General features: G+C 38.5%; 5 protein-coding genes and 1 long non-coding RNA gene across 9 annotated transcripts; 1 reads left to right on the forward strand and 5 right to left on the reverse strand.

Annotated features, from left to right (window-relative positions):
• Positions 1-12,346: 12,346 nt before the first annotated feature.
• Positions 12,347-20,661, reverse strand: smpdl3a (sphingomyelin phosphodiesterase acid like 3A). Its single transcript, XM_066707513.1, has 8 exons — positions 20,449-20,661; positions 19,296-19,509; positions 18,159-18,303; positions 17,188-17,284; positions 16,269-16,432; positions 15,228-15,408; positions 14,730-14,854; positions 12,347-13,021 (listed from the first exon to the last, which is right to left on the reverse strand). The coding sequence occupies exons 1-8, from the start codon at positions 20,552-20,554 to the stop codon at positions 12,692-12,694; spliced, it is 1,362 nt and encodes a 453-aa protein (XP_066563610.1). The 5' UTR covers positions 20,555-20,661; the 3' UTR covers positions 12,347-12,691.
• A 1,174-nt stretch (positions 20,662-21,835) lies between these two features.
• On the reverse strand, positions 21,836-24,132 carry fabp7b (fatty acid binding protein 7, brain, b). The gene is made up of 4 exons (XM_066707524.1): positions 23,954-24,132; positions 23,535-23,707; positions 22,546-22,647; positions 21,836-22,151 (listed from the first exon to the last, which is right to left on the reverse strand). The coding sequence occupies exons 1-4, from the start codon at positions 24,024-24,026 to the stop codon at positions 22,101-22,103; spliced, it is 399 nt and encodes a 132-aa protein (XP_066563621.1). The 5' UTR covers positions 24,027-24,132; the 3' UTR covers positions 21,836-22,100.
• A 2,231-nt stretch (positions 24,133-26,363) lies between these two features.
• pkib (protein kinase (cAMP-dependent, catalytic) inhibitor beta) lies at positions 26,364-53,542 on the reverse strand. Of its 2 annotated transcripts, none has more exons than XM_066707544.1 (3): positions 53,386-53,542; positions 27,879-28,050; positions 26,364-27,068 (listed from the first exon to the last, which is right to left on the reverse strand). In XM_066707544.1, the coding sequence occupies exons 2-3, from the start codon at positions 28,021-28,023 to the stop codon at positions 26,983-26,985; spliced, it is 231 nt and encodes a 76-aa protein (XP_066563641.1). In that variant the 5' UTR covers positions 28,024-28,050; positions 53,386-53,542; the 3' UTR covers positions 26,364-26,982. The 2 variants fall into 2 exon arrangements, with proteins under 2 accessions (XP_066563641.1, XP_066563633.1); XM_066707536.1 differs by having other exon boundaries at positions 53,382-53,542.
• Positions 53,543-63,674: 10,132 nt separating this feature from the next.
• Positions 63,675-71,577, forward strand: serinc1 (serine incorporator 1). Its single transcript, XM_066707550.1, has 10 exons — positions 63,675-63,817; positions 66,570-66,731; positions 66,955-67,148; positions 67,528-67,607; positions 68,006-68,143; positions 68,425-68,594; positions 68,731-68,821; positions 69,264-69,405; positions 69,611-69,838; positions 70,158-71,577. Exons 1-10 carry the CDS (start codon positions 63,779-63,781, stop codon positions 70,294-70,296), a joined length of 1,383 nt encoding a protein of 460 aa, XP_066563647.1. The 5' UTR covers positions 63,675-63,778; the 3' UTR covers positions 70,297-71,577.
• Positions 71,578-72,199: 622 nt separating this feature from the next.
• Positions 72,200-86,848, reverse strand: hsf2 (heat shock transcription factor 2). 3 transcript variants are annotated; one of them, XM_066707556.1, is made up of 14 exons: positions 86,664-86,848; positions 85,265-85,373; positions 84,785-84,912; positions 84,111-84,235; positions 83,537-83,612; positions 82,889-82,950; positions 82,471-82,549; positions 82,085-82,209; positions 81,483-81,740; positions 78,529-78,786; positions 78,045-78,150; positions 76,572-76,628; positions 73,138-73,198; positions 72,200-72,979 (listed from the first exon to the last, which is right to left on the reverse strand). In XM_066707556.1, exons 1-14 carry the CDS (start codon positions 86,754-86,756, stop codon positions 72,696-72,698), a joined length of 1,821 nt encoding a protein of 606 aa, XP_066563653.1. In that variant the 5' UTR covers positions 86,757-86,848; the 3' UTR covers positions 72,200-72,695. The 3 variants fall into 3 exon arrangements, with proteins under 3 accessions (XP_066563653.1, XP_066563659.1, XP_066563665.1); XM_066707562.1 differs by lacking the exon at positions 76,572-76,628 and having other exon boundaries at positions 86,664-86,847; XM_066707568.1 differs by lacking the exons at positions 84,785-84,912; positions 85,265-85,373; positions 86,664-86,848 and adding an exon at positions 84,326-84,419.
• A 34,937-nt stretch (positions 86,849-121,785) lies between these two features.
• On the reverse strand, positions 121,786-123,779 carry LOC136719768 (uncharacterized). Its single transcript, XR_010807518.1, has 3 exons — positions 123,272-123,779; positions 122,856-123,123; positions 121,786-122,726 (listed from the first exon to the last, which is right to left on the reverse strand). It is a non-coding gene; the product is annotated as an uncharacterized LOC136719768 (long non-coding RNA).
• Positions 123,780-144,179: the final 20,400 nt, after the last annotated feature.

Genomic DNA, 144,179 nt, shown 5'->3' on the forward strand with positions numbered 1-144,179 from the left:
GCAAGCCAAGAGGCTTCCACCCCTGGTATTAAGAGGCAAGAGGTTTATGTTGTTGGACTGGCACAGAGTTCAGCAGGAGGGGATAGTATGTTGGGATAGTGTGTTATGGCCCCATTGAAATGGAGGCTCCAGCCCACTACCTGAAGACAAGCCCACGGACCTACAAGACTCTGGATCTCAGCAGCCAGAACTGTCACAGCCTTTCTGCTCGAGGACCGCTGATGGGGGTAATGTCCCTGTGGGTCTGGCCTCAGCTCTTGAGAGGAATTATTTGGGGTGCACCCGAGGTAGGGACCTCATTCAGATGGGGAGTGAGCGACCACATTGGCGGGGCCGCTGCCTGCAGCCCCGCGAGGAAGACAACAGAAGGCAGGGCACCGTGAATGAGAAGCTGCAACTGGGGGAAAGTGAGAGGGATGGGAGAGAGTAGCTGAGGTCAGCGACCCGGGCAGCGGAGGAGGAGCTTCTGATCCACTGGGTGTTGTGTTGGTGTTGTCAGTGGGGAGCCCCTGCAGGAGGGCCAGGAGACCCCCCACTCTGAGAGCTCAGCTTTTCTTTTTTGTGTGTTTGTGTGTTTTTAGGGGAGGGAATAACAGTAAGTGATATTGATATGTTTGTTTTGTTTTCCAGGAGCGAATGTCTGGGCACTGTGTAGGATATAGCGGGGCACCGTTCACCAGTGGGAGAGAGGAGGATATCACTAGTGATAAGTGCTGTGTTATAGGGTAAGCTGTACGTGATTAGTCTTGTTGCACATAGGGGTAGGAATATGCCACATGTAACAGGAGTGCTATTGCACATAGCCTTGTGATTGTAGGAGGGTACCTGCAACATTAAGTCCCCATCATTGTGTTTATGTATTTATATTTATATTATTGGTATTCTGTCACATAAGGTGAACGTGTAGGGCTAGGTGACTAACGACACGGGGGTTGGACCTGTACAGCCATCATGCATGGCATGAGGTTTATAGAGAGCAGCACAGGGCGCCCTCTGTAGGAGAGATGCTCCATGTGGTGTGTATCACTCATAATAAATCATCTTCAGCTGTAAATAAGTGTGTGGGATTGTATACAGCATATTTGTGTATATGTAATGCTATCCCTCTGTGTGTGTGTGTGTGTGTGTGTGTGTGTGTGTGTGTGTGTGTGTGTGTGTGTGTGTGCGTGTGCACTGTAGGTCTCTAGGATCTGTTCTGCAGACCCCTACTGTATTGAGGTTATAGTTGTGATTTTTTATTAAATAATTGTTAAATATATACTATAAATATGTATTTTTTTCACCAGCATGTTCATTTGAATTATTTTAATTTTAGTTTAGTGAGCCTATCAGTGGTTGAAGGTGGGATTTGTAACCCAGACCTCATGATTAAGAGTCTGCCTGCAGAGCTAAATAAGCTATTGGAACTCAGATTTAATGTGGCCCTAGCAGTGCTCTGTGTACTGTACTGTACATCTCCAGGGCCAGGGCAGGAGACCCTGCTGAATGAAGACAAATTATGTGAGATATTTAAAATACTGTAAAATGTAAAAACAAATCTTTACCATTTTGGATGTATGTTTCATTATTTATTTTTGTTGCCCTGGGATCCTTGTGTTGGAAAATCAAACTACATTGAACTAACCCTAAACCTACCTATAAACCTAACCCTAAAACTGTGGCTTTATGAACTGGACACATTTACTCAAAAGTAACAGGCAGTAACAGTAATATATTATTTATTTTTGGTCAACTGGCCAACTGACTAACCTGAACAATTACATCATTAAGCATGAAATACCTCTGATCAGCTGCAGAGTGCTGTAATTTCTAACACAAAATTACAAGAATTCATACAAGAACTGTAATATTCTTACTGTACTATAATTGATTTTTTGATTATTAACAGTATTATCCTATTCATTCTCAAGCTATAAGTGCTAAACAGTGTAATACACAACATCAACAGATGATGGCGCTGATGTATTGCACACATTCTTACTCTAGTGGTAGATAACTAAATCTAATACCAAAACCTAAAAGAAAAATAAACTGAGTTTTGATTGGTTGATTTTTAACAAATATAAGATGAAATTATTCTTGCCAAACCTTAAAATGCCCAAGACAAAATTAGTTTTAGAGATGTAACAAGAGATAATTCATACTTTTTCATTCATTCGTTTCCCTGAAAAATCATCCTGCAGGGTTGAAAGAAGAAGTAGTGTTGTTCTCTACCATGGAATTTAGATGTTATTTAGACTCAAACCTGAAAAAACACTGTGCTACAATGTTATCAAGTGATAGTATTTCCCAGCAGCACCGTGTTATAAGTGCTATGGCCCAACACCCAACCAACATTATGACAGAGTGAAATCACTTACCTCAGCTGTATTTGAACTATGTACAAATCATATTCATATCCTAAATGGAGTGCAGACATCAAATAAATAAGTGTTATCAAATGGGTGGGGTCAGTGCTGTAAATGTTCCCCCTGAGCTTCACGTGTTGTCAGTTGGGTCCTTATTGTCCACCAAAAGCACAGATGGACAGGGTGCAGTGTTTGCATCATGCTATCCTGTCCACTAAGGGGTGAAAACATGTTTGTCCTAACAATTAACAGAATCAAGAGTGAGACCACACTGTCATTATCTCAATTCCTGCATGGGACAGGTAAGGAGATTTGGTGGCCTGTGCAAAAACACAGTGCAGAATAGTAGATGTTAATCAACTGTTTTGTGTAATGGAAGGGACTGTGTGACAATGTGAGACTTTCAGAAGGGGGTTCTAAATTATAATTATGTTTTAATATGCTTATAGTGTACTTACAGTATACATAAATATACTGAAAGCATGCATAACTGTATATTTCATTTTTTTTATGTGAGAAAATCTATAAAATAAAATGTCTTCCCAAAATCTGTTCTTGCCTAACTGTACATGAACATTAACAACTCACAAAGGCTTGGTGGGGGGCCTTCATGAACCTGATTTAATCACAGCCAAAGAGAGAGTTTTAGCCCCAGATTGCTGTTTAATTAATTCGGTTATAAATACATAATCAAAATAATAATAATAAGAAGAATAAGAAGAAGAAGAAGAAGAAGAAGAATAATATAATACTTTTAATATTAAAAATTAACTAGAGGAAAGTCATTCTAAACCTCCTTCTGCCCATAGTCACCAAAGAAATGAGATCTTAAAACAAACAGAAAATTGCAAATTTTGCAGAAAAAGCTTCAAATTCAAGTTTCACGATAGCATAGGTGTTTGAATATTGTAAATAGCCTAAATGCCTTTAAAGTAAAACCATATTTAATTTTCTTGTCTCTGCCGGGATAATCAAATTAATTCCCTTTATATTAGCTCATGCCGGTACAAGTATCTATACATGCCTTATTTAAACTATAGAAGAAGCAAATAATATATATAAATAATATAAAGGGCATGAAATTAGTTTTCATTTCAAGATTTTTATTTTCCGTGTTGTTTGTGAAAGTAACATACTGTATGTGACATTTGTGATTCTAAAAGTCTCACAGAAATATGAAATTCTGAACACACTCCTCTAAAGATATGATGTAGGACCCTAAACGCTATCAATAAATTAATAATAAATGACAATGTAACCTGGAAAACCTCTCCAATGACATTGCAAGTGAAATCAAATGCCCAGTTAGCAGTGCCTCTACCTTTTCTGGTTGGTGTTGGAAGGGATTGTTAAATTGATTTGATTTCTTAAAATAAATGCATAAATGAAGAACACATTTTGAACTATAAATGTGCTGTATGTTTTTCTTCGCTCACAGCTTGTTCAGACCGGCTCCTCTCTCACAGGAATGCCTTTGTGTTCGATCAGCTCTTTGTATCAGCAAACAATGGAGCAACACCAAACCAACATGGGAATCCCTATTGCTGTGGGTTAACCTAACTCAGTGGGCAAACTTTTAATTGGCAAAGCTCAACACTATAGTAATCTGCCGTGCTTATCTGTCTTTCTGTTAATGGACGTTGGCCCCTCCCATTCACAATCCATATACGCTACTTTTTGAAACATTTTGCTATTCCTATCTGCCTTGTGTTCATTAAAATGCAGTTTTTTTTGTCAGCAGTTCTCAGGGAAGCTCTTTGGAGCCCCACTCGTTCCCATACCCCAAATACTGTTTCCTTTCAAAGGGAACAACAAGGAGCCTCTTTCTGGACGTCTGGCAAAGACATCGTCTGACAGTGATGTAATAGGCAAACCTTGAAGGGGATTGGATGCAATGGAACTGGTTATGCTCAGTCCACAAAGGAGAGGGGCACAATCGGCTTAGAGCTAAATAAGATCTGAACCCAAGCCTTCCTCACAAAGGTTGATAAAGGCAAGCATTCATACTGGCTGACGAATTGCCACTGAAGCATGAGAGCAGAGGAAAACTCTCTTTCCTCACTTTTCACACACAAACCCATGTCATATGGGAAACAAACTGGAGCAAACTGCACAAACATGTTTGCAATGAAGTGGCCTTTTCAGAGAGAGGCCTTTGCAGGCCTTTCTGTGAAGAACTTCACTGTGAAGTTTGCTTTTTGTGGTGTGTGGGCTGGCACAGTACAATGGGCTGTAGCCAACAGTGTGTATTGTATGTTTTTCAAGTGTAATTCTGACTGTGTACATGTAGATACATGAGTAAGAAATATCTTAAGGGTACTGTACAAAATATTATACAAATTAAATTATTATTCTCTATTTTCCTTATTCTTAAATACGTTATTATCCACTAAGTATAAGAGGTCAATGAAAACTATGTAATTTGTATTATTATTATTTGTTTGCCGAATTGCATTTTTAAACTAACAGTAAACAGTTCAATGTTATACTGCTTAACTTTGAACATGGCATTCCTGATACCGCAGTTACAAAAAAGTGCCTTGAATGAGTCTCTAAGAAAACCTTCAAAAGCTGTCTCTTCAGCAGAAGAATAAGCAACGTTCACAGCTGACCAAATCTTTAGAACCACTTCCTTAATGAGGATTACTATGCAGGCCCAGAGAGGTTACTCCAGGTCATTGACAGAAACCTGCTTTAACTGTGACACAGTTTTTCTGAGGCAGACAAAGCCAGACTACACACAGAAACGGGTTGAGAAAGCAAATGTGGCAGTATTGGTATGTTTGAGACCAACAGAAAAATATTAAATACATTTATCATTAACACTTCAAAGCAGTTTTTTATGTTTTATTCTGTTCATAGAAAAAAGATTAATCACACGCACATCTAAATATCTTAGAAGGTGCTGGGTATCGAAAAAGATTATATAGAATAAAAAGATTTATTTTTTTATTTTTATTCTGTTTATAAAAATAGACTTTGAACACAGTGTTGTTGAGTACATTTCCTTCTAGTACAATATGTATCCATGGATTTCTTTGTTGGTTTACTTGTTATTTTGGAAATCTAATTTTAACATATAGTTGCCCCCAGTTACTGCATTCGCAATTGAATGTAAAGTGAATGTAAATAAGGTGTGTTTTGCCTAAAAGCCCAAGTAAGGCACTGAAATCCATCAAACTACCTTCTTGAAATAAGAGATCCTGCATGGAAGTTTCAGATTGGAGGGTGAGTGTGTCTCTGCATGGGGGAGGGGGTATTTTTAAAACAGAAATGGTAGCTGACAAACATGGAAAGTGTTATATTACCTCTAGTATAAAGTGAAAACGTGCTTTTCAATGCGCTTGGTCACTATAAATCTTTTCCCATTATGTTTTTGTAGCAGCTTGTTCTGTAAACTGATACTTGCAGATAATGTATATAATGGGGTATCTTGTTTCTTTGAAGGAATATCAATTATTTCATTACAAGGGGTCATTGGTCAACACATCTGCTGTCTTGTTGAGGCGTCTGTGTACGAGGAGTGATTAATTAAAACCTTAGTGGACCTTTGTCTTATTCCAGTGAACTGCCTCCTGCCATATCAATATATTGATTCTCTAAGTTTGTTTTTACTACTTTATTACATGTCTGTGTGTATTATTTTTCATTTGATTTATTTCCAATAGAAAGCAAGAACCTGCTCATTTCTATAGTGGGTATTTGTGTTTCTGGTTTCTTCTCAGGTAATCGTCTTTATAATTCTGAAATTATATTTTCATAGTGATTTATATATCAGACTGAACTGAAAATGTAGCATCTTAGGTTCATACTTGCAACAACCTATTTAGTATGACATCTGGACATCCATTGATCAACAGATGTTGCAGTGAATCAGAGACAATACAGTGCCACACATCACTGCACTGGGGCTCAATAAATGTGCTGCGTTTCCACATACAGGAGGAATATTTTGAAGAAACTGAACAACTGTGGCATGAAATCACATCGCAGAGTCATAAGAAGATCTAAGATTCCTAGGCTGTGTTCCAGGAGAGGTTCTTACAGAAAGTTAACGGCATGCATCAATGAACTGAGCACCACTTTCGATTGAATTTACTCTCTGATGTGAAATTCAAACCTGAAGCAAGAAACTGATTCACATATAGTCTCCACAGTAAAAGCAGCATGTGACATAAGCTAATAATCAAGCAGAGTATTTCATGATTTACAATGAAACGCAATAGGAATTTCCATCAACATATTATATTTCTTAATTTTATTGCAATATCCAGTTGAAGGTCTTTCTAGATTTAGTGTGCATATAAATACATACAGACACACACACAGACACACATATATATAAATAGATAAATATATATTTATAATGTTAAAATGACAATGGGCTGGACACATTGCATGCAGAACAGATCAAGTGTGGACAAAGGAAGCTATTGAATGGACACCAAGAGATGAAAAAAGACCTAGAAGACGACCACATAAAAGATGGAAAGAATCTTTGCAGGCGTAAGATGGGATAGAGAAGCTGTAGGTCGAAGCAAGAAGAAACAGATAGATAGATAGATAGATAGATAGATAGATAGATAGATAGATAGATAGATAGATAGATACGTAGATAGATACTGTACCTGGATTTCTGTATTTAATAGAAAAGGTTTTATGCCACCCCAGAGTAGTGACGTAGGAAACATGTTACCTTGTTAACTGATTAAGCACATAATTGGGACAATTAATTCATTTAGATCCATTCTGAATATATGCCAAAGACACTGAGCTCTGCAGGCCCAGGGATGCAGATCACTGTGGAGAACGATCTGTGACAGGTACCTGTGACATAGTTTTGCATGTGACCTAGTTCTCATAAAGTCCTTATAGGAAATACTTCAGTGGCGACTGCTGAGGCTATACGAGGAGCCTGCTCAGAGAGCTCTCTGTTCACTTGCAAAGTTGAAAAAGTTATTTGCTGGTTCATTTGAAATCATCTCACTTATTTCCCCCAAACCCAAACAGCATCTTACATCAACCTAATTGGTGTATTTCATTGCAGTGAAAACTCAGAGTCTCTGTCAGCCTGTTTCACTGCCTTGAATGGACAACTGCTAATACAGCCAACCCTAGAATTTTCACAGTTTAGTCTATCAAACCAATTAGCATTGGGTTAAATTCTCTACAATATGTATCTATAGGAGTAGAAAGTTTCAGAAAGAGATTGCAAACAACATATTGCCCATACGCAATCAGACCAGAAATAAAATCAGATTAACTTCAAGCCTCATAAACACGCCTGCTTACTGTGAGTGCCTATTAAACAGTGACCAGAGGTTACTGCAGTTCAATGCATGAGGGGTATCTCAAAGACAGAGGGGAGATTAATGGTACAAGTCCACAAAGTACTGCTCTTTTTCATAATCCAGGAGTCAATCTGGCTAGAAAAGAAAATACCGTCCCTGGAAATAATATAACAGAACAATTTACATTGCAATTTTTTAAGGTAAGTAAAATATCAAGAGCAGATTAACATTAGAAGGACAATCTGGTAGATGCTGTACTGGGTAAATCAAAACTGAATGTAGTGTTTTTTTTCTTTCCTTTATTTCCCCATCTGCATTGTGGCACTACAATGACTTTCATTGGCCTACTTTGCCTTTAAATCTTGACATGTCTTCAGCTCCCATTTCATCCTGCATGTTAACATACAGCTCTGGAAAAAAATTAAGAAACCACTCCAAGTTCAGAAATCAATGTTAAGTGGTCTCTTAATTTTTTCCAGAGCTGTAATTGCCCGCCCTGAAAATAAGATACAATCTAATACAGGGGTTCTTAACCAGGGAGAAATGGGTCCAGTTCGGCAGCAGCACCCCTCTGGTCGATGGGGGATGCAGGATTACCATGGATAGCTGCAGGAGGTGCCAGATGGCAAAAAGGTTAAGAACCACTGCTCTAATAAGACCTGAAATGACAGTAACTCTATAAAGCTCTATTGACAATGTTTATCCGGGTTTTTAGAAAAAATATTGTACATTAAATACAAATCAATACATTATAACTATTATATATATATATATATATATATATATATATATATATATATATATAAACACACACATATATACATATTGTACATTCATAAATTAGCCAATGTTACGGTCATGAAATAAAACACTATTCTGCAAACAAAATATAATGTAGACTCACAAAGTACTAACAATGCCTTCCCATCTGTGATCTTCACACGCTGCTCACAGTATTCACTGACCAGTTTTATTGCCCATTGGTTTGACGTAAGTCGTGATGTCAAGGTAAGGTCGAGGTGTTGCAACTGTATTTCACACTGCTTTGACCTTTCTAATACACATCTGGATTTTAACTGTATTGAAATTGATTTGATGCCCATCATTGATTGTGATGCTGCCCTTCTCATCTGTAATGGGACGTGTCATCTAACGGAGTCTGTGCTGAAACACTACATCAGATTGAACTCTTCTGTTCTTTCTTCTCTTTAAATTGGTGGGGGCTTTTCTCCTTTCCTCCAAATTAAGGAATTATTCATTCCAAATCTTCCGGGTCCCAAAACCCAGCAGAGCTGCACGATCTTGACAGTAATCCATGGATTAATTTTTGTGGGATAAATGCAGCTGTCAGAAATAAATACCGTCTGCTGACTGGTAACGACGATGAAGAGAAGTCTGGCTATAATGAGCTCCAATAATTACCACAGAACTGACCTTCTAGAGTCGTTGGATTTAACCTGCCACTCCTGACATGTTGTGACCAATGCCATACCACACTACCATTAAATGAACGTATACAAACGCACATATTCCTTTGCACATATTACTTTAAGTCATTGTATCTGGTTTCAGACTACTTTTGCTAAGGACATGTCATATAAAACTTTTTAGTATAATGCACAAGAAGCATTTATAAATATTACAGAGATTAAAATCACTCGTGAAGAGTTCATTATCAATGGTTAGTGAGCACAATTACTCACTTCTTAAGATGTGCTCTAATGAAACAAACCTTTCAATTATTTCTAACTCAGCTTTATAATATGCAACACCACTACATTAAAAGCAAATTCAGAAATTACCAAAATGTATGTTGGATCAGATGATAGATATCTATACACAAATTACTTATGAATACAACTATGCAATTCACAATAAAGCAATTAAAATAATATCAGAAGACACAGACAACACCCACAACTAATGTCTTTGAGCAGTGTATTGATGGACTTGGGCTTTATGCTGTGGCCATGGGGAAGATGCCTTGATCATGAGTGTGAGTAGTCAGATGAGGAGCGAGACACAGTGCAGGTGCAAGACTGGTGCGGGGCAGACAGATTGGTGCAGGGCACCCAGCACGGGGGTGGAAGGGCTAATGACTCATATTAATGCCCTAACGGAAGTAGGTCAGTGGCTTAGGTCAGGGACTTCTTTTCCGCTAACCTTTTGTGTTTAAACTGCTTTAATTTAGCCACTGCCAAAAACATAACAGCAGTTTTAGCCGACAAGATGTCATCTGACAATTTACATGAACAAATAGGTTGTTATTGTTGCTGCTTGTTTGTTTGTTTGTTTTACACAACTTCCCGTTTCACATCATAATTGCCACTTTCAGCATTTCTTCTTATAAATATACAAACAGGGCTAATGAAGCCAGAGAAGTCTCGGGCAACTTATGTCTCGATTAATTTAAATGGTATGAAATATTTTGACAGGCCACACCAAATTATTAGTTTACATTAGCCATTTTAGTGCCCTATAGATATGGGTATGGATTACATATTATACTCAGCTGCAACTGTGTAGTGAAAGAATTCATATTCCTGGTACCTCTCCAGTCTGTAGATGTATTAATATGATATGCTGAAATAGAGGATGCTACAGTTCATTGTATTATCTGTTAAGTTAATTACACTTCTGTCACAGGCAGCTACATCAAGGCATAATCAAAATTTGAGCTTATAAGATCAGTCTGTGATAATAAGATCAGTACAACCACAAAGTATCACACTCCTCTGATTCCCTTCTTGTCTCAGCAACAGTTCTCTTCTCAGTGAATCCACTTCTTTTCTTTCTCCCCTTAACAAACCCAAACAATGACCACTACATTTAGCCCACAGTCATTTCACACCCATTTCAAATGCCTGAAAAGCATGAAGTGAAATGCCGCAAATAATTCACAAAATCTAAACGAAAATATATAAAAAATGAAGCTTGTTTTTTGTTCCACAGAATGAAAACAGGACAAATATTTAGATGTTATTCATGTGTGTGGAGTGCGGTGTCCAAGCGCTGTTAAAAGTTAAATTGCCCCACATTATTATAGTCCTGGCTTAATGAAGACTTGGTTGTTTCTGGACCTAGCTGTGATTTATGTGGATTTTATTGTCTTTCTTCTCTCGTAGAAGTTATTAGATCTGAGTGTCACACCAGTTGCCTGGGCGTTCTACATCTCTTCATCAAACATTTACTCAGCTCACAGAATCCCTCCAACCGCAGCCATTGTGCCCGAGTTGTGCCTGCACAACCCTGAATGCTAATGACATGTCGGATTGTGACTTGAAAGATTTCCCCAGAAAATTTAAGGAAGCAGTCGGTGTGCCTGCAGACAGGCGCTGTAGGGCACACTGCTCCACTAATGACAGGGGCTTTGGCTCCGTCTGACTCGGCCGGGCGATCCCCGCAGTGAGGAGATTTGGTCCGCGGCAGAATTTCTGTGACTTTCTTTTGACACAAAGGTCATGAGCTAACCTCTCCCACAGCTCAACTGCCGAATGATGTAGGTGAAAAAAAGTGAAGAATCACTGCTGGGAATATAAATAACAAGTGAGGCCACTTGGCTGAAAAACATGACTTCATGAATCTAAAGTCACGGCCCTGTTAGGCCGTTCTTACATCGTATCCTGGCCTAGCTGTGGACGGTGCAGGATAAAAACCCATTTGAAAAAAATGCAAGATCACCTCAAGTCCTTAGTGGTTTGGGCCAGCTTCCTATTTTCTTTATTTAAGGTTTTACTCAAACTATAAAGCAACTCAGAGTATATAGGGGCAGCCTCAAAGCATTACATTACAAAACTGCTACTTACCATATAAATTAGAAATGCGCCACACAAAGGTTTCCAGAAGCATGAGAAATAAGTCTGCAGCTTTGGAGTTTGAACACCCCTTGGTTGATACAAGAGTTGTACAGCAGTGGGGGGGATTTACTTTAAAATATTTTGTAATTTTAAAGTTAACTATGAAATGTATATTATGAAAAAATGAAAGACAAGAAAAAACACCTCTCCTCTAGAAAAGAAAGCAGTAGTTCACAGTTTTACTGCATTGTTGCATCAGCTTCAGGTCCAATGGTTATTTCATTTATCATGTAGACACTCTTCAGATGACAACCTCACACTTCCACCTAAATTATTACAATCCAGCATTTCTCACATGTTTGAGCCTCAGTTGACACTTTCCACTGAATGTGACATTGTTTAAAAGCCCAGAACAGAGATAGGAATTTCACATTTAACACAAAGTGAAGCCCAAGTATATGTCAATTTTGTTTACCATATATCAATAAACACTTTACAAATTAGCACATTAAAACAACTAAATGTATAGCGTAGTACTTCTCTTACAGTACAAAAACCCTTCAGACTATAAAGCCCCCCATGCTCTCTGTGAAACACACTGCCAATGTTAAAATGTGCCTTTTATTCCACTCTGTTTTTCAGGCTTCATTATGAATCTAGTATTTTGTTCAGCAAACAACAGGAGCATAACCTCCTATTTAACTGGCCAGCGGAGAGCTCACTGCTGACTACAGCTAACTGGCACTTCAGCAACAGTGCCTTCATTAACGCACCTCAGAACTGCAGACACTTGAGTTTAATTTTGTACTCTGACAATCATAGTGGCAATCAAGTCTTCTCATAGCATCGACCCCAGCCAGTGTTGTAAGCATAACATGATCTATCTTGTGGAAAATATTCAAGGAGTCTCTTTTAGTAACACAGTTGTTTTATTTTTTTCATTTTTGAAAATATGACAAGGTTATCAATTATGTTTTGTATGCAAAATTGCAACAATACACTTGCATAGAATCACATACATATAATTGTGCAATATATCAATGTATATATATAGTTTTTGGTTTATTTGTTTTATGTTTTTTTGGAAGCTAAGCTAGGCCTGACATTTGTCTGTTACACATATTTTATTTTGGACCCACAATCATGGCAAACTGTAAAAACTGCTTTAAAATACAGACTGAATGAAGCTCTCTCATACATGTCATCTTGTATTGAACTGCTTTTAAAAAATACATTGCATAAAAAAAAATGTAAATCAAGTATGAAAACTGTTGTGTACTTCTTGAGATTTCTTCTTGGTACACATGGAGTAACTATCATGGTCTAAGAACTGTATGGCACAAACCTGACTCACTTTACACATTCCTTCACACACAAGTGTGTTATCATAACTCACCAAAAAATTATTATAATACTTCTGAAAGGCCTTACTCTGTGGCTTTTCAAACCGCAGAGCAAGTTCGTGCAAGCTTTTTGGCTGAATATCTGGTATGTTAAAAGCCTCAGTCATTTTGTATTCAAGTTTCCAATCAGATTTTTTTCCCTCATTGGCTTCTGTAAGATTCAAGTAGTACTGCCAAATGTCCTTGAAAAGTAAAAAACAAAAGTAAGAATTAAATAAAAGGGAATTAAATACAATGGTACCTATAAAATATCAGAAACAATTAAGACAGTTGAAAAGCACAATATAGCTAATGTACATGTACATAAAATGATTCCTGTGTGAGAACAGGTTTATTCAATTAAAACTATTAACTGTTATATGAAGCTAAAATACATATATCTGCAAATCATAATTCATAAAACATCATAATTAAGGCCTTTATTCAAATGTAGAAACAGATAGTTATCGTGTCATCATTGTCCCTAATGGAGAAAACACAATTGTTGATTAAATGTGGTATCGGGCAAACAGGAGAATCTGGCACCCACCCTTGCAACTACAAGTATATATAAAAAAAATCAACAAAAAAGTCACCAAAGCCCTGTTTTCGCTCACTCCACAAAATGCTGTCAAGTACAGTCCAGAGATTCTCCTCCAGAGGTACTAACTGGACTGGAAGGAAATTTCCAAAAGAATCTGGCTGACACCCAGCTCCCGTCAGATGTCATACTTTTCAGCTGGAGGCGCGCTGAAGCTTTTCGAAGCTGGTGTCTGCTAGTCTTATATATCGATCTTATTAATCTAGCTGACGGCAAAATATCACATGTAGCTGGTATCTCTGTTTCAAGTCAAAGTAAAACAAAAAAACTCTTGTTGCAAAGAAGAAGAAAAGATGTACAGCTTGTAAAGAACAAACACACAAATGACAAAAAGAGCATCAGTCAACCCTAGTATTAAATATCACATTCTGCTGCTATGCATGTTTTATTCTAGAGTCTTGCTGGCTTTAAACTGAGACTGACAACAATGGGCCAAACTGATGAATGTACCACCATGATAAGTTAAAACCTACTTTACCTATGTCTAAACAAACAACAAAATGTGGTTGTAAAGAGTCACATAAATCTGTCGGGATGCTCATTTTGGAGACCCATGTAGTTGCACGAAAGTGACTAAGCTGTGAAGGCGGTTATTAACTGGATGCCTTCTCAAAGATTAGCAGATGTGTCAGCCTGCGTAGGACCTCCATTTCATTGTGCTGCGGCCGTCTTTCAGCTAGTGTCTATATCACGTAACCCGTCCTGCTGAAGATCAATGATAAATAATTAACAGCCTGGCTGCAGTGGAATGACTTGGACGAATTTAGATGGCTTACACGTGGATGGTTGCCACACTCATTAATACACGGTTTGGGGATTTGTTTTGCTGGCAAAGGCTAATGCTGCATTTCTACACAAACTCACAAATGTACTTCTGTGTTTCTTTCAACGGTCGGAGGGGGCTGCGCTTGATTAATGTCCTGTTCCTTCACAGCTTGCTGACGGTTTCCATTGTCTACAGGCTGCATTTGAAACCAGTGCGCCTGTCTCACTCCAGGCCCCTATTGAGAATGCTCACTTCTGAAAAGCACTATAGAGTTTAGCTCATTGTAGCACTCTTGGAGAACACCCAGGAGTCAACAGCAAGTTTATTTCGAATCAGGACGGAGCCGAGAGGAAATTTCCACAGGTGCTCTACGTTTACTCCAGTTCTATACACTGAAATCACATATTAAAATTACTTGCATGACGTCAATTAAAGATAAACAATAACCAGCATTTTCTTTTAATAAGTTACAATCCCACAAAGTTCCTGAACTTTGTAGTCAGACAGGTGCAGAACTAATGATACAAAATGATTCAGCACTCACCAGCAATCTGAAATCCTGGGAACTGTACTGGTAGAAACGAAAGCCCGGGTTGTTGGAGTCGCTCTCGGAGCTTCCTTTGATTGGGGTCACAGCTGGTGTCACAAACAGTGAACTAACAGCCTGGCCTTCAGAGTAAAACACAAACAAACAGACAGTAATTACAGTAATTACCCAAATTAACAGGAAAACAACACAAGATGGTTAATAAAAGTGTGCTTTATTCTCTTTATTCTTTTTCAATTCCCTGCAAACTGAAGCTTCTTTTGCAGAAGAAATTAAGATACTTGCCACTTTATTCAAGAAACAGACTACAGATCACAATTTCCATTACAGTAATTAAAGGAGGTTATCTAAAAATAAATACACTCAAATATATAAGATTAACTCAGAGGTACAGTAGAACACAACCGATGCTTGTTCACACACTCAAGCCAAAAGGGTCTATAGGCAACCACTACGCCACCCTAGTGCCAGTATCAATATGAGGACATGCTTTACCTTGCTGATCCAGGAGCACCATGATGCTGTCTCTGTGTGTGTGACCGTAGAACTGGCCAGCAATAACGTCGCTGAACTCGCGGAAAATTCCCACGAGCCTTTCATTGAAGTGCTCTCTGACCGCTGTGATACCCCTGGCAAAGGGCAGGTAACCCACTGGGACGTGTGCAATGACATAAACCTTGCAAAGACAGATAGCATGAGACAGCATGTTACAACTGGTGATGCAATGAGTGTTTGGATTGGTTTGATTACATTTATCTTACCTTTCCCACAATGTTTTCACTAGCGAAGTGTGGGGTTTCTGCTTATATTCAAACTACACTGTGGGTTTGATCTGGACATCGTCTTCATTTATATTTCCCATTCAATGTAAATTTTGACTAGAGCTAGGAAAAATCTGATCAGGCTTTTTTCATACAGTTTTTGCTCTGACGTAGCCCTGACCATTGATGTGCACAATTATTTTATATTTCAAATAACACTTAATGAGATACCAAAAATCGAATAACAGAATGCCAGCTGTCATGGTGATTGTTAATTTAACCTTTACTAGTGTTATGAAAGGGTCTATCATGATTTGAAGTCTAAGACAAAAAATAAAATAACAACATGAATATAACTGAATTGTCATGGTATCTTGTGATGCTTTTGTTGATTTTCACACAGAGGCACCCCCAACAGAAAGCCACACTGTGGTTGTGTTTCCACATGAGCTGAATTTCCACTAATTTATTTTACACAAGCAGTCAAGCAGTCTGACGTCAAGGAAATGACAGGGAGAGTCAGAGACTGGTAAGAGTTATTATTTTGCTTTTGCAGAAAAACAAAAGCAAATGTGCTTTTCAAGTGCATAGAACAGGTATATGACAAAATACTGCCAGGAACTTCATAGTGGTCATGTGACAGCTTTTCATTTCAGTGGAAATGAGATTAAAGCACGGTGCACCACACTTCGTGCAGATTTTTTTTTCAAGATATCAAGGAAGTTTAACTTCTTCTTCCACACCCAGCAGCTTCACAGCCAGCACATTTCATTACCTTTTCATTACTTTGCCGAGATGTTACTAAAGTTTCCTCCAGCCACTCAAACTGTCCAGCTGGGTCAGTCATGTTGAGCGTCTCATTATTGGGGCTGTAGTACAGAATAGTGTTGAGGCTAATCAACCTCAAATTCGGCTCAACTATCTGTGAATAGAAACCACCTGAAAATAAGACGCAGAATAAACAAATAATTAAGAATCGTATGGACAAAATTCTAAAACACAAATCTTCCCCTACCCTGATTACTACTTTTCTGTATGAATAGAGTCATAGAGTGATCTAATCTTTGTTTTAATTAAAACACTATTTCCTTTCGATTCAGTCATGTGAAATGAATCTGCTTAAGATCACAATATTTATTGGCATAACTGCAAACTGAGCATTAGAGAGCAAGTCACAGGATTCTGTAGAAAGAAAAAAGGGAAGAGATCCTATTGTGAGATATTGCAAAAGCTCCATCTACTAGACGTCCTAAAAATGAATGTGTCATAAGCTTATAACTGATTTGCAAACAATGTGAATTCCACTTGAAGTGACCAATGACTGGAATTCCACTGTATATGAAGCATAAAATAAATACTAATCAGCACATAAAAAAATAGACACACAGTGGCAATTCAGGTCAGATGCTTAGAAAGAAAAAAAAAATGTACATGCTGATTGGAGGGCCATGCAGAACAGCTTTCTCCTATTGTCCCTCATCCAGAAAAGCTGATATATATTTATGTCCAAATACCTAATTATCTTGTCAAATGTCTGATAAAGGAATGACATCAGAAAATAAACACAGGCAGTGTAATGTACAATTGATAATAAGCATCAAAACAACCTACAATAATTCTACTACTTAACTGTTGAAAAGTATATATAAATCAAAAATCAAGATATACACAATTAAATCTTTTTCAAATTTTACCTGTTCTTAGAGTTTTAAGGGCTTCTGGTTTCAGCCAAGGCTTCCACAGTTCAGAAACAGCTTCATAAATTTTATTAGTCGATACTGGCAGTTGATCCTGAAAAGGCAGGGAAAACACCGCAATAAAGAAGTATCCAAAATGAAAGCATTTTTTAAACCATGTCCATCGGAAAGGACAAAGCAAGTGAATTCCTAAAAATGTCTCTCAAACCTTCCAACGCTAGAGCTATCTCACTGCTGTGTTGCACACAATACCTCGAGATGACAATCAACACAAATTAAACTGATCTGAAGAACAACTGGGTAATGAACACTGCTGGCTCATTCTAATATATTGACAATTAATTACATTGTACAACTCATCCACATCAAATAAAACCCTATCTACAGTAGGCCAATATTAAACACCAAAGAAACACACACACAAAGAAAGCTGTGCAAGATCATCTGTTTCTTCACACAGAGAGTCGTCACAATCTGGAACAAACTCCCCAGCAATGTGGGTGAAGCTGAAAGTTTGGGAACATTTAAAAATAGACTGGATAGGATCCTTGGATCACTTAGTTATTAATGGACACAAAATGAGCACGATGGGCCAATGGCCTCCTCTCATTTGGAAACTTTCTTATGTTCCTTTATGTTAATAAATACAGTAGATAACACATACAGTAAATGGGAAATACAGTTAGGGGAACAGAAGCCTGGAATACAGTATGTTTTGATGTCTATGTTAATATTTCCATAAAATGAAAAAAGAGATAGCTACATAAATTCAGCTAAACCTTTTTTAATATGAAATAACTTCACACCAGTTCCTTCAGGGGATCAGATTGAGTTTTCTGATTGACAGCTCAATGTTCCAGACTCAAAACAACATCAGTCAGTCATCTGGATTTGCCATAATGGACCATTTCCGGGCACAGCACCTTCAGAACAGCCTTGAGAAAATGTGGGCCTGCCATGTGTCATACCTGTGGCCAATAGTCATGGTTCCCAAGGGCAGGATAGACTGGGAGATGGGGGAAGTGCCCCTGGATGGTGTGGGTCATGTTGCTGATGATGTTTATCACGGTCTCAGTGGAGAGCTCCTTGGCTGGGACATGTGGGGGACTGTCCCTAGGATTGAAGGCAGAGATTTGCAAGACATTAAACCGCTTGTTGAAATAAAAATAAAAAATGTTCTGTTCAGATGCCTCAGAATCCACTAATCTGGCTTTTACCAGTGTTAACCTAAATGCAACAGAAAAGGCCTTTACATTGTTCAATTGTGTCTAATACGCAGAACCCATGCCAGTGTATCTGCAGCTTAACAATCATTAAAGAAGGGCACCACAGTAGTTCAACACACACATCGTTAAGCTACACACACTTGCATATTGAACTGAATTAGTTTCTGCAACAGGATCTTATTCATACAAAGCTTGCTTCGCTAATCTGTTACTTTTTACTTTTCCACAGTGGTTCAGACACAATCTACATTTTCTGCAGGTGTGTACTCTGGTCGGCTGACAGGAGCAGCTTGTCTCGAATTCACTCCCTCTGAGTACATTGAACAGGCAAGATCACTCGGAAACTCTCAGACGTCACTGCTGCCTCACGTTTGATGCTTTCTTTCAGGAAACACTGACAAAAAAACACACTTCTGTCTGAACGCTTTCCTCTGTGAATATGTCTGATTCCCACATGCTTCACAAAAGTCAATAATCAGGGGATACCATCTAGGGTGACTGATGTGCATATGGGAGCAAATGTTTTCATAGCTTACACTTCCATAACCAAAGCTTTGCGATTGTAAGGTAATAGCCTCACTTTGCGACGTTTAATGTTGATCCTTTGTTTATCACTTATATGTATCATGCAATCTGTGAGGCACTGGTCTTTTACAGTGGGAGTCATGTTTTTTCCTGCTTTATAAACAATGCATTCAAATTCACCAACATGTCCTGCAAGTTCTCAAGATTTCATTTGTTTTGTTTTCAAGTTTTGGTTAAATTAACTGTTGTTAATCACATTGCATGTGTGCACTTTTTGTACCTGCTTTCTTATTGTTCACAACTCAGTTGAAAAACATTTCCATTTTGTGCGGCACAGTATAGTACAATACATACCCAGTCCAAATCATAAAGTCTGGCTGCTGCTCCACTTGTTGCATGTACTGAAAGGCTGACTGAATGAGCTGATAAGGGGAATCACACATGTAGTCCCCAAATATGCCGGGGTTCTGGGCCGGGAAACCCTTAGATGAGAAACAAACCTTGGTGTGGTCATCGGTTATGTGGTAAGTCGGATCCAAATGCAAATCTGACACATGCCAAAATCGACCTATTGAAACGAAGTGATAATGCATGTATCAACATCACATATTTCCTTTAAGTGTAGTTAGCTTTACATCTGAAAGCAGTGAAACTGGGACAGACAGGCTGTGCTTCCTAACAATCTGAAAGATTAAACTAGACAGTAAAGCCCAGATGTGTAAAAGATAGTGACCATATTATTGAGAAGGACTTAAAGGCTTTGAATTAGAAAGCGACATGTAAAGATATAAAAGGGAAACTCAAGTATAGTAAACCAGTAGCGGCAGCTACCCAAGGCCACCCCAGATCATATCATCACTGTGCAAACTAAAAGTGTTGTCTGACACACTGATAACTGCTGAAAATCTGCGTCTGCGACTCATGGGATTGTTTAACTGTCTGAAGGATTGTAGTTGTTCACTTCAGGTGCAGGCTACAGCTGTTCATTCTGAGGGGCATTCACACCCTAAATGACTGTGGCAAGTGTCTATACGCCAGGGAAAAGATACACAGTCCTCTCAACACAATCTAATGTATTTCCAGCTCAAGACAATTCTCCAATTTGTCATCAGTTACTTCTGTGAAACACCCTGAACGGGGGCAGTTGTGATAATGTCAATAATAATAATAATAATAATATAATCTAAATTAACGTTTGTCCATGAATAGTTTTGACTGGGAGTGTGTGTGTATTATTAATATATTGTATATACATATTTCATGCTAAAGATTAGAAAAAGGAAGCTGAATCATGTTCTTTACACCAGATACGTCTCTGCCGAGTCGTGTACTTTCGCAATTACAGTGTCCTTTCAGTAACTTTTCATGTCGGAAATCAAAACGTGTGTGTGAATGTATGTATGTGTTAGTTGTGTACTGATGCTTGATGAAGGCTTGAGAGAGATCACTGGAGACCAGCCCCATCCGCGCACTTACTGCTCCACAGCGCCCGCCTGTCCCGACTCACCTGGGGCCCCGGCGGCCTGGCGGCCGTCCAGCGGCGCTGCTGAGACCCGCCCGCCGGCACACAGCTGCAGCAACCACAGGCACAGCGGCAGCCCGCGTCCCGCCATGGCTCAGGCAGCTCCTGGGCTTGTGTTGATTTAAAATGCTCAGCTGTCAATATCCCCTGTGCGGGAAAGAACCAGGAAGTCGCACCGGTCATGTGACAGGGCTGTGGAAAGTACAGTTCTGGACACACGGATGAACGTTGGTAAGGTGGAGCTGAATGACGTCATTAAGGACAGCGCTTCATTGTCTTACTATTTGTATGTAATGAACGCAGAAATGAAAGGCATGCTCTGTGAATCCCATGTTTAATCTCCAAGTAGACCATCTCTGGCATTTCACACGCCCTTTAGTTTACATAATGAAATGTTAAAATCTAGCACTATAAGGCGTAAAGAACCAGACATCTCATCCTCTAAACTGCACGAGTTAATGAGAATAATTCAATGAATTTCCAATCACACCCACAAAGTAATGATGATACATGTGTGTGTTGTAAAAGCAAATAACTGTTTTTTTTTTCTTTTAAGACCAGCCAACCATATGTCTTTAAAGGGCCTGTCCTAGCTAGTGCCACTGCACTCTCAGTGACCTTCAGTCCAGATCCTGTTTGGATCAGTCTGTCTCTGTCTCTTCGTTCGGTTGTATCTAAGTGGTCACGTTTAAAACTGGACTGTTTTCATTCAACAAACAAAAAAGCATTTATTAACTAGATCTTCAAATACTTGAAAACCTGATATCTGTTTGCCAATTGTGAGCTGAGCAAAGATTACTTCTGTTGCATATCGCAACAAGAGGGTAACAATCCTTTTTTTTTCTGCATAATACATATAAAAAGGCTTAAATTCTGCAGTTGCAGACCGTTACTCAAAGGGTACCATCTAAATAAACCAATGGCAGGCTGCCGTTAGGTCATGGGCCTTTTTTGTGGTGTAGGCCAAGTGAGTAGGGGGTCATGGAAGCCCGAGGCACAATATCTCAGTGAGGGTTGTATTATTGGCTTTCATGTGTAGTAACTTAGGTTCAAAAGTGTTAAGAGTGGTAATTAAGACAATTTTGCAAAAGTAAAACTAATGAGAAAATGTGTAAATTGATGTATTATAAATTGCACAATGTTACTTCCAAGACATAACTAAAACTGAGTTCCCAATATATATGTGAAAAAATATTTGTAAACTCTTGCAATTTAGATCTGTTAAGATTCACAAAATCTAAGAAAACATTGTTTCTGCCGTGTTTTTGTAATGTGTGCAATAGAGGGTTTGTTGCTCTACTTCTCCTAGTCGTAACGGTTAGATGATTGAACAGAACCCAGGGCAGTGTGAAAAACAAAGACACAAAATATAGCAGGTTCAGGTAGTTTATTCAGTCTGTTGTGCACAGGTTCACAAATGAGAATTTAAGTACAAAACCAAATAGAAGTGCGTAACAGATTTTGATATAAAAGTTGCTTATAAAAACATTTTTTTCCAACTCATGTTATAAAACATTTGGGCAGATGAAGTGCAAATCTATGCAAACAGTAAACGACAACATCAAATACGATTGCTGTCTGCAGTCCAGCGGGCAGGACTGAAATGGTCCCATGAGACAGAGAGCTTTGAGCAGACCTTATGCCTTCTCATAAGTACGCACTGCCTGGACATCACCGAAAGACAGATTCTGTGAACAAGAAAAAATAACACAAGATTAATAGATTCATTCCATTAAGACTCTTTACAAAATAACTGCACATGTTTTTTTTTAAAGTAATTAATTAATTAATATTTTGTTTTTGCCCCAGGTTGCATTTGGAATAGGAGTTATCTACAGGCTGCTCAACTTTGCAGCATCAACCCCCATGAGCTTACAGCAGTGGAGACAAAACATGGCCCTGTGGTCCAGCATACAGAATGACCCCAGTATGGCTCATTACCAGGGCAATATCAAAAAAGCTAATGCAGAGTCCGGCTGAAAGAACAGAAAAAACACACAGACACTCACACAGAAAATTAAGTATTAGAGGCATAAGGTCTGCTATTGTGAATTTTATAAGATTCATCTTGCCCAAGCTTACCATGATCAATTTGCCGTCCTTGATCTCTCTGACAAACTTGGTCTCCTTGCCGTCCCACTTCTGCACATGCACCAGCTTGTCTCCGTCCATGGATACAGTGGACTGTCAATCAAAGCAAAAGCAGTTTAGTTAATTACAGCTGCAATGCAATACCCAAGAACTTCGACAAAACAAAACAAAAATATTACAAATAGCACAGAGCAGCACAATCTACTACTAGTAAATATGTAACTTCATGGTACAGCACTTTAAGTAGCCTATTATGTAGGAACAATAATTATATCTAATGACAATTATCATGTTGAATCATACATAGTATATTTTCAAAGGAAGAACTGTCCTATGAAGAATTTTACAAAGCTCCTGTCCAGTACTAAAGCTACTCAAGTGTCACTTCTAATTGTCAGAAATCCTGTGACACCCAGATTTATCTCCCTGGATTGCTTAAACACACGAAAGTCACTGGAGAGTTAGAGCTGCATCTGGAAAGCAGTGAAATACTGGTCTCCCTTAGATTGAATGGATTTGTTTTGGCAGTTAACTGTCCTACACTAAGTGATTAAGTGCCTCCAATTACCATCCTGAAATGTTAACAAAATTCAATTTTACAGTGTTGGGATTGTGAACACTGAATACCTTGTTTCAGCATTACATTTTCTGGAGTGCGTCCAGATTGTGGAGCCTTGACCACAACTGGAACAGCCTAATATATATTTTGTAACTTTTATAGCACAAACCTATTTGTTTTTTCAGAGTGGGGATTAATCTCTAGGATGAGTTCATAACTGTCCAATTAGTGGCAGACAGAAGGAGAAACAATCCCACACACAGATTGACACAGAGCACTTGCTCATTGAGCCCTGCATTATTTGGATTTCGAGTGGATGCAACATGCAACTTACAATACAAGTCTTGTAGCCTGGGAATGAAGGAAATGAAAATGAAGAAATGCCTTACAACATAACCACAGGGCAACACGACACACTTACTTTGCAGTTCCTGTCGTCTGCAGTAGATTCATCGAACTCCTCTCCAAGTTTGAAGGAAATTTCTGTATTTTTGAAAGTACTCTGCGTTTTTACAACAACCTTGTCTCCATCCTGGCTGATGATGATAGTGGGTTTAGTGACGTTGCCGACTTGTCTTGTTGCAAAACCAACCCCTGGCAAGAGAAATGTGTAAGTTAGTAAAATGTGTATGGATAGATATTGATCGACTGTATGCACACATTTGTTTTCAATGCATGACCCCAAAGCAGTGAGATATTATCCGAGCAGCTGCTGCAGTCCTCACAAGGCGATGCCCGCCGTATTGTGGCACATGCACATGGAGCAGGACACTTACACCTATACTAGGTCGTTCCTTTGCATCCTAGCAGGTCATAAACCATCACATTACTGTAACTCACCCAGCGCTTTCATGTACTCGTCAAAGTTCTGACTGTCGACCAGTTTCCAGGTGGCACAGAAGGCGTCGACCATGGTTGCAGATGTAAGGAAATGCTGGGAGCAGAAGTGCTGAGGTAAAGGTTGATATGAAGTTGCTCAGAGGTACAGTATCTGTATGCAGCGTCCCTGGGCAATATCGCGCTGTCTATCATTAATACCCGGGGAGGGGGGCGGGGCTACGGGCAAAACCTAGCGTGCGCGCCCTCATTGGCTGGCTGAACACTCTCTGGAATCTGATTGGTCCAGAGAGATGGCGAGAACAGGGCTTTGTTCATTAAAAAAGTCGGGGTTTATAGTAAGAGGCAAATCCATTTAAACCCTGAAACGTTTATACATAAATGCATTTTCAGTTCACGGTAACTTTCAAAATGCCTTTTACGAAATTCATCACGCCTTATGTAGCAATCAATCTGCCCTTTTATATGTAATTGATATAAATCCGCTGAGGAGCAGAACATTAATCTGATAAGCAGGTGATTTATAATGATAATGAGAGTGTATTACACGTTTTGCACAAACTCTAACGCACACGCTCTCCTGAAAGTGATGAAATGATGTGAAATAATTCATAAGAAGTGGAATTGAAGATCACGTTATGATGCACAATTTTGAACAATGCAGGTACGGTACAGAAGATGAGCCAATGCAGTGCCATGCGTGCATTAGCATCCAATACAGCCTTCCTTTTGGTTTCATTAGTGTGCTCTAGCCTGCATTTTTTAGTTTTTGCTTTGCATGTGCTGTTGGAGATGCCCAAGACATGCAAACTCATTCTCCCTAGAGATACTAATACATTGGAGCTGCTCTTCATTCTCATCCACCCAAAATGTTGTACAATAGCAGTCGTATCAATAAAGTCACACCATCATCCATCCAATACATGCTTTTGTTTGGACATTGGGTTTCTTGGACAGTGTGCTTCACAAATGTGCCATGCATAAAAACAAATTCAAAATCATTCTGAATGACATTATGAACTACTGGATGCTAGGCTATGGTTTTGCAGGAATGCCAATGAACTCTCCACCCACTCTTGAAGCAAAGCAACCCAATAGTATGACAGCGGTGTAGTGCATATATGATAAATAGGAACATAACATTGTTTTAAAATGATCAAAGCCTGTGTACAGTAAAGATGAAAAATGGCAATATATGACATGTAATTATTGCCTTTTATGTATTGCAAAACTGCTATTGTCTCATGGGCACTGTCTGGAATCACCATAGCTTGTAATTATAATTAAAATAAATAGATAAGTAAACAAAATAATGAAATTACTGGTTAAAAACTGTCATTAAAAAGATTGCGGAATATTTTAAAAATAAATAAGGAACAGCTTGCTAACAGCTTAACTAATGCTTGGATAAACTGAATGAGAACATTATAATTATGATGAAATGAAATTCAACACGTTCCTCGCTTCTGGTGCTCTGGTATAAACCGTGTCTTTCAGAGCCAGGCATGTTGTGATTTTAAGATATAATCAACACGGAACCATGGCAGGGGAGGTTGAAAATGTTATAGACTTTCAAGTATTTTTTTTTTATTAGCTGGTGAAACTAAATGATGTATGACTCACTGTGTTTGATATGCCTGTGAACATTTGTCACGTTTCAAAAATTAAGCTCATTACTACACTTTAAAACGAGGAAATGCTGCCCCCTGGTGTTCAAACTGTTATTTTAATGATACACATTCATATCGCGGGGACTTGGGCCATAACCTCCATATATGAATGGTAAAATTATAATAATAAATGAAGAAACCCTTTGTTCTGCTGACATAGAATTATTTGAACAGTCAACAATTATTTGTAGTGTTGCCCTACAATATTAACACAACACATGGCAGCTTTATTTTTTAGAATCAGTACAATGATATTTTGATATCTGCGCATACCTTTCCGCTGTTATGCTGTGGATATTGATCTTTCAGATTTATATCATATTATATAAATCAATACAAAAATAATAGACTGCCCTGACTACAATGTGTTTTTAATCATAGTCACACAGGGTAAACCAGTATAACTCAGTCCAATACAGAGACATCCACATGCAGAGACACTGCAGTGAACCACATACTTGTATTGATCAAGGGTTCATGATAATCATAATTAAGAGAATCAAATCAGTGCATGCCCTTGATTTTACTCAAGTGAGTCAGATGAGGGCTGACGCACTGTAACGATCTGATAACTGAAACCGAACATTAGCAGGACAACTGCGAAAATATTGCCGGAGTGTCAGGTTACAGTCTGTGTGGGATGTAGACAGAATGCAAAATACTGTACACAGAGACTGGAAAACTATCACGTTATGTCCATCTTCTTCAGATAAATCTATATTAACAACACATTTATTTAACAGTATAAAACACACAAGGTAGAGGTTTTATTGGAGCACACTAATAAATCACAAGGTATAAGATTAGGAAACGTTATACAAATTGTACTGTTTTATACAGACTTACATCACCAAATGGAATGTTTATGTCCTTGTGCAAAAATAGACATTCCTGCAGCTACACGTTGACATTCTGTAAAAATGTTGTATTTGCGATATCTGAAAACAACAAGAAGTCCTCTTCATAAAAATAAAATAAATACTATTTTGAGCCTGTAAGTACTGGCATTGCAGTTCTGACCAGCCTATGTGTTATTGTAAGGAACAGTGTGGGCCTAGTGATGATCCATAAGGAGGTCTCAGTTAAGTGTTTGAATAAATAAAAAGTACAAACAAACAAACAAACAAATAAATAAATAAATAAATACATAAATAAATAAACAAACAAACAAACACAAAAAAATCATTTCCCAGGACTAAGCCTTCAACTACCTAAAGCTGCATTTGCAGTATTCATGTCCTGATGTTGCATAGCACTGTACATTACAATTACAGTTGTCTGGTCACATGATCGGAGAATGAGCAGCTCGAGACAGTCAGTCCGTCCGTCCATTATACCAGCTCAGTGGACCACAGTGCGCCTTTAAGTCCCGTCACTCTTCTCTTGGCTTTCCGCAGGATTCTTTGCAGTTTCTGAAGACGATGCTTCTCCAGCTTGATCGCCATCGTCTGTTGAAAACAAACATGAGAACAACAACAACAAAAAGATTTTACAATATATCTGTGTTTGTCCCTGTATGATGTGCATCACTATAGAGCAGTGGTATTCAAACTTTGTTACATGAGTCCCCCATTTAAATTTTCATAGCTTTGTTCTTGTAATTTGCATAAAAACAAATCTCTGTTTTTGCCTACAAGACTGGCATGTTTATTTTCTAAATGGTGTTTTAATTTTGTTGGCATCAAACTGTCATTGAGCTGCTGCACCAAAACACAGTGAGGCCTTAATCCTCCTCTTAGTGTAATGGAAGTAAATCCAAACTCCAAGTATGCTTAGTCATACTTTCTGTTTTTTGTTGACCTCTTACTGAATCATGTGCAGCGGATTCAGGCTTTAGCTAGAGTGCCTTTCAAGATCAATTATCGATCCATTTTTGCAGCTGCTAACATTAGCTTTCTCTGGTTAACAGACTCCTGGTCTCCAGTCAGAAAATGGGTTTAGATTCCGGAAAGCAGAACAAATAAATTATTAAAATTTGAAAGAGTGTTATATTACAGATTTAATTTATTTTTAGGTGCTTAAGTGTTTTTAATGGGTTAAATATTGTACAATTAGGCAAATGTAGACAGAAATGATTCCTTACATTATGCACCCTCTGCAATTCCTCCACGACCCCCCAGAGTGGCGCACCCCAAGTTCGGCGACCACTGCTGAAGAGTGTGCCTGTATGCAGGACTCATGTATCAATAATAGATGTTTATATTTACATTGCATTCTAAACATCAGACAAATATATGGAAAAACACAGGTGTATTTACCCGACACAGAGAGCTCGGACAGTTTATCAGGAAGGTCCGAGGTTCCTGCTCCGGCAGGGGATCCCAGGATGTCTGGCAGAGCATTCCTGCGTCCTGTTCTTCCAGTTGCAGCGAAATCTGTAACAACGGGCTCCACATCAGTCATCGCGGGGTCCTGTCCTCATAGTACCACCTGAAATAAAGCGTTGCCAACATTAGCCTCACTGTGGAAGGATCCCATGACATTGTGAAGTGGCTCCCGAAGGACTGCGTGTCACGGCCTCGTATTTGGCCCATGGTCCCACCTGACATTTCTGCTCCACATTGACACTTTTTTCTATATCATGTAAATAGTACTGTCACATACAGACAGAGTATCGTTAGATACTTTAAATTCTAGTTATTATTATTTATTTATTTTATTATTTCTCAGCATATGCCCTTACACAGGGCACCATACAGTTGTCACAAGAAATATTTTCCAAAACATTACAATATCCTGCAAATACCAAGAGTGCAGAAACATGAAGAGAAGTGTGGATCCCTAGTGTGTGCTGGAGAAAAAAAACATTTATGTAACTTAGATGATTTCTACTAAATATGCCGCTGTGTCTTGAAATAGAGTGTCCTGAAAGGCAACCAGCTGATGCCATTTTGTGACCTGCTAAAAGAGCTGAGAAACTGTCCCACTTAGGTCAGCATCCTTCCTGCTGCAGTTAATACGAGTGGAATTTATAGTCTGTGCAGTTTCGCCTGTCCATTGAAAGGCTGAATCTGCGACCAGACCATGAAACTGGCTCATTAACTGACAAATATACCAGGCCCAATGCAAACAAGAATAAAAGAACTGAGCTTTAATCACTTAACCAGCAGAGGGCTCTGCTCACATTGTCCAAACAGGGAAACCCCTCAGCAAAATATCAGATTTTGTAAAAGGTGGGTGATGGCAGCACATGGACAATCTTGCCAGAATTAAACCACAGGAAGCATTAGGATACATTATTACCTTATTCTGTAAACCTTAAAAGAAAATGCTAATTCATAATCTTACAGCTTTTCTGCTCAGAATATCTCTGCTTGTTAAGTATCACATTGGTATGTCTGTGTTGTGATCTGGATGCTTCAGGATGCCTAGCTCAGTTGATATCAGTAGCCTATTATCTGACATTTTATTGGGATGTGTGGAGCTGCCAAAGACAGCTAGGTTATTGTACTTCAAACTTATTTTTTCCTTTCTACACAACTCTTCTTGGATTGTAGCCTTAGCTCATGGATACCCATAGCCATTTTGAGACGGCAAGCTTTGTTGATTTTGACATTTTTCATTTTGCAGTGTAAACTCCCACATCAGTTTTGAACCAGTTTTGAATCAATGATTAGCTATTCATGAGGTTTACTTCGTGTCTTGTACACACTGTAACTATAGAGTTTCTGCTGCAAAGTTAGCACACTCACTTCAACTTCATGTGAGAGCTACTCCATTCCCAACCTTAATTAAAAAGCAGTGCAGTAGAGATAAAGGCACATTCAGATGTCTCTCAGTACTGGGCTTTGATCTGTAAAGCCCTTGCAGATGGATGGCTAAAGCAGCTCATGCTCTTATCAGCATGAATAGAAACTGCATATGTAATTCCTCACTGCAGGTCTTACTGTGCTGTGAAATCAGTAGTATCAGAAGATTTCACAGGATTATGCACTACAAGGACCATCCAGTTATTTTCAAAAACAATTTAGCCATTGGCTGAACTTGCACCAGGCCTAGTGGCACATTTTATCCCATAACCACCATTTTGATAAAATTGCTGTGCATAGCAGCTCAGGCCCACTACCATACTTAGTTTATGACCTCGTATTGTATCTTTTCTAGACACCAACTAATAACTAATATAGCCCAAAACTTATCCACTTCTGTTCAGATACAAGAATGATGACACATCCACATAATTAAATGACCCTCTTTATCAGTAATAATCACCTTCAAAGTGGATTATTTTATTGAAGTTGCAATCAACAGCAAATTTCTCAAAGCTCTCCATATTCAATGTATGAATATTGTTTCATGCTATCATAACAATCATAAAAAAACTATTACCAAAAAAAAAAAAAAAAACACATCTGGAGGAAAATGTACAGAAATCCCCATTGTGCTTCTTGTGTAGATTAATATCATGTAAACTGTGGACAGTTAGAAAGACCACTGCTTTTATAAATCCTTTATTAATGATGTTAGCAAGTGGGAAACAAAGATTTGTATTCACTATCAAAACCAGGCTGTGCACAGTGTGGGATGCCATACCTGCAGTGTTCAGATGTTGGAAATAACTGATCTTATTGAACACAAAGATTTGCCCTTGACATTCCTCCTGTTTATTACAATGTAAAACAGTTACTTAAAACAGCTGCTGAAACTCCTCTCCTGGTGAGATGACACCTGTCAGGTATGGGTGAGTTGCCTGTCGAGAGCCCAGCCCGGCCACACTCACACACTGGTGAAGTTCAGCCCAGTTTGATTCTGCTGCCTTCAAAGGATCAAAATGGCACTGCATGTTTCACCTAACACATCATTGCAGTGAAGCCACACTTCCTGTCTGCCCTGGGCTCTGTGACCCTGGCCTGAATGTACACTCACTGTGTTGGACACCACTTGGCTCGGTTGGGTGGGCTGGCTGACTTTGCAATGACCATAGGCTAATGGACCATTAGAGTCGCTTTGTGCGGACCTGCGATTTTGCTGCTGAGCTGAATCTGATGTCAATTTGTGTTTCTCTTGAGGATTAACATCTTTGTTTGCATCAATGTAATACACCTGATGTGTTTATTTTGCTGCCACTCTGACAGCAAGACCTCTATAGCATTTATACAGGCTACTGCAATATTAGATTTTATGGACACAATTTTAGTACTGAATGAGTAAAACCTTTAACCAGTGTTGCTGTTTAGCTAGACATTCTGTATGGATGCATGTATCGTACAGTGCCCAGCCCTGGAGCAAGTCCAAGGAGCACAGAGCAGCCAATTACTGTTAAGGCCTGATCAATAAGTCGATAATTTTCTATTTAGTATAGCGCCTTTCATAGAGTAGCAACAGAGTGCTTTATAGATTGAAAATGAACAGACAAACAAATTAAACAAGTAAACCATTGATAGTGACATTTGGTACTGAAAGAAACTGGTGAATAACTGGACAGCATTGGAAAATACACTCACCTAAAGAATTATTAGGAACACCTGTTCAATTTCTCATTAATGCAATTATCTAACCAACCAATCACATGGCAGTTGCTTCAATGCATTTAGGGGTGTGGTCCTGGTCAAGACAATCTCCTGAACTCCAAACTGAATGTCTGAATGGGAAAGAAAGGTGATTTTAGCAATTTTGAGCGTGGCATGGTTGTTGGTGCCAGACGGGCCGCTCTGAGTATTTCACAATCTGCTCAGTTACTGGGATTTTCACGCACAACCATTTCTAGGGTTTACAAAGAATGGTGTGAAAAGGGAAAAACATCCAGTATGCGGCAGTCCTGTGGGCGAAAATGCCTTGTTGATGCTAGAGGTCAGAGGAGAATGGGCCGACTGATTCAAGCTGATAGAAGAGCAACTTTGACTGAAATAACCACTCGTTACAACCGAGGTATGCAGCAAAGCATTTGTGAAGCCACAACACGTACAACCTTGAGGCGGATGGGCTACAACAGCAGAAGACCCCACCGAGTACCACTCATCTCCACTACAAATAGGAAAAAGAGGCTACAATTTGCACAAGCTCACCAAAATTGGACAGTTGAAGACTGGAAAAATGTTGCCTGGTCTGATGAGTCTCGATTTCTGTTGAGACATTCAGATGGTAGAGTCAGAATTTGGCGTAAACAGAATGAGAACATGGATCTCTCATGCCTTGTTACCACTGTGCAGGCTGGTGGTGGTGGTGTAATGGTGTGGGGGATGTTTTCTTGGCACACTTTAGGCCCCTTAGTGCCAATTGGGCATTGTTTAAATGCCACGGCCTACCTGAGCATTGTTTCTGACCATGTCCATCCCTTTATGACCACCATGTACCCATCCTCTGATGGTTACTTCCAGCAGGATAATGCACCATGTCACAAAGGTCGAATCATTTCAAATTGGTTTCTTGAACATGACAATGAGTTCACTGTACTAAACTGGCCCCCACAGTCACCAGATCTCAACCCTATAGAGCATCTTTGGGATGTGGTGGAACGGGAGCTTCGTGCCCTGGATGTGCATCCCACAAATCTCCATCAACTGCAAGATGCTATCCTATCAATATGGGCCAACATTTCTAAAGAATGCTTTCAGCACCTTGTTGAATCAATGCCACGTAGAATTAAGGCAGTTCTGAAGGCGAAAGGGGGTCAAACACAGTATTAGTATGGTGTTCCTAATAATCCTTTAGGTGAGTGTACATGTCATACATATACCGTATGTTTCCTATAGGACTAGTTAAAACACAAGAAACACTGCGATTCCAGAGAATGTGAGCTTCCTTCCAGAGTCTTGCAGCCAAGCAGCCTGCACTTCCTAAAAGCAGCCTTTTAAAGTATGCTGTTCAAATGTAGACTTCTATATGCAGAAGAGCTAATTATGCACAGCACACAAAACTGTGAAGTATTCAACAGATGGTGGATGCACACATTTCTGCACATCTGGGGAATAAGAAATAATCCTCTCACAGATGTCAAAAGATTTAGAATTTAATCAAACCCTGATTTTCTTTCCAGTGTGCAGCCTATTTAAAGACTTCATTGGTAATGTGCACAGGAAGTACCATATCAGTACACTTGTCAAGTGTTTCAGAAGACAGATGAGCATTTTAATGCGTATGCTTTAAGGGTAAACCCAACTATAGGAGAACATTTTCTTATTTTCCAGGTATTTTTTTCCATAACATTTCATGATATCATGAACCTTTGTTCTTTATCATAGACATGAGCATTCACTTGGAGAACCAAGGTCTGTAATTATTTATCCCTATTAAACTCTGCCTGTTGAAGTTACCTTCATTAAAGAGGACAAGCTAGGTCAACATGTATAGAGGTTTAGAAAAACTACTAAATGCTGTCAGATCACAAAATGACTAATTACACTGAATGTTTTCCAAGACGGGAAAGGCTAAGCCATCAATCTTCAGCCCCACAACTTACCTCCACAGTGCATTTTTAACAAGATGCTAAGCTTTAATTTCCACTGTCTGCCTGAAACCTGGAATATTTAATTCTGTCTTGCATGGTATAACAAATATTCACGTTCAAAATATAATAATGGAAGTGACAGCATTTTCCTTGCATGGTGGCTAAACGCCTAGCACAGTGGCCTTCTATGCCCAAGACATTTTAGGGGGAAATAACTTTCACATTTATCATTAAAGATGGTAAGATTGGAAATGTTTTTAAAAGCATCTATTTGGACATTTTCAAAATGTTCAAACGCATGTAGCAATCTGGCAACAACAGGTACCACTATGTCAACTATTCTACTGCTGCTACTACAAATAATAATAATAATAATAATAATAATAATAATAATAATAATAATAATAATAATAATAATATTATTATTATTAACAACAACAAATAGTTTATTAGCATTTAGTTTGCATACATAAGAACAGACTTTAGCAACATCTTAAACCGACTAATGAATTAATGAATACAAATAACACAGACCCAACTGTCCTATCATCTACATGTTGAAACCTCAGTTCTGTTGCTTTCTCTTACATAAAGACCTTTCCCTGAAACTCACAGATCTGCTGCCAAAAGGAAATCTTCCGCCGTAAGGCACACCACATGCCAACGCCTCCAGCCAGAGAGATGTAGGTCCTGTTTAATATGAAGTTCACTTAGTCAGCACGATTAGCAGATGCCTGCTGGCTCCTATAACGTCACCCGTCTCAACTCTCTCTACTCATGAAAGAGATTCACACCTGCAAAAGAAATCTACTCACAGCTCTCTGCCTTTCCTTCATCTCTGTCAGACTGAACCACTGCGTATCTCATCTTCAGACCTCCATATAAAAGGTTATTTTCTCGCTTTTCAATTGCACTTGATAAAAACATGCTTCCTTCACAGTTCTCTAGTTTGCTACAGCTTTGGAGCGTGCAAACAGCATAGATGTTGGGTGCCGATAATATCTGGGGTTAAAAACAGAAAGCAAAACCAAAGATGAAAGCCGTGTATTTACTTTTAAGTTTCAATACCTTGAGCATGGAACTAGAAGAGGTTTTCATAGAAATCCATTCTGCAGTAAAACTAAAAAGATAGAGAGATAGATATAGATAGAATGCTTTTTCCATCTCAGAAATGTAGTCCAAGTTAATGTGAAATGCTCAGACCCTTCCGTGATGGCATTAGGGTTATTATGCTGACACAATCAGACTCACACACATACATTAAAGTAATGGTGTTGCTCACACTGCGGATGATGCCAGAATTAGTGCCAGCAGACAGCAGCTTGTTGGTAACTGTTTCACATAAATAGTGTATCTCGCTGTTCCCCAAAAAGACATGTCCTCACAGATCTGTGAAGCCACTGAAATTGGCCTTAATTATCAGGTATTGTACATTCCAGTCTTTCATGAATCTGTATATAAAGGCTTGAGAAGAACAGGAAACGGATGCCAGAAATCCAGAGATTGTATTTCTAAAGAACAATCACAGTCATAGATTCACCCTGTACATTTATATGACCATATACTGACATCTAAGTAGGGCCCCATGCTTTGTGTGACTGGCCATAGTAATGATATGGACAAGATCACGCAAAACACAGGGCCCTACATATAAGCATTAGACTTTACTCTGCTCTGTATTCTCTCGTGCCACATTAGTTGCTTCTTGTTGCTTAGTGACCCTGTTACCTCATTTAGTCATGTTCACCTGTCCCCAGCCTACAAAGAATAGCTAACTGCGTAGGTTTAATTCATGAATATGGATGACACTTCTGTCTAAGAAGAACTTACGCCAAAAAAAGTTGAAAATTGATTACATTATAATACTAAAAGTCTGGATATTTCAAAGAGGCTCAAAATAACCTCTGAGCTACTGAAGCATTAGACGGGAGACTAAAGTGGCTGCAGGAAAGGCTGTGGTGCTCTTCACTGCAATAATAATGGTAAATATACTTTTAGTCCCACTAAAAGATTCAATTCATTATTCTGTTCAGTTCCATTCAGTCAATACCTCTCCCACCCATTAGTTTGTGTAGATGATAACACAAACAACACACAACAGATCTTCAAATACTACAATTTTTATATGAATTATACAGAATGGCTAATTTCTATAGGAAATTAGCTCAAAGCTCCACTTTAATTACTTTTTAAAAGGCTTCAACTGGACTGAGAAGTTTCCCTCAGCAGACTCCTTACACAGCCGCAGAAACAGCTGCAGGCCTTCTGTGGGAACTGGGTCAAACGGACTGCTGAATGCCTCATAAGACTTAATACTAATACCAAACAAAGGTGGTTGCATAAGAGTTCTGACTAAATGAGGAAATGTATAGGAGGCTATCACATGAGGTTCTATAATATATATATATATATATATATATATATATATATATATATATATATTGGACAGTGCAATAAATTCAACTGACATTATTATTTGTATCTATTTCTTGGCAGACGCCCATATCTAGATGCCCTTACATAATACACTAGAGTACAGCCAGCCTTTATTACATGACAGAAAATAAATACATCTACAACCGTTTGTTAACCATCACAATGACAAGAAAGGATGTGTAATGGTCTGTGATGGCTTGCAGCCAGTTGTTTTGCGTTAATGTATGTAACTCATGAGCCATGACCCTTTACATAATGACAGTGCAAGTTTCTTTCCCTGTACGTGACTATTGCCAGTGCATTTAGGCTTCTAGCAGCAGCCTGTTTGTGTTCCTCAGTATGAAATCAATGGCCTCCCCATGGCCACATGCTTAATAGAGCACCATGTTAATGCAAACTGATTCAGGCTTTCTACTCCAGCAGTCTTAACCAGGCCATACAGGCACAGCAACTAGGGCATTTCAGAGAGTAATGGGCAATGCACATGATCTTCATTTTCGTTCTCCGAGAAATGTACACCGTTTAAAGCTCAATAGGTGCAACAGAAATGTCACTACAGAACAGAAGCTCTTCAATTAAGAGAAGGAATTCAAACCACAACCGATACTAGTCAAGGTTCTGGTATTATAATATATTTTTTCCTACAAATGTATGATCTAAGGGGAAACAACTATCATGGTGGCGAGTGTCATCTTTGCAAGCCACAAACCAACAAAAACCATTAGATTAATTACGGTTATCAGCCACATTAGTCATAGCTGAAGAAAACCTGTAATCTGCAGTGTTTTACTGGCTTTAGTAAAAGTCTGACAGCCTATATACTCTTATGCTTTATTATTCAGTGCACATTTTGCTTTTAATAATCTTACCCTTAAGGGGAAGCAAATAAATGCAAATTTTGTTCAAGGTCCATGGCTGATCTTATTAACTATTCTATGAATATGCTTGAGAGCAGTCAAGTTCTTTACAAATACACGTATTCCAATACAGAGACATTTGTATTATTGATTTAAATGAAAAACTCTCATGATTTTCAGTCTTTATATTTCAGCACTGCTTGTAAGTCATTGTTAGTGCAGAGCGAAAATGATAATTGGCTTCCAAGACATTCACAGGAATTCACTGTACCTGTCAGTCATGTGTCAAGAAACAAAACACCACTAAAACCCCCGAAGGAGTTTCAGATCTTCTTCATATAATTCTGTCATTAATTTGAAAAAGAAAATGCTCTGAGTGATGCTTACCTTAAACAACAGCAATGTATTCATTATGGGTTTTTTTGTAATTATGTATCATATATATTAATTGGAATTTTGTTTTCTGTCACATCAGATCCCAACAGAAGCAGTCACTGTTGTTATTATCAATTTAGGTTAAACTAAAGGGCATTTCTAGCTTGTCACTGCTAATTATGAGAAAGGAACAAAATATTATGGGATGTCTTCTGCCAAGAAAATATAATTACTTAATCTTTTTAGAGGGATGCTCTGACCTATGTAATATAGAATTATTATTAATTCCTACAGAAAATATTTTGAATTGCAGAACATCTATAGGGATTTTGCATGGATTACAATTGTAACCAATACCTTATGGTTATTTCAATATATTAAAAGTCTATGCCTATGCTCTTAAAAACTATAAAATAGAACTAAAATATACTAGACACTATTTTTGTATTTTATGTATTTATATTTACTGAAGCAGAACTGTGATCATGACACTAATCAGACACCTCCTTATAAAACACAGCGCCAATGGATATTTAATTTCAGGCAGGGGGGAGGGAAACACACTTAACCAACTACTTGATGGAGAAGTGCAGGTTAGTCGTATGAAAGAGTTTAATCCTGTGCTATATTTAGTAAAGCGGTCGGTCTGCAGTGGCAGATGATTGTGATGAAATTAAAACCAACAGAAAGAAGCCAGTGTGTGGCAACAGCTTGGAATAAAAACAGCACAATTTCAGTGAAACATTTTCCAACTCTGCCTTCACAGACAGCAGGAATGTCAGTAGTATTTTGACACATACCTCTTTTCTGTCACTTTTATGCTTCTCCAAACAAGAGGTGACATACTGCACAGCATGTCACTCCTTTGCATCATGATATTTGTTAGTATGAGAACAACACACTGTAGGTTTTAGACACCATTTCAGCATAAAAGGCACCAACTCCCCAGTCCCCAGTGTCATGGTCTGAGCACCGGACAAGAATGGTTTTCAAAATATCCAGTGGGACTCCATCGGAAGGATCTCTAAATACAGCTGAAGGTGTCGGAATATGAAATTAACAAGTTAAACCTTTTTAATGGTATTATGTTTGAACTCCTCTTGCACAACTCCCTCTCCCCACTATGTCCAAATGTAACACCGTAGACACTACTCCACAGTAGTAGCACAGACACCCATTTTTATTTTTAAAGTTCGTCATGCAATAATTACTCTGCTCATTTATGCAACATTTGCAATATATTACAAGCCAAACTTAATTTGATATTCAGGCGTGTCCTTATTTGGCCAGTATTAACATGTTAAAGGCATTAGGGATTAAAAACTGCTAAATGTGTCTCAGGGACTAATTCCACTGTGTGATTGTGTTCTTCTGTTTGATGAAAAAACACCATCTCAATTTTCTTCATTTTAATTACCAAACAATCAGTTCCTATGTACTCCAACTGAAGGCCTGAGCTCGGAGCCTGTCCAGGCCTGTGGGAGAATCCTGCTAGAGGCTGCTAGAGGCTGTGAGATGGTCTTATTTCTGTAATTCCAGTCAACTCAAATGGCACTTTTTTATCATCATCAAAAAAGTGGGTACATTTACAGGAATATGTTCAAGGTATTTTGCTGACTGGGACACTTGGGCATCTATTTACACACAGCATGATTCATTATGTATAATATATTTGATAGGGAGACCCAGTCAAAATGTATGTAGTGTATAAGAATGGCATGACGTCAGCCTATCCAAAAGATTCAATTTATTGGAGTATTACTCACTGACAGAACACATTTGCAGGCAGGACAGAAAGGAAATTACTTAAAGACCAGCACACTGAACCAGAAGTCTTCAGACAGAACTTTTTTGAAATATTTGCAGCTGAATGGCAAATATAAGCTTTAAAGCAACCATTTTAATCATTTCTAAATCCATGTGATATCCTGAACCAAGGTATCTGCAGTTGAAATAAATCACAGTGCCCAATACTAGGTTAACCAGGCGGAGAGTTATATTAAAAATGCTTGTTGCTTTCTGGAGAGCAAGCTGGGAATCCATCTGCAGCAGCAGTGTTTATGGTAACAATGTAAGAAGATGTACATTTATAAACAATAATCTGCTAGTCTCTCTGGCATCTTTAAAGGAACAACACCCCATTTCTCAATTTTCTCTGAATGCGAGCAGCTCTGCAGGGAAACCATCGCTGACTGTCTGGAGGTGAGAAAGGTGGTGCAGAGTCATTGGGCCATGCTGATTCATATTGAAAATGAGCTCCGAGGGCCCCAAGTGGTGAAAAACATCAACCTTGTGAACCGTGCTAAGCCCACTAAGAGCGTGAGCCCTTTTCCAAAGCCAACCGGATCTGATCGTTTTTAACAGCTTCACAGAAAACGTATTTGAAACCTGAAGAACAGGCAGAGGCGTTGTATTCAATAGTCTTCCTTAAATAGAGCCGCAGCTCCAATTCTGCTGCTTTGTGACTTTGAAAATGTCACACTGATATTCAATTGGTAAGGATCTGTTCATCGTACTGATTGGTTCATTTACCCTGTCCATCAAGGTATGATTAAAAGGTATGATTTTTGACATATTTCGTTTTCATCGGTAGTTCATTTTCTACTGCAGCCCGCCGATCCCATGCAACCTCCGGAAATTGGCCCTTCATCACCAGACATTGGGAACCCCTACTTTAGACTATATCAATATAAAAACAATATACTTTTTATGATTAATCGGACCTCTGTTAGCAGGATGTTAATAGTTAATAGTACAGTACAAGGGTTTGTAAATTATTTTAATGCTATTCATCACATCACAGGACAGCACTGTGGAAGGCGATGCCACTCAATCCTTCTGTGCCTTACTTCAGTCAGGACAACTCATGCGATAATTTTACTTTTATTGGCTACTGTTTCTCTTATTTTACATTACATTTGGCTTTGGCCTCACCATTCAAGTGGCCCCTGTCCACCGGTCATTTGGTAACATTTGCATACCTGACTGCATCAAGTCACAGGCAGGGGGCAGTGCTGCTGCCATTCCCCCCTGGACAGGAGAGCCAGGACGCAGGTGAAGGCTGGGGTGGGGGAGCTGAATTCAAACTTAGGTCAAGGGATGCTGTTTTGGGCGAGTTTAAAAAGCTAGCCTTGCCATACATTGAGTGTTCCTCTGAGTTTCCTGTCTGAACCATCGCTTTGCTCAGCGTGATTTGCATAGCTTTCATGTGGACAAGAACACATTTCCTTATGCTGCTCTACTTATTAGACATGACGAATAAGGTGGCTGTATAGTCATACTTATCATGAAGACAAGGAGTTTCCCTTAGTCAGTGGTGCCTTGCACCACTTCCATCTCTTAACCTCTTATCTGTGAAGCTACTAACAAGGCTGCGATTCAGGCCAGGATTCAAAAATAGAGACCTAAATTAGGAATGTATATAGCGATGTATAGCATGTGTGGTCAGTCTCAGTCAGCTCTCATTCGAACCCCTGTGTCACACACACACACCCCACAGCGCCCGTCTGACCCACATGGCTCCACCAGCAGAGTCGCAAACCCGCAGCTCCAACAGGATGGTGCCCTGACCCCAGAGGGGGGACTGAGTGCTGCACCAAGCTCAGAGAGGGAAGATGTCATCCCCCATCAACCCTGATACATGTACACAGGCCCGAGGACTATTTCATTTTATCAAGGTAATTACCTTTATTACGTCATACACCTGAAGTACTTTTAACTTGCCCTCTCCGATGAATCTGAGTTCCTATCATCTGTGTCACACTGCAGTTAGGACATGTGACCTTGGGCAGTATGCAAATCAGATAAATGAGTAGGAAAACAAACCGAAGACAAATATTTAATGAAATCAATAAGTGTATTCTTTAATTGCACTACCCTAATATCAGCCACCATATTGACGTATTTGCAATTATACAGCTCTACTAGAGCTCTCTGCACCATCGATCCCAATGGTTTTGTTTTATTTATGTGTTTATTTTGGTTGCTTAAAAAGAAAATGTAAATAGATAAATGTAAATAATTGCACCATTGCACGCAGATGCAGGTGTTATGTAGAATGAAAAACAAATCAAACAAAAACATGAAACGCTCAGGTTACTAAGATTAATTGATTCATAAATCCACTCACTTGGTCCATAACTCTAAAGTATTGATTTAACAAAGCCAGATGATAAAGCGTTACCAATACCAATCTGAAGCGCTTGCATTACTCTTGTTTTGATGTTTTCCTAAAGCTTGCTCTCTAATGATTCTGCAGCTGTGAACACACCATATGACTTACGAATACCATTGCCAGACTGCAGGTGCATGAACACCTTGGATGTCCATTGGCCATACATATAGAAGCCACATTTTTTTTTTGTATTTAACGCATTGCAAGTCCAATTCTGTTCAATGCTGTTACTCTACATTTTTATATAATTAAACAAGATATATCACAGTGTTCATGGAGTAATCTTGGCACAGTGCAGCACATAAGAATTTGGCTGAAATTACCACATTTGCCTGTAGTCCAGTTTCACAGTGGTGGCTATTATGTCATGTGAAAAAGAGTGCTGTGAGACTTCAAAAGAGTGTAACTGAAGCAGACAGGCCTCTCAGTGCCCACAGCTACTAAATGACAAAACAACTATATTTTCCTGTTTTTTTTTTAATATTTTTTTATTATTATATAAATACTCTGGACACAGAACAGCACTACAAAGTCTGCCAGACAGAATACAGACAGTACATGGTAACGAAAATGTCCATAACAATGTATTTACTTATTTATTCAAGGAAAAATTTGAAACATACTAGTTGTGAAATGCAGCTCCGTAATTGTAAATGTTGTTTTTGACTAATTGAATGTTGTTTTTATACAGTCAACACATGTTTCTGTATAATTAATTTACTGGTCACACCATTGGATAATACCAAAAGCATACACATGATGTACACAGTTGCCCTTGACATTGTTAATATAACATTTGTGCTAATGTCCTAAGATAGGTACTTATCCCAGGATGTTTAGACATTATTATATTGTTTTAATTAAACATCCCATGACAGTCTGTGTCATTGCTCGTCAAAACAGAAACAATAAAAGCAATGAAGTAAAATTCTCTTAAACCATGAAAATTGTGGAAATCCGTGAAATCCTTTTGGGGACAGAGGGAAACTGGATTAATTCAGCCATGCTTTCGTAGAAGTGCTTCATGCCTAATTGGTGACAGCTGATAGGAATGTAAATGATTTATGGACCAGCTTGTGAATTTTATGGAACAGCGGCCCTGTTTTTCCCATCAATCAATCAATTACACTCCCATTGCACAGACACTAATTAAACCTCAGAGTTTTCCATGACCACACAGGCCGCCTGACAGAAACACAGTTTTAATCCTGTGACTTGATTTAAACAATATCTCTAATAAAACAAAAGGCATGTTAATAATACATATAACAAATGTATGCCAAATGGTGAAGCTTTCTTAGATGCCACTGATACAAAGGACCTGATTGTGGATACAACAGAACAGATACAGACGGGTGACAAATTAAAGGAAAATCCTGAATACATGAGTGGAGGAAGATAACAAATGCAGATGCCTCCAATCAGGTGTACTGAATGATACAATTAAGCAATTAACATCCTATCATGCTCTGTGGCATGTATAAAAATGCTGAGCAGTCCCAGTTGACCTCAATTTTGGATCAAGATGGCAAGAGGAAAGGATCTAAGTGACTTTGAAAGAGGGGTCATTATTGAGGCATGCATGGCAGGAGCTTCAGTCATAAAGACTTCTCAACTGGCTAGTGTTCTTGACAAGCTGGCAAGTGCATGTGTGGCGACACCAAGAGAACGGTACAGGGCAGGCTCTGTTTTGCTGTGGGGGGCATCCTGGAATGGTTTTGGTCCACTTGTCCCCTTAGAGGGAAGGGTCACTGCAATCCATTACAATGCTATTCTGAGTGATCACCTTTATCCTATGGTAAAACATTTCTATCCTGATGGGAGGGGTCTCTTCCAGGATGATAATGCCCCCATCCACAGGGCATGAAGGGTCACTGAATGGTTTGATGAGTATGAAAGTGATGTGAATCATATGCTATGGCCTTCACAGTCACCAGATCTCAACCCAATTGAACACCTGTGGGAGATTTTGAACCAATGTGTTAGACAGTGCTCTCCACCACCATCATCAAAACACCAGATGAGGGAATATCTTTTGGAAGAATGGTGTTCATCCCTCCAGTAGAGTGCAGAGACTCATAGAATCTGTGCCAAGCGCATTGAAGCTGTTCTGGTGGCTCATGGTGGCCCAACAACTTACTGAGAAACTTCATGTTGGTTTTTCACCCGTCACCCGTCTGTACATGTAGGCTGGACACATGTTTTATCAAATTATCAAAGGAATCAAATTGATCCAGTTGAATCCCAGTAAAAGCATGGATCTAGATTATAACCATCAGCCTAAGTTGTTAAACGAATCAGTAATAAAATATATAAACGGAAAAAAGCCCTCTATGGGGGATTCTCAAGGTAGAACTGCCAAGGGAAACAGGAAGGGGGCAGTAAGTTGAAATAGAAAGTTAAAAGAAAAAAAACAGGGTGTAGTGGGAAAATTTACTTATTTCCTTTATATTCTGTATATATTATTAATTGTTTCATGTTGTTATATTATACATTGTTTCAGTTTATCTATGAAGCAATCACTAGTTTGTATTTATTCTGTCCGAGAGGTTACTTCAATAAAGCATTGTCTTTTCATGAATTCATTCAACCACTGTCTTCTGGATATTCAATCAGCTGAAACAGTCAAACAGTATAGAGATTGTGTGTTTCAGGCCACAGGTATTTGGTTAAGGACTCGCAACAATGTCTTTGATAAACATCTGTTGCCTACAAATGCTGACCATCACCAATCAACTCATCAAACACTTCAACAACAGTAACAAACTTAGGTCTGTGTTAATTATTATGTATGTGGTAAACATAATGAGATGTAATCACTTCTGACAGAGAAGACTAACCCATTGTCTCTGAAGATACAAAAAGGCTTCTCCAACTCACATCCTTAGTTCTTTTCTTCACTTCATGTGAGAGGAGAGCTCCAGGTTCACCTGTATTTATGTTTTCTGTAATACACCGATGAAGAAGCAACAAGTTTATCCTGGGACTTACTAAAACCACTACAAGGGCAAAGAGAGAAGCGAATATTGCATTGTTTTATCAATAACGACACAGCAAAACTGGAGCCAAGGAATACGTGTTCTACATTGGAGCTGATCTCAGAGGACAAGAGTTTAAATTCGGTCAACTTTCATTCTAAACCATAAAGCTGTTGAAGTGCAAGAAAACTGGATGTAATAACCTACTGACAATGATTACTTTAATGTGCACACAGATTACATCTGGATATTAAAAGGTAACAAAACAATTTTTCATGCCATCATAGACCTCTAATTATGCCTGGATTTCAAAGTATGCTCCCTTGAGAGATGTGCAGAAAGCATATCAAATACTTGGCAAAACTGGATCTTCAGAGCAAAGCATGATGTTTTACATCAGCAAGATTCTCAAGGTTCCTCTGAAGCAGACAACTAAGACAAAATACTGTGGCACGGCTAATTAACTGTCTCAGGCTCACCCGTTTTTAACAATCTGTGACAGCTTCACCTATTTTTAGTTTGCATTGAGTGTTCAGTTATAATGTACCGATACCATTCTTGTTTTTAAAATACTGTGCCAGTTCAAAAACAAACAAGCTACTGTTTGCTTGTGATTGCTATGTACTGATAACAATTATATACATACAAAACTCAATTCAGTTTCATTCAAGAACAACCACAGTCATTATTCACAAACTTGAAAATACTAGTGAGTCAAAATAGTTATTAATTATTATCATATGCAATCTACATTACCTAAAGGATATAATGATCATATTTTACTTCAAAACAAAGAGAGGAGATTTGTAAATAAACTGTATGGAAAGAATTAAAGCACAGGAGTAATGTTTAGTGCAAGTTGGGCTTCGATATCTTAGGTGAGCTGACTTTTAAAGACCTGTGTGGAATGTGGCCCATGACAGGGAATCATCCAAAGCACAAAATCCCCATAGCCTGTCAGTAGTTTTAATTTCCTTATAAATAATACAATACAAAACAACAAATATTAAGGTATATTATGAACTGCAGTGAACCCATGGAGGAATACAAATGGCTGTGGTCCTAGTTATTAGATTTTGCCAATGTTCAAATATGGCAACAAAATCAATAGTAAACAAGAATTGTATAGAATTGTGCTGCAAAATGATCTGCCAGCTTGTCATGTTTTTAGTTACAGGTTTGAATTTAATTAAAATATGAAGCAGCATCATTTCATGCCACAATACCATCTGTTTGACAATCTGCATACTAATTAAATTAAGTCAAGTGAAATAAATCTTGATAGACAGAAACAGATCTAAATGTATGCCTCTCCTTGGGGGTGCAAATTAAATAATCAACAGGAAAAAAAAAAAAAAAGTCACACGCACAAAATCTATCACTCCTACAGTGAGGGAAAAAAGTATTTGATCCCCTGCTGATTTTGTACATTTGCCCACTGACAAAGAAATGATCAGTCTATAATTTATATAATAATATATAAGAGACAGAATAACAACAAAAAAATCCAGGAAAATGCATTTCAAAAAAGTTATACATTGATTTGCATGTTAATGAGGGAAATAAGTATTTGACCCCTTCGACTTAGTACTTGGTGGCAAAACCCTTGTTGGCAATCACAGAGGTCAGACGTTTCTTGTAGTTGGCCACCAGGTTTGCACACATCTCAGGAGGGATTTTGTCCCACTCCTCTTTGCAGATCCTCTCCAAGTCATTAAGGTTTCGAGGCTGACGTTTGGCAACTCGAACCTTCAGCTCCCTCCACAGATTTCCTATGGGATTAAGGTCTGGAGACTGGCTAGGCCACTCCAGGACCTTAATGTGCTTCTTCTTGAGCCACTCCTTTGTTGCCTTGGCTGTGTGTTTTGGGTCATTGTCATGCTGGAATACCCATCCACGACCCATTTTCAATGTCCTGGCTGAGGGAAGGAGGTTCTCACCCAAGATTTGACGGTACTTGGCACCGTCCATCGTCCCTTTGATGCGGTGCAGTTGTCCTGTCCCCTTAGCAGAAAAACACCCCCAAAGCATAATGTTTCCACCTCCATGTTTGACGGTGGGGATGGTGTTCTTGGGGTCATTCCTCCTCCTCCAAACACGGCGAGTTGAGTTGATGCCAAAGAGCTCGATTTTGGTCTCATCTGACCACACTTTCACCCAGTTCTCCTCTGAATCATTCAGATGTTCATTGGCAAACTTCAGACGGGCCTGTACATGTGCTTTCTTGAGCAGGGGGACCTTGCGGGCGCTGCAGGATTTCAGTCCTTCAGGGTGTAGTGTGTTACCAATTGTTTTCTTGGTGACTGTGGTCCCAGCTGCCTTGAGATCATTAACAAGATCCTCCCGTGTAGTTCTGGGCTGATTCCTCACCGTTCTCATGATCATTGAAACTCCACGAGGTGAGATCTTGCATGGAGCCCCAGACCGAGGGAGACTGACAGTTATTTTGTGTTTCTTCCATTTGCGAATAATCGCACCAGCTGTTGTCACCTTCTCACCAAGCTGCTTGGTGATGTTCTTGTAGCCCATTCCAGCCTTGTGTAGGTCTACAATCTTGTCCCTGACATCCTTGGACAGCTCTTTGGTCTTGGCCATGGTGGAGAGTTTGGAATCTGATTGATTGCTTCTGTGGACAGGTGTCTTTTATACAGGTAACGAGCTGAGATTAGGAGCACTCCCTTTAAGAGAGGGCTCCTAATCTCAGCTCGTTACCTGTATAAAAGACACCTGGGAGCCAGAAATCTTGCTGATTGATAGGGGATCAAATACTTATTTCACTCATTAACATGCAAATCAATTTATAACTTTTTTGAAATGCGTTTTTCAGGATTTTTATGTTGTTATTCTGTCTCTCACTGTTAAAATACACCTACCATTAACATTATAGACTGATCATTTTTTGTCAGTGGGCAAACGTACAAAATCAGCAGGGGATCAAATACTTTTTTCCCCTCACTGTATAAGAGCACTGTCAGAAAGAAAATCAGTCTTCATTGTGCACCATGTAAGATACAAAACAGGTGCAAAAATGAACTAGTAAAATACAGTTTTTAATCACTTTGTTTACAGTGTATTGCCACCTCTGCTAAACTATTACTTTTACTAGCACTGTTTCATTCTGTGGTGTAACTGTTGGCTTTATAAAAAGTCTGTACTCATATCACCATTCAAAAGCTGACAAAGTGTGCATTGACAAGGTGTGCATTTGTCTCTGTGAGAAAAGGAAAATATTAAATATTCTAATTCCATAAACTATCCATTTCAAATATTCTTGGGATACACTGGAAAAAAAATCCAGAGTAACAAAACAAAAAAAAAAAAAAAATACAGACTGAGCTCCTGCCAACCTATTCTTCTTGACCTATTTTTGAACAAATTTTCAGTTCAGTCTGCCCAGGCAAACATTTTTTTCTTGTCTTATTCAGCTTTCACAATTCACAATATAAATATATTTTCAAACCAGCCATGCCTCTGCTTTTTCAATTCGAGTTGCTGCAGTAAAACACATATGCTAGAGAAATAAACAAATAAACAATCTGAATCCAGAGAGGTGTCAAAATCTTCTGATGAACAGAGAACAAAGTGCATGAAAAAGGAGATGACTTAGCAGCACCTAGTTACCATGTGTCAGCTGACTTTAGGGCTGTGCAGAATTGAGCATTGAAACAAGGCAAACAGACATGGCAAGTCCAAAGACATTTCAATACTGAGTCACTTGCTGTACATGTTCATTTTCCAGAAGAATACAATATTTTAGCCAAAGATTAGAAACAATCTCCTAGTAGTCATGGCTAAAACATTTCAAACAGAATGACAGGTGAAAATCGCGGCTGCAATGGCACAGACTCCCTGCGACTGAGTATAATGTACGTAATGTATAATATGGTATAATGGAAGAGGATGTGCACAGTGATGTAGGCTATTTGTATTGGCTCTACTTTAACCCTCTGAGGTCCCCCGTCCCCCGTCCCCCATTTTCACCTGATTAAACTGCAACTGATTCAGAGGTTTCTGTGACTCAAAGGTGCCTCTAATTACAAAGTGGTATATATAGCCCAGAGCAGTGCATTACGCAGGCTGCCTGTGCCCTGAACAGATCCACTCCACTGTGGAAGCTATTTGCAGAACTGGGCAGCGTGTTATTATTAAACTTCTGGTCTCATTAAGGGGAACTGAATTAACATGGCTTTAGAAGCACCAGAAAGGGAACACGCTACAGCCACAGTGCAAGTTCTCTTCCTCGGCTGAGAACGAAGGCAAGGTTAAAACATTTTTTTTATTGATCTGCTGAGCTCCTTGTTGTTATGTCAGCAGAAAAATGGAGCAGCATCGCATCTGACTTTTATCTCTCATTGGCTTCCTCTTCTGAAGCATTTTGAGCTGTCTTTGATGTACACTACATCACTCTCAGTTCATGTAACAACAATATTCTAAGACCAAAAGAAACATTATATATATATATATATATATATATATACACACACACATACACAAACTTCTGTTCTTCCCTACCCTTCTCTAATTTTAAATGTCAAACAATAAATATCCTAGACATACATTTTCTAATTTGCAGAAACACTGTAAAACAAGGAAAAAAATGTAATGTGTTTTTGGGGATTCAAAGAATTGTCTGCATAGTATATTAAAACAAAAGATCCCTACAGAAGGTATAGCTAATTAATGTAATTAAAAACTGTCCCATTAAATATGATTAGCCAACCTGGGATTATGCCGTTTAAAAATAGCACATCTACCATGACACAGAATCCACAGAGATTACCTGAGTGCAGCTATGGTCAAACAAGTCATTAATACTTGTCTACACTAGGCTTCTGCACATGTTACATGTCACTGGTATAATCCATTGGAAAGTAAGATCTTCATTTTAACGTAATTAGTTTATATTCCAATGAACCGCATTACGTACTGTGGACTTTCAGTTTTCATGTATGAGGTAAACAATTAGGAAACTATTGTGCAATCTGTCCTTAAATTAGTGTTTGCAAGTATTATTATTCAATAATAATTGTGAACTTTAAGAGCTATCAGAAGCTACAAGATAATGCATTGTAAAATAATAAAATCATTTCTTGTCACATTTGTAGGTGCAACTGTCACTCAAGTTCAAGCACATGCTAAATTGTATTGTGATTGTAATGGGATACACTTTACCAGATCAAACTATCACAATTGCATTTCTTTACAGCCTGTGCTCAGCTGGTGCTGTTGTAGGGTTTCGGGCTTTCTCGTTTCTCTTGTCAGCATATGCACCTGATTAGAGTGTGAGTTCATTCAGCCCTATGTAAAACTCCCTGCCAGGCCCTTGCTCAAATGTGACTGAGAGCCTGCCGGTGGTGTGATGTCATAAGACATTAACCCAGGCAGGAACACTGCATCGGGAGGGAAAAAGATGTCTGCAATGTTTAAGAGAAGCAGTTAACATTAAATTCAAATAAATAAATAGATGTTGTCATGTACCAAGGTTTGTGTTATCCTTGTGTTGTCATGGGCATACGACTATGGCACAGTAAAGACTCGTCCTGATGGTGAGTAAGTTTGCCATGTGCAGGGCCTGCTTTGTGTAGAAAAACCGCAGACAATGTGCTTTCCCCACACACAACAATCTGTGGTTGTCAGGCCCATTTCTGTGGATTTCTATTCTGTAAGGTGTTAACCATATTCATAGCATTTTTTAACTCCTTTTGTTTCTGCTTGTTTTGTTTTTGTATTTCAGAGGCTGTTATCCATTAGAGACAAGAGACTTTTGGACAGGCAGGTGATAGAAGCAGTGCATACATGCTCCCGGGACTTCCTGAATTGTGAACAGTGGACGTTATACCTTTGATTTTGGTGGCTGAATATCTATACACCCCATTTCAACATACTTGGCATCCTATGACAATGTAGTTTAGGCACATTGTGTTACCTTAACTGACCTATTCCTTTGTGACTTCTAATTACACTGGAAAGAACACTAGATAAATAACATTTTACAAGAAATCATTGTCTCCATGTGAAAGTCGATATATGGATTTCACACTTGTGTCTTTCCAACTCGTGTGTGACAGAGGATGACCCTCAACTCATCAGCAGGGCCGTGTCCAAGTTATTATTCTCTTCAGATGCATGATCTAGCTGTAGCCTCTCTTTGGAAAATACTTGAAGCTTCAGTGATTTTTCAAGGAAGTAAAGCTGGTAATTCATCATCAGAAGACATTACCAGCTAGAATAGGATGTGCCAATCAAGCAGACAAATACCAAAAATCAACAGTAAAGAGGCTATTTTTAGCACTGAAGACACATCAGTGATAGAACTCAATGAGTAACAATCAGAGGTATACACACAACCTGTCTTAACTTGGTTGAATCAACTATAGGTTGAATCAGTGTTAAATAAGATCTGAAAACATTTAGCACTGTCAAATATGTTTTCTTAAATTAACAAGATGTATTAGGCTAAGCGGATCATTGGATAGTGGTGTCAATTTTGGAGAGGGAAGACTCCTCTCTCCTGGGTGCATGTTATGACATCACTGAGAACTATTCCAATTAGAGGGTGAGAACCTGCAGGATGGATCTGAGCCGGTACAGGGCTGCCCTAGTGTAAACCCAACATGAGATTCGCTTTAAATATTGTGCCCCTCACACCTGTGAATGGAGGCAATGCAAACTGAATGTTTTCCTTCAAGGAAACCTACCTGGAAGTACAGTATAGCATGAGGAGGAAAAACCCAGATCCATCTCTCCTCTTTGGTTTGCTGCAGAAGGTAAGACACCGCTGGCCTGTGAGTTTGATTTTTCTAATTTCTATTGGGCCAGCGAAGAGGCTCTTGAGGACAAGGCCAAGATACAAAGAACACTGACACTGCTCATCCCTAACAGTCTCTATACCAGTCTCTAAATCACTGCAAGCTAATTGCAGATGTCCCCTATCTGAATTATATACATTTTTATCTTTCCCAGGATGAAACAAAAAGAAAAGCACATTCTTGTGGCTGAGTCATGCATAAGAAAGGCATTGTACCACCGCCTCCTACAGAAGAGAGTATAGATTCCTTCAATACTTCTCCTCTTTGGTTTGGTGCTGAGATTAGGTCTTACAGTAAGACTGACAAAATGCCATTATGTTCCTGGACAATTTTACATTGTGTAACACATTTGGATGTCACTAGAGATCCTTCAATGGAAACTGTCATCGAGGATGAGAGATTAAACACCATATGTGCTGCAGCCTCACATTTTCAGCATTAGCTTGAGCTCCATGCACTTCTGTTACTTTACTGATGTAAAAACTTCACACATTTTCTCCTCAACCCAGATACGTTTCTTCCATTACAGATCTCCTACTTTAATTATGTTCCAAATTGTAATGTGAGACCATACCATAATGTACTTATAATTATAGATTAAATCGGGAAAATCCACAAATAATGTCACTGCCTGAGTAAATTTGCCTTTGCTCCTTTTCCTTTGTTTTATTTTATTTTCCAGCAGAATGAATAGCAATTTCAACAATTCATATCTCCAACTCATAAGATGTATATAAGTTTTTTTTTATACCAGGCTGTGTTGCTTTTGTAATTACAAAACTGGAAGCAAGTTCTAAATATATGGGATAAACATGCCCCTGCAGCTGAAAATCTATTTTGGAAATGCTAGTTTGACAGAAAAGGCCAATATGAGTATGTTGCAACTACATGTAAACTCCAGATCACGGGATGCAATGTTTATGTGCTTTCTAAACAAAACCAACATTTGCATTAATTTCCAAGCCAAACTCTTTGACCAATTATGTGACCAGACTGAAACTGCTACTGTAGTTTCTACACAAAGACACATCCTGCATCCTGCTGTCTATTTTTCATTCATGGCACTGAATCATTTTAATTTAGTAACAAGTAAAAAGTTATGACCATGAACTGCTGTAGTCAGCAGTATAATATAGTGGATTTGTTAGCTTTCATTTCCTTCTCCCAATGGTCTTGTTGTATTTTGGGACTTACTGACGGCAGAGGGTTTCTTGCCAGACCCTATTTTAAAGTTTACCACACATATGACTTCCACCATTCAGGCCCGAGTGAGTGTGAAGATTACAGGATGAACAGCAGGAAGCAAAGCATAATAGAATTAAAATAGAACATGCACCTAAAGATAAAGTGTCACGTGAACACAGAGTAACTCCTTTTTCTGTTGCCACACTCACTGGCCAGATGTTTGTCCACAATAGGCTGCATCACTATACTAATATGTATAAAATCAGAACATTTTGTATCACCTTTAGTACCAATAGGTTTGTTGGGAAACCATTTTGCACAATGATGGCTGCGTAATTAATTTCTTAGGGATAACTGATTTGTTTATTGATTCAGCTCAGTGTGTGCCAAACAAACTGAAACAAAACTGAAATAATTTGCTGCAGTCCAGTATGACTAAAGAATACAACATTCATATTCAGATTCAGACATAACAGTCTATTCCCACAAATGCAGGCTTTGTCTATGCATTTGCTCAACACTCTTGCCACTAAGGTTAATAATAAATCGTTTCCATGCAGCTGAGCATTTCTTTCCCTGAATGTTGTTCTTTATGCATAGAAACCCCCACATTGCTACGACAAAATTATTTTTTTCCCTTGAGAACTTGAAGATCTTTTTTGACAGTAGGCTAAAATTTGACAAAGTGATGTACTGTACTACTCTGAGAGGAATTCCATCATATGCACTTAAAAGCAGTTTAGTTTTAGAAAATGAGGTCACACTTTAAAATAACGGGCACCAATTCTGAATCGAGCTCCCACAGGAATATCATATGGATCCTCCTGCACTTCACTGAGTTCTGCTGCTGATCACAGGTGTAAACTAACCCCCTGACCTAGTCTGTAACCCCATCACTAACCCCGATCACAGGTGTAACACAAGCCCAACTCCCCTGAGCTGGTCTGTCACCCTTTCATTAAGCCTGGCCCCCACCTTGTGATGAACATCAGCACTCAGATGAAGTGCAGGAGGTATCCGGGTGTTATTCATACAGCAGACGGTTTAGGATTGCTGCCCATTATTGTACAGTGACGGAAAATAAAAAAACTATAACAAATCGTGATGCTGTAAACCTTGAGATGATATTAGGAGACGCTATGTTCAAAGTGACTGTAAATAACCCATCGACTGACTGCTACACCAGCGCTTATCGGCTGTGCTTTGGCGTGTGTCAGTGACACTGAATTCCCAGTCCGGATCTCCTGGAGATGAGGAGCTGGTTATCTTGCTGTGTTCAATCAGATCATGTGAATGCATCTCCAAATACAAACACAACAATGCAACACACACACCAAAAACACATCCTGCGGGATAATATGATCAAGAAGCGTCCATGCAGGCTGCTGTGTGCTTCCCAGCGCATGATGCAAGGTGCCACTTGTTCCCGCAAAGATGTAATCCGACTGTTAAAATGTAACTCAGCACAAAGCATGTGCCAGTTCGGGGACCCACGGAAGAACACACCGCCCACGGGTGTCAACACAGCAGCACGGCGCTCTATTTCTCACAGACACTTACCCACCCGTTAAGCAGAACAGGGAGAAGCGGCGATTTCCCACTTAAAACGCGGAGGCGCCTCGGCGGTCCATGGGGAGAGCAGGGCTTGCACACGGGCTGCTCGGCGCGCCGCTCCAGCGAGGCATTCCTGCGCGGCTGCGTGACGTCATGCGGGCAGGTCCGCGGCGGGGCGGGCGCTGGCGGCGGAGAGTGGCGTGGACGCCGCGGTGCAGAGCGGTATACACCCGGCACAGGGATGCCCAAATGGGCCTCTGTAATAACAAAATGGAAACGAGTACCAGTTAGCCCCCACACCTCGGCGTATATGTATATCAGTGGTTTTAGTGTCGGGGGTGGGGGGAGCATCATTTGCCGCACAGACACAGATAAATAAAGATACCGCGCACGCATTCCCCGAGAAATGATGTTTCGTGTTTCGTGTTTAGTAATACGGTCGGAGTTATAGTGTAGCACAGCACATAACAATACAATACATTGATAATACAGTATTGCTCTACACTACAGTGTATTAAAGTACAGTGTATCACGGTGCATTATAGGACAATCCAGTAATAGTACAGTATGTTACTATTTTTGAGAAATATGAAAAGGTTGCAAGGGAGATGTGCTGTTATTCAATAGTACAGTAGTTCCCTATTATTTTGAACAAGGTGACTGGGTTGTATAGTAAAATATACTCAACTTAACTGTTGCTTAAATGGACCACACCACATGACACAGGTACAATGTGATGATATGCTATATGTGTATGTATAGTTGAAAATAAGGGACTGTGGAATTGTAAGTAACTGCTTTGGTTATAAACCATTGTTTTATGTTTCAGTGCTCTGCACTCAGTACTTGTTTATTTTGCAAAATTAGTAGAGAGTATCACACAAATCTGGAAATACTGCCATCTAAAATCCTACAGCCGGGGAGGCACGCAGAGCCTATAGCTTGGCACGCCAGGTGAGCGACCAGCGATATCTGCTGTATCAAATGGAGAAATGGCCACAAGCATTCATATTTAACACTGCGACAATTAAAAAACTTAAGAAAGTTGGCAAAAGAAAGCTGTAAATTCTCAAAAATAATTAAATTATGTTTTTGATTTGTAGAGTACATTTGTACACACTCATACTCACAGTAATGTATATTAATCTACCCGTTTTAGTCATTTTATAAAATGTAAAAGCATTAGATATTAAGTAAATATACATTGGTGCATTGACTGAGTGCAAGTGCAAACAAAACACAATGATATGGAAGTGTTACTAATGCAGCCTGTATGTGTGTAAGTGTGTTTGCATTTAGATAGGGTACATGAGAACCTCATTTATTGCCACATTGGTATTTATCTATTTTATGTACTAGCTTAAGATAACCTGCTCAATTTACTGCATAAACTCAGTTTCCTGTATTTACATGAACATGTAAATGTCACATTACTGGGCTTGAAGCTTTGCAGATAATGCATGTTGATATGAATGGACATCTGCTGAGAAATATTAATCTAAAAAGTTAAAGTATCAGTGTCACACAGAGCTGAGATATTTCCAAACTGGAGGATTAATTTAAATCTGTCTTTTACACCCAATGACAGCTCCAGTCTGATCAGATCTATACAGGAGATTCCTCTCCTTGGTGTTGCTGACCTTCCTCTTGAAGCGTTGGTGCCATTTGCCAGTCACCATGGTCAAAAAGCTTCTTTACAGTTTGTTACCACCACTGTGCCAAGAGATTCTCAGAAAGTACAAAGACCCTCACTTTGATTCTTGTGATGGAAACCTAACAGGGCCATTAGGTTAGGTTAAATGACATGGCTTTACATTCATAATAGACTCAAGGCACACATAACTCTTAAGAATTACATTTTGTAGCATCTTAGAGCAAGACATTTAATGAAATGCAGAATGTGCATGTCTGTTTGCTTGGAAAAACTCTCAAATAATAATTATAGTTCTACTATAATGGGTCTGTTTTGCTATGGCATGCCACTAAAGAGATCTATGAGCACACTATTGTAGTTAGCATTAGCAATGTATTACTTTTGGATTGAATAGTGAACATTTCACCTGATGATCTTTTGCACAGTGGAGTGCTTTACTGTGTCTTACAATTCCTATGTGTTTTATAAATATTTCCATTAATTGCAAGGGCCTCATATAAATGCAGTGTTGAAAAAGTATTTTAAAAATATATATTTCAGCTTTATACCTGCATATAGTAGAGTTTGTCAGCATAGTTAACATACAGTACAGTATAATTACTTTATAGAGACTAATTGAGATTTTACAAAATTAGTAAAATATCACATATAAATGATATAGAACTTTCTGTTTTGGTACGAAAACAGTAGTAGCTAGCACAAATGTTGAAAAATAGTTTCCCTTTGTCTCCAATTGAGGAAAAAAACACTACAAGAAGGAGGACTTTTGAAAAGAAAGGACGATCACTATTTATGCCATAATTATTAATTCAAGTGTTCATTAGCATCTTCCAAATCAACACAGTACTTATGCTGCATACATTTACTAAACAGTAAAGCCCATTAGCAACTAAGGGATCCAGTTATTTATATACTTTTAAAGGGGATTATCAAGTGAAACATTTGCAAATACATACAAAATTAGTATGGCATGTATTCTGTAAGAAGTGCACATCTTCATTGATTAAAATAACACAAAAGTGTTGTTTGAGCACGGTTACATTAAATAATATAATAAAAGCCTGTTTATGTGTGCGTTTTGTTTTTTCAATCACTTAAAAATATATATAGTTTTATTTTGTTGCACTGTGGTGATTGTATTTCTGACATATAAAAATGCATGTTGGAATGCCTATAAGATTGCCTGCAAATTGTCAAATATACAATTAAATGTAAAGCTTCTTGGAGGAATTAGGCTAGGATGTTCCTAATCTTCTTTGAATCTCATTAAAACAATTAGTTTCATAGCTGCCCTTGTTCCAGCATTGTATTCACAGTTATTTCAATGTCACAGGAACTTTACATGATATTGGTGCTCTTAGGTTCTTAGCCTCTTTGTTTATATAGGATTAAGATAAGCAATTGTATCGAGGCATGGACTCCACTAGACCTCTGAAGGTGTGCTGTGGTATCTGGCACCAAGACGTTAGCAGCACATCCTTTAAGTCCTGTAAGTTGCGAGGTGGGGCCTCCGTGGATCGGAGTTGTTTGTCCAGCACATCCCACAGATGCTCGATTGGATTGAGATCTGGGGAATTTGGAGGCCAAGTCAACACCTTGAACTCGTGATTCATCAGACCAGGCCACCTTCTTCCATTGCTCCGTGCTCCAGTTCTGATGCTTACGTGCCCATTGTAGGCGCTTTCGGCAGTGGACAGGGGTCAGCATGGGCACCCTGACTGGTCTGCAGCTACGCAACCCCATACGCAACAAACTGCGATGCACTGTGTGTTCTGACACCTTTCTATCAGAACCAGCATTAACTTTTTCAGCAATTTGAGCTACAGTAGCTCGTCTGTTGAATCGGACCACACAGGCCAGCCTTCGCCCCCCACGTGCATCAATGAGCCTTGGCCGCCCATGACCCTGCCACCGGTTCACCGCTTTTCCTTCCTTGGACCACTTTTGATAGGTACTGACCACTGCAGACCGGGAACACCCCACAAGAGCTGCAGTTTTGGAGATGCTCTGACCCAGTCGTCTAGCCATCACAATTTGGCCCTTGTCAAAGTTGCTCAGATCCTTACGCTTGCCCATTTTTCCTGCTTCTAAAACATCAACTTTGAGGACAAAATGCTCACTTGCTGCCTAATATATCCCACCCACTGACAGGTGCCATGATAACGAGATTATCAGTGTTGTTCACTTCACCTGTCAGTGGTCATAATGTTATGGCTGATCGGTGTATAACCCCAAAGGAACACCAGTCTTTGCCAGGGATAAATATCTGTACTGAAAACATTAAAGGGTTATGTCCACATTCAATCATGCAGCTATTGAGAAGCTGAGGGATGAGGGTTTACACTGAATGCAGATTTACATAAGTACCCTGAATTGTTCATCTCATAGACCTGATTTAGTAGAGATTTACAGAGTGGATTACCAGAAGAGGGTGCTACAACACGCTACTACAACATGCTTGATAATAGATGATAGATTTGTATCAGATATCTGTGGGAGTTCCTGTGTTTTTGAATAAGATCAGGAAGAGGTGCAGCAGACATTATAGTTGTTAGGGCTGGAAAAAAATTGATGCTAACAATAAATGTAATATATATATATATATATGTAAATATATATATATATATATATATATATATATATATATGTAAATATATATATATATATATATATAGTTGAAAATAAAATATTCTATTCTGCACAAACATAGTATTGTTAGTGGACACTTTAATGGGGTGCTTGGAATGACTGACAGTTCCTCCAGTTTTAAGTATAATCCAGGTAACATCCAAAATAAAATAGGACATTTAAGCCTGCATAAAAGCCCTACTAAGAAGGAGATGTTTTCTCATGGAACATGTTGCATATCTATAAGATTATGTGTACAGCTGAGAGCACCCACATGTAGCTGTGATATTGTCAGGTTTCCAGCAGCCTGTGATGTGAAAAGTGGTTCCTGGAAAACGCTTAGGGTTAGTGGTTCATGGGATGTTTATTGCAGTCTGCTGAGGCAATAAGCAATGGTAATAGTTATCTAAATATAAAGATATGGACAGCACTGCTATCCCAGGAATTAAAGAGAATCAGGCTTAACTATTATTATTATTTTTTTTTTTTGTAAATCCCAAAAGTAAATCAGGCTCAGTGATGACTTTGTATGAATATTATTAGGAACTTTTGATTTTAAGCAGAAAAAGACTAAGGTATGTGCCTTGCAACATACATTAAAGGCAGTTAGAAATGGTAAGAAACTATAATTTATATTTATATCAAATGCAGCTGTCACAGACTAGGGGGTGAATTTTGGTTGAACATTTAAGTCACTTATTTTAAGTAAATTAAAGTAGAACCCTTTTACATGCTTAAAGTAACACACACTGAGTAAGTGGTAAAGCTTTTTTTTTTTTTACTAACAAAAGCTGTCAGATGGGTAGAGCTGAACAAGATGGGCCAAGGACCTTCATGGAATCTTGGATTTCATTTTAGTAATGTGTATTGTTCATTGCAAACCTGTCCACTGTATCTTTTTTTAATGAGGCAGCAGTTTGAGCTGTGTCTGAACAGCCTACAAAGCTTCACATTTGATTTTGCATTAAAACAGAGTCAATATGATGGAATTATTAAGCAGACTGAGTTAGAAAATGGAAGGATGTTTTATCCGAACCAACAGTTTGTCAATTAAGTGCACAAAGAGGCATATTTTCCAGGTCCAACATTTCACTTCATACTCCAAACATGGACATGTGTGCTAATAAACATGAACAAATACAAAGCATGGAAGGGATGGCTGGAAGAACTTGTTTACCATTCCTTTGCCAGTGCAGTTTCATGTATGCAGATGCCCTTCAAATACAATACCACGCATTACCAGCAAATAGGGCTCTGTGCCATAATCTGGTACACCTGTCTTTTGAAACAATGTTTTTCCAGGATTCATTTATTTTGCTAAATATTGCTAAATATTATACTACACTCATTTACCAGTTATATGTCTCCAGGGTGTGTTGAACACTGATTCAGACCAGAGAAAAATGAATAGATCCATAAATAAATAACAACAAGAAGCTAAACAGCAGCACAGTCAGACACTTTCTCAAATACCAATGTGATTTTGTGTCATTGGATACAAGCATGAAAAAGATGCTATAATAAAAAAGAGAAAGAAAAGAAGATGTTTTTGTCTTTTTTGATACAGGAGGCATCAGAGTCATCTTTGGGATATAATGGCTTCCTTTGTCATTCTGAGAGCAAATTATAGGATTTTCTATTACAGGAGAAATGAGATTATAGAATGCACCTGCTCCTCCCCCTGACAACAGTTCTGCTCTAAAAATAGCCTCTTTCCAGACGTGACCTTGCTGTGACTGAGGTATTTGAGCCCTTATCATTCCCATACAGAACAGTCTGGCTTCACAGATTTTGGAAAAAAAAAAAAAAAAAAAAAGTAGAGACAAATATAGCTTTTTTCACTAAATTTTTATAGGGATAACAGTAGACACCATTTCCCCAAGGTTTTTGTCATAAAATAAGTCAGGCAAGATGATCGAGTTAAAAAATATGGAACATGAAAATGTATTTAAGACTCACTCCTTTTTCTTTTTCTTCTTTTTTTTTTTTTTTTAACTGGTTTTGACCCTGAGTTTGAAGACACTAGAAAGCCTCCACTTAAGCTATTTGGGAAATCTGATAACTTCAACATCATAACTACAATCAGGGTTTCAATAGTAAAAGGTTGAAATGTACAGGTGAATTTTTAAAATATTAAAATTAGTCCAATATTAAAATTAAAACACATCCAACCCCTTTAAAAATAAAAAATAAAAATCAGAGATGTAAACATCTATCTAACCATTAGCCTTTTAAAATGCCATGTTAAATCTGGATTGCACTGGAATATTGTACTTTAAACATGGCGTATAGGAAAGGACACGAGATAAAGAAACATCCATACATAAGGTTGTGAGTTATCTATTTCCCTGCTACGACTTCATACAGAGAATCAAAAAATAATTTTCTTCAGAAGTGTACTTGGGGTTTTCAGGAAATTACATCTCTATACTGACTTCTGATGGCAAATTCAAGAACTATATGATGGAGAAAAAAAATGATGGCAGCACAGCTGTGAACTCTGATAATAGGGTAATTCCCAATTGTTCAAGGCTTGGTCTCCAAATACCTTTTTTGCTTGGCAGTCTGAGATTTTAATGTTTATATGTCTAATTCTGTAAGTCTGTGCTGCACGGGTGTTTTCCTGGGTTCATTCTCATTAGGCCCTTGTCAATTTGTCTATAAAATAAAAGGTAAAAATTAAGAAATAGTCTCTGAAGCAAAAATCTACCGTGACTTAAAAGGATGGCTCCCCCTGGAAGCAAAATAGTATGATCCCATCATTTTTCAAGGTCATTTTTGTTACAGGAATACACTCTGACGGTACTGTGTCTGCAATATGACAGCCATTAGGCTTTCACATTCACATCCACCGCTCCTCCAAAGACAAGGGACTGATACAGTATGGGAGAGGGTGTCCTGCTCTGAGAAAACAAATTGAAGAGCAAATTAAATGAACCCCCCCCTTGCAATAGCAAAGGTATTGAAAATAATTGAGTTGTTTGCAAATAAACTAAAACCCTTTTAAGGAAAGGTCAAAGGAGCTGGTTAGAGGTGCCAAATCTGAGGATTGTGAACACTGTAGAAGATGGGACCTTTCACTTTCCAACACTGAAAAGTAGAGGGGTAAAAAAGCTGTACATATAGGAATAAAATCAAAGAATAGACCTGCTATAACACTGGACCTCTTCAAGAGAAAAAAATCATATTTTATTTTTTAGAAAGCTTTTCTGTTACTTAAGTGCATTAAAAACCTAAAACTCATTAAAATGCAACATGTTTTAATCCATTACAGAGGAGAGTCAAAGCACAGCACACCTACACAATGAAAAGTAAATCCCAGTAAATGTGACAGCCCTATAATAGAATTAAATTTCAGGACCTAGTTTGGCCTCATCCTTAAAGTTACTAATTGGGCAGAGACAGCAAACTAATTGGTTTAATCCAAAGAAATAAAGATATTGAACAAAATCTCAGTCCTTAAATCAGAACCCCGCAGACTTATCTGTCATAATATAAAACCAATCCGAAAATATTCTTAGTGTAAAAAGGCAGTATAAATTAGATAAAGTATTTGAATCAGAAACCTGCTCCCTACAAAGATATTTTTACAAATATGTATAAAATGTGGGTGACCTTAGTTAGCTTTTCTTTAACAGCAGATTCAGCTTTCTTTCATTTCACATTTTTGAACATTAGTTATTTTAGCCCTAGAGGCAAATATCTACTTACAGATGCAGAATTCAACTCTAGAGGGACTATGGCAAGCAGTGAGAACTATTCAACATCCCACTGCCCATTAATAGGTGGCCTAAAGGTTTAACTAATGCACAGCAGTAGATTTATTTCATAATTTGTAACTTAGAGTTGTTTAAACACCTGCTTACAACAGTTGTACTGCAACAAGGTGATAATATATGGGAAGCTCCATTTATAACCCCCAGCTTCTCCATAACAAACACATCTATACATCCACAATCCTGTCATCACCTACATACTACTAGTAAAGGTTAGTGATAGATTTTCCCAAGAGAAGGTTTTTAATATTGCTATTTTGTTTATAAATAGTGGGTCGCATTAATATACAATTTAACTAGGGAGTATTTATTTGAAACAAAGGTGTCTATGAAGCCATGAACTGAACAACAGTTCTAACAGAAAGGCAACCCCATATATATTGTGAGAATTGTCTTTCATCATTTAAAAAGAAACATGGTCATTAGTATACCATCATTAATAAACAGCCTGGAATCATCTCTGCAAAAGTTTTTCTAAATGTTCTCCTAGGTCTTTCCCACCCAGGTTACTATCACTTAGGTAATGTACAAAACAAAATTGGATTTTTAGACTGGATTTATTTTTTCTTTGCTGTGTTATCAAAGGAATACGAGGAAAACATATTAAAAACACTACATAGCCACTTCAGGTAGAAATAGATTAAACTGCCCCTGGTAGAAAGTGGCACAGCAGCTTCACCACTCTCACATCCATGCCATTTTATATAAGAATAGACAAACCTGATGAGCACATGTTGTTTCAGTTTTTATGGGCTAATAGTAAATCTTCCTCTAATGCCTAATGGGCTGTTTAAAGTAGGTCGTATTTAATGGTCTCTAATTTTGTATGTCTGTGTTCAGCCTGAGTTTCTGGTCCAAGATTATTTTAATTTCAAAATTAAATATTTTGTCCATATTGCCTAGCAACTTTGCTAGTAGAAAATTAATACTAAAAAAGCATTGGATTAGCATTCACATCAATGGCATCTTACATTTTCTGTCAAATATCAAAAGAGGCTCTTCAGTCTCTGTGGAGTTTCTCTTGGTTGAAAACAAAGAAACAAACTCATCTCTTATCTTCCTTCAAGTGTCAAATCTGATTTTTAAAGGCGACAAACATTGCAGCAGAAGTTAAGTTTGAGCTTCAGAGGATTAGATTTGAACAAAAGATAAATCAATAGGATTTACATAACTAAGCTGCACTTGAGTTTGAATCAACATATTCCTTTTTCTTCATAACCTTGTTTTTTAGCATGTTAAAAGCGGTTCTGTAGATTTCTGTGATGGAGCGCATAATTGCAGATTTCTAAACTGGAGCCAGGACAGGTACACCCTGCAGTAGGGAGGAAGGGAACACTGTGAGCTGCCTCTCTATGCCAAGCGATGCAAACTGCAAAGCCAGGCACCAGATGATTACTGGCATGGTTCCCTCTGCCCACACTGCAGAGCCACGGGCCCCAGTGGAAGCTTCAGGAAGCGTGGATGATGTCAAGTCCACCCAACTGTGCAACACCCCAGTTGATTAAGGACAGAGCTGCAATATGAACCAATATTCAGTGGACTATAATGCCAAATGTATACTATTCGTTAGGCAGAGTTTATTAGTGTGTTTTATCTATCTATGAATCATCAGTGCCATAAAACCTTGACATGCGCTGTCCGTGCTAATACAATGCGAGACACACATTACATGATTTTTCATAAAGCCAAATCTTGCGTTCCTGGTTATTATTATTATTAGTATTATTATTTTACTTTATTAGGATTAATACTATCCACTTTCAAATATCATGGAGATAAAACGTTTCAATGGAAACAGTTGGCGTACAGACATCCGAGTCTAACCAGCTCTATACATAAGTATAATATCAATTAGATAGTCTAATTAGATGAGCAATTAAAAACAGCGTTGTTTCAGAATACATTTAACCTTAAAAAAATGTCTAACAAATTATTCAATCATAATAATAATAAATAGTGTGTGCGCTAATAAAGTGGACACTGAAACAAACAACAAAAAACAAGCCTGGCTACTACTTACATACTGACGCTTGAAAAGCACAAAACATCGCTATTTAAAAATAACACACAGACGGTGCAAATATGATACCCTCTGCCAAGCTTACCCCCAGGTATAAAATTAGTACATTGACATTCCGTCATAAGAAAATAGATTCATATTTCGCAACTCAACTTCAAACACATTAAAAATTACAGACCCTAGCAGAGAGCGGAACTGCGTCACGGAAGGCGTGGCTTCAGTCCCATCATGGGGGTCTGAAGCGGAAGTGGCTTTGGGACTGTAAACAATAAGCAGACGAGCGTCCATCTTTATACACAGGGAGACTTCAAACTAAAATATCGAGATGGGGGGTGTTCTGGGACTATGCTCCATGGCAAGCTGGGTAAGATTCTGGTTTTGTACAATTTGTTATACAATTAAAATAGATTTAATTTGAAGTCTTGGAACGATCTAGTATATCCGTCTGAAATACAGCAGCAATTCTAGCATGAGATGACAAAGACGGGGAAAAATGGTGCCTGATGCTGTCTTGAGTGCTGCTCACATAAACCAGTGATGACTCCTGCACAAATAACGGAAATGTCTGCCTTGTACAGTGTTGTTCAGCTTTTAAGTACGCAAATTATAATTATATTCGTTACAATTGCCAACACGATTAGGTTATTTCCACAGAAGTCTAATTAATTTGATATGAAAGCTATGTGTTTTTTTGTTTTGTTTTGTTTAGTTTCAAGTCACATGTGCTGGTAATATCAATTACAGAGGCCAAAATAAAATCTATCTCGCGTCCATCACCTCCACACCCAATTAAACATTTGCACAACCTTAATGGATATCGATGGCATTGGGTGTGATGGAATAACCCAGTTCACGTCCTGCATCACCAACGGAATAAATAGGCCACACAAGCACCGTGCAGGAATACAGTGAGATATGAAAATATTACAGCCTACAGCACGTAAGAGGTACCCGCATTCAAATAAAGATAAATACGATTACAGATATTTCTCCTTCGAAATGATGCTGACCTAAATAACTGCGACAGAATATGATAATCGTGCTGCTGTCAGATGTCCCGAAACGTAAGACGCATACCATGGACTAGACACGATCAGGTGTGGATGCTGATCAAGGGCAGACATTACATGTGTGTGGACTGGAGCATCTTCCTGTCATAATCGGGATTGTGGTCTTTGTATTGATGCGGTTTCCTGTGATGATATTGCCCAGGGGAAGACGGGCTACTCCCCACCTTGTGATTCTATAGAAATTATGACGTATACTTTTGTTGGAATATCTCCTTCCAAATGTATTACAGAATTCCCCAAATTAGGGAATGATGATGCAGTTTGATTTATAACGAAAGCCGACAGGAGTTGTGTTTGTAGATGGGAAGGTCCAAGACAATTTTCAAATTCAAGTACATTTTATGGGAATCATTAAAGCATATTTACTGTATCACCATGGCCATTATGAAGCCAATCTCAAACCCTAGTATAATTCCTCAAGGAGTTTTGAGCCTTAAAACAAACAAGAAAAGGAAGATAGTGTGTTTTTCATCTGATGTGTGAAGGCCAGGACTTGTATTTATTGGTTTATTCTGCTGTTCCTGAATAAAATTCAATATGTTGTTGAAATAGTTTTCACACTCTCTACCATTGATTGCATTGGTTGATCTTAGAATCAATTTGTTAGAAGGAAAGTTTATAGGATATATAAATCGTACTTGGGATGTGGTTAATGATTTAATCAGAGAGATGCATATTCACTGTTAAGACTTCAGTATTGGACTGAAAACATTCTCACAGAAGACCAACTAGGCCTAACAGTTTCCTCATTACCAAAAATCTATGTAGGCTATTTGGCCAATTATGTCATTTCATATGTGCTTTGAGGGTTGCTGTTTATCTGTTAAAGAGGCTGCAGTTACAGGAAGGGGAAGGATTTCGGTACAGTGATTGACAGCTGTAATTCTGATTGGTTGGAATGAATAATACTGGCTGAAAACAGGCAACGGGATCCCACAGTGGAAACAAGATGGGGTTATTACACTTCTGTCGCTCACGGTAACCAGGCTCTTGGCAAGGGGTCAGCACATTTTCTGGCTTCGCTTGTTGTCCTGCTGCACTGGAGAGCTCAGGCAGCATCCTTGTCGACTCACAAATAGATGAACGTGGCAGTAAATTCGGCCAAAGCTGTTTGTGAAGATTGGGTCCATTATAGCTGAGGAGACGGAACTGTCTGAGAAAGTGGCTGGTTTTAATTAAATATTAAATGTAATATAGTTAATTCTGTAGACAAGAAGTCAGAGAGGATCATTAACACTCTGTTTCAGAAGAGTCAATCTGATCTTGTGGCATACTTAAGTGGAATTTGTTTACATCAAACAAGAAAGTCTATAGAAAATGTGAGTTATCATGTTTCCAGCTGTATAAAAGACCAGATTTGAGAGTTAAGTGATCATACAGTTTTAAAACAGCATTTTTTCTGTGTAGATTACATATTATGTATTAAATTTGAATTATAAGAAAAAGTACCAAATGTAGATTTTGGTGAGTGGAAGCTTTTATTAATTTATTTGGTATGCATATGGCATGGGGGTGAGCTATATTTTATAAAGGTCCAAATACTCTGACAGGTTTAGGATTTAGAGTAGAGTAGACCATATGATTTAATAGTCTTTAGCAAATCTCACGAGATACTTATAAAAAGTGAATGCAGGTGCAGGGTAATTGGATTTGAGATCACTTGATCCATGGCCATTACTGGAAATAAAATAACAATTTGACAGCAAGAAGCAGAGAAATTGGTGGCAGAAGAGGTTAATATCTGTCAAAACTCAGAGATTACATATTCTCGTTCCCCACAAAAAATAAATAGAGCCTCAGTTCCCTAATTTCTTTTTACATCCCGTTTTGCTTGGGTGTTTTTTCACATTGATGTGGCCTAATGCATACTTAGAAGTGGCTTAATACACATGAAGATAATTACTCGCATGCTTGCAGTGGAAAACACATCTCTCTACTAGAGATACAAACAAAAATATCATAGGGTCATCTATATAGTATTGGATTTGAGAAACCAGAAATTATTTTTAGAGAATGCAGCTAATTTGTTGCTTTGTTTTTTCTCAGATTCCTTGTCTGTGTGGCAGTGCACCCTGCCTGTTGTGCAGCTGCTGTCCAAGTGGAAACAACTCCACTGTCACTCGCCTCATCTATGCCTTCTTCCTCCTGCTGGGCGTAGGGGTGGCTTGTATAATGCTGATGCCAGGGATGGAGGAACAACTAAAGAAGGTAATAATAATAAAAAAAACAAAATAGCCAAACGTCTATTAAATTAACTTTGTCCTTCCAAGAAACAACGAATGTGTGCATTGCTGTCTGCAGAAGATTATATCAAAGGAAATCAAAGTGTTTTTAATTTGTGAAAGTGTGTTTTATTTCCATCTTAAATGAAATATAAAGACCTTGTCCCATTGGTATTGACAGAGTCCGTTCTTCTTCTGTCTCTGTTTAGATTCCTGGCTTCTGTGAAGGGGGAATGGGAACTTCTCTCCCAGGCATCCATGGCCACGTCAATTGCGATGTTCTCGTGGGCTACAAGGCCGTCTACCGTGTGTGCTTTGGCATGGCCATGTTCTTCCTGCTCTTTTCGCTGGTGATGATCAAAGTGAAGAGCAGTCAGGATCCAAGAGCCGCAGTCCATAATGGGTAAGGAGGGGAGCCAGCTGGTGTGTGTGTGGGTGTGTGTGTCTCCGCAGCATTTGTGGAGACAGCTCTGAGGGTTTGTGGTGACAGCCCTTGGCAATCCTGCTAGAAATGCAGAGCAGGTCGAGAGGACAATCCTTATAATTCCTATTGTTTTTTAGTTATGAACACATTCTGTGAAATTGTCTCCTTATACCATCTTTATTCTTCGATGAGAGGAAAAAATAAATAAATAGTGCTTTAGTGCTTTTCTTTCTTGTGTTGGAGTAGGAAACAAACCAATTTATCTAGGAAAATTATTGTTTTGATCCCTTTGGAAACCGCTTTGTAATTTCTATTTATTTATTTTTAATTGCTAATGAAATTAAAACATCTTTTATAGGTTTTGGTTCTTCAAGTTCGCAGCAGCCACAGCCATCTCGGTTGGAGCATTCTTCATTCCCGAGGGCCCTTTTACCACAGGTAACATTGTTTGCTCATATTGCTACCCCCCGAATTAAAATATTTTTAGTTTATTTATGTATGACTATTTTGTAAAACAGTGTAGTAATTGAGGGGGATATCTCTTCTGATTTTGATTGACAACAACAAACAATTTCTGTAGCTATTTGTACTTGTATACTGTAGTACAGGAATATACGACCAAGCAGAATGTCCCAATACTAATGATTAGAGGGTAATATCAGAAACGCAGGAATGTCTGGAGATCGTCGGCTAGATATCCCAACCAAAGAAGATTTATAGAATGTTAAAATGGAGAGTATATATACATTTATACCTGCTTCTTCCTGTGACTGCCCTCTAACTTCGGCTTGCTGAGTATTCTGGATCATGGCCGCCCTGCTCTTCTCTCCCCTTAGTGTGGTTCTATGTTGGCATGGGTGGCGCTTTCTGCTTCATCCTGATCCAGCTGGTGCTGCTGATTGACTTTGCCCACTCCTGGAACGAGTCCTGGGTGGAGAGGATGGAGGAAGGCAACTCCAGGTGCTGGTATGCAGGTAAAGACGGAAGAAAGTGAGAGGAAACTTCTCGCCCAGCAGTACTCTCATTCATGTTCACAATATGGGGTTCAATAGGATAGATTAATCAAGAAAACCTATCACTGGATTGAGGGCATCATGCTGTAGTTCCTGCAAAACATCACTGGAACATCACAGGAATCACTGACATTATTTGCAGTGGAGGACATATATTATTATTGATTAGACCTAATTGCCTTCTTGGCATTGCTATATTGATACTCATATTTTCTTTCTTTCTTTCTTTCTTTCTATAAAAGCTCTTCTCTCGGCCACAACTCTGAACTACATCCTTTCCATGGTTTCCCTGGTCCTGTTCTACGTGTACTACACCCACTCTGATGGCTGCACTGAAAATAAAGCTTTCATCAGTGTCAACATGCTGCTGTGCGTTGGAGCTTCTGTGATGTCTATCTTGCCTAAAATCCAGGTATTAGACTGGACGATTTGTATTTCAGTTGATCCTTTTTTATTTTTTAAATTTCTACCTTCAGTATGCAGCATACAGTAATGATATATATGTATGTATGTATTTATTTATTGATGAATGCATTTATTTTACACAGGAGTCTCAGCCACGGTCTGGGTTGCTGCAGTCCTCCATTGTTACCCTTTACACCATGTATTTGACCTGGTCTGCCATGACTAATGAACCAGGTGAGCTGGCTTTGGGACCCTCTTCATGCTGGGTAAAACAGACAGACATTTCCTGACAATTCTGCACTTGTTGAGTAAATCCACCTAGATTTTATTTTTTAACTGTTAACACATTCTGTATAGATCATCAGTTTTGATGAGGGGGACTTCTTACTTGAAGTGTTGGTACTGCTGGCTAAGGACTCAGTGCTGAATCTTAAAATTACATGTTTGTGTGTATATGTAACAAAGTGTGGGCCCAGTTCGTGGTCTGAACCAGTGTACAACCAAGTTCAGTGGCTTGTCTTTTCATGATGGGCACCAATTTAGAATGCAAACTTATTTTAGCTCTAGTGTTATCTTTATTGTACATCGAAGCTCTTACTTAGTGTTTTAGCTCTTTGCAATCAGTGTGGATTGCATATACAGGTTTTTGTAACATGAGGGATTTTTTTTCTTCCAGACCGAAAGTGCAATCCGAGTTTGCTGCGCATTATTGGGTACAACAACACTGGAACACCAAGCCAAGATAAGGTTGTTCAGTGGTGGGATGCTCAGGGAATTGTGGGACTGGTCCTGTTCTTGCTTTGTGTGCTTTATTCGAGGTAAGTACAGGACATGACACACAGTCGTACAGAAAAGATTTACATTTCCTTCACAGAACACTAGGATACATTTCAATAATGACACTTTTACTGTAATATGCCTTGAGTTATTTTCTTATTTATGTATCATTAGCCTGATCAGTAGCACAAAAGATAAGGAATGGTAAGCGAGTCCTGCTGAATAATCCGCTTTTTGCCTTTTCAGCATTCGCAATTCTTCAAACAGCCAAGTCAACAAACTGACCCTGACCAGTGACGAGTCTGCTCTGATCGAAGATGGCAGCAGCCGCTCGGAAAACTTTGAGGAAGGCGATGGTGTGAACCGTGCAGTCGACAACGAGAAGGACGGGGTTACATACAGCTACTCCTTCTTCCACTTCATGCTCTTCTTGGCTTCACTGTACATCATGATGACTCTTACCAACTGGTACAGGTGAGTGGCCTTATGGACTGTATTGACACAGCTGCATCTGAAGGTGTTGTAGTGAACATCACTGAGGACCGCAGCTCAACGAGCATGTCATGGCACGGCAGACAATGTTGCGGGTCCTGTAACGACCCAACAAAATTAAATGTCTGATCATGGCAGTTAACACCATTGTGCCTCTTTTTGTAAGTGGAGATTTCTGTTGGGTTTCTAGCTTTAGTGTTGGTATCATTGGTACCCAACTGCACTTTAGCCTTCCTGCAGCTTCTGTCACCAGGTGTTCTCTGTAATGAACTCTCATGTGAATTCCCATTTCCCCTCACAGTCCTGATTCTACTTATGAGACGATGACCAGCAAGTGGCCGTCGGTGTGGGTGAAGATCTCCTCCAGCTGGATCTGCATCGCACTGTATGTCTGGACTCTGGTCGCTCCACTGGTTCTCACAAACCGCGATTTCGACTGAGCAGGGAGGCCGAGAGGCGAAGCACTCTGGATGTATTCCGCATTGTGACTAAAAGGAGGAGGTTACTGTGTTTCAGGCTTCAGTGTAATTGTAAATACGTGTATGTCTTTGTGGCTGACCCTACATGTTTGTTTTGCTGCATGTCAGAACACTTTAGGTGTGTCAGGTCATTGTGTTCAAAGAGAAGTTTTTGCAAACCATTTGCCACGTCATCTAGTCGTTCATGGATGCACAGGGAGTTTCATGAGGAAGGAGCATGGCTTGCACAGAGTACAGAGCAGTGAGTGGCCTCTGATGAGGCACCAAATGAAATGTGTTGGCGATTCTGTCAGAGGATGAGCAGAGCTTATGGATTAAAATTATTCTCCCCCCCTGCTTCCCTCCCGCTCCCCTCCAATATTTATGGATTGCTGCTGAAACCAGGAAGAGATTATCCCAACCAGGTCTGAAAAGGGAATTATATTTCTATTTACATCATCACTAAATTAGTTTGACTTGCTACTAAGAACTTGCTTATGGTACTTAGTCATTTTAAATATTTTTCCTTGATGTTGAAGTAGCTGTCCTAGTGTTTGTTCCCAGTGCAGCACTGTTGAAGAGAAGTTTTTAATGATAGGAATAGGCAAGGTGTTTGAACTCCATGTGGTCTTTTCACTTCCTCCTTTCTTTCAGTGTAAGGCTATATGCTTTGTTTTTCCTTATAAATAAAAGCATGCAGTTGTAACAATTGTATGATATCTTTTATAACTATTTGGGAGTGTTTAATTTGCTGTGATTTATTTTTTCCATAAGTTAGATTAGTATGTTTTTATTTTGGTTTGTAGTTTTTTTTTGCTTCACCATTCTAGTTGGGATAGGTAAAGCTCTATACAAGTGGCAGTATTGCATTAAAGCCAGTATCTGAATACTAATCTTTTGCAGCCTTTACAGCAAGTTTTAAAGCAGTATTGAAGATTGTGTTCTAGAAAAAGTTTTGTTTCTTTCATATAATGCTGTTCTAGACTTTGAAGAAATTGCACTGGATGTTTTAAATTAGTTGTACTTTCCTAAAGAAATTTGCTTTGTATGTGCACAAAAATAGACTTGTCTTTTTCAGAAGTGGTCAACATTTTACAGACACCTAAAAAGCTGTACCTTGGGTGTGTTTGTGGGAGGGGAGATTAAAAATCATGTAGCTGCACTTTATGAGCTAACTTTGCTTCTTCTGCTTGATTTTCCTTGCCTTTGACCTGTAAATGTATTGTAACATTTTGTCATTAAATTTGTTTTAAGGCAAACATCTTTCTCTTGTTCTGAGTGTTTGCTTCTTGTATCCTCTGCTGGGGTATAATGAGTGCAACAATATTGATGTTGGCAGAAAGACCTCCACAGGCATGCAGTGCTGCAGAAGTGCATTACTAATTTATGAACATCCCAGAGGTTTATTTAAATGAGTGCATTGAAATGTAATCGAAGATCTCTGAACTCCTACCACTGTTCCAGAATGTGCACAAACGAAAGAGGCAAAGGCATGGAACAGGAACTGTGTTTTAGTTTCTTTATACCCTTTGGTCACGAGTGATCGAATTAGTGGGGCAGTCTGAAACACGCTACTTCTGTCTCTGGTGACAAAACACCTTTTAAAAGACAATATAAAAACGTGTTATGCTGCATTAGTTATTGAAGCTATATTAATTAGTTGATAATTTGACCTAAATAGCCTTTGCAAATTGTGTATGTATGTATGTGTATAAAATTACATTATTGAAATGTAAATATTTAAAATTAAATATTGAAATGTATAAAACAAGATTGATTAATTTAAAGGGTAGAAAACTAAGTACTAAAGTAAAGCAAGAACAAAAAATTAAACAAGTCCTTCGAGTTAATGTAAATTAAAAATACATCCATGAATGAAACGGTCTTAATGCTCTGCAATTTATTGTTACTGCCAAGCTTGATATAATCGGTGACAAACATAGCATAGGCAAAACCACATACAGAGAGCCCAGCATAGTTCAAAATAAGTGACAAAAGCCAGTCAGAAATGAACTAAATACAGGCACTTACATTGCTTTTTACATCCAGACTAGTACCGTACTCTGAGAACTTCAAGGTTTTTCAGTAGGAACTATGAAACTTAATCCTTACATTAACAACTTGGAACAATTTAACAGTTCGTACAAAAGTGAGGAAAATGTCAACCAGCAACCACTTTATGGTCACATCCCTTCTGATGCACTGGAGTTTTGGTCAATCCCTGCTACACTTAAATGGACATACAGTATTTGCTCAACGAGAAGAGTAATGTCTTAAGTTTCCTTTGTGATTCAGGACAGAACTGTACCAAAAGATACTGGAAAATAAATAGTTCATCATTTTGATGAATATATACAAAGGTCCATCTTTCTTGTTTCCCTTTAAACATCCAGCCCGGGCGCCTCGGGATTCAGTTCACAGAAATAAAACAGCGTGGCTTCATTGGCCTCCGCTTCGGTCAGAGGCTCCAGGCGAATCAGCTTGCTGCGCGGAGGCTCCTCCAGCTCCAGGGCCGAGTCCAGCAGGTTGTGGGGCTCATCGCTGTGCTGCAGCAGTGAGTCACTCAGGTCAGGAACGGGAGCATCCGGCTCGGGGGCAAGTGTGGAGGAGCACCCGTCCAGGAAGGCCATGAGGGGGCAGGTGGTGTACTGGATCAGCTGCTTATCTGCAACAAGCAGGACACCGATCGTCACACTGCAGTACTGCAGGACACTTGTCAGTTTTCCTTCAGAATAACAGGTTATACATGAGACTCCAAGTATTCGTTTAATACTTTCGACCTGGTGATGTGAGTCACAAGCTTAATACGTGAATAGACCTTACCAGTATCGGTCTTGTTTTCTTTGGACGATAACTCAACATTTCCCTTTAGATGCTCAGTCCCCTAGGGTTTGTGGAGTAAATAAACAACAGTAAGTTAAATTCTTCAAGTGGTGTTTTTAGTATCAAAAAGGTTTAAAAAAAAAAACAAAGTATGTTATTTTATGAAGAAAACAACTTGCTACATTCTCAGCTGGTTTCAAAGACCTTGAATAGCACTAGGCTTGGCTGACTCTACCTAAAATAACAATGGGAGGGTGATTCTCATGAAATTCTCATTTCAGAGTGATGAAATCTCTATGAGTTTTTAAAAAATGATATTAACCAACATTTTATTTGGAGTATGCTTAGTAGGGTCTAAAGTCACTATAAATGTTGATTTCAAAGAGACTATTTACTTATTTTTGTATGTTTTAGTGCTTTTGTTGTGCCAAGTGAATGAAATTTCTCATTACCGCAATAACATGTCACAAGCACAATTGTCAATGCACTTTTTTTCCACTTTTTTTAAATTGCTATGATAAAAAGTAGACCTAAGCTAGCTATAGTAAAGGACAAAATAGAATTATGTACTTTATTAATATATTTTCAAGATTTTCTCATTACCGAAATATATCTCAAGAATGTGATCGTAACATTTGGAATAATTCATGTTTAATTACTTACCTTAGCACATTTTGTTGAGTACCTACAACATCTTAACTCACAGTGTTGGTCTATATTATGGAAAGCTTAATTGAAGGTGCAAGTCAGGTAGTAAAAATTAAATTACTTCATATTTTGGTAATGATAAATAAGCAGGTTGCGAACAACTGAGTAGCCTACGTACAGTAAAGATCAACAGTATTTGATTTCATGTTTCATGTTAATCAAATAGCAGTGTAAAATGTATAGATATGGTGCAGCATCAATATCAAAGCATAAAGCACTAGAAATGTTTCTTGAATTTAAATTAACCAGGGCTGGCTCCAGGCATAGGCTATACAGGCGGTCACCTAAGCAGACATCCATCCAGAGGGTCGAGAATAAACAATATTACTTGATTTTCTGCCTAATATTACGGAAGCATATTGCTGCCACACGAAAAAAAAAAAAAATTTATAACTTGCGTTTTTCTGGATTTTGTTGTTGTTATTCTGTCTCTCAATGTTAAAATACACCTACCATTAAAATTATAGACTGATCATTTCTTTGTCAGTGGGCAAACGTACAAAATCAGCAGGGGATCAAATACTTTTTTCCCCCCTCACTGTAAGTATCAAGTATTGGGGGTGGATAGAGGATTTTCATTTAGGGGGTTCATGAGCAGAACATTTTCGATTGAGTGCCCCTAGTATGCAAATTAGAGTAGGCTATTTCTTAGACAATCAAACTACACATTTTCTTAATGGATTTTTGACCTCAACTCTTCTATTAGGTGGGTCAAAATCAGACATCTACAGTTAATCAAATGAATAATGTCCAAGAGAAAAAAATTGACATATTTAGTGGGGAGGGGCCTGGAAATTATTACAAAACTTTGATTCTTTAAATCATGGCCAAAACTACCCGAGTTCCGAGGCCAGAGTGGCTAAACCATCTCCATTACCATCTTTACCTCAATCTGACTGATATCCAGCTTCAAAAGTGAAAGTGAAACTGGAGCTGAATCTATGATTTGTTTTGCAACTTTCCTCTGTGAAGCATCAGATTGAGACCCTGAGATTCATGGGTCAGGAATTTCAAATTGGAGGTAAGAAAATTAAACTTTCTTTAACTGCAATTTTGTTGAATAAAATAAACAAAAACTGAAAGGATGCAGGCAGCATGATGGTAGTCTTCATTGACAATAAAGGGAAATGTTAAATCAGAAACTTTTTGATTTCTGGAAAATAAACAGCTTCAAAAGGTCTTCTATCATCGTCCCTGCATTCATGAGGTGGTGGAAGGGGGAGGGAATTGGGCACGTCAGCCAGTTGATATGCGACCAAAGCGGGTCCTAGATGCTCTGTCGGTCGCAGTACCTACCCAGTTCTGAGAACTCTTGAATGGATTTTTGCAACTATGCGAGTTACGACAGTAACAGGGGAGCGATCATTCAGTGCGCTGAAACTACTCAAAACATATTCGTGCTCCACAATGAAATACAAAAGACTTAATGGGCTCATGCACCTGTACATAAATAAGGACCTCAAAGTAATTTATGGAGATGTTCTTGATGAATGTAGGTTTCACAACAGGAGACGTGCATTCACCTAGAAACTCCTACATCAGCAGCGGAAACAGCCGATTTCCAATGAAAATGCATATTTCTAGGAGGGGCAAAAATCAAACATTGGGCATCCTCACCCATTACGAAAAATACATGGCTTATTTCAAGGAACAGTACACATTTTCCTGTCACTGCAACACTATGCTGTAAACGGCCTAGTAAAGGCATAACTTGATATTTTGGGACCAAAAATGTTAGCCCCCCACCCCTGAGTATCATAACAATGTAATTGTTAATCTTTAATATTTTCTCACTACCCATCAACATCATAATAGTAATTGTAATATTAATGGATATTATTAAGATACAATATTGCAATGAAATACATTACGGTGATGAGGAGGTCTAGTGAAAAATGCTAACAATTAATACATCATCTTGTAGAGCCTTTTAAAGTGTTATATTGATCAAAAATGTTAATAAAAATAATGACGATACCAATAGCGGTAATGAGAATCTAGTGTCAGACACAGGGAGTTTAGATACAAGTACTACATTTTTGGTGAATAAAAGTGAGGAGATATGCATACTTTGTGTCCATCTTTGATCTTCTCCTCTTGTTGATGCATCATGGGAGTATAAAACTATTGACCATTTTGTTGTGATTTTGATGAACAAATATTACGGTAATGAGAAATGGGTTGATGGACACCATGTTTTTTCACTATATTATCCATATGATGATGTCTAGATTTTTAAATAAATTATTTGTATAGACTATTGGACATTTGACAACATACACTTTATTCTTTAATTAGATTATTTTACTTGATGACCATCTTTTTGAATTGCGGTAATGAGAAATTAACTGGAAAATGGATAAAAAATCTTAACCCATTTAAAAGTTTAAGGTTTTACCATTTAGTTTCATAATGTTTTTTATATTCAATTAATCAAGCCCATGGTTCAAGATTGGTTTCATGAGACTCACCTGGGTAGTCCAAGGCTAATCAGCACTATTCAGAATCTGTGAAACCACCCCTTTGAGAATTGGAAATTGCTCTACCTGGAGAAAAGCAGTGGCCTTCATAAGGTATTTTCAGAACTCCAGTGGACGGAAGTGGAAAACGTAATGAGAGTAAATATGCCGAGAAGATGCAGATAAGACTACATAAATGTCAAACTGAAATGCAGTACATATTACTGGCTTTCTATTTGACTGAGCAAGTTACTGGATATAACTCACTTCAACTGTGGAGACGCCGGAATCGTTTGTGCTCATCGGGCAAATTGGACTGAAAAGCTACGAGGGAAAAAATTTAAGATCAATTCATGTTGGGATTTAATTAATGTACCACTAACCCCTAGAAAGAAATGTGTGAAGTATTAATTTAATAATGCTATGGCTTGATTAAACTCAAATCTGAAAAATAAATATTTAAAATTTAAAATCCTGGACAATGATATTCTTGTTAGAAAAACCATAGTCCATATTTTCCTCAATGACTCAATGGTCTGAAGATTAGTTTTTAGGTGGATAACCAGGGACTACACGACAGTTATTTTTAGTAACTGACCAAATTGAAGGTAAGAGTTTCCGTTTCTCATTTTCCCTTTGGTAAAACTGTTGGCAAACAGATTGAGATAGTTTGCTTGTTATTTAGAAATTTTTTCTGCAGGTAATTGAAGACACAAATGACTCAATTCTAGTAGTAACACTGGGTTTAGTTTAAATAGAGTAATATAGTTTTGTTGCACTCATAAGTGGGTAGTTTACTAGCTGACTACAGATTATCAAATTAGGTTATTTCTAAGCAGCCAGGTTGAAAATATAGTTGTTTTCCCATTTCTGTGGGATTTCTGAAGGGGATCAAGGGCAAATCCTTAAGGGCAAGTGGCTGAAAATTAAATTCTGATGTCCACTTCCCTAGTTTTGAAAGATGGCAAAACAATCTAAATTAAAATGGAGGTACGGAAAGGATCAACTACATACACTGAAAATAAAAACAATTGTGAGGGAAACTGCGATATTAAAACACATAAGACAGTGGGTACAAGTCACTCAAAGTGACATGATTCACCAGTAGTCCTCCACCTCACAGAGACAGGCCCCCAGAAAAACTTCAACACGAAGTCACTCATTCTGAGCAGTAAAAGGAACTGGGGTTTCAAAAGCCTACTAATTTATTTATAGGATGTCATTGCTCCTCATCTACATTCTGAGCTCACTAATATAACACATTTTCTTGGTGGTCCAGGTTTAATAATTTTGAGTAATAAATTATTAAATTGTCCTTCACAATTTAATACAAGTCAGTTCCTTTTGGTTCCTGGAAGCCACTACAGAGCCGGGGAGTATTATCTATGTAGTCTGTTATGGGGGAAAAAATATCTGACTTCTGTGATTGATCCATTTTGTGCTTGATGTTCTACATAATTATCTCATTAGTGGCATCAGGCAAAATTAGAGGCCTTCCGGACCCATTGAAATTTACCTAATAATGTATTTAAAAAAAATACATACAACTGACAAGGTAAAACAATGTATGCCTTGGTGATAATCACTGAAATTAATATTTACTGTAAATGTTTTAAAACAAAACCAAATTAATATAAATAGAGGTTTCACTGCAGAAAATCTTAAACCAGAGCATGAAACTGGACTTTGTCTAACGTTCTAGCTTTCCTCTCAAGAGACTGGAACCGATGACAAACTTACGTCGTCCAAGATGTCTGGATCAATGCTGAACTGCTTGCCATACAGCATAGCCTGGAAGTCTTCTAAAGTGCAGTCAATGCTGTCCAGATAGTCCATCAGCTCAACCCTGTAAGACACAGTCGATATGATGTCCTTGGAATTGGAAGAGTGGGACCATAAATACAACCCAGGCTGACTCTTTCGCAGACGTGGTGGCTGAGACCTGGGGTGCGTGAAAAGGCAGAATAGCTAATGTTGAACTAACTACTAATGCAGTTCCTTTAGGGGAATATGAATCAATCTATACACGTTGCTTTTATGTCCGTATGATAAGGGTGGCCTAACTGAGAATGCCTAAACATCTGCTTACTAAATTAATCCAGAAATATTTCGGTATTTGTTTGTCGTAAAACTGACCTGCTTTGTCATCCTTTAAATAAAGCATCATGAACTATCACAAATGAAGCTTCAGGTGGTAAAGAAGTGAAAATCCACAGGTACTCACTTGCCCAATAGGTTGATATTCTGGGAAATGGCTCCGTTCTCATTGAGGATGGAGTCCATCATCTGGACCGGGTCTTCTGTGGTGAGTCCTGCAGGCTTTTCGACCAGAGCGTTGCTCATCACGAGGCTGCTGTCTGACATGGTTTTGGGCGATTGTTGAAGATCATGTTTTGGCGAGTCTGCCATCCGTTTCTTTTGCTCACCATCCACAACCACTCCCCCATCACTGCCAATCTGCACCTCAACAATTTCAATGTCCCTTAAGGAAAAGGAAAAGACAAATTCAATTCAATCAAATCACATCCAAAGGAACTCACAAATACCTTCTCTGACCTTTTTCTCCCTCAGGGATTCTGTGCCTAAGCAACACCAATCAAAGCCATAACATAACACAGCGGTAGGGCTGTGCTGGTAAACAGTATACTGCCTCACCACAGTGAAAAATTATTTATCCTTAATACCAGCGTGCTTCCTTTTTATTTTTGATTAATTGTGATTAAAAGTGATTAATTTTTCGGGATAACCACGCTCCCCCTGCAACAGTACTCGTCACCGTGGTAAATTATTAAATGGTATATCAATATAAAAATCTGTCACCGGCACAGCCCTACACAGCAGCCCAGAAAGAGTTATGTAACATTCCAAAACATTTTCCACATGCATATAGTACACTACTACAAAATATATATTCTCTTTCCTCCCCTTTAAAAGATAAATCGCATAAAAAAAAGTGCCAAAGCCAAAAATCTGGCTTTTCACTATTGTATTGTAGGCAATTCTGAAATTGTGTAATATTGGTTTGTGTATGGGGGGGATGGCAGCTATAAGGAAAATAAGTCTAATCAGGATAATGAAATATGATAATTAAACATTTGATTAGTGCTGTCACGATACCAGAATGTTTACTTCGATACCTATATCAGGTTTATTATCATAATACTCAAAACTGAAACACGATACCATGACCAAAAAATATATAAATCTATTTATAAGCCAAAATCACAGAATAACCACTGGGCTTTATTTTTCAAACACTGAACAATATGCTGATAACTGCGTAGAAAAAACAAAATAACCAACTATAAAACTACAATACCGTATTAAATAACAGAATATAATCTCTCTCACAAGCAAGTAATTTGTTACAGAACAGCAGTATCATTTTTTTCTTAAGCTTGGAGTGTCTAGAATAAAACTAGAACACCATATTCAAAAATAAATTCTCTCAAAAATAAAATAATTTTAATGGTAGGTGTATTTTAACAGTGAGAGACAGAATAACAACAAAAAAATCCAGAAAAACACATTTCAAAAAAGTTATAAATTGATTTGCATGTTAATGACGGAAATAAGTATTTGATCCCCTATCAATCAGCAAGATTTCTGGCTCCCAGGTGTCTTTTATACAGGTAACGAGCCGAGCTGTGCTCCTAATCTCAGCTCGTTACCTGTATAAAAGACACCTGTCCACAGAAGCAATCAATCAGATTCCAAACTCTCCACCATGGCCAAGACCAAAGAGCTGTCCAAGGATGTCAGGGACAAGATTGTAGACCTACACAAGGCTGGAATGGGCTACAAGAACATCACCAAGCAGCTTGGTGAGAAGGTGACAACAGCTGGTGCGATTATTCGCAAATGGAAGAAACACAAAATAACTGTCAGTCTCCCTCGGTCTGGGGCTCCATGCAAGATCTCACCTCGTGGAGTTTCAATGATCATGAGAACGGTGAGGAATCAGCCCAGAACTACACGGGAGGATCTTGTTAATGATCAAGGCAGCTGGGACCATAGTCACCAAGAAAACAATTGGTAACACACTACGCCGTGAAGGACTGAAATCCTGCAGCGACCGCAAGGTCCCCCTGCTCAAGAAAGCACATGTACAGGCCCGTCTGAAGTTTGCCAATGAACATCTGAATGATTCAGAGGAGAACTGGGTGAAAGTGTTGTGGTCAGATGAGACCAAAATCGAGCTCTTTGGCATCAACTCAACTCGCCGTGTTTGGAGGAGGAGGAATGACCCCAAGAACACCATCCCCACCGTCAAACATGGAGGTGGAAACATTATGCTTTGGGGGTGTTTTTCTGCTAAGGCGACAGGACAACTGCACCGCATCAAAGGGACGATGGACGGGGCCAAGTACCATCAAATCTTGGGTGAGAACCTCCTTCCCTCAGTCAGGACATTGAAAATGGGTCGTGGATGGGTATTCCAGCATGACAATGACCCAAAACACACAGCCAAGGCAACAAAGGAGTGGCTCAAGAAGAAGCACATTAAGGTCCTGGAGTGGCCTAGCCAGTCTCCAGACCTTAATCCCATAGAAAATCTGTGGAGGGAACTGAAGATTCAAGTTGCCAAACGTCAGCCTCGAAACCTTAATGACTTGGAGAGGATCTGCAAGGAGGAGTGGGACAAAATCCCTCCTGAGATGTGTGCAAACCTGGTGGCCAACTACAAGAAATGTCTGACCTCTGTGATTGCCAACAAGGGTTTTGCCACCAATTACTAAGTCGAAGGGGTCAAATACTTATTTCACTCATTAACATGCAAATCAATTTATAACTTTTTTTGAAATGCGTTTTTCTGGATTTTTTTGTTGTTATTCTGTCTCTCACTGTTAAAATACACCTACCATTAAAATTATAGACTGATCATTTCTTTGTCAGTGGGCAAACGTACAAAATCAGCAGGGGATCAAATACTTTTTTCCCCTCACTGTAACTGCATTTCTGATTTTTCATATAACATTAGCTAACCAACCATGTTATGGCAATGCAACTGTTGCTCAGAATTTGTTTGACATAATCACACCAATTTTGTCATACTTAAAATAAGGCATCACAACCTATATATAGTTAAATATACAGAATAATAGACATGTCGATATCTAATTGTTTATTTGTTTAACTCTTCATGTGGTAAAGAAATGAAAATATACTGGTACTCACTTGCCCAATAGGTTGATATTCTGGGAAATGGCTCCGTTCTCATTGAGGATGGAGTCCATCATCTGGACCGGGTCTTCTGTGGTGAGTCCTACAGGCTTTTCGACCAGAGCGTTGCTCATCACGAGGCTGCTGTCTGACATGGCTTTGGGAGATTGTTGAAGATCATGTTTTGGCGAGTCTGCCATCTGTTTATTTTGCTCACCATCCAAAACCACTCCCCCATCACCGCCAATCTGCACCTCAACAATTTCAATGTCCCTTAAGGAAAAGGAAAAGACAAATTAAATCAAATCACATCCAGTGGAACTCACAACTACCTTCTCTGACCATTTTCTCCCTCAGCCTTCACAACAATAACAACTGCCCAGGACCATTTTATTAGCTCACACAATATACAGTTTTTCATGTGCAATATTAACATCCAAAATACTTTTTATTTTACTTTAAAAAGTAAATCTCTACAATTTAAGAAAACCAGAAATAATCAGACGTAAAAAGTTAATCTTTATTAATACTTATGTGACCTTTGGGGTGGGATATTATTTCACTGCAGTATGTGAAATGTTTAGAAATGTTAATGAAGGACGATAATTAAAACTTACATTTGATCTGAATTTCTTGTTGGAGTTTCATCTGCATTTTCTGCATCATCAGTTACGTCACAGATTATAACATCATCAGAAACATCCGAACTTTTCTTTACATTGTTTGACCCATTAACAGATACCTTCAAGAAAATATTTGAAATCAATTACAAAACATCCAGCAACTAAAAAAAAACTAAAAATAAATAAGATTGTAGATAAGATTAAATGGTGTTTTAAAATTATTGTAAAGATTGTAATTTGCAAACTGTAATCTGAAATGTAAATATCATTGGCTGTTTGTAAAATGGCTGCCTTTTCCTCAATTGACCAATCATTGTTTGCGGACAGGTGAAACTTCAGAAATGACACAGGCCTCATGCACATTCATCTTCACCACATACACTGCTGTGCTCCACCGAGTCTTCATAAATTTGATGGATAAACTTTGATTTGTTTCCATTGCTATTCATCATCAAGGGCCTAGAAATCAGAAATTAAGAACATTTTTTTTTTTTGTTTTTACGTGTTCAACTTGGACCATAAACAGATTCTGATTTTAAAAACCAAAAAGACACACACAACAAAAAACACATTTGAAACATCTAAAATCATGCTTCAAATATAAGGATATTAAACAAGCGTGAATGTTAATCAATCTAAAATCTCAAATGTTGAATGAGAAGAATTAATACAAACAATATTGTATCCTGAAGGTTGGTCAGCAATTCACGGATTTGACAAATTTGAAAACTTAACATTATTATTAATGCAACATCAATGTGCAAAAGTTACCAACAGCCGGAAACACTGCAGGCTCACCTTTTGCGCTTCAAGCTCATGACATGGTTGTTCTGAACCAAAGACACAATGAACTGGATGAGCTGAAAGGAAAAAGGTAAGAATGATCTTTCAAATAAGACATTAATTCTTTTATGCTAATGATCTTCCAAGATAATACTATCGTTAACTCCACACGTACACAAAAGCAAATACAGAGGATGTAGAATATATATAGGCTGAACATTTACCCCTCACCAGAGGATCACATGGCAGAAGAGAATTGACACAGTTGGCTTATACCGATAGCCCACTTATAACGAGGTGTAGGATTTAGATTGTATCATTACTAAAGAGAGTTAACAAGCATTTCCATTAACACTGAACACTAGGTCTTACATTTTAAACATTCATAAAAAGATCTATGGCAGTTTAAATTCAAATATTTTTTTTACAGTTGATTCAAGACACAGGGCTCTCTTTTACTTTCATGGTCTGGGTTGTCTGGTACATGTAAAAGAGTACAAGTGGGCCCCAAGAGCCAAAGGCTTGTGTCACCAATATATAAAGACATAAACCTAATATGAATCTTTTAATAAACATTAATTGAGATAAAGGTTGCATAGAAACTGACATATACAGTGAAACACACTTCTGCTGGGTTGGCATTAGGTGAGTGAGGTCATTTACCTTCTTTATGACCTGCTGCTGGTTGGTGTGTTTCTGTCTCAGATCTGAGATCTCCCTCCACAGAGCTTCATTCTCTCTGTTTAATTCAAGAACAGAAAAGGGACGACTCTAATGAAAAATATAGTTAACAAACCAAACTGAAGAGAAGTCATTTAAAAGTAAAAAGGACATCTGTGCATCTTTCACACAATTTTCAGGTAATCTCAATATAACTGTTTCACAGTGATATCACAACAGACTAGCCCTTCCCTGTAAAATGAATCTCTTATTCATGTGGCTGTCACCATCAAACATTGACCTCCACAGATACCTAAACACGGCATATGCTGAACATATGCACCTTAAACTGTACGTAAGCACCTTATTGTAAATGCTGAACTTAGCCTTTTTTCCTTCACCCCCTAAAGTATTTGATACTTTAAACCATTTTAAAAAATTGAATAAACTTTATTAAATATTTTATGCAAAGTGAAAATACTGTTAAAAGCAGGTGATATGACATACATCCGAGTTACATACCACTGTGGTAATTTCAAGCCTCTATTGCATACACTCCACTGAATGACTTTCATACCTCTTCAGGGTGGTGAGTCTCGAATCGAGACTCTCTTGTTTCCCATGGACACTCTGAACATTGGACAGAATCTTTGAGAGGTCTTCTTGACGCATCTTATTTTCCTCAGGTCTCGCTGAAGAAACCTAGAAAAATACACAATATTACAACAACAATTCATCACACGGGTCACAAAAGTACATAAGCGAACACATATCTTTCCTTACTTTACATACTTTACTTTGCCTGACTTTGAATGTATGCATTATGAATGACCTTTAACAAATGTTATCCATTCAAAAACAAACTTCTGCTGGAATGGGCCATTATCTGAGGGACATAAAAAAATAATACAAATAAAAATATGTACATTTTCTGTAAAAAAAAAAGTCTGGATTTATTCAAACTAAGAACAAAGTGAATGATCTTAATGCAGTGTGTTGCTGAAGCTTCACTCTTGTAACATGTTCTCAGTTACACTTAAGGACACAAAAGGCATGCTACAAATGCCATGCAACACAGGTTTTGAAGCCATATACACAAATCTGATTCAACAAATTAAAAATACTCCAGCTGCAATGCAGGTTAATATTGGATAATTTTCACCAAAAACTAAAATTGAGATAGCAAATTATATGTTTATGCATGCATGGGCAAGTTATTTTGCATTTCAACTCATAAGTTCTTGCTGGTACCTTTCTTTTGATATTCTCTAGCAAGTCGTCCTGCCCGTGCTTAAAGAATGGATGCTGAAACTCAACTGGCCCATCGCGCTCCTGTTTCACAATGCCTGTGTCCATGTGCATTACCTTGCGAAATCCATCTGCAAAACATTTTATTTAACCCATTTATTAGCCCTGACCATGAGAAATGTAGTGGCCAAGAGACTTCTGGAAACTGCAAAATGTGACACTTGGCAGGTACAATTTGGTCTGTCTATGGCCCCTTCCCTCATATTACCGTTGAATCCACGCGTTTAAATTATTTCTTTAAATGCTATTGTGTTTTGGCAAGCAGAAAAAGGCACAGTTACATAGAGTGCAATACTCAGCATATTTCAAGGCACTGGATCAAAAGTTCACAGAATCCCTTGCAGGATTAAACATCTTACTGTATTCATTTATTTTAAGTTCTAGAGAACTTAAGGATTTTTGGTGTTTTTGAGAAGTACTTACACATGTTGAGTTGTCTGACAAAACTGGCCATATTGTTGTGTTTAAAGAACTTGGGGAGTATTTCTTTGGCAAATCGCTGTTCATCCAGCACAAGAAAGCTGTGGCCCTCCTTTAGAAACACACACACACACACACAATAAAAAACAATGCATGTGTTACTTTAAAATACATTCTGGTGATATAAGAATATTACACTGCGATAGATAGATACTTGTTTAAGTACATTTGTAAACCAGTTTAAATGTAGATCAAAAGGGAAGCATCTTTGTTGTCTTTTATGCTCACTTGCTGTAAAGAGTTCCTAACTGCAGGAACTGAAATAGCACTGAATATATCCAGTGACTGTTGAGTCCTAAAATGCATAAGCATAACATCTAAAATCACTTTATATCCCCACACCCTGCAGCAAAACTAATAGCAAATAAAGTTAAAAGTACAGTTTGTACTGCCATCTGCAGATTATATTCTGATTTGATTTAATATAATATAAACCTAAATGTACTGTTTAGGTTTAAAGCAGCATTTGCCAAGTGTTGCATCAGAATAGTCAGCTGTGTGCTACACATTCATTCCCCGGGTTATTTCCTGTTATGCTACCTTTAGTGTTTTCTGCCAAGCAAATGTGCAGCAAACAGCTGACTGTATAATCCAATAGAGTGAACATGACAGCACAGTATACTGGCAACAGCACCAGAAATAAACCGACTCAACAACAAACACCACCTGTCAAGTCAATAATAAAGACGTGCAGAAGACACTCATTATTCTGTCACCTACACCAAGACCTGACAGCAAAAAAAGCAGAATCCCTTTCAAGTTATTATACAAAGAAGCCAAAGGCCAAAAACTCCCATTGATTTTGTTGTATTGTGTTTCCGCGCAACGCCGCTCCCCAGCCCGTGTCCCATGTGTCGGTGCCACCCTTGACTGCAGCGCAGCTGTGTGACAAGCAGGCTCAGCACAGCTCTGCATCTCATTATTACACATGTAACGATATCAAAACCGCCATTCATTCATTCTCCCTTCTAGTCATACTCAAGTATCCCAACACCCGACTCCATCATCAAGTATAAATAGCATCCCTGTCTTCCCACTAACACGCCACGCAGACGCAGACGTACACAGCCAGGTCTGGGAAGCATTGCAAAGATGCGTCTGACTGAGCTTGACATAATATATCCAGAAAACAATACCATCACGATAAACACACACAAATTCGTCTAATAACTGCGAATGCCTCGGGTGACAGGGATAGACTTACAATTACAGAAATGAGTGATTGTATTTGGTCAAACGAGCATTTTGTCTGCTCTTTCCCATTCCCAGAGATGGATGTCTTTGTTAATGTTAGGTCCATTGATAGCTCGCTAACTGTCACTCTGAAGGTGTGCTTTATTACCTGGCTCCAGCAGATGAATTCATTAGTGTCGGAGTCCTCGACCAGCGTCCACAACTTGGTGAGAAACGCGGGGACGTTGGAGTTCTGCTTCATTTTGTTGCTAACCGTGTTTAAAACAAATGCGATGCAGCCCTTTCAGACAAGGCAGCAAGGCCAGTCATCCGAGCGGAAACAAGAAGGCAGGCGACTTCCGGTAGAAAGCGGCGCGCTGATTGGTGCGTCGGCACTTACATAACCTGCCTCACGTGTAACAACAAGCTGTCCGCACACGCCGCCGACGTCCGCTCTGAACCAATCAGAGCCGTCCATCCGCGCTGGACCAATCAGAGCCGTCCATCCGCGCTGGACCAATCAGAGCCGTCCATCCGCACAGCGTGCCTGGAGAGACAGCGTAAAGCTGGGGCCATCATGCCTGCAGGGAGATCAATCATTCAGAACCATTTTGCAAGATTTTAAAAATATATCTATTAATAGGAACCGCATATTAAACCTGTATTCATTGCAGATGTTATGTTTTGGTCTGCTTTCTAAATTTGATAGCTCAGTTTGACTCCACCTATAATACATGAATGACAACCTCCCTTTTTCCGTAAATCTGCATGGTAATTTGGCAGCTATCCCATTGCTTTCATGTGCCTGACATATATTGTGCTAAGCTCTAGTTTTTCATTTGTATTGGGGTTTACTACCCCACTCCATTCTGTACAATGAGTTCACTTTGATTTCCTGCACTTAATTTTGGTATTGCCATGACTACAGTAAACATTTATAAGGGCTGTCATGGGATAAAGGGACTGTAGCCTTGACAACCAGACATACTATAATGTAGTTCCTTTGAGGTTTAATTTTTGAATAGAATAGTTTAAATGTTGAAACAAATGTTTTCACAAAGTTAATTACATTTGTAAATATTCAAGTATTGTTTCACAATATAAATGTTATGTGAAAATAGTATCTTGTTTTTCCACTAAGAAACATGATCTGAAAATATGTACATATGCTAGCCATCCACAAAAATACTCTTGGTTGTTGTCTTCCCTCCTAACCCCTTCAGACTGGTAGCTTCAAATCTGCATTGACATTTATCTATTGGCCTGATAAGACTTTTGTACATTTACCTTTTGGATTGCAAATTGTAGGGCACTCAAACAGGGTTAATGACTTCCCTGATGTAGGTTTGCTCTAATACCACTAGATGGCGGTGAAAAGCAATCTTGCCTGATGATAGAGACAAGTTGAGAAAAACTCACAAGCATTTCAGTATTTCCATGACTACCGTCCTCTTAGGCCCAGCAACCTATTCTCCCGCTTTGAGTTATTTTTTGGGACTGAAGATGTACATTGTTTGTTGTTGTTCATACTGTACTAAGTTCCTTGGAATGTCTGTATTTTATGACAGCTGTAAGTAGCCCCAGTGAGGGTGTTGCTAATAATTTAATACATGAATAATACTCTTGGGTAATGTTTTGGGTTGGCACTGAGTGAAATTCTCACCAGCAACACTCCAATGGATATCACCCAATTGTAAGGATTTTGGGTAAGGCTTGGGTTTTGGATTAAGGCTAGGATTCTGTATCTAGGAATCTAAACTTGAGGTTGTATTGTCTCAAGCCCTGCATCCCCTTCAGTTGAACATCATCAACCTCAGATGCAACTGGGCTGCTCCTTGCTTATCTGTAAATGTTGTTCAATATTTTCAGAGGGCTTTCACAAGTAATATACCCACTACAGGTATAATGAAGCCTTTTTTTGTGCATAGAAAATTAACAGAATGGAACGTGGACTGGATGGGTAGATACAATTAAATAGGCCAACATTTTCTGTCAAGTACTTTCACTAGAATGACTGCATGCACTTTGCTTTTTCAACACTAGATGTCATGCATGTAACATGCTGAAATAAATCACGGTTGATTCCAGATGCAATTGAGTTAACTTGGGCATTTTCCTCTTCATCCCCTTTTCAGCGGTGAACATGAATTGATTCAAATGACCCTTGTTGGGTGTTTCGCTCTTAAATACATAGTCAACACACTTCACAGCACACACATGATGTATTTGTAATGCTTTTAAAAGAAGGAAAGAAAGACAGACAGAAACACATTGAGTAAAGTATATTTGGCTTATTTTACACAACTGTAAACATATATGTGTGTGTCTGAATGCTAAAATCATCCCAAACCTTTGAATCCATTATATGAAATATATTACAAAGTTGGCTTACTTGTCTGCTTTATATGCAGGTTTCTGCTACAGTAATATCTTAAAGGAAAGCCTGGTAACACAGCAGGAGAGCGGACATTCTTTGTCAGTGGATATAGCTGCCAGCTTTTGTGTTTCTTAGTTTCCTGATACAGCAGATGTTATTATCGTGGATAAATTCCCCTACTTCTTAGGATTTTCTCTTTAATATAACTTTGGATTAAAGTGCATATTGTATGCCCAACATCTTGTCCAAAAATATCATGCACATTGTATTTGCAAAGTCAAGGGCCTAGCAAGTAAAGCAGGGATTTGTGAACATTATGAATAACTTAAGTTTAATGCTCCTTTTCGAGTACCAACAGTTTAATAACATTTCACATTGAACGGTTACACATGCTTGTCCTGCTTATTGCAACATCTTATAGTTTAATTTCAAATTGTTTTTATTAATTCTGTACTCACTACCTCCCTGCTCGTAGTGCATGTGGCACCACAGCCTGTCTGATTTCATTTGTACTTTTAGACCATGCACACATTGTTTCCCTTGACAGGTTTTAAAATTGAAATTCATATCATAAAGATGTTACATAGCACTAAGCAGTATTAAGCCTTCTGGGACGTGCTTTGCACAAGCGAAGATAGCAATGCTCACAGACCTTTGTTAGGTCATTAATATCCTCATCAGCAGATACGTGTCAGTTTCCAACAGGGTCACAGAACAAAGCCACTAGTAATTCATAATGTCATCAAGAAATCTAGCAATATGAACTGAGGAAACACTGAGATATCTTAAAGGAATCAGCTACCTTAGAGATCCTCCTGTTTTTTATGTGATCTGCTCTTTCTGATTTTCTGATCTGTTTTTGTTTCTGGATAGATTATAATTTTACATTCTAAGTATATATTCCAGGGGAAAATCTGGAAGATCTCAAATGGTAATCAAATGCCATAGTAAATTATTATTCTTTAAATGGGGTGATTGGGGGAAGAAAGACTTGTCTAACTTGTACACAAGACACCAGGGTTAGGAGCCACTATTTGAGACTGTCACAATCCAAAGCCTGATGTTCTGTTTCCAGCATGGGTGTAGGAGCCTGATTATATCATGATTTTTATTTATCTATGTATTTATTTTGAACTTGCCTTCATAGAAAAAGTTGGTCAAATTTCCAGTCAGGTGTTTAGCAGGTCCTTAACTGCAGGACAGGGATGCCAAGGGTTAGGCATGTCCTCTGGTTTTTCATTCCACCTGAGCACTTAAGCACTGTAGTTAACCCATCGTTAGTGTAGCTGGAATAACTTAGTGAGCATTTCCAGTTCTCAGTTTTGGTGATTCAAAAGACACCTAAAAAACCTGCTGGCTTTCCCCACTCCAAGATCAGAGATGTGCAACTCTAGACCTATTTTCCCTTTCCATATAAAGCAAACATATAATAAGGGTACTGACAAATGAACAGGACACATTTAGAAAAAACATTGTGAATTACTTCCTCAAAAATTCCACAGTTCAGTGAAGTTATTGTGCAATATGAGTCACAATAATAAATGAACAGCTTATTCCTAGACCCAATGCTCTAAGTATTGAGGGTTGTGCAAATGTTTTTGTTAACTGGAAAGGAAAAGAACAGTCTTTCTATGTCCCAAATGACACTGTGAATTTCCCTACCTTTGAGGTTTAACTATTACACAACAGAAAGAAGTTCATTGTTTTAATAAGTTCTTTATACCAATGGTGCATGCTTTTATTAAAGTTTAGGGCGGCATCACTGACAAATCAAGTTGACAAGAGTACAGTTAATTGGAATAGAGGGTAATATTACATCAAAAGACGTCAAAACCTCCTTTTAAATGGCTGTAATTAACAAAGTCTTTGATTCTGAAATGGGATAATTATGGAGACAGTAAAAGTCAGAAGAAGTTAAAGGAGAACAAGTGAAGTACTGATCTCATGCTTGAAGGGAATCTCCAAAAATATTGGATTGTTATTATTATTATTATTATTATTATTATTATTATTATCAATTTACATTCAAAGTATTATATTCAAATATGAGTTTATTCATATTTCATATCACATTTTCCCAGCTATGTAATATGTGTGTGTGTGTGTACATATATTCTCCAGATTTGTATTTTTAATCAATATTTTTTTCCCAATCAAAATGCAAATAACTGCATGCTATGTGTGTGGTGTGTGGTGGTCTGAATTCTCCCAACCTTTTTTTGTGCTAAATGATCCCTTCAGGAGTTCACAAGTGTGCCTGCATGGAAAAGCTGTCACAATTGCTTTATGTTAACACCTGCTTGTGAAAGTCAACACACGCCTCTGATTAACTATTGCAGACTCCAGAATTATTGATCTGTATGTATTTATGTGTTATTAGAAGTGTATAAGTAAAATATCTGTACCTGTAATTCGAGCTGATGTGGAGAATATTCTGATATTCAGTAAGTGTTGAAGCATCACATTGTGAAACACCAAAGAGCTCTCCTTTGGGGTATTACAGGGTATATACAGGGTATTATGCTGAAGGTTACACTTTTAAGTGTAAAAAGTTGCTAAAACTGAACAAAACAAAAATCACAGATACTTTACTCATACACTCCTACTAATACATGAGCATTTTAGGGATTGTGATATTTCTCCTTTAAAATATAGTATTACATATCTCCCAGATGTATTTAGCTTGTAGCTTGAATAACACGATCATGTGTTTAAAAACCATTGCTGTGTCAAAGTTGGAAAGCACATAGAAGATTATTAAAGGCAATCATAATATCTCATTCACATTTTGAACAAAACACAGACCTTAGAATTGTATGTGGCAGTCCACTAATAAAATACTTTAAAATACATAAAGCAATGCTTCCAATCTTTGCACAAGGTAAAGTTCTAATAAGACTCATTAATCAGTAAATAGACTAATTCTCATTCAAAATCCCCTATGCTGGAGCACCTCTCTCTGTTGGTTTTTATTCTTACTGAGCTATCAGTTACTTAATTGACCTACTGCGCTAATTGCTTAATTAGATCTGAAAACAATCAAAAAGCCCAAATTATACAATGCCGTGAATTATAGTGTAATTACGATTTCAATTCCATAACCGAGATCTTGGATTCCCACCCTTATTGTTCAACTTGTTGTTCAATAAATGTTTGTAAAACAGCAGAGACATCTGGCCCAGTCTCACACTTGTACAGCTTTGCACTTCATGGTTTTGGTAAAATGTCTTCCCAGGTAATTATCAGGAAAATGTAACATTTGGGGTAACACCTGTAAGAAGACAAAATTGTGAAATGTAACATTTCTCTTTGAAGTGGATGGTGTTATAGTACTTGGTAATATTCCATACCAGGCAGATCAGGTAATGGTTTTCTTGCCATACTGTTTATATTGCTGTGCAGCTGGAACTGAAACGCTAAATTGAATAGACATTTTCCACTGTAGACAAAAACTTGGACCTGCTTTTTATAGTTTGTATTTTTTTATATATTTCTGGGTTAATTTCTTACAAAAAATGGTTAGTGCTGATATCAGCAGTATTATTTTCTTACTGAATGAGTAAATGAGGTTGGGTAATGCCGAGCAGGTATCTTCCTGCCAGATGCCTGCCAGGCCAGCCCATTTACTGCCTTTTCACACAGTCGTGATTAAGTGAAAAAGAATGGGAAAGCCTCTGTATATTAATTAGTGCAAAATTTCCACATGACAGAACATTACAGAAATTGAATTGTTTAATCACATAAATATTTGTATTAAATGCACCAACTTTGTATAGTGTTTAATGACTATGATAATTGTTCTTTATGATGACTGGATGACTGGTGCAGTCCATGGACTTCTGCTCTAGGTGATTAACCCTCGTCCTTTCATTTGTTGCCCATGCAGTTCCTGGTACATGGATGGAAGCACCGGGTGGTAATGTTCACATGAGACAGGGACAGCCCAGGTTGGGATACTACGGTTCACAACGTTGGTCTTCCCAAAGTCTTCTTCGTGGGTAGTGCAAAACACAATGCCATGGCTGTAACAAAACCTCCAACCATTTTTTTTCTCTGTGGTTTTCTTAGTCTACTCAACGTCTCCATTATATCTTCTATTCTGTTTCCTTCTCCTGCTATCATCATTTGAAAAAAAGTTACAATGGCTCTCAAAAGTATTCATCCCCCCTTAGATTTTTCCAAATTTCATTGTGTTACAACATTAAATCAGAATGGATTAAATCAGGAGTTTTTGCCACTGATCAACACAGAAAATGTCCATGATGTCAAAGTAAAACATTAAATCTGCAAATTGTTCTAAATGAATTACAAATACAAAACAGATATACTTGAATCCATAAGTAATCACGGTAACACTTTACAATAATGGGCATTAATTCCTCATGAATTCTGATATGAATACATGAATACATGATGAAATAGTTGAGAATGTGATTAGTTTTTAAATAAGCATGATTCTTTAAAATAAAAAACTTCTCATAATGCTGCTTATTGCAAGAACAAATGCATATTCAAATATAAAATTGTGATGAATCCATACATTTTGTTTGCTTTTATTCATATAACCAGTCCCCATTTGTACACGTGATTAAGACCTTTTGTTGCAAAGGAATTATGCATGAATTCATGAGGAACATACTGGAGAAAAGAAGACCCTTAATAACCATGAATCATAATGAATTCATACGTCTTACTCGCTCACCAGGGGGTTGTGAAAAGCATGAATTAACGTGTGAAGACATGATATATATATATATATATATATATATATATATATATATATATATATATATATATATACATACAGTGAGGGAAAAAAGTATTTGATCCCCTGCTGATTTTGTACGTTTGCCCACTGACAAAGAAATGATCAGTCTATAATTTTAATGGTAGGTGTATTTTAACAGTGAGACACAGAATAACAACAAAAAAATCCAGAAAAACGCATTTCAAAAAAGTTATACATTGATTTGCATGTTAATGAGGGAAATAAGTATTTGACCCCTTCGACTTAGTACTTGGTGGCAAAACCCTTGCTGGCAATCACAGAGGTCAGACGTTTCTTGTAGTTGGCCACCAGGTTTGCACACATCTCAGGAGGGATTTTGTCCCACTCCTCTTTGCAGATCCTCTCCAAGTCATTAAGGTTTCGAGGCTGACGTTTGGCAACTCGAACCTTCAGCTCCCTCCACAGATTTTCTATGGGATTAAGGTCTGGAGACTGGCTAGGCCACTCCAGGACCTTAATGTGCTTCTTCTTGAGCCACTTGAGCCTTGGCTGTGTGTTTTGGGTCATTGTCATGCTGGAATACCCATCCACGACCCATTTTCAATGCCCTGACTGAGGGAAGGAGGTTCTCACCCAAGATTTGACGGTACATGGCCCCGTCCATCGTCCCTTTGATGCGGTGCAGTTGTCCTGTCCCCTTAGCAGAAAAACACCCCCAAAGCATAATGTTTCCACCTCCATGTTTGACGGTGGGGATGGTGTTCTTGGGGTCATTCCTCCTCCTCCAAACACGGCGAGTTGAGTTGATGCCAAAGAGCTCGATTTTGGTCTTATCTGACCACAACCCTTTCACCCAGTTCTCCTCTGAATCATTCAGATGTTCATTGGCAAACTTCAGACGGGCCAGTACATGTGCTTTCTTGAGCAGGGGGACCTTGCGGGCGCTGCAGGATTTCAGTCCTTCACGGCGTAGTGTGTTACCAATTGTTTTCTTGGTGTCTATGGTCCCAGCTGCCTTGAGATCATTAACAAGATCCTCCCGTGTAGTTCTGGGCTGATTCCTCACCGTTCTTATGATCATTGAAACTCCACGAGGTGAGATCTTGCATGGAGCCCCAGACTGAGGGAGACTGACAGTTATTTTGTGTTTCTTCCATTTGCGAATAATTGCACCAACTGTTGTCACCTTCTCACCAAGCTGCTTGGCGATGGTCTTGTAGCCCATTCCAGCCTTGTGTAGGTCTACAGTCTTGTCCCTGACATCCTTGGACAGCTCTTTGGTCTTGGCCATGGTGGAGAGTTTGGAATCTGATTGATTGATTGCTTCTGTGGACAGGTGTCTTTTATACAGGTAACGAGCTGAAATTAGGAGCACTCCGTGTATAACTTTTTTGAAATGTGTTTTTCTGGATTTTTTTGTTGTTATTCTGTCTCTCACTGTTAAAATACACCTACCATTGAAATTATAGACTGATCATTTATTTGTCAGTGGGCAAACGTACAAAATCAGCAGGGGATCAAATACTTTTTTCCCTCACTGTATATATATATATGATCAACTTAATTTATTAAAAATGAATTTGATATGAATTCACATACTTGAATTACAAATGAAATGAGACCCTTGGTGAACATCAATTTTCAACTCTTTCCACATATTCTCAATTGGATTGAGGGCTTTTAGTGGGTCACTCCAGGACATTGACCTTTTTGTTTTTAAGCCACTCCAGTGTGACTTTGGCTGTATGTTTGGGGTCATTGTCCTGCTGGAAGATAAATCTTCTCCCAAGTCCCAGGTCTCTTGCAGACATCAGACATTTTCTTCCAGGATTTCTTTGTACTTTGCTGCTTCCATGTTGCCCTCTATCTTTACAAGGTTTCCAGGCCCTAACACAGAGAAGCAGCTTCACAGTGCCGATGGACAATGACCTGAAGCATACTGCGAAAGCAACCCAAGACTTTTTAAGGTGAAGAAGTGGAATGTTCTGCAATGGCCAAGTCAATCACCTGACCTGAATTCAATTGAGCAGCATTTCACTTGCTGAAAGCAAAACGCCCCAAGAACAAGCAGGAACTAAAGACAGCTGCAGTACAGGCCTATGGGTTTTTGACTTCTATGGGTTCCAGACTTCAGGCAGTCATTGACTGCAAAAGATTTGCAACCAAGTATTGAAACTCACAGTTTAATTAATGATTATGTTAGTTTGTCCAAATACTTTTGAGCCCCTAAAATAATGGGGACCACATATAAAAATGGGTGTACTTCCTACACTGTTCACCCAATTTGGATGTAACTACCCTCAAATTAAAGATGAAAGTCTACACTTAAAGCACATATTGATTGACAAAATGATGACAATTGTGTCACTGTCCAAATATGTGGAAAAGTCCAAGGGGGTGAATACTTTTGAGAGCCACTGTATCTGCAAATTACTCCCTGTTCATTTACAGATATCTGTAAATCATTTGGAGATTTATGCAAATTACTTCCTGTTCATTTAGAGATATCTGCAAATTATTTCAAGATATCTTTACATGACTTCCTGTATGTTGGCTAATAATTATTACTAACTGTTTACTCATTCAGTTACATAGAAATGAATGAACAAGTGAATAGGAAGTGATCATCTTGAGCAACATACAGGAAGTATTTTGCAGATATCTCTAAATGATTTAAAGATATCTCTAAATTAACAAGAAGTAATTTACAGATATCTTTAAATGATTTGAAGATATCTCTAAATGAATTGCAGATATCTTATTTTAAAGTGCATTTGAAGATATCTTTAAAACATTTAATATCCAAAATGAATTTAGAGATGTCTCAAATTCATTTCAAGATGTCTTTAAATATTTAAATTCACTGGCTTACTTTTAAACAGAGAGCCCCACCTCTCTGAAGTCAGGAGCACAGGAGGAAGAGATCTGGTGCTATGGGTGACTCTCTGATCTTCTGCAGGTGTGTCCATTTGTCGATTTGTGATTAACGCAAGTGTGCACAATACTATCAAAATAAACGATGAAAACATAAATAAAACTAAATTAAAAATATCAATAATTCAATAAAACTGTGAATAACAAATCATATATACATAAAAGCTGCAGTCACTTTCCATGACAATAACATGGATAGGACTGGACTGAAAGAAAATGAAAGAGGGGCACCAGAACTCTCACCCCCTCACCCAGCCTTCAGTAAAATTACCAACCTGAGAAGAAGACCTTAAGACTTGCTGGGAGTCTTTCTTTTTCTGTGCATCTATGAAACAATTAAATGCAATGTTAGCCAAAGCTATATTTTTTACAGAAGAGACAAAAATTGCTTGCAGATGGTAATTCTTGCACATTGTTTGGCACACACATTTAAGCATTTCTAATTATCAAGCAATACCAAAAAAAAAAAAAAAAAATCAAAGGGATATGTTATACATTTTTTCTTAGTATTTCTTTATTTCAAAGAATTAGACAGAAACAGATCCAGGTGAGCATCTGTTTCTATTCAGACATGGCCGTCTGTTCTTGTGCTTTATTCTCAGTGCATCTGCGCATGATGCCATCATTTTATGTAAAATGTTGTGTGCACAGTGACATCACTCTGCAACTATTAAAACAAGTCTTCATACAAGGCACTTGTTTTATGAACCACTTTATTAGCACCAAGAATTAGATCAGAAAGAGAGAGGACACATCTGGCCTTCCATCCTAAAAAGATTGCAGACATGAAACATATCTTTCAGGTCTGTTAACCATTTTTTATTATCACAGATTTGATTTCTTTCAAACACTATGATGATGATGATTTACTGAAGAACTGCTCAATATGTAAAACAATTCATTCATTATCAGATGCAGTTTTAATATAAAATGTGAGTCAATTCTTCTTCTTCTTCTTATTTCAATTTTTACCACCCAAGTCTTCTTAAACCAAATATAACAAATATAACCCCCTCGGTGACAGTTATCGGACTGTCCTTGTGAGAGTGAGACGCACAACAAATGTATTAACACCACGGGCTTCTATTCCTTATCTTCCCAGGTGTTTCTTATTGTGTGAGTTGGGCAGTAATATTGCTCTCCTCTTTACCAAGAGGTAAAATACAAAGAGTGAATTTAGAAGCAGGAATTTGATTGTGCCAGGTCTAGGGCTCCCGTTGTGCTTCCATGCACATTCAGCACTTTAGAGACTGTAAATATAAAGTTACAGCAAAGTACATCCCTTTGCCACCTCATTGCTAACTGCAGCACTTTACATACCTGCAGCCTGAGGGGAACAACACTTATTTTTCCTATTGTTCTCTACTTTTATATCAGTTGCCCATATATGACTCACTATAGTCCTTTTCAAACACAGCTGTGCTCTTACAGAATTTCTGACTCATCTAGAATCTGTCAGAATGTTTGTTGATCAATTTAGCTTTTTCATTTTTGTAACTGAAATTGTAACTACATTACACTGAGATATTCTTACCACAAGTTTGTAGTTATTTGTTATCAAGTGTATGGATACATTTGGAGGCAACTGTATCTCTGCAAGTGAGTTCACTGTATGTAATAAATAGCAAACTGCATTGCAGCATAAAAGGCCCGTTGGTAGAGTTTTGGAGGAGCTCCAGGGTTACTGCTGAAAACACTAGTTTTGTGACATTGTTGGCAGCCATTCCTGTCCCTTTGCTGTTTACCAACAGACCCCGTTCAGTCTTGATCAGCAAATGTTTTCCCACACTCTGACATTGCTTTGCATGCTCTGCTGTTTTTAATACATATGGACCTTACAGATTTACCTTCCTCCAGAATGCATTGTGCCAAGCATCACACTACTGAATAGGAACACATTCTTAGTGAGTTACAACCTGGGTGTTCTGCACTTAAATGACACACAGCAGTCTACCAAAGACAGAGACGTACAGCATCTTTGCAGTATACAATTCTCATATAACTTCTTTAATATTATGACAAATGTAGCAAATAGGACCCAGATGTGTTTTCATATTGTTACAAATAAAGATAACACTGTAGATTTTAAACTTCTTCAACTTTGGAAAAGAAAAAGAAATGCTGTAATGCTTTACCTTTTTCATGTAATGAAGAAGTAGTGAACTCAGATGCAGTGCAGTGGGGTTGTGGAAAGTGCGGGTTCATGTGCTCAACATCAGAACTCAGATGATGTTCATGATGTATTGATGTTTAAATCCTACAGTATTCATATATTAATTCATGAGTAATACCTGTACCTTATTGTATAGTGTTACCTCTTATTCTGTGTCTGTTACTGCATTGATTATAGCTGGATGTGTAATCTGCTTTAGAAGTTTTTAGATATGCACTTTAGTGGAATATTTGTCTACTAAACATTTGTTCTGTGATGTTCTTTTTATTTCAGCATTGTGAAATAAATGATCTTCTTGATCAAGTGTTTGTGTTGTGTGGGTGAGGTACAACATTTGTTCAAGCTGGATGTAAAATGTTTAAGCAGGGATTCTGATCTCTAAAACAAGGTGCTGTTGTGTAACTTAACAGTTAATGGTTTGGTGGCAAATAATGCTTGAGATGTTACACTTCCTAATACCTTGAGATGCAACTGTAGATATTTTAATAGAACAGAAGCTTTTTCATTACCTGATAACCACTTTTTCATTAGGTAATGATTTGGTTTTCTAAACACCAACCGTTTCTCATTTATTTTGTTTTGAGCCAAGCTGAGCCAAGCCTGAATGGACACTAGACGACAACTGGACAACAATTTTACTTGGTAGCAAACATGGGCATAGTTAACTGGCACCTGAAAGAGGGAGCTGACAATGAGGGCCGAAGTTCCTTCCTAGGGACTCCATAGCAACTAGTGTTCCAAGATGTTGTCTGAAGCTAAATGTGTGAGAAAATTACCAATGTTTAAAATGTCAACTGACTAACTTTTTCAGTACCACAACACCAAAATATTGTAAGCCCTGGCCTAAATTAAAAGGGGTGATTGATACTGTTGCCATTCTCTTAATTTAATTCCATATTTTGCTTTTAATAAGTTTTACCTCCAAGTAAAAATATTGCATGAGAGTTCAGGTTACATAAACTGAGACATTACCCACATTGCAAATGTGAGAGCCTGTTGACTATTTAGTACCCACTGTCAGACACTGGAAAGCAACATCTGATGACATCAGTAATATTCTTGGTAGATGGGAGGAAGAGAGCAGACACTTTGGAGAAGAGACACTGGACCAAAACAAATGGGAACACCTTGGGGAGGCCATCATCCTGCAGTGGATCGACAAAGGCTGCTGCTGCTGATATACAGATAGATAAATAGACAGAGAGATAGACAGATTCACAGATAGATAGACAGATTGATTGATGGATAGATGATGTTTGTTTATAAATATGTAACCAGTAATTAGAGTTAATTAGGTTGTATGTTTTCTTACAATTATGCATGCTGGCAGAGAATACATGTTTCTGAAAATAGATCTGCCAATCCAAACTCATTTTAATGCTGTAAAGACTGTTGAAAATGTGTGGGCTCTGCAGAATGAGAATCCTTGTGAAAAACAAGTACAGTTAAGCACACTGCAGTATAACTAAAGTAAACTTATAGTTTACCGATGTCTATTTATTGTGTAGTTAACTGTTCTTCATTCCATAAGGGATTCCACAGATGTACTATTGTTATGTGAAGAGATTGATTTAAATAACCCACAGAGTATTTGTTCAGCAACCGTTTTCGCACTGTTTTGCTTCCATGAGCCTCTTATCCTGGTCAGCTCAAGATTATACTGCACCTGCAGATGCCAGTGGACAATCTAATACTGAAATGTATCAGTTGGCCCTCTGGAGCAATATTTTGCCTTGAAACAATTATCATGATTTCTGATAATGCTGCTCGAATCTGAAATTATGTTTAAGCAGCACTGTTGTCTGCAGCTGGGAGAATGGGAAAGCAAAGGAAATAAACTGTTCAATGCCATGTGCCAAGGCAACTGACAACATCATACTGTAACACTTTACAGTAAAAGGCCACAATTACTAATTAATTTAAGTATGAATCCCACAGGATTAAAGCCTGAATATCTCGTGCACTTTCTCTCTGTGTCCCTGACCACAACCATAGTATGCAAACGCCACCCTAACCCTAACCCTCACTGTTGTACTCATGATCAGCCTCAGAGTCCAGAGGAACTGCATGCAGTATGAAGTGATATTTCTTGTGATGCATTAATCTGGGAATAGGAATCTGGTGCCATTCCCTTAATGTTTAACCCATTAAACACATGGGAATCCACACGTTCCAGGAATACTGGGGATATAACCCTGCTATAAGAAACTATGATATGACCTGGGGTTTTCTAATGTTCTTGATGTCACGCAGAGATCATTGTGAGAATTGAATGCATTTAGAAGTTGAGTAAATCCCCAACATTTATAAAAATGTTTTTGACAACTACAGAACACAGGAAAGTTTAGAACTACACCAACACAGGAACGTCCAGAAACTCCAGGAACACCTTATGATTTGTGGAAAATTAAACAAAAATGGAGTCGAAATGTAAACAAACAAACAAAAACTTTGCCAATTGCTGTTTTTTGGAGTAGGCTAGAAAAAAAACCCATCATGGCACCTTGTGACTGTAAGCCTACACTCTAAGAAGTAAAGGTTCTAATAAGAACCTTTTAGGGTTCCCAGGGTTGATACTGTAGAGGAACCCTTAAAGATTCTTGTTAGAACCTTTTACAAAGGTTCCTTGCAAACAAGGATCCTTAAAGAACCTTAAATGTATCTTAATTCAACTGCAATTATGATGAAAAAGGGTTCTTAAATGATCCCTTGTGTTTACGACAGACCTCACGTTTCTTAAACAAACCCTTTAATGAAAATAAATTCACGAAGAACCCAAAGGTTCTAAATAGAACCGCTAAAGAACCTTCAATTTTTAGAGTGGAAGACACAGTGTCAAGGAACGCGTGTAAATATTTAATAAAGACTTAAGACAAGAAAGTTTTTATACTCCACATCCACAGACCCCTGGAGAGGAGGTTGTAGTATTATGGTTTCACATTCTTAGCCTTTCAGCTTTTGTATGTGTGTAAAGCCTTGGTCGGGGGCTTACATCAGCTGTTTGGAGCTGCTCAAGCTGAAAGCCTTTCAGCTGATGAACTTGGACAATCACTGTGCACAGATTTGTGTATTCAGCCTGTCGGGGAGGGATCAGGGCAATCTGAGCCTAAGTAGTTTTGTTTTGATGGGTACACAAGAGACATGAGCTACCAGAAGCTAAATCTGTATTTCAAATGTAGGTGTTTTTTTTTTAAAGGGGATTACTGGTGCAAAATGTAATTTCAGTTATATTCTTCTATGTTAAATCCCTGTGTATATAACTACACTACAATAATATCACTACACTACTATCACAACGCCAGTTACCTGGCACTGATATATTGTATGCTGCAGAGGAGTCATAGTCTCCTATTTATAGTCATAGTCATAGTCATGGCAAGAAAGGCAATGAGCTTTAAAAAAAAAAAATTCTGGTCAGCATTCATGAAGGTCCCCCTCCATATCTACACAACAGCAAGGCAAAGTATGTATGTCTTGCCCTTAAAACCATCCCTAGCAATACAATAGGGAGAACAGAGATGAGGAGGTGGACATGTCTGGACTCATTAAAGAATTAATGATTATGCAGAAATGTAATATTTATTTATGTATTTGTTTGTTAACAGAGAGGAAAGAATGAGTGCCTATAGAAGCCCTCATGACTTTTCTGTGTGGTACAGCTTGGTTACCCCATGCTGCTATGCCACAAGAGTGTACAGGGTTAGATCTGTAAAACACACAACCACAAATTAGCAACCTCACAAAACATACCACTTGTCATTTGTTTTCAGCTGTCCCCTCAGTGCCTAATTTATGGCACCTTGCCTATTAATAAAGCCCGGGCGACACACCAAACTGGGCTCCCTTAAGGGAATTTTATAGATGAAGGAAGAAACACGGGAGGATTAAAACACCTGAAACATAAAAAAACTTGAAAGCATTGCTAAGTGGTTAGGAATTTAACAAGACAAAGTACTTTCCCTTTTACAAGTCATTTGCAGCTTTGTATAGAAATAATGAGGCTGTTTCTGATCAAGGGAAACTGCATCCAAGCAACTGGAGCAGATTTGAAACCTCCAAGGCATTCTTGGTGTTGTTTTATGTGCATATCGCCTTCAAGTGTAATGAAGTATTCACCTTACCCACTTCCTTGGTTCTCTGTAAATTAGGCATGTATTTCACGCATCTTTTTCTGCAAGAGCTGTCATTGGCTATTTCTACGCTTTACTTCAGTGAAAGATCAAGACAAGACTGTACCTTTAAGAAACCACAGGGGTCTGTGATTTGTCCTCGGCAGGTCTGGGTGTGTGCAGTGTCATCCCTCCAGAAGCTGACATGTTGGAATGCAGGTAACGATGGGTGCTTTTTTTCATTTTCTATTGAACAATACCATTCAGCATTCATTCAGATGTTGATAACACGGGCATTACTACAACCATGACCATCTGATTTGTGTTACTTTGAACCACAATACTGGAGTTTGGTTTCTCCATCTGTTGAGTTGGTGCGCTTGGTAATTATCAGTTCTAGCATCACTTCTTTCATCCTACAAGCTCTTTGATATTCCAAATTAGCTGCATTCTGAATTATTTAGGGGGAAGACTACAGGACCACAGCAGTACCATGAAATAATTTTGCAGTAGACATAACAAAACAATACTGTCTTACTGCTGAAAAGCTTTAAAACATCTTAATGAAACTAAAGGCATTTGGAAACTTGACGGAATATTATTTCTGCTCATTAGAGAAAAGTGCATTGAAATGAAAAGTGGTGCTAGTGCAATTCAGGCAAACGTAACAGTAGAAGTCTAGAAATTGCAATTCTTCAGCATATTATCACCAAATGTTTAAGATAGACAAATGTTACATTGATATAACAACTACATTGATATAATGATATTATCAAGCAAATAACAGGAATTCCTTCATACAGTGTTATGGTAGATAACTGAATCACTCTGCCTAATCAATAAAACCTTCAGTAATTCTGCAGAACTCTCTGTGCAAATGCATGCTTATATTCTTGTTTTGGCATATCTACTATTGGCATGTAAACTTAGTGTATCTAAAGTGATATCAGATCATGTCAGCTTTGTCTTTTTAAATTTTTTTGATTAAATGTGCATTTCATCAGAAAATCTAATCCTCCAGTTCTTTTGTTCTTTTCCCAACCTCCTCACAACATTTGACCCAGCCCATGCTATCCACACAAACAGCATATCTTTTGATTTAATGTCAAAGAGTGATAAAGACCCCAGGAGAAAATCCAATTTGGTCTCCTGTACTCCAGCTGTGAATTGTCTGAAGTTAACTGCGATTCTGGCAGTACTGTACCCTTCCAGCCACCTGGGCCTTCTAAGAATAGGCTATGATTTTCTTCTTAGTCTAAAACTGAATTATTTTTCACAGGATTCAGCCACAGTTTATGGTTTACGCCTCAGTTAATGCAAAAAAGCTTTTCTTTTGACAGGTACATTTCTCCAACATGTTCAGGATGACCTCCTTCTGGGAATAATTGCATTCAGCAGGCATCACCTCCCCCTCCCCACCATAGGAAGAGTAACGTTTCTGACTAAACTGCCAGTAATTCAGTTCAGTTTTGTAGATCAAATACTGTACTACCAATGACAGTAGACATTTATTATGAAAACATATGATGTAAGTATTAATACATTACAACTACTGGTCAAGAGTTTTAATATCTTTTATAAACAAGGCACTGATTTATCTAAAGTCCTCGATTATGGTGTGGTTCATGCAGATTGCACATGTTCTCAAAGATAAACATACTTTCCAAATCAGATACTGATGATGACACAAGTGTAAACCATTAAGGAACACCTTTGGAGACTTGGAGATGCCTATTTTCCACTCGACCCAGCCCTGCCCATGACATTTCCTGTGATCCCATTTTAAGGGTAGGCTAAATTATTAAGTGCATAACACTTCAAAATGGAGAAGCCCATCAAGGCTTATTTATGGTCTTGTTTATGGTCAAATTACCGTGTTTGCAAATCCATTACAAAACACTGAAAACTTGGTTTAACTGATTGTGTTAATCTCAGGATGTGTCCCAGGTGTGGCATTTCCAAACCTTCCTGTTCATTAAAGCTGCATGCCATTCCAGTGTTGCTATGAAGCACCACAATGTGTATGAGTTCAACTTGGGAGGATACAGGGCATGTCATTACTGTGTTTCTGTCTTTACTGTGAATAAATGGAGTGCAGAGTCATTCATGAAATTCTTGAAATGTAAAGATTTAGAGATTCTGAAAGGCTTTATAATGTAATCGTAATAGTTCAATGACAGGGGAATCTTAAAACTCCTGCTGGCTGCTGCATTTTCTGCTGTAATTGTTAGTGTGTGGTATAGATATCATGTTTTTTTTTTAACATTTGTTTAGTTTTTTAAAATTTTATTTAGGCTCATTACTCCACAAAATAACTTTTATATCTTTGGCAGTTTCTTCTGCTTTGGGTTTTGCTGCTTAACAACTTGTATAAATTAAATGAGGTAAGAACCTAAGTGCTAGCCAGTTAAAAATACACATTGTTTTTGTTTCACACAATGAACATACTATATTTAATTTTGTTCAGTTACCAGCATTGTGAGACTGATAAATTACATGTATAGGACATATTTCTCTTTCAAAGAATTCTGATTTAAAGAACAGTCCTTTATCACAACTGGCCTCAACATTTTAACAGAAACAAGTTGTAATTGTATAGTTTCAAATTATTGGAATCTGCCAAGTGCTAAAGCATTGAAGTAGATGTTTAACAGCATCAATTTATTGCCAAAAACCCATAATGAAAAAAAAAACTATATAAAAAATAGCCAAAGAAAACAATGAATCAGAAAGAATAGGAAAAGGCAGTCAGCATTGAAAAATGTAAAACTCAGAACAGAATTAAAAAAATAAATAATAAAATCTCCCAGGGACAGTAATTTCCTGAAAGCTTTGTTAACAGCTCTATGCAGTGCCTTTATCTGTTTCTTTAGGTATCAATAGCACAAGCTGCTTGTTTTAAACAGACATTAGGCAAAAATGCGATTTATACACACCAGTAAGCCCAGGGAGTACGGTATATTATCTAATAGCTACATTTTACCAGGAACTGAATAAATATGTTTAACCAGGAAGAGAGGAGATGAACATAATCAAGTGAAACTCCACAATGTGTTTTTCACCACAAGCCTTATTCTTATCTTACCAAAGAGTTTATAATAGTGTGCTTAACAGTTTGTAGCATGGTTTCACCCTAATGGCTTCAACACCCAAGATCATAGTATAAGATCATCTACAGTACACATAATTTATCTTATTGATAATTATTGAAATTAACATTATGTGACAATAATGTTCAAATAAAAAATATTTTCTGTCAAAGCAGCTCTACTCTAGCTCTACCTCATGTAAACTTACTGTATTACACTTTGTTTCCCTTTCAGCAAAACTGTGGGACTCTGTGGGGAACAAAACTGTGGGGAAAAAACATTGCAGAATATCCCACTTTGTTTTATTTAGTTGATGTTTTATTATCTGGGAACTTTGACTGTGCTTTTGCAGTTTTAAGGGGATCCAGGTGAGCTGATGAAATTTGGTACATGAAAGAAGGGACGTTTTTATAAAACATTTGTGATCACAGACAGATACATCTGCCCCAGTTATAAAACAGTTTTCTCTGTGTGCCAAACTGCTGCTGGCCTGCTTGAGTAACAAGTACAGGTGTTGGGTATTTGGTTACAGAAACACTAATAACCAATTGTATGACTATGCCACCCTCAGTTAGAGGTGAGGGACCTCAATTAATTCCCTGCAAGGTTTAAATTAGCAGTGGGTACCTCAGTGGCAAAGGATCAACAACAGCATTATGCAATAAGACACATTTTTATTTCATCAGGACCAGATCTCTTGTTAAAAAATCCAAAGCTCTTTCATACATGGGGCAGGCATGTATACAGCCTGGTGGTTAGCACAAAGAATACAATAGAAAGATAAGAGATTCCTGTGCAAAATACAAAATGAATGTGCCAGCGGGCCTTACGTTTGACACTTTTGTGGATGAAATTATGAGACACAAATGGCATCCCATAGTTGCACTAATCATAATTCTATCCAATTGCAATGCTGCTATCTTATCTTGTCATATAACAAGGGTGTGCCTTTTGATGAAATTGTAGCTCCATTGTTTTTAAATGAGAGAGGGAAAATAGCTTTACTTTGTTATTCAACTGTCAGCTGTATCAAACCTTTGAGATTAAGCTTCAGCTCTGGGAAACATAACTTTCAGAGAATAATACTGCACACTTTCCAACATGAAAATCACAAAAAGCAGCAAAGGCAGAGTACCATGACACACTCACAAAATACAGCAGCAACATCTCCCACTTGAGAAAGGAATTTCAATAATGTTTTTTGTACTTAACAGTCTTGAGAAAGACTTAGCAATATGTTGTGACCCATTTTCTATCAGTGTGTCTGATATCTCAGAAGGGCTATAGATGGAAATAGTCGACTTGCAGTGTGAGACTCCTTTGAGGGAGAAATTCTCCAGTGTTGATGTGGAAGTATTCTATCAGTACGTAGAACCAAATTACCAGAGATTAAGTATTTTGCTGCAATAATTTTGTCCATGTTTGGCACAACGTTTGCGTGTGCACAGCTGTTCTCTGTCATAAACGTGAACAAACCAAAACTCCATTCACAACCTGTCGACACACACCTGAACTCTCTACTAAAGGTAGCAACAGACCAGTTACTTGATCTGAACTTCAATGCAGTTGTCCAAACATAGAGGTGCCAGGCGTCAGGACACAAGTAGCCACAGCAGTGAGTCATCATTTTATTAATTCATGTGTTTCGAGAATATGTGGGTTGTTGATGTGAATTTAGCTACAGTTAATGTTGGGTAAGTGAATAATGTATTATTATGACCAACCGTGTGGCCCCACAGAATTTGCATTTAAATCCAAACCAGTCTGCTGTTCGACTGAGTTTGACACCCCTGCCTTAAACTCTATTGGTGATGAAACAGTCAGCTCTTTCTCCTGCAGCACGCCTCTCTCCCAGCTCGCCAGCTCTGTACAGCGGGGGCCCTCTTCCTTCCTCATTTCGTCTCCATTTAAAAGAACGCCAGTGCTTGTATTGGACCAAGCCGAGGCAACCCGGTGAGCATTCCCATGGCAACTGGAGATCTGGAGCACATGGGAAGGAATTAAAACACACACCCATTAAAATGGAGACGAAGGTAGGAAATAAACAGGCCAAACACTAAAATACATATAAAACTACATTAAAACCATCTAGTTACACTTGTTTGAAACTATTTTTGACAGGAGGTGACTGAGAACCCTGCTGATATTAAGCTTTTATAATGTAATGGTACTGACCTGTTCAGACATGAGATAGTGCCACATTGATCTCCAGCCCAAGCAAACAGTCTACAGTGTTAGCTACAGTGTCATCTGTTATAATATTTTACCTACTGTGGATTGTTCTCATATACAAAATTAAAACTGAAAACGTACCTTAAGTACTGTACATTTCTGATAAGTAGAGTGGTGTGGTACCACATATTGATTGATCTTCACATGTGCCTCTTACACTAAACATTATCTATGGGAATTCTGTGTAAATTTCAATTTCAATTTTCACTATTCAACCAAGTGGCAGTTGTTAACATTACTTCCTGTATCTCCATAAACTATATTTTTGTTAACTCTGTAATATATCTCCATTATATTTGTATTTTGTTGTATTTCTAAGCACTTGTACTATGGGAGTTGTGCGCTTTCAAACCATGTATTTTCAGCTTTTAAAGAAACACGTTATCCAATCAAAATCGGTCTGGCAATGTACGCTCATATAAGAACAGAAAAAATCCCCACTGCATTTTCCTATTCATCAATCCAAATTATTAACTGTCTTTCATAGATGTTTTATTTAGTTTACTGAAGCAGACAAGCTGAAAAAGGCATATCTAGTGTTTCATTAGGCAAGCTGTCTTCAACGTCATTTTGGGATAAAGTCAAATATTATGTGTATGTACTGCATATGTAATCACAGTAAATAGGACAGAAATTACAAGCATTTAAGTAAAGGAGCCCCCCTGATGAAACCCATTCCATATTACTGCTCCCAGTAATGAGGCCATTTAAGTCAAACTAGCTTTATAAGAAGACAACCAAAGGAATAATCACCAGCTCCCAGGGAAGAACACTTTGCTAAATAATTGACTGTAAACATACTGGGAATGTTAATTAGGCAGTGGATAAAACCTTAATTGACAGCATATATTTAACATGTAATTTCGAACAGTAGGGAAACATTACACATGTCTGTGTGGGATTACAATAAATTCTGAGTTCAGATGTTATATGGCTGAGGGAAGGCTGCTTCCTCAGTGAATATTTAGAGGCTTGGTGAGGATGACAGGCTTTATCAATTACATTCCCCCACATATAAACTGTTGATAAGCTTGGACTTCAGGGCACAGGACTGTCATTTTGTCTGGTCTCCAAACGTAGTCTGCAACCAGTTCTAAAAGCGATGTTATTACGGTGAATGAACTCATTTGCAAAGAGGGTTAAAATTACTGGTGAAAGTTTTTACCAATTCTTGATAGTGTCTTCTGTAATGTAAAGTGGCAGACAGAACCCAGGTATTGTGGAAAAGCCTGAGGGAACAGATTTCCCGCATGTTATGTAAGTCTTCGGTCGATCAGACTGACATGCAGCTCCAGCACTTGTTTAGGCTAGTGGCTATCTGGCATGAAGATGATGGCTGAGAAATTCAGAAAATTACTTGTTTGACAACATACTGGATTTTATATATTTTTTCAAAAGAGTAGACAACATCATCATCATTATAACACAGACAACATGGCACACTATCAAGTTAATTTTAATAAATTACAAGAACAATACTTTGTTTTACAACAGCATTAACATTTAGTTCTCATACTCACATATTTTGAAAACTGGAAATGAAAGTAACGCCAATTCTTGAAATTAGTGCAAAACCATTTATGTGATACTTACAGTTCTTCCAACATTTGTGAAAGAAATCCTTTTGATCTCACATAGCCTGTTGAGAAAAAAAACTTTGTCTTAATATGATTGGAATTTTAAAAAACAAACTAAATGGTGCCGCCTGTTTTAAATTGATTTCCCATCGCGTTTTGGAATTTCAAATAAAAATTGATAACAGATCCTAAAATCCATCCAAAATTAGCTTTTTCTCTTTCTTGATATTCCAATAATTTCTGGAGCACTGTTCAAGATTAGTTTTATATATATATATATATATATATACAGTTAGGTCCATAAATATTTGGACAGTGACACAATTGTCATCATTCTGGCTCTGTACGCCACCACAATGGATTTGAAAGGAAACAATGAAGATATGCTTTAAGTGTAGACTTTAATCTTTAATTTAAGGGTAGTTACATAAAAATTCTGTGAACGGTGTAGGAATTACACCCATTTTTATATGTGGTCCCCCAAAATTGTGGGGTCTCAAAAGTATTTGGAAGAACTAACATAATCATTCATTAAATTGTGAGTTTCAATACTTGGTTGCAAATCCTTTGCAGTCAATGACTGCCTGAAGTCTGGAACCCATAGACATCACCAGATGCTGGGTTTCTTCCCTGGTGATGCTCTGCCAGGCCTGCACTGCAGCTGTCTTTAGTTCCTGCTTGTTCTTGGGGCATTTGACAAAATTATGACAATTGTGTCACTGTCCAAATATTTATGGACCTAACTGTATATATATATACAACTTCCATCAGAGGTCTTCCTGTATCAGATTTACAGTGGCAAGTGGAGTATAAGGCCAATGGGTTTCAGAGAGACAGTGACTGAACCAGGCAAAAGGTCTGTTCACCCTAGGGTCCAAAATATACAGTAAAATATTTACAAGCAGAAGCTCAAAGACCACCATGTATATGATAATAAGAGATCTGAGTCTTCCACATTGGTAAACTGTAGTACTGAAATGACATTTTGAGTGAATCTGATCATGCATAATATTTTTTCTGGGGTTCTCATTGCTATGAAGAATTGAGCATGCACTCAGTCTTATGTAAGCACCATGCAAACTAAGGGGCATCCAAGAAGTCTGACAGACTTAGACTGAAATAGATTGTAATGCTTGAAAAGAAGATGCAATGCAATCAACCTGTATTAATGAGAATGTTATGTTTTGGAAATGTCCCAGGCTTTGGACAGGATGTGTGGAGGAATCTGTGTGGTAGACCCAACCTGCAGCAATGATGTCATGGAAAGTTTTATATTCTTTATTTCCAACCATTCGTGTGCAGCTTTAACACCTGTTACATATAGATTCTCAAGGTGTTCATGCTCCTGCTCTAGCTTTTATCTACCATACGTCCCCAATAAAGACTGAACTCTAAAATATAGACAATGGGAAACAGTTGTCTTCTTCCCCCCCTTCAGATCTGGGGTAGTATTTAGTGGTTATAATGAATTATCAAAGGCGCATGTTTTATTATGAGCTATTAAAGGGAGAAAAATGTACACGTTCATCAACCATAATTTCAAGCTGCACTTAAATTTCTTCAAAGCATGAAATCATTTGGCAGGACACAACTGTGGGCAACATCTGATCAAAATGATGTCAAACGGAACTTAATTGTGTATATGAAGCCGGAGTGTGTTTTCTTCTGTACGTTAAAGTCACAGCCCTTTTAAGGCAGTGCCAATATGGCAGGTATTCAACCTCATCACAGAATGCCTTTGTTGCTTTTTATGTAACACAGCACCCATAAATAATGTGAGGATGCTTCCAGTACCTTGTGTTCCTTATGTTTTATTCATGAAGCGATTTCAAGTGGAATTATTTTCTTAAAGACAAAGCTGTTGCTAAGCTAGGACCTTCAGAGTTGAAGAAATGCAGAATTTCTTATCCTTCTCTGTAGGAAGCTCGCTCAACTTGTGAGAAGTTAGCACAGAACAGCTTGGCTTAGCAGAACTCAGTCGTTGTTTCTTTGGCTGAATATTGGAAAGCTATCAGCACTAAAGATTTCATGGATGAAGAATAAAAAGCCCTATTTGGGGCTCAGTCTAAATTCTCCAAGTGGGGTAGAGTACAGGCTTGAACGTTGACCTTTTCTTGGAACCCTACATCATTCAGAGGAACAGCGTGACATTATAAATTATACTCAGATTAGTCAATTGAATTGTCTGAATTCTCAGAACCAAAGCATGAGCCAGTTAAGCAACATGATGTGATAAAATTTACTATTCAAGGTAAAAAAAACTAATTGGCCATGTCATTTTTCACTTTTCAAAGATATCTGTAACATTAAATTAATATGAAAATTACTATTTGTTTTTATCATAACAAATGCTCTATCCATGATTTAAAAGACTTACCTGAGAACCTTTATTTCTTAATTTCTATATGTTAAGTTCAACAGTAGTTTTTTAGTTGATATTGAAATCCTGAGAACAAACAGGACTGTACTTAATTTAGGACTGACACCAGTGACAAATATGATGTCTCATACTGTGAGAACATGTTGAGCCTTCAGCAAAAGAGATTTGTATTTGTGTTTGTAGCCCTTCTGTACTTTCAGGTGCCGTGTATATCATGTCTGGTATTGTTTTACTTCATTCTATGGAAACATAAATAGAACAAACAAACAAACAAAAAACAACTTAAAAGAATAAAATACATATGTGGGCATGGATAAATTGTACAATTTAAAGCATTTGTTATTCTTGATGCTTAAGCTTTTGACACACATACCTTACAATATTCAGTTCAAGCAATACAAAAGGGATAAACATTTTTTCAAAAGGAGTCAGCTGTTTAAAAACAGACAGATGCTGTAGGAAAAAGTGACTGTAAAAGTCTTTAGGCATACATCTTGAAACCATACCCACAGAAAGGATGAAGGGCCCTGTCTATCACTAGCATTACCCCTGACCAGTAGCTCAAAAGCTGGTTCCCATTATTTCTTATTATCACATATAGTTCTTCCCTAAAAAGAAAATTCTTCAGCAACTGTTTCCATTTGTTGAATCGCTTACCTTACATGGATTGTCGTCTTTTGAAACCTAGATGTTAAACGGCTGCAGTCTAAATTACAGCCAATAGCATGGAAGCCAATGGCTCTGTGTTGTCAGGCAGTACAGCGGTGTTGGCAGCCCCTGTTTCCATTCAGTGCAAATCTAATATGCTGCTAAAGGCTACTTCTTCAGCATTTGTTTACTGAAAACCTGACACAGCAGTTCTGGATGTTTGGTCTTTCTGGAATGAAAATTGAAAAAAGATGGGCTTTATTGAACGAGAAGTGGCTAATGTGCCATGGCATGTATGGTCAAACAACCCAACCTTCAGCCCTGGGTGATGCTTTACGGGTAAAATATTTCATTTTATTTTCATAGGATTTATTTTTTAAACCAAAACGCGCTAAGCAACTGGATTTTTTTTTTTTTTCATTTAGCACAGATGTTACTCACTGGGAAACATAAATGCTATTTACTGGTGTGAAGTCATCCCTGACTACTGCACGTGTTTGCATGTGTCATGGCCTTTCTGTGAAACTATAACAATGAATGATCTCAACGTGACATTAATCTGCAAAGATTTCATTATTATTACTAATAATACTTATATGTGTACTTATACCTCTACTGCCACTTCTAATACCATACAACTACCATTGATAAAGACACAAGGTATTATTATTATTATTATTAAGGGATAGCACTAGCTACGCCATTATTTATTTATTTATTTATTTATTTATTTACCTAAAGGTTTCCAAACAGATTATGACAAGCATTCATGATTTATATTGCTGTTTTGTTAATTATTGTCAACTGTTTTTTGTTAATGGTAATGAGGTTCGCCCACAGCAGAAACTGAGAAAATGTATTATTAGTCTGTACTCTCTGTATGCACTGTTTATGTGCAAACCCAGATTTTATTTTTCTAGCTCAGTGATTTTCTACTCAGGGCATCAGACACTAATGTTGAAATGCTTAATTCAGAAGGGGGACTTCCACTGTTAGACAACATGTGTACAATGATAGTTTCATACTGCTTCAGAATCAGTTTATGTATAGGAATAAAGACTCTCTTTCTCAAGGCCTTGCCCATTGGACTTGTTCGGGTGTATCTGCTGCTGGTGAATACAAAATAAATAACTGAGTCAATGATTCTTACTTTAAGTTCCTGTGTCAGCTTACAGAATGTGGAATGAAATCCACACCTGTGCTGTTAATTCTGTGGTGGTGGTGGACCAACTTCCAACGCAGAGTACTGATAACAAGAAGCCCAAAGGATACAGTATTGTCATTGGCCAGATATCTCCAACAGTTCTGGATACCTTCAACCCTTATTTACATAAATTGAATGCTTCTGGGTTGTCTCAGAAGGTCTGTCCACAGGTACCTTTCTCCATGAGCCAACTAGCAACTAGCAACTGCTATCTGGACCATATTTGTAGGATATTTTGCCTGGAATCTTTCTGAGGTACATCCATTATACAGACAGCACACAGACAATGGTTTCACACATGTTACTTTGACTTCAATGTATTGCATTCTCCACTAGATTAAAGCTATACACATCTCTTGTTCCTAAAAAGTACAGAGGGCATCATAGGACACAACAATGGATAAGATCAGAATATCTGTTCACATTTCTTGTTTAACTTCAATAATAATACAATTATTATTATTATTATTATTATTATTATTATTATTATTATTATTATATATTATTATTGTCAGTATTAAAAGCATAATAATAATAATAATAATAATAATAATAATAATAATAATAATAATAATAATAATAATAGAATATATATTTCTGAATGGTGGGGTCTGTGCAAGAGGTAACAAAATCGCAATTTAATGTGGAAAATGATCAAATCATATTAAACTAATATAGGATCCTGACAACTAAGAAACGGTGTTTCATATAATATGAATGGGTTTATTTGCGATAGGCAGGTGGGTCAAAATTAGAATTCAATCTTGGCCCTTTGGTTAAATAATTAAAGTGAGTGTTGCAGACTTTTGCACTGTAATTTTAGAGCAAAAAATATAAATTTCCTTTTCCTAAATCTGACAATCACTTTCTCTTTGTGAAGTGCGGCCAGACCGTTTCTGTTTTACCCAATCCCTGGCAATAACATCCTAGCTTGTCTTGGCAGATGCAACTGGAATGGAAATCAACACGAATGTGAAAGATGTCAGGAGAAGGTTGACATTTTCAGATTGTGTTGCTTCACTGCCTTTGTTCTTGCTCCTCAAGTGCTTTGTCTTTAACTCAGCATCTGACAGTTTCCCACACGGTAGATACTTTCAGATATAAGATCAATATTGTATATAATATAACTTGTACTTTTCCCTTTTTTCTTATATTCAAATTCTGTTTAACTTGCAGATGGTTCTTTAAAACTGTTGTTAGAAATCTGCTCAGTCTCCTCCTAATTGTGCCAGTAAAGATGGTAAAACCAGTACAGCTGGGTCAAATGGCCTTCTGACTTTCTTATTTGATGGTGAAGGAAAAGACTTGTGGAAAAAAAACCAGAGGTCTAATAAACAACAGGAATACAAAATGAAAACATTCTGAAAATTAAAATATTTAATCAGTTTTAAATTAAGGTAATTTGTTTGTATCCTGCAGCAATGAGTGTGTGGAAGCAATATCTTCAGTTCTAGCAGTCTTTAACTTCATCGTTGCAAGATTTAACCCACAAAGTATGCAGATTACAGCTCTGATGGATGTTAAAGCAGAAGTATAAATTAAAAGTACAAATTTAACATAACAAGAACATTAAACTTTCCTTGATCAAGAGCAGGGGTGGGGCAAAGAGCACTGAGAGAGGGAAATGGTGCATCTGCCTGGGGAACCACAGATGCATAAATTACATTTGGTCAGTTTGCTCAAATTATATAATGTTTTCTAGTTCACTGGCGAAGTAAGTATACTGTTCTGTGTAATTTTTTTGTCTTTCCTTTATATTTCAGCGGTCTGTGTATCATACAGCTTTTTACACATAGCTACATAGTCTGATTAAATATAGGAATTTTGTTGAATCTTATTTAAAAACAGCAGTGGGGAGATTCACGTCAATTTAGGGCAAAATCAAAACATGATCAATTTCAATTTGACAGTGAAGTAAATAGATGCAATAGGGATTGAGTTTGAACCTAGTGACACATTAGACATTGCACCTGTTGCACAATTTTAATCTTGTGCTGCTATCTGAGGTATTGAAGATCAAATCCCTGTGAGAAAACACCACATAATTACTGCCGTGACTAACAGTACACAATAGCTCTTATCTTCTTACATTTGTCCTCAAATTAGTCTACTACTGGTATAAGAGTTCTTGATTAATTCCTGCTGTCATGTCGCAATATAGAACATCCTGTTATTTTGCAAATAGAAATTAATCCATTTAGGGAAAAAAAGCTTAGCATTTCTGTTAGATAAAAAATATGGTACGTGTGCTTTTGTTTTGGTACGGTAGAATTTATTCCATCTCATGGGAGGGAATATGTGCCTTCATGCATATGCCCCTAACCCCAACTATGGCCTGTAACCCTATCCCTTACCCTAACCCTTATTCTAAACTTAGCGGATATACATGTGATCAACATCAGAACCTAGAGGAAGAGTGTGTCGGTGTTCCTGTGGTACTTGTACATTAATTAATGAGGAATTTGTGCCTATTGTAAAGTGTAACTAAAAAAGTGCTGCTGTGCTGAAGTGTACCCTTGGTCTTTTTTTAAAGCACCACGATTTCATTTTTTGAGAAATTGATGAAGGAACTCAGCCTAAGCAATTAAAGCAAAGAGAAATAACCTTTCATATTCTCATGCCTTGTTTAAAATGAATCCCATTGTGCCTTAAAAGTTTATCTTTCCTGATTGGGGATATTATTGCTGTGGAATTTGGCCACACAAAAAGCAACACAAATTCTGCCCTAAGTTAAGTGCTGGAGAACATGAGGCATTTATTACAACTGAATTCCAAATAATTAGCACAAGAGACTTTGAATACCATGCAGAAGAATGCCTGGGTTGCATTGAAAGTTGGAGACGTCCAGGACATTAATCTGCAGTGAACACTGCTATGCTTCTCCCCAAGGGCGTCTTTTACAGGTGGTTCGCATTTTTGCTGCAAAAATAATAACACAAATGCTATGTGAAATGGAAAATTTATCCTCAGAAAGTTTCCACTGCAACCCTTCCTTGCCCCAAGTGAGCATCCTGACACATTGTCAGGTGAAGGCTGGTATGTGAGGGTGTGAGGGGTGAGGGTTATGGATTCAAACTGCCTTTTTCATTGTTTATTGGGAATGTTACACAATGTCTGATTTTCAAGTAAGAATTTACTTTATTGTTTGATATGGCTGAACCCCTCATAAACTGTAGGCACCATAGCTTCTCCCGGGGTCTTGCATTACAAATGTTGTGTGTCTTTTGCTTTCATGAGAAACTAGCATTACTTTTTCTGGCAGATTCCTGTGTTTTGATTCAATTTGCTTTCCTTTCAAATGTGCTGCTCCAGTCTAGGTTCAACATTAATTACTTTTGACTGTAAGTAATAGCGTGTCTAAAATAAATATGAGTATGGTATTGGAATTGTAATAGCTTGCTAGGCTGAAGTGACATTACTAACGAATGTGTGTCTAGTATATAAATATATATATATATATATCTTTTACATTTATTGTTGGCATTTTATCCATTTCGCCCACCGATTTCTGGCCACTGAACTCTGTACAGAGTTTGAAATCAAACACTTTCATTCATTCTGTCTCTAGTTTAACTTATTTTCATTAATTTAACATGATTTATGTGTTACGTTTTACTGACTACAACATTGTTATTTTGTATTGTAGATTATTTTAAAACCATTGATTCAAATGAATAGCTGTCTGTATGAAGTATTTGTGTCACATTAGTGAATAATAGTGAGGCGTTTCTATCCATGTCCCTCACATCTAATCGTGATTCAGTCTGTAAGGGCTTGTCTGAATTCTTGGTAATCACATCCTTGTGACAACTGGGCACTCCGTAACCTCTTCCAGGCAGGAACAATCTAGTAACATAGTTTGGCTTCTACATCAGAAAGCCACATCTATTTATAAAACAAGTTACCTAGGATTCCTGGACAGAAATTTAAATTCTTGGAAAAACACACACACATCCACACACACTAAATCACACACTCTAACACAACGTACACCCACACAAACACAAACAAAAACACACACACACACACACACACACACACACAAACCACACTCACTCTCACCCCCACCCCACACACACCCACCCAACTACACACACACTCACCCACACAAATTCATGGCCCCACACACTCACCCACACCTGCAGACACCCCCCCCCCCCCCACACACACACATGCACACACAGACACAGACACAATCACGAATGTTAAGATTCATTATTTTGGAAATGGTTTGGTAGATTGTAAATGCAGGGATTTAACTTTTCCCCCCTGCAAATTCCTCTAAGTAACAGGCCCCCTGCATTTTTCATATACCTTTGATCAGAAAATAAAAGTCCAGAAAAGTCCAAATCCAGCATTTTTTACCATTTAATGAAAGTAGTAAGAATCCAATAAAAATAACCCTGTGTTCTCTTGTAAAATTGTGAAAAGCTCAATAATTAATCACTGAATAAATTGTATTCTGCCTACAGCATTTTATGACGCAGAATGAAGATATAAGGCCAATACTGCAGCCTTACAATGCCAGCTGACCCAGCAGATATAGGATTAATTAAGTCTGAATTGTGGAAACTCTAATTCTAAATTAAATTAAAGCCATCGCCTTTTAATTTACTTTTTATTCTATCTCAATTGTAATGAAACTAAGTAAACCTTACGTTCGAATGTACACTGTACTTTATCTTTAATACTGGGTTTTGCACACTGGGGTTTGCATACCCTTGTTCCCTTCCTAAAACAAAGCGTAACATTTACAAACCTCTATTTGACCTGTAAGGCATGGGAGATGGTAATGTTTTGTGAAGCAGAACAAGAATAAATAAATATAAATTGAAAAGTGTTGTGTTTATTAATTGCCCAGAGACACTGTACAGTCCAATGCTGTGTTTCCGGCAACCAGGAACTAGAATAGGCTTTCCTGTTTCCGCAGATATAAAAATCATTTAAATTATCGATGTTTCTGTTAATAGACTTTTATATTCATGACAAATGGAGCTAAAACATGTAAATATGGGGAAAAATTGACAAGTTTAAAGGAATCTGCAATTTTCTAGATATTTACCAATTAAATCTCCCTGAGGGTTTGACTTTTTGTGTTTTTGTCCATTAAGGGCAATACTCTTAAATCTGACATCCTTAAAAAGCAGACACTAACTAACTTAACTGGGAAATGAATAAAATTAAACAAGACAGCTAAGAAATAATTGGGTTAAAGAGCTTATCTTTGGCCTGCAGTGTTGTCGGTGAGTCCAATATTAGAAAAGGAGGGGATTTGGAAAAACAACATAAGTATTTAAAATGTCTAATAAGACTGTTGTGACAAATCACATGATCTATTTAAAGAAATACGTGTCTCTGAAACAAAAATGTTAAGCAGCCTCACATGCCTTAGAAGACAAATGAAAGTGCCAGTGGAGGTTTCCTGAAAGTGTGATATATCAGATTAAATCTGCATGGTGCAAATACACAATTTATATTTATACAGCGCAGGGCAGAGATTAAGCAAGAGCCCTCATCCATGTTGATTTTCTTTGCACTCTTAATCTGATATATTTTTATATTCCACAGCATAAAGTAGCATACAAAGTTATTTTAAATATATCAATAAAAAGGAAAAAAATTGAAAGAAGTTGCTTTATGAAGAATAATGATCTAATAAAACACAAACAAATCATACATGTCTGCAAAACAGCAAGAACATTTATCAATCTGTAAAAACAAAAACATCTGACCTCAGATGCTGCCTATGTTTGAAGCAGTTGGTGCACAGAAAGTCCCTTAGACTAATATTTATTGTATTATTGGCTTGAGATCAGGATAGGACCATGACTTATCAGTGCTTCTTGATAAAAATGTGTCCATGCAAAGTGGATGATATAGTTTTACAGTTTTTCTCATTTGCTAAGTCAATGTGAATGAAACTGAGGTCCACATAACCAACACCATAACCTAAATAAGCAGAACAGTACACAATGCTGCAAAACAGTAAGTCATTTATGGTTGCTTTCACACAAAATGCAAATACCAAGCACATTTGTGCAAAAAAGAAAACACAACTCTTTACGCAAGACCCAAAAATCTATTGGGTAAGTCTTGTCAAACAAAATTAGAACATTTGTTCACAGTCAATAACACATACTCCCACAAGTATGAATCTCTACTGCACATGTGCAAATCTTTATTGCTCAATTGTTCAATCAGCAATTAGTCCATAATCACATATAAAAGTGAGTTGGTGTTGGCATGAAATGGGGCAAATCAGAAGACAAAGATAAGAGAGAGAAAGAGGGGCAACACAACCACAAGCCCATAGAGGAAGAGGGGTGTGTATACGTGGTGGCACGGCAGCTCAAAGGGGAAGATACAAAAAATATGTTTCAAATGGCATATGTGCCACTATCATTAACCATTATTATTATGTTTTTATTTCTTGGCAGATGCCCTTATCCAGGGCTACTTACAACATAAGTGCAATACATGTGATAAACCATGTCCTTTTACAGGAACAGTGACAGAGTGAATGAGATTAGGTTCCAGTATGTACAGGCAGGGGCGGACTGGAATCAAAAATGAGCCCGACTGATGTTTGCCAAGTCGACTGGCCCAAATTTTTGCCAGAATCAACATACCAAAATAAGAATGAAGTCAGCACATGCAGCGTGCTGTCATGATGAAGTATCCTTAAAAAAAAATAACAAATGGTTTCACTATAGTTACGTATACAGTACTGTGCAAAAGTTTTAGGCAGGTGTGAAAAAATGCTGTAAAGTAAGAATGCTTTCAAAAATAGACGTTAATAGATTATATTTATCAATGAACAAAATGTAAAGTGATTGAACAGATGGAAAATCTAAATCAAATCCATCATGCAATACCACCAGGGAGGCATCTGATTGGCCCCACATTTATTCTGCAGCATGACAACGACCCCAAACATACAGCGAAAGTCATTAAGAACTATCTTCAGCGTAAAGAACAAGGAGTCCTGGAAGGGATGGTATGGCCCCCACAGAGCCCTGATCTCAACATCGAGTCTGTCTGGGATTACATGAATAGAGAGAAGCAACTGAGGCTGCCTAAATCCACAGAAGAACTGTGCTTAGTTCTCCAAGATGTTTGGGCCAACCTACCTGCCGAGTTCCTTCAAAAACTGTGTGCGTAGAAGAATTGATGCGGTTTTGAAGGCAAAGGGTGGTCACATTCAAATATGAATTTGATTTAGATTCTTCAGTTCACTCACTTTGCATTTAGTTAATTGATGAATATAATCTGTTAACATTATAAAGCATTCTTACTTTACAGCATTTTTTCCACACCTGCCTAAAACTTTTGCAGAGTACTGTACATGTTCAAATATTACAAAAAGTTTAGTTTCTCGATTCTGTCCAAACATAATTCACTTTTTCAAAACAATTAACACAGCCCCAAAGTGAAACACATTGGCCAAAATGACACATTTAATTTGCAAAATGCACGAAGACTTTCAAAACATTAAATACATGACACAAAATACAACTTGTGATCTAAAGAGATATTTCAATCATTTCACTACATAATAGCTCAATAAATACCAACTACAAATTTTCAATATCCCCTAACATGGTTAATCCACATTTTTTTTTTTTTGCTTTGGTACTATTTTCATAAGTAAGTGGTAATTTTTCCAGAAGTCTTCGTACAAAACTCCAAACTGACCACACTCGTAACACAGTTAGTCATTCTTTCAAAACCTGATCTCATTCTTTCATTACAGTTATACATATTTTCTTTCCACAAAATCATTGTTTCAAAAAGATTGTAACATGTAATGAGGTGGTAATCACCAAAAACACAACAGTATGATCTTCATTCAATTTAATACTTTTAACAATCAGTTAATTCAACAGAAAACAATACAAGATACACATTTCAAATCACCCTTGGTTCAGAATGAATGTTACTGTACTGCAATACAGTGTACACAGTCATCACAATAAATTACAATTACATTATCCAACCAAACTTACAAAAGCCATAATAAAAAAACATTAATACGTAAAATATGATCAAAGAACACATCAAAAGTCACTTAAATATTTTACAGTATTTTTACAACACTGTGGTTGCATTGTGAAACTAAATGTAAACTTACTGTAAATGGAGATAAATTAACATCAAGCCGGTCTTCAACATTTGGCCATAAAGTTTCATCAACATCACAGTGAATATCCTCGTTCATGCACCGTGGGAAAAACCTTCTGGCATGACGAATCCAGGCTTGATATTGCTCTGCAGTTATGTCATTACAAGCCTCATCCATGGCTTGAAGGAGGGTGACATGCTCATGGGGATGGCGATCATACACCTTCCACCTCCAAGTAGAGAAGAATTCCTCAACTGGGTTGAGGAAAGGGGAGTATGGTGGGAGATATAGGGTCATGAACCAAGGATGAGCCTGAAACCATTCCCGAACCAGCTCTGCATGATGGAAGCTGACATTGTCCCACACAATAACATACCTGGTATCTTCTCCCTGACTGGCCTGCTCATGTTCATTTAGAAAAGCCATCAGGTGTTCAGTGTTGTATGATCCAAGAACTGGTCTACAGCCTACCACATCTTCACATATAGCCGCACACGTTGAGAGGTTACCCCACCCCATGTTGTCCAGTCACTTGGGTGGTTGCTCGTTGGCCAAAAAGATTATGCCCACGGAGTCTGGTTTTTGCCAGATTAAAGCCCACCTTGTCAACAAAAATATACTTGTGATGATTCACAGCAGCATCCAGCTCCATCACCCTCTTAAAAAAATAAAATAATTTGGTTAGCTCTTTTACAGAAAAAGAGTTGACTTTGCTAGTGTGTAGTACAGTACTGCGAGCATCACATACGTAAAAACTGATCATAAAGTACACCACATAGCACTGTACCTGAACATATTCTGCATGCAGTCGTTTCACCCAGGCATGATTTCTCAAAAGGCACCAGGTAAATGTGCGTCATAGAAACCTGGTGCTTCTTCAAAAGGCAGGCAATAGTGGCATCAATCAGCCTTCCAACATTGGCAAAGGGGTCATTGCTCTCCTCAATAACCTGCTTTATAACAGCCTTATGTCATTCCTTGCCCTGACCATTTCCACCACAGCCAACTCTTGCTGTGGAGTCAGTATACGTGTGCAACCACCACCAGGTGGTTTCCTGCCAATTCGGAGAGTAAAACAGAGTATGCGGTCAATAGTTTACTACTGTAAATGACAAAATGTGTGATAATGAAATTGTTCACTATTCTATATAGTAATGCAATTTACTGTACCATAAAAGTATAGTGAATAGTTAGCAGACTTACTGGTTTTCTTGGTGAAATGTTCTGATGGAGCGAACAGTTGATCTTTGTAGGTTAGGGTGAACTAACCTGGCAGCCTCTGTTAACCACATGGTCAACAATGATGGCCCAGATTTTATTTGAAAGGACAGTACGTTGCATTCTGCTTACAGTCCTGTGATGACCACCTCTTTGACTAGGCCCATGCCCACCCTCTTTGATTCCCTCTGCAGGTTTCCTCTCTCTTCCACTCTATCCTGCTCAATGTTTGCCAATTGCAAATGCTCACACACAGTTCTACTTATATGGTATTCAATTGTGATCAGCAGGTGAAAGAAATTAGTAATAATTGGGATTTATTATGATTGGTCTAGCCTGATTGAAAGCTCTTAAAGCAATTTGTAGTTTATACCTTACCAAAACACCAACACACAATTATCAGACCAGTTGCAAATCTGTAGACATACCAAATGATTAACTGATTAACCATTAAGTTCAGTTGGATTAAATGATAGACAAATGTATTAAACTGAATGAGAAGAGGTGCAAATGAAAAGTGTGATAGTAATAGTATTATGAAAGACTGTGAATAAAGCATTTATATAGAGGAAACACTTATTATTTGTAAGGAATATTTTGTGATTTTGTGTTTTATACTAACATAATTGAAAATATGCTGAAATGTTTGAAAAAAGTGCATTTTTAATGATCTGTTGTGAGATTAGTATTAAGAGTTTTGAAAATGTACCACTTGCTTGTGAAAATTGCATTCAACCAATTTAAAAAAAAACTATAACATATCTGTGCCATTTGTTTATACTATACTTATAGTATGTACCATAAAAGTAAACATGTTATCACAGCATGCACTGTATATCAAAGATGATCAATGCAGAAAGAGTGTCACTCAGCAGGAATGTTCAGAACCAGCAGGCTATATTTGACCGTTTTTCATTTTGTCCTTTACAAATGCTATGATGCTGTAGATACAGAGAATACAAATGAAATACTCCAAGCTGACAAATCAATCAAAACAAAGCAATGTTAAAACAGGCAACACAAATACACTATACACCACAGTCAGTCCATTCGTTGTTGTCGATCAGGCCACATGTTTTCATCAAAATCTCACTGGATGCTTTCCCTCGCAATGCAGAGGAACAAATATCCTTGCATGGCACATCAATGCTTGGCCGTCCTCTGCAGTGATTTCCAGACAACTGGCATTCATTGCATCTAGGAGGGACATCTGGTCATGTGGACAGAAATCGTGAACTTTCCACCTCCAAGCAGAGAAGAATTCCTCGACCTAATTGAAAAAGGAGAGTATGGTGGGAGACATTCCATCACCATTCCTGGGTGGGCTGCAAACCATTCAGTACCCAGATGGGAGAGGTGGAAAGCAACATTGTCCCATATGATGAAGAAGCAGGACATGTCAGTTCTCACCAGCCCTCTCTCGTCTGATGGAACCACTCTCTGGTGCATCAAGAATTGTGAGGAGACGTTCTGTATTGTACAGGCCAGTTGTAAGGATGTGGTAAAGAGCCTCACCGCTGGAGAGAGCGGCACACATGGTGATGTGTGCACCCCTTCGCACATTCACAGTGGCCCTCTTACCAGTAGGGTTCCTCCCTCGACTCCTTACATTTGAAAAGTTGAAGGCGGCTGTGAGGATTTCCTTAAACAATAAATACTGAAACACGTCACATTAAAGAGGGCAACTGTGAGGATTTTCTTTTTATTCATATTTTAATGTACACTGTAATTACATGTTGACTTGCAGCTTCTGATGAACTGTGTTGTTTAACTGAATCTGTAAGTATATATAATTCTATTTTAAGGTTTGTTTTTTGTTTTTGTTTGCTGCCTGTTTATAGCAATTATATTTGTACTTATTATCTATGTCTTATGCATACTGATGGAATAGCTTGCAGAACTGCTTGTAATCCCTGCAGCTGTAGCAGACACAAAACATGTTGTTCGTACAGTGCTAAACTATCTTCCCCTCCCCTGTCACCCCCGAAACACAAATATGCTATGTGTTACACATCCTCGGACAATAACATGCCCACGAAGCATGACGTGCACCTGCTTGTGGGAACGCTGCAAAACCCAAATGCTTTAGCCAATTAATCATTACTATTATGTTGTGTACTGCGTATTGGGACTGCCCCGTAACTGTTGCAGAAGTTGTTTGTTAGACTGTATAAAGGCTGTGTTACGCTTACAATAAACTGAAGTGAAATGAACTGAAACTAACTGGTTTTGTGTCTGTGACTTTCCTTCCCGAGTGCTCGTCCTTTCCTGCCAAAAGTCTCCACTTTTGCTGAAATGCTAACTGGACTAACTGCCTGATTCACTGGGATCCGAAGGGTTGCTTCTACTGAAACCTTGTACCATAACAACGGCTTCACTCACATAAACTGCAGTAATGTATGGGGAGTTGCGTTGCCCAGCCTGTCTCATGGAAAGTCCATGATTGACAAAATGGTCAATAATTGTGGCACAAATTCAATCTGAAACATTATCTCTTTGTATTCCCCTTTGAGCTACTCCACCACCACACATCTGATCCCCTTTTCCTTTATGGGCAGCTCTACCTCTCGTTTGTCCTTGCCCTAGTTCATGTACTTGTCCTTGCCCTCGCCCTCGCCCTCAGCCTCAGCCTCAGCCTCTTACTTGGTCCATCCTTGCAAACAGCTCAAATGTGAGCTCTTTTATGCATGAATAAGGACTGCTTGCTGAATGAACAATTGTGCAAAGATGTTTTACACACGTGCAGAAAAGTTTCACATTCATGGGAGTCATTTGTAGTAGATGTGACCAAATGTTTTAATTTTGTTTGACATGATTTACTCAACTGAGTTTTGTGTCTTTTGTAGAGAGTTGTGTTTACAGTTTTGCAAAACTTTGCTTAACATTTGCATTATGTGTGAAAGCTATGAGAAATGACATGGTGTTTTGCTAAAATGAATACCGTTTTGCTCATTAGGTTAACATGGAGAAAAAGTTGACCCCCGTTTCATTAAAAGTGTCTTAGCGATCAAGAAAAACTGTAATAGAGTTACAACTAACTTCCACATTATATCATTCTGTTACTGAATGCAAATCTCACTCGAGCTCTCCCTGTATACCTGGATTCGTTGCACAAAGCCTGATTGGAATTGAGGGAATTCTTACTGTAGAAGATATTTGACTGACATGACACTCATCCACTATACAATAGATTCAAAGGAAAGACAAAATCAGTTCACCAATCCCGTTGTAAGAAAATCCTGGCAAATCCAATCAGGGATTGGTCACCCCTCCCCCTTACACATTACGATATTGGATTTATTTACTTCCCGAGTGCCAGTCTGCCGCTGTGTACAGGTCAGGACTCATCACAGTAATGTATTTCCTTACAATATTTAGTTGCAGACAGTTAAAATAGCTATCCATGTTCATTTTGTGTTTCTCTTGAGGTTTTCATATATGTGGATGAAGTGGGATTACATTTGCCTAGAGTGAGCAGACGTGAGCAGATGTGAGCAGATGGTCACAGAGCCACAGTCAGTATTCAGGCCAGAGAATATTGCCATGTATGCAGCCATCTCAAGAGAAGGTGTTCTTTACTGATGGCCCATACAATACAGACCACCTAACTGCATTCCCCGACCTCTTGTACAATAGAATTGTACCACTGAAGAGAGAGCTGATGAGGCCTACATGCCAAATGTAACAATTACACAATTTTTTGCTTTTTTGTCACCATGTCATATTGATGCTCATAATTAGTGTTTATTGTGCCATTGATAAATGACTGATGGAAATAACTTTTCAATTAGATGACAAATGATACTGTTTTGTTGTACTGATTTTTGTGTATTTGCTGTTTTGAGAGTCTGAGTGCATTTTGTGAAGGATTTGTCTCATTTTGGCCAATCGTGTTTCTGTTTGGGGTGTGTTAACTGTTTTGAAAATGTTAATTCTGTTTGGAGAAATGTGCTCAAGCAATCGAGAAAAACTGTAATCTGGAAACCTACAATACACTTTAAATATGTATACATTTTGCCTGCAACAACTGTTTTACTTAAAAAATAAGAGGGTTGTTCTATTCACAGAAAGCATCAATCTCTGTATAAAGCTGGAGGTGTTGTAAGTGGATAAGTGGATAATGAAGCAGTACTCCAGTATCGGATCTTATACCTCTTGTTCTTAGACACGCATACATGCCAGCAAGTTCACACATGCCACATCTGAAAGTAAAGAGATCTTTACATGTTTTATGAACAGCAAGTGATCTGAATTATGTTGGAATGCCGGAAAACAAAATATAAATAACAATAGGAAGACATTCTTCCTTGAAGTAAGTCAGCTGTTTATCAGATCTGTTAATTTAAATTCTTGCATAGTTATGTTTTGTATAACATTCTAGGACAAAAACAGGCACAACGCAGAAGCTTTAAGATGATTATGTATGTCTATATCTTGTGACAATGAAAGGGACAGGAGTTTTGGACATATATAGTGGAAGGTATATATAGTTTATTATTTATTTATTAATTAATTAATTACATGATTTATTCGTGGCCTTGCAAAAGTCTGGATTTCAATTAGAAATCCCGAGTCAGTGTCACTTTTCAGATTCCGAGTGGTGTTACTTTTCGGATCCCATGACGGTGTTACTCTTCAGATCCCGAGTCGGTGATACTCTTCAGATCCCGAGGCTATGTTACTCTTCAGATCCTGAATTATTGTTACTCTTACTCTTCAACATATGCTTGGATATAGATGCACATCATCTGCTAGCACATAAGGTACAGAAGCAGGAACAGAAGAGTACTGTATCCAAAATCAAACAGTAGGAGTTATCACTTACAGCATCTAAGAGCAAAGACCTCCATACAGCCTGCTGAAACAGGATACACAGAGATAATAATGGATAATGACTGGACAATATTCCTCAGGCTTGTCTGGACAGGGAAAGGTAAAATAAAGAGACTGAAATATTATAGCAGAAGAAGTACAAATAAAGCAAGTATGTGTTTCCAGTATGGTGCCAATAATTAAATTAGTATAAATAAATATAGAATGTAAATAAAAACGAATTGCACACCACCCAATTACACATATCCTTTGGGCAAAAACCTGGACTAAGGAGCAGGCCCACCCAAACATGCTCTTACTTGTTCAAAAAATTACAAATTAAGTAAATAATAAACACTCGTGACACTACACAATCTTTGTTATAATCAAAAACATTTCCATCCATTCATCCATATTCAATGACCACATCACCCAGAACAGTGTCGTGGGAGCTGGAGTCAGAGCTCAATGCACAGACACAAGGCAGCAAGGCAGGGACCAAATACTTTTAAAATAAAGAAAGTAAAGTATTGCACTAAAACAGAATTGTGCCTTTTTAAATAATGTATTAAAAAAATCTGCCGCTTTTTCACCTTTGTTTGGAACTGGCAGTTACTGATCTCAGCTTGTTGCTGTGACGTCCATGCTGTGACGTCCATGCTGATTTGGGACAGAATGAAACACACTTCCTCCAGCATGCCCGCTGTCAAAGCCACCTGCTCTTTCTCTCACTGGAAGCCCAGAATTCCTGCAGTGCACCTTTCACAGCAGCTGAAGGATGTGATGCAAATGGAACAGCTAACACCTTGTACTTGCTGCTGCCTCAGACGCCACAGCAGCAGCTCACCTGCAGAGAACCAGGTTTTGCTACTTTGTGCACCGTCAGAGCTGGCAATGGCACACAGGCTGGGGTGGGCACCAGCTTGTCCAGTTTGCAAGAGTCTTACAAGGCTTTTATTGACAAGCAATAAAGGATGCTTGAGGTTTTAAATCAATACATTATAAGACAAATCTATTAAAAGTTATTAAATAATTACAAAACTGGATTTGCTGGACGCGAATGTATTGTTTCAGTAAATATTTGACCAGCATAACAAGTGTGATGTTAACCGAAAAAACCCATTATTGCACAAGTGTCACCACTGAGGCAGAGCAAATTATATTTGGCTATCATTTCAATACACATCTAATACCCCTACCAAGACTAATGTGGTTTCTGTACTTTCCTATGGCAGTCAACTCCTCTGTACATCACAGTCTTAGCACATCTCACCTTCCTGTTATTCTTCAGTGTGATAGGTTTAGTTCTAGGTTTTACTGGAAGATTTCTGACATTCAGGAACTGTAAACTATGACTCCATTAGAACAGACTGTGTCTTCAGGGATTTTATATTTCACACCAGGCAAATACTTCCATTGCCTCAGTGTTAAGAATAAATACTTTTCAGACTGAATACTCTCAGTGATTTCCCCCCCAATTAGAACTTGTGATGCTGGAGGTGTTGAAATATTTCGCATTGTCATGTGTTATACAGATGTTCCTGGAAATTATTTTGCTTGAGTTTCATGACGGAATTCATCTCGGCATAAATGTATTCCTTGCAAGGTGGAGGCATTAATTTTTACTACTGACACTGCTGTTGAAGTCATAAAGCCAACTATTAGATTTTTTTTTTAAATGGCATGATTCAGTAGCTTTTTTGTCTGCAGCAAACACTAAAAACATATGCAAAGGTTACCCAGAGTTTGTCATATTTCTTCCTTATTGATCTGGGTGACAAGGTAGATTATTTTTTTTCAGCCTCTCTGTTGCTTCTGGTTTGTTCTTTTCTCCCCTGCATTAATGCTTTGTTTGTTTTATAGATTCTGGATTGCAGTCAGACAATTTAAGTTGTTATAAATCCACATAGATTATCCAAAGTTTGATCTATACTTACTGTGTAACACCCTCTGCATGAAACATTTGTTTTAACTGTCATTTACAAAGATGAGGTTTTCTTTCAAAAATAAGTTTGACATAATGGAATCCTGATATATTACTTGTTGTATTGATTCAGTTACTTTTTCAAACTGCATATTATGCTGGTAAGCATACAAGGATTGCATTATTTATTTGGCTAAACTGGAGGTCTAAGAAAGGAATACATTTTCCCTTTGATCTCTTTGTCAGGTAACCAAGAAAACTAGTACTTGATGTTTGCTTTTTTGTTTCTTTCTGTTCTTTCTAGCTGTCTGACAGTATTTCAGTCTTCATTAAGCCAGCTCCCATTCCATATTGTTCATGTACTTCATTTGACCTGTCTGTGTGAAGGATGCAAATATGATTGGCAACAAATGAATGTGTTAATATTCCCGGTAAGCGTTGAATGTACAACCTTATACAAACTCCATCAGCCACTGACACACATCCACACAGCTACCAGTGGAAATACAATTTTACATGTAGAGAAGTACTATATACTTCATGGAGAAGAGATCTAATCTTGTATTATACAACAGCACCATATTCTCAATATTCAACATTCATCTGTTTCAAGCCATTCCCAATTTCAGGTCAAGCAGGTTTACAGTGAATTCCTTGGATGGTATGTGCCACCCGAAAGACTTTAATGTGGTCAGGAAATCTGTCCTCTAACACCAGAACACAGGCAGACACAGAGCGAGCTGCAATTCAGAATAAATGTTCTGTGACACATAATTGTTTTATTTATTGTTAGATTCGTGCTTTGCTTGAAATTTGTAAATGTTTACAAGGGAAAGAGAGGGCTGAGCTGAATTGAGCTGGGGAAGGAGCGGTACACCCTAGCTGTCCAGTTGTAGTTCACAGAACTCTTGGCAGGCATTCATTTTGGATATTACAGCACAGGATGGTGTGTGAACTTATGTTGCTCTCTCTATCAGTTCCTGCTGCTCTCTGTGAAGCACAGATGTTGCAGAGGCATCGCATGAGAGTGGTAAATCAGGGCCATTTGACATATCCAGCAGCATATGTGTGCAGCAATTATGTAAATTTCTCAGTTAACCCTCAAGGGGAAGATCACTCTGCAGCCCAAATCAGCTCAGAGGAATAAAGATGCAGACTGTAAAGGCAGCAGACCTATAGCAGGCACAGACAGCCAAGGGTCTCCCACACAGAGAGGGGTTATTGCTATATTTGTCTTTAACATATTACCAAGGGACACACAGATGAATATAATTCAGTCTGATTTACAAATTATATTCTTCCAGTTGAAAAAACTGTGATACCACACCCATTTCTGTGAGAATATCATGTTTTGTGCATGCTGTGTCATGATTTAATAAAAAAACATTTATTACAGGGCTGTTAAGGTGATGTCAGTGTCCTGTACTTGGAATAGTGTACAAACCCACTGTGTTGGGGCAGCATTCTTTAGGTGTGGTGGGTTTGTCACTCGTTACTGTGTTATATCCCCCCCACAGAGAAAGTATACAAAAATACAAAAACTACTGTACTGTATGTTAGAAAAAATACAGAGAAAACGTTGTACTGAAAAAACTACCATATCACTGCCTGCAAGTCCATCTTATTTGGCACATGTTGTGGAAATGAGATGGTGTTTAGAAAAACAGGAGTTTAAAGTCACACTGCAGAAATGTGAACTTGAACTTGTCAACAAACTCACAGTGTTCAGTTGGCCTTCCTTCAGGCAGACACAGATATACAAAGACATTTTAACAAGACATTAAAGATGGCTTATGCCTAGGTGAAAACAGAGTCAGAAAACATGTCTGACTTTTAAGTGCAATAATTCTTAAGTGGAACAGATTTATTCTTCATGCGAAGATGGTGTAGCTCAATTGGTGTAGACTGGGGTGAGGCATATCTGAATGCCGACTGCGTTTGGTGAAACAAACCTTCAGTGTCCCAGGGATTCTGTTCATGGTACAGGATACACAGAAAACAAATGATTCAGTCTACTGGCAAAGAAAAAAACTGAACTATATAAATTAAACTCAGCTGACATCACAGAGCATTTTCACACTTGACCTACATGTTCATGTATTATGTCTGTTTTTTTTAAACAAACGAATAAACATCCAGTTACTTGAACTGCTTAGTTTCATTGCAAGCATGCATTATTTTTCTAACATAATTTTGAATTACACAACTCCTTGCCTCTTTCTGAGTAAACATCCGTTATATGCTCCTTCTTTTCTGGTATTTGTTCTCCTGCACAGAACAAGTGGAATTTCTTGTCTTTACTGATGCAGCAGTCTGAGGATCCAGAAATATATGTCATACAGTGAGAGTATGAATTAGTTCCCTTTTGTGAGGGAAATTAGGAGTGGTTGTCCATGAACTACATGAGAAGAGGTTCTGAATGCTGTGGCAGAATGATTCGTTCACAATCAAGGCTAACAGTAACAAAACTTCTGAAAAAGTTTTTTCATTATAGTAGGCTACAATAAAAATGCCTGCAATTAATAATAATAATAATAATAATAATAATAATAATAATAATAATAATAATAATAATAATAATAATAATAATAATATTGACAAGTTGCTGCCAAGAAGGATAATTAGAATAAATGTAGTTTCTTCCACAGTTGTTTTCAGTTAACCACACACCCATAATAAAATAATGAACTAAGAAACTGAAATTAATGTCGCTCTCAATTACTTACTTAACGACCAAAAGCAAATCGAATATCAGCCATTCGCCCAAACGAGATGCACTGACATCTGTGTTACTGGTGTACATATGGCAGTTTGCTAGTGCTGCGAACTTTCTCCTTTCCGTTGATGGTCAATGAAAACAAACACACCTTCCATGTTTTTGCACTGGTATGTAAATTAAGAAGTAGCCTACTGAGTGATTTACAACAGTTTTACGTAGCAATCGCAGGCAGTCCACGTAGTTCCTTTGATAAAAGAAGGATGTTAATATTTGTGGCACAAGTTGTTTGTTATTTTTACCCTTTATTGTCAGTTCTTAAAATTGACAGTACTTATTAAGGAGTTAATGTACCATAGACCCTTCATGGAACAATGCAGGGATGGAAAACTCCTGCTTTTCGTTAATATTGCATGATTAAATGACAACTGAAAACAAAAACATGACAAATGCTTTGAACAGCAGAGAACATTTAAACCACAGGCACAACTTTCTCCCCCCTTTATTTTAACCAAACTAAAGATGTGTTGGTACAATGAAATGTCTTGTAAATCCTGTGGACTAGATCATTTAAAACTATGTGAATGCCCAGACATGCAAGACAAAAACTATTTGTTATTGGAAGCCAGATTTTTCAAGCTGACTAACTGAGTTTTAACCCCATACTGTACTCTTAAACAACTGACATAAATGGGAAATAGATATAATATAATGACAAATATTGGGGACATTTTATAATCAAAGAAACATCAATTCTTATGTTTTTAACCAAATAACCTACAGATGGACTTGTTTGTTCATTTTTGTGGTTCGTGATCAGCTGTCTTTTTAAACAGTAAACTATCTGTTTTTAAGTAGTCTACAAAACTCTACCCAAGAGCTGTTAAGTTTGGAAAAACCTTGTTAAAATTGTCTTCTTCAATAATAATAATAAAGGCAGTAACAGTAGGAAACATGGAACTTGTATCTTTCTCACTTGGATGCAGAAACAAATTGCATGTCTCAGGACTGGCCAGTCAAAACCACAAGATGTTTATGTGTTGTTAATTGTATGCCAGAAAATTCTCTTCTCCACTTAAAGGATTATATATTTGTATTATTATATTTCTTACTAGACACCCTTATGCAGGGCAGCTTTGTACATTTATACAGCTGGGTTTTTACTGGAGACTGGCATCCCATCCTGGGTGTATTACTGCCTTGTGCCCTATGCCTGCCAGGATTGGCTCCAGCTTCCCCATGACCCTCACCAGTATAAGCGGTTTCAAAGATGGATGGTTGTTTTTTATTGGAGCAATCTAGGAAGAGTCCCTTGCCTAAGGGTACAGCAGCACAACTCCACACTGCTGCCCTGCTATACACTGTTGCCTTATAGCAACACAGTCAGCAACTGATTGCATTATTGGCTATTATTGTGTAAATAACTCAAGCAAAGCATTCACACTCACACACAAATATTTCCACTTTAAAGAAAATGTAATGATTTTTTCCAATTTTCCAAATTTCAGCACCTTATGAATTCCTTTATATCTAATAGAGCTTTAACTTCTCCCTCAATTTGTATTAAACCAATGCTATTTCAATCATTGTACTTCCATCAGCTAAAATGGGATGGGGGTAGGGTTAAGGTTTTACCAGTGTTCATTAGACCTTTGTTTTTTTTTGTAAAACCATTTTCACTGTTTGCCTTTCATTTAATCCTCCCGTGAGAAGAAATCTCTTTATGGGTCACAGGGTGTTAAGTCAGGTGCTCCAACGTAAGCGATTGCTACCTGTTGTGTCTACCAGCTCCTTCACTGAAAGCAAGCCTGTGCCGTGGCAAGACTGGCATGCAGACCACAGGGATATTCACTCATTCAGGTGATCCCACACAGCTGACACTGACATACACCTTTGTCTGACTTGTACCACAGGTGCTCGACGAAGTTAGATACAGCAACACAGCTGCCCAGTACACAGTGACATCCAGTGGCGGTGACAGAAATTCGTTGCCAGGTGGGGGGCAAGGGTGTTAGGTGCATTTCACAGGGACACAAGCGTGTGGCATATCTCATAAAACTGGGAATAAGTGTAGGCCCACACGTGTTTGTGTGTCAGGGGTTAAATAAACTGACTCTCGGCATAGTTACAGTGTCACACTGCTGTCTGTCTGTCACTGAATACCTGCAGAATTTGCCTGTGGAAACCCAGGGCACTGGCACCATTTTTGCACATATTTCCCTTGGGGTTGGGGGGGGGGGGGAAGGCAAAGGAATAATGAATTAATTAAAAAACTATAAAAATACTTTGGTCTGGTCTCCAAGCTTAAATCAGTTTCTCATAATGGGCTGTGACCTACAGTGGCCCATTTAGATCTGCTCATTAATGTGAATGTAATCTCTTAGGAGACTGAATGGGTTGAAGTGCTCCAAAACGACAGCAGTAATTAACCCTCGTCTGTGTTCCCCCATGAAGTCACAGTCACCGTGCTGGGAGGATGTACAAAATTAAGGAAGATGTAATTTAGTCAAAGTTAGGCATGTCCAAACCCAGTCATGCTTTTCCAGTTGAATCAGGGAATGTGTTGTTTTCTTTTCTTCTTTTTTAAAATAGCTTCTTAATGCTTCACACAGTCATGATTTCTCATTTTGGCTTTGCAAGATGAGTTTAAGGGAACCTTTTATGGTATGTAACATTTTAAAATATACATCTTGTCTGTGCCAATTTTTAGTCTTCAGGAAATTACATACATGCCTGGAGGTTGTCTTATGTGTTAAAATTGTGCTTTGATTTTAGTTTTATATCCATTCTTAGGATATTTTTTTATCAGCAAGGATATTTAGAATAAAAATATATTTTATTTTGTTTTTGTATTTAACTTAAAATGGTTTCAAGGAAGCCTATAAATACTGTAGTTTTAGATATGACCTTCATACTTTTATAATGACTTTTTATCTTAAAGTTTATGGAGTGGAATAATATTTTCTTTAAGAAACAGTGAGCAGGGAATGTTAGTATTGCTTCCCTTTTGTCCCCATATAAGCCCTTCACTGTCTGTCACAAGTTGCGAAGTTTTGTCAGTGTTAGCTACATTTCCGAGCAGTCTCCCCGTTCCTTGTTATAACCTTGTTTCTGTGACCTCCTGATTGACATCCTGACCACAACCTTGCTCTTCCCCTGATTGCCTGTTTGCCTGATTGCCTGACCTGGGTTCCCCTGTTCCCGTGCCCACGGTATGTAACAGTTTGTTATCTTTCGAGTTAGAAGCACCGCCCAAGGACAAGGGGTTTTCAGCACACATCACTGGAATGTATCGAGGACATTTGTCTATCAAAGCTGCCATTGGCCCTTGTGCCCGTCACTCAAACAGGACCCTTCCACTTCCTGTTTGTATAAAAGGTGACGTCTGCACAAACTTCTTGTTTTTGCCCTTCACCTTGGTTCGTCAAGACGTGTAAGAGAGCCTTCTGTGTTTGTCTAAACCAGAAATCTGCGTTTTTCGGTTGACTGACAGTACATACTGTGCTTTCCTTCCACTGATTTGCTACAGTTGTGTGTTGTTGTGCTATTTTAATTTTATTTAAATTAGACACACTGTTTTGTTCCGTGGAAGTCTGTCGGCGCCTCGGTTCATCTCGGCTTTCACGAGACTACTAGTCATTTAATATTAATTTTGTAACGATACAGGCTTTTTGTTTGCCATATCGTTGTTAGACTTTGCCACCAACGGCAGGAATGATGGAGAGGACGCAGGGTTAACCACAACAGGAACTTCTATTGAGAACACAATCAATCAGGCTGGAGCGACTTCACTAACTCTAACACTGTAGCAACTCCCCACTCAATTCTCCTGAACTACTCCCCGACTACAGCGCGGCACTCCTGGGCACTCCTATTTATGTCCTCTGGTCTCGTGACTGTCTCCCCCAATCACGACGCCTGCTGTGTTCCGGCGCTGGGCTAACCTTTAACCCCAGAACTACCCTGCTACACTATGCCAATCACGCGCACCACACAAACACAACACGCAGCACGCACACCATAAACCGCCCCACCCCCTAACACACAGACAGTACCCCCACACACACACATATATATACATGCACACCCACACTGTCCTCACTGTCGGTCTCATCTCCACGCCTGCACAGGGGCCCGAGCACTGAGGACAGGGGGCGAGATGTCGCCATCCTGGCTCTCAACACCAGGATGGACCAGATCATGCCGTCAACTCTGGGTGTCCCAGGTGAGGCGAGTCCCAGACACAGACAGGACCCAGCTGATGGATGGCCCCATCTCGCTCGGGTTCACGTTTGGACCGTTCCGTGGAGGGCATACTGGAGGTCATTCTCCAGGAGAGAGAGCAGTCACTACAGCTCGCCTGAGTGTAGCCTCAAGCAGCACATTTGGGACAGGCCCACAGACAATCTGCAGGGCCTAGAAGGCCAGCCCCCAGGCAGCAGCAGCCCCACCCTCCTGCTGACCTACGCCAGCGACTCACCGGCAGGCAGGTGCCTACCCAGGTCCGCCATGGAAGAGCCAGGCCAAAAGCCAGCAAGAGGATGGGCAGTGGACACCTGCCCGCCCCACCTCCTGCGCCGCGGCCCTGAAGCGTTCCAGCAGCCTCTGGCCCACCCATATACCCCCCAGCAACTCTCCAATTGGAACCTCTGTACCCAGGTCTCCTGGGTGCTCCAAATTATAACAGTTGGCTACTCCCTACAGTTGCAGACCTGTCCACCCCCCTTCAGAGGCATGGTGTGGACACGAGTGAGGGACCCGTTGCAGTGTGTGGTGCTTCGTATCAAAAACGCGCCTCTCTGCGAAGTGTCCCCTCCAGGGCAGCACGAGGGATTCTATTCCCCATACTTCCTTGTGCCCAAGAAAGATGGCGGTTTCCACCAGATCTTGCATCTGAGGTGCCTGAATCGCCGCCTCAAGGTGTTGTGTTTCGAGATGCTCACCCTGCGCGCCATGTCTCAAGCTATCAAGCCTGGAGACTGGTTCACCTTGCTGGATTTGAAAGATGCCTACTTTCACATCCCCATTGAGCAGGTGCACAGGAAGTTTCTCTGCTTCGCCTTCAAAGGCAAAAAAGCAAAAGGTGTTTGAGTTCACTGTTCTCCCATTCGGCCTGTCTCTAGCTCCTCGCACTTTCTCCAAGTGCATGGACACAATGTTGGCCCCCTTGCATTGCCAGGGGGTCCGCGTTATCAATTATCTAGATGACTGGCTGGTCTGTTCGAACTCCAGGGATCAGGTTCAGTGCCACACAAGCCTGATCCTCGACCACCTCTCCGAGTTGGGCCTTTGGGTCAACAGAAAGAAGAGCTGTCGTGTGCCAACTCAGCAGGCACAGTTCCTTGGACTGTGCCTCGATTCCATCGCCATGCTGTTCACGCTGGTGCCAGAGAGAGTTGCCTCCATAAATGCGTGTCTCTCCCTTTTCCTGTTGACAGCCCGCGTCAGGGTGTCCCTTTGCCAGAGGCTGCTGGGCCTTCTAGTGGCTGCATCCCAAACCCTCCCCCTCGGCCTCCTTCATCTAAAACCTCTGGAGTGGTGGTTCGGGTCCCATAGGATGCATTCTCACCACGACAGAGCATGTCAAGTGACAGTCACTCAAGAATGCTGGAAGGTGCTCCATTGGAGGCAGATCTGAGGGAGGATGTGGCTTCCCCCCCTCTTCCCTCCACCGAGTGGTTTTGACAACAGAAGCTTCCAAGCAGGGTTGGGGAGCTGTCTGCAATGGACAGGGAGTCCAGGGCAGTTGGACAGTGCCCGTCAGGGCCCTCCATATCAATGCCCTGGAATTATGAGATGTTCCTCGGTCTCCGTCACTTCATGCTGGCCCTTCGGGGCAGTCATGTTTTAGTGCGGACAGACAACACAGCGGTGGTTGCCTACATAAACAGGCAGGGATGTCTCCGGTCACACACACTATATCGGCTAGTGCGTTGTCTGCTTCTTTAGACGCAGCCTCAGCTGCGCTCCAGAGCAGCCCACCTCCCGGGCATCTCCAACACGGCCCCCTGGTGTTGGAATTGTGCATCCACCCGCTGGTGATTCAGCAGCTTTGGAGCTGCTACGGCAGAAGTGAACCTCTTTGCTTCGGCGGAGTCCACAGATTATCCGCTATGGTTCTTCATTTGGGATCAGTCAGGGACCCTGGGGATCGACGCACTAGCCCACATGTGGCCGCACTGTCTCCTCTGTGCATTCCCAGCGTTCCCTCTTCTCCCAGTGGTTCTGGAAAAGATTAGGCAGGAATGAGTGACAGTTCTGCTGGTAGTGCCTTGCTGCCCCCCGCAAACTGTGGTTTGCGGACCTGGTTTCCCTCTTGGTCTTAGAGCCTTGGCAGCTTCCCCTGCGGGTGGACTTGCTGTTGGGTCTCGCCGCACATCTTTGTTCGGTTCTACAGGCTGGACGTGACAGGCCCGGTTCCTTCTATTGGGAATCCGGTGTTGGCTTGAGTTGAGCCTCAGTAGCCTATCAGGCACTGGCACCTGGCTTTTCTATCCCTGTCTGCCCTTGTTGAGCGTGCTTTGGAAAAGCAACACAGAACTGTTTTCCCTTCCTACTGGACTGTGACTTGTATATAGTTCATTCTGTAGGCGGGAGTGCATGTGTTTTTACACCTGTACCCCGCATTGTGCATAGTTCCATTGTCAGCAGGTCTGTGGCCCTGCACTAGCTATGCTAGCTGTGCTGATGGCCGCTGGTGTGTGTTCATCGGATAGTGTGTATATAGTTCATTTATTGACAGTAGTAGAGCGTCTGTTGCCACTAGCTGCTGGTCGGCAGTGTGTAACTTGCTCCTGTGTCCTGTGTGTGGTGCATGAGCTGGCTCCTGCACCCCTCAGTGTACAGTGAGGGAAAAAAGTATTTGATCCCCTGCTGATTTTGTACGTTTGCCCACTGACAAAGAAATGATCAGTCTATAATTTTAATGGTAGGTGTATTTTAACAGTGAGAGACAGAATAACAACAACAAAATCCAGAAAAAAGCATTTTAAAAAGTTATAAATTGATTTGCATGTTGATGAGGGAAATAAGTATTTGATCCCCTATCAATCAGCAAGATTTCTGGCTCCCAGGTGTCTTTTATACAGGTAACGAGCTGAGATTAGGAGCACTCTCTTAAAGGGAGTGCTCCTAATCTCTGCTCGTTACCTGTATAAAAGACACCTGTCCACAGAAGCAATCAATCAATCAGATTCCAAACTCTCCACCATGGCCAAGACCAAAGAGCTGTCCAAGGATGTCAGGGACACGATTGTAGACCTACACAAGGCTGGAATGGGCTACAAGACCATCGCCAAGCAGCTTGGTGAGAAGGTGACAACAGTTGGTGCGATTATTCGCAAATGGAAGAAACACAAAATAACTGTCAGTCTCCCTCGGTCTGGGGCTCCATGCAAGATCTCACTTCGTGGAGTTTCAATGATCATGAGAACGGTGAGGAATCAGCCCAGAACTACACGGGAGGATCGTGTTAATGATCTCAAGGCAGCTGGGACCATAGTCACCAAGAAAACAATTGGTAACACACTACACCTTGAAGGACTGAAATCCTGCAGTGCCCGCAAGGTCCCCCTGCTCAAGAAAGCACATGTACAGGTCCGTCTGAAGTTTGCCAATGAACATCTGAATGATTCAGAGGAGAACTGGGTGAAAGTGTTGTGGTCAGATGAGACCAAAATTGAGCTCTTTGGCATCAACTCAACTCACCATGTTTGGAGGAGGAGGAATGACCCCAAGAACACCATCCCCACCGTCAAACATGGAGGTGGAAATATTATGCTTTGGGGGTGTTTTTCTGCTAAGGGGACAGGACAACTGCACCGCATCAAAGGGACGATGGACGGGGCCATGTACCATCAAATCTTGGGTGAGAACCTCCTTCCCTCAGCCAGGGCATTGAAAATGGGTCGTGGATGGGTATTCCAGCATAACAATGACCCAAAACACACAGCCAAGGCAACAAAGGAGTGGCTCAAGAAGAAGCACATTAAGGTCCTGGAGTGGCCTAGCCAGTCTCCAGACCTTAATCCCATAGAAAATCTGTGGAGGGAGCTGAAGGTTCGAGTTGCCAAACGTCAGCCTCGAAACCTTAATGACTTGGAGAGGATCTGCAAAGAGGAGTGGGACAAAATCCCTCCAGAGATGTGTGCAAACCTGGTGGCCAACTACAAGAAACGTCTGACCTCTGTGATTGCCAACAAGGGTTTTGCCACCAAGTACTAAGTCGAAGGGGTCAAATACTTATTTCCCTCATTAACATGCAAATCAATTCATAACTTTTTGAAATGCTTTTTTCTGGATTTTTTTGTTGTTATTCTGTCTCTCACTGTTAAAATACACCTACCATTAAAATTATAGACTGATCATTTCTATGTCAGTGGGCAAACGTACAAAATCAGCAGGGGATCAAATACTTTTTTCCCTCACTGTATATAGTTAATTGGAATAGACAGTTGAGCTTGTCCGCTCCTTGTTAAGTTGAGCGTGGACACCTTGCTCCTGTTGTTAGTGAGGGCACATTGTGCCTTGCTATGTATATAATTCATTTGCCAGCATTCTGTGGCCCTGCCCTAGATATGCTAGATGTGCTGGGGGCCACTGCTGCTGTTTCCAGCAGAAGGCACTTGAGTTGACTCTTGTTGCCCCACTGTGTATATAGTTACATTATTTAATTAAATTATCCAGCAGTGGCTATCCAGTTTGGTGCGAGAAACCTTCTAACTCGAAAGATAAAGATAGGTTTGCGTATGCAACCGTGGTTATCTGAGAAAAGAAGCACTGCCCAAGAGTTGCAAGCTCCCAGCAAAAAGAGGAAGTCTTTGTGCAGAAGTCACCTTTTATACAAACAGGAAGTGGAAGGGTCCTTGTTGAGTGATGGGCAAAAGGGCCAATGGCAGCTTTGATAGACAAATGTCTTTGATATGTTCCAGCGATGCGCTCTGAAAACCCCTCCCCCCTGTGCAGTGCTTCTTTTCTCAGATAACCACAGTTGCATACATAACCTATAATTTCTTAATTCCCTATATGGAAGCATATTATCACTGACCCAGATGTTTTAAATTGGCTTCTAAGTGTGTTCTCCAAGATGGTAAAACACAAGACTTTGGTAGGGGCACAAAGAGTAGCTGTTTTCAGTTCTTTGAGAACAGATGGTTCTTTTGATCAATACAGGCAATTAAACACAATACTTTTTAAATAGCTTATAAATTATATATAGTTTATGAACCGTCTTAAATTAATTATCCACCTTCATTTGTCCTTCAGATACATTGTTTGGTCTTGGAAACAAAACTGGAACTACTTAATCACAAAAGCTATATGGAATGGCCTGCAAGTGACTTGTCTGCTAAAGAGCACAAAGTAAAAGGCTATTGCATCTGGGTCTGTGAGTCCAAAAATGTATTTATTGCAACCAGATTGACTTGCAAGTAGTTATATTTTGGGGGGCAAATTCAAATGTCTTCTTTTAGTGCACACCGGCAGGTAGTATATTTAGGACAAAGAAGTGAAGCTTATCTTAAGGAGAACATCATACCCACGGTTTTGCTTTGGGTCTGTCATGCTCTCCCCGATGCTGGGGCCCTTATAAGAACACATGGGATGGATGGGATCCAGAATATGCCAGGATTGTTTCGGCAATAAACCCCATAAACTAAAGATCAGTCACAAAATGGACTGTCCAGTATGATAATGACAAAAACTATGACCAAATGGTGCAGGGAGTACAAACTCAGTGACCTTGATTGGCCATCACAATCTGCAGGCCTCAATCCAATAGGAACTGAAAAGAGCAAGCACAGAGCACACAACCTGGAGGCACTGCAGGGGCTGTGTGTGGAGGAGGTCTCGAGTAACCTCCTACTGAGAAGCTGATGAACCCATTAAGAGGCTACTGGATGTGTCTTCTTTATGTTAGCAAAGGCAAAGTGGATTCATGAAACACTGATTGCATTCTGAACATTATGTATTTAGATGTGACTATTTCTTTTTGCTGTTTTTGCTATCGATAAATACAATATGTAAAGTCGTGCAATTATTTTCTTTTTGATGTATGTATTTGTATGAAAACATTCCAAATCAAACCTTTCACCTACACGCGACTCATACAAATCTGTACCCTATAATTTTGTAGTAGTAGAAAGTGACTTCTGACAATACATTAAGCTGCAATTAGTAACTTTTTAGTAATTTGCAATCTAGCTCCAAGTCATTCACTACTTATTTATTATAAGACAAATGGCGTAAGACTGATTTTGTGAAGGGCTGTTTAGCCTGTTTTTTCATCGTTGTCCTTCCAGTGTTCTTCCAGAAGAGGGCATTTTGCTTGAGACATTTCCATGTCAGAAAGGAGAACAGTTCTGCTTCTCTGTGCATTTGCAACCATAATGTGCTTTTATGTTCAAAAGAATGCAATACATAACTATTTAATTTTAGATTATTATATGTTGTATCTGAAATTGTGTCCACATCATTCATTCAAATTAATACTCTCAATTAACACACACACAAACATATATATATAATAACTGACTAGAGTTTAGTAGATCACACATTGTCTGATCTGTTCAGTTCTATGCAAAGACAACATAATTTGTTCTTTGCACAAATAATGTCTGACTAAATCATGTTGATTTTAACTCAGTTTGTATCTTGGTTTCCATATGACTAAACACATGTTTATTATACAATATCATTTTAAAATAGTAACTCCAGTCATGCTCAAGATATTTGAAAAAAGGTTTAAGATTAAATTAACATGGAACCTTTAGTAATTAGAACTTTCCCTGTGTATAATGGCACAAACTTTTTCAGCACCTCTACTGGACTTCGCTGGCTGAAGTGTGGCATTAAAAACAGCGCAGACGAAGTTACAGGCTGCATGTTGACTGCAAGATTAGAGGGAGCCACCCAGCATGCGTCTGGGGTTAATCATTCAAGCAGGCAGGGCTGGAGGAAGGGAGGACCAGACTTCTCATCTTTCCCACAAAGGAAGAATCCTGTATGACAGGATTGGAAAATGGACCTGCTTATGTCTGGGCAGCCTGCGGTTAATCAACCAGTTCTTTTCCTGCCAGAGGAACAGGAAAGCATTACATGTAATAGCTGGATTTAAAAGCAAAGACAAGTGTCCATTCTAGTCACCCTTAGAATGTTATTTCTCCTGTTTCTGTGACCTCTAACACAAATAAAAGCCATTACTAAGAGAGCTGAAGGGAAACCATTGGGGGAATTACATGGCAAAACACTCAGCTCAGCTCAGTCCTGTAGTTTCCAGATGTTTAATAATATATAAACATGAGTTTAACTGAAAAAATGCTATATCAATATAAAGGGAAAAACAAACAAACACACACAACCCCCACCCCCCACCCTAACAACCCCCTCCAGAAAACACTCATGGCATTTATTTTTATGTAAGCAGAATGTGTTAGCCAGGGCCA

Source organism: Amia ocellicauda, chromosome 1, assembly GCF_036373705.1.
Source record: "Amia ocellicauda isolate fAmiCal2 chromosome 1, fAmiCal2.hap1, whole genome shotgun sequence".
NCBI classification, from domain to species: domain Eukaryota; kingdom Metazoa; phylum Chordata; class Actinopteri; order Amiiformes; family Amiidae; genus Amia; species Amia ocellicauda.

Bases quoted from the DNA above. Each gene is read 5' to 3' on its own strand.
- smpdl3a (XM_066707513.1), bottom strand. From the start codon at position 20,554: ATGGCGGGACGCGGGCTGCCGCTGTGCCTGTGGTTGCTGCAGCTGTGT. The intron at 15,409-16,268 runs GTAATGAAATGT...TGTCTTTGCAAG, and splicing joins CTCGGCAAAGTAATGAAAAG to GTTTATGTCATTGCACACGT. The intron at 14,855-15,227 runs GTAAAGCATGTC...TTTACTCTGAAG, and splicing joins GGTGCTCCTGGATCAGCAAG to GCCAGGCTGTTAGTTCACTG.
- serinc1 (XM_066707550.1), top strand. From the start codon at position 63,779: ATGGGGGGTGTTCTGGGACTATGCTCCATGGCAAGCTGG. The intron at 66,732-66,954 runs GTAATAATAATA...GTCTCTGTTTAG, and splicing joins TGGAGGAACAACTAAAGAAG to ATTCCTGGCTTCTGTGAAGG. The intron at 68,595-68,730 runs GTATTAGACTGG...TATTTTACACAG, and splicing joins CTATCTTGCCTAAAATCCAG to GAGTCTCAGCCACGGTCTGG.
- fabp7b (XM_066707524.1), bottom strand. From the start codon at position 24,026: ATGGTCGACGCCTTCTGTGCCACCTGGAAACTGGTCGACAGTCAGAAC. The intron at 23,708-23,953 runs GTGAGTTACAGT...TTCTCTTGCCAG, and splicing joins CGAGTACATGAAAGCGCTGG to GGGTTGGTTTTGCAACAAGA. The intron at 22,152-22,545 runs GTAAGCTTGGGC...TCTTGTTCACAG, and splicing joins AGGACGGCAAATTGATCATG to AATCTGTCTTTCGGTGATGT.
- hsf2 (XM_066707556.1), bottom strand. From the start codon at position 86,756: ATGAAGCAGAACTCCAACGTCCCCGCGTTTCTCACCAAGTTGTGGACG. The intron at 83,613-84,110 runs GTATGAAAGTCA...TGAATTAAACAG, and splicing joins AGACTCACCACCCTGAAGAG to AGAGAATGAAGCTCTGTGGA. The intron at 76,629-78,044 runs GTAAGTTTGTCA...TTTCCCTCGTAG, and splicing joins ATCCAGACATCTTGGACGAC to CTTTTCAGTCCAATTTGCCC.
- pkib (XM_066707544.1), bottom strand. From the start codon at position 28,023: ATGACTGATGTGGAGCCCGTTGTTACAGATTTCGCTGCAACTGGAAGA. The intron at 27,069-27,878 runs GTAAATACACCT...TGTTTTCAACAG, and splicing joins GTCCGAGCTCTCTGTGTCGG to ACGATGGCGATCAAGCTGGA.